This window comes from Nuphar pumila, chromosome 11 (assembly GCF_984573655.1).
Source record: "Nuphar pumila chromosome 11, dmNupPumi1.hap1.1, whole genome shotgun sequence".
NCBI lineage: Eukaryota > Viridiplantae > Streptophyta > Magnoliopsida > Nymphaeales > Nymphaeaceae > Nuphar > Nuphar pumila.
Window position 1 is genome coordinate 1,511,710 of NC_143259.1, and position 144,179 is coordinate 1,655,888.

Below are 144,179 nucleotides of genomic sequence, written 5' to 3' on the forward strand. Positions count from 1 at the left end.
CCAGGAACATGCACTGTAACTACAGTGGGTGTTATTGGGGGGAACATATAACCTGCTCGCCTCATCCATGTATAAGCATTCTTGAAACATCACCTTGCACGGACTCCTTTACATAGAGCAAAAGTAGTCCAACCTTTCTCATGAGATTTAAAATATCATGTGACCTCGCTTTCTAAATCTGCTCAAATGAGATTTACTTTAATAAATCTCATAATATTTCAAATCGCATGAGATGCAACCAACTCTCTGGTTGAGTTTGGCTTCCATGTAAGTGCTGATCAACAAAAATGGATCCAATCTGATGGGGTATAGCTAGGGCTGGTAAGCAAACCAAGCACGCTTGGCTTGGCTCACACGAACCCTATTTATTTTTATCAAGTGGGCTTGGCAAGCAGAGCCATGAGCAGCTCGTTAAGCATGAATAGAAGGTATTTTGGCTTGGCTTGGCTCAGCTCATGTCATGTGTGTTCTTGTAAACAATGACCCAGAACCTAGAGACCTTACAGAGCCCAGTTATGTGCATTTAAGATAGTTGGATCTTGGACCCAGATCCATGCCGTTGACACTCTCTCTACTCGCCATTAAGCTCGACCCGCTTGGACTATTGGTCCTGGACTGGATCTGTGTGACTGGAAAGGATCCAGAGCCTTATATATACAATTAGGGCCTGGCATATTGGGAGTTTTCAGCGATGGCTGGGAATGACCCAATTCTAAGGATGCAGTAAATATTGTGCTGGTCCCTGAGACTTTCTTTGGCCGTTTAGGTATGTTGACTTCAAATATGGACTTGGATCTGGGATATTAAAAGAGAAACTCAGATCTGAATCAGAACAAGATCCAATGAAGTAGAGTTGAAAGTATGTATGATAGTATTTGATTTGATGAAAACGGGCTAATGTTTGCTACCCTGGTGAGTAAGGAACCCCTGCTAAAAACTATAATATTTTTAATTTTTAATTTTTTTTGCACATCTGACCTTTCAGATGTGATCTACCGTGTTTCGGTTAAGTAGAAATTGGTGATTGAATCATGTTATTCCATCGTATATGTAAGATTTTTGAAAGTCTTGAAAAATCAATGGCCTACAATGTACCAAATTTTCAACCCTCAAAAAATTATATTTTTAGGTCAAAAACAGACGTTCCAGACTATTTTGACCATGATGAATACATTTTTATGCATTAAAATTGAAGAAAATATTTTTTATTAACTGAAAAAATAAAAGCATAATCCTCACTTTTTTTGTCAAAAAAAAAATTAAATTGCATGTCATACCCACGTCATGTGTCGTATCCTACCCGTATCTTTGAGACGTAGTGACAGTTGCCAATTTATTTCATATCATTCAGATCGATCCACAGAATTGCTTCCAAAAACCTTATGGGTTTAAAAATATAATGAAGTTTAATATATATCTTAAAGAAGACATTACAATATTGCACTCAAAGCAAGTTGAATCAATTTTTATAGTAGAGTGTAGGCCTATTTCCTTTTTTTTTTTTTAACGTCCTCTTAAGCATGTATTTACTATTAGACAATACCAGAATAGTTAGGGGCCCGCCCATAGATTGGTTACAAGATTGTACTCCTCCTGATGCATTACGAGCACCTCTCTCTCTCTCTCTCTCTCTCTCTCTCTCTCTCTCTATATATATATATATATATATATATATATATATATAAAGTAGTAGATGTCCACCACTTTTTTTGCCTACCACAGCCTACTATGAGTGCACCGGTGTCGTTGGGTTGTTTTTTGGGAAATTTGACCCTGCAGATGCGTTAGGCATGGTTGATTTGCTAGGAAACGATACTTGAATCATGTTTTCTTTTTTGCATATACAGGAATGAGTTCTTTACTCGTAACCTACCTCAACTTTTTTGATAATTTTCAGAAATAGCCTGACCATGCACTAAGAGGTGCTGGCTTTGTCTATAGATTTGATTTGCAGTCACCCCAAGCCATCCCCTAATAAACTTTTAGGACAGAAATTCCCAAGTAATTGGGCTGTTGGGAAAGAAGCACTTGATAATTTGCCTCTCGAACAGGTTCCTACGAGGAGAAACTTGCCCAAGCAAATTAACTTTTGCTAGTCCTTATGCATCATCAATCTGGGCTAGGTTGCCACAGTAAGTTGTAACAAGACTCTACGCGAGAACCAACGGGGGCCCCACATGGTTGGTAGGAGTTATCAGTGCACGTCTCCTTGTGGTGAGACGTTGCAGGTTCAAAACCCAGTGCCAGTGGTACGTTGAATAGTAACTAGTGGGTGTCTGCCTAACCCCAGCTTGACTTTAAAAAAAAAAAGAAGACCGCCTGTACTTCCACAAGGATGAACCATTGTGCAATAGCGTAATGAAATTTTAGATGAAACAAGTAAACAAGCAAACTAATATCGTACAATCACACACCAGGTTTCTGATAAGCAATCAAGACGGTTCCCACAAAATTTTGTGCATAAAAATGCACCTGTAAATAATTCAGCATTGAAAAGAAAAGAAAATTGGGCCATACTTGGGTGACGTGTGCAAAAAAAACTTTTTAATTTAATATGATGGTGCTTCTCTAACGTTTACAAGTAATTACTATATGAGGGCCTGAATTCCCAGTTGCTGCATCTCTCTTAGTCTCCATACAGGGTAGAACACATCTTCACCAAGTTCCTCCGCATCAACCTGCTGCATTGCCCATGCATAATATACAGTGTGGATTGTGTCCTGTAAATCCAACTTCTGTTAGCCATGCAAAACACTCAGCATCAACAAAATTAGCAACTATCAAGTCACAGGTCCTGTTTCTAACCTTGCCACCTTCGGTAATGGCACCATATCTGTCTCGAACGCAGTATATCTGCTGTGTTTGGAACTGCATTCACAAGGCAACAGCGTGCAATAAGCTAAGTCGAGAGTGAAATAGCTAAGAACGGAGGTTTATAATAAAGGTTTTTATTGGTAAAATGTTGAGGACAAAACTCTTACGGCTAATATGATTATTGGTGTAGTGCCCATAAGCTTATTTTCCCTGACTTCCACTTCAGAAATATGCAGAATCTGCAGCAAAATACACAGCATATGTCAGCGCTCCTGAAAAAATAATTAGTTTAATTTCTACTCTTGTTTTTATCGAAAAAAATTCTACTATTGTTCCTTTAATTTAACTGCTTTTCGTTTGCAGTTCACCATGTCTACAGAAAAAGGAATCAGAAAGGGTGTGTGTTATTTCTTCTCGGTTCTTTTTTTTTTACCAGCCAATGTGAGGGGTATTGCCAGTGGAGTTCGAGTACAGGACATCTGAAGTAAAGATGGTTAAAATCCACCAGCATGTCTATCATGCTTGATCCAGAGAATGAATTCCTTACCAGAGCTTTGCATAAGGATTTTTCATATGTGAACAGATTCTGTGCAATATCCTAACATAAAGGTACTTCACGCATGCACAGACACGCACAAGCACATGCACACGCAGACAATCATATAATATTTAAGGATCTCATGAAAGGCATCTTTTTTCTTTCCTACAGTAAGAAACATCTGGCAAACATTGAGCCAATGAAAACAGTAAAAGTCAAAAAGGATGCACAATATTGATATTTTTTATAGAGAATATGAACACAAGTCGACACAGTTCTATAAGTCGCTTTGGCAACTCTCTCTCTCTCTCTCTCTCTCTCTCTCTCTCTCTCTCTCTCTCTCGAGAGAGAGAGAGAGAGAGAGAGAGAGAGAGAGTATGAACACAAGTCAAAGGACAGTTCTATCATTTGCTTTGGCAACTCTCTCTCGCATACAGATACCAAGACCACATTACCAGAACACTGTTTTCTGTTGGGCAGATACTGAGTTGCATAACAAATGAAACTCATCGAACTGGCAAAAAATTGTGTGAATGAGAGAGAGAGAGAGATGTAAACTGTATATAGCCATACAAAAGATATTTATGAATTATGAAATTATATCTGGTTGTGTTGCCGTCACTTTTGCACATATTGTTAAGATAAAAGAATGTGTTTTGTCTTTCACAATACACTGATTCTTTTCCAACTTCGTTCCCTCATAGTTTTGGTCCATGTGGAGGATCTTCATGATAAGATGCCCGTTAGAGGATAAGTATTCATCTTCAGAGTAAGTTGATGGTTGTAAAATTGACCACGAAAAAGGGAAAAACACAAGATTGGAGAAGACATGTTTAAGCAAAGCACACTGGTTTTGAGATGATGAGTTGGACATGGCAGGTGGTTGATGATTAGGTTTCCAGACCCAATAGTTTATCATTAAAAGCAATAAGAAAATTGACAACAACAGTTAACTGCAGTATGGTTTATCAAGAGATAACGCCAGTTGGGTCTGGATATTGGATCCAGATCCAGATCTGATCCAGATCGGGTACCCAGATTCAGATCCAATCCAGATCCATTCTGAATAGGAAATGACGTTTCCTAGTTTGTGTGGTTTCCTTATAATTGTTGTTCCCTTTATTATTTAGTTTCCCTCAGGAAATATGCCTTTGTATTTCAGTTTCCTTATTGCATAAGGAAACAGGTATTATTGTAAAGAAAGGATTGTACCTCATATTTTATAAATAATAGCATCCTATCTCATGGTTCCTCATTGGGAACTGGTTCAGCAGCAGCCCCTATTCTTCTTTTCTCTTTCTGAGTCTTCTTGAGAGTGTTCTGGATATTGAGAGGTACCATATTTAATATGGTATCAGAGCAGGAGATCGATTTGATCTATTGAGTTACATTCTAATTTCTAAGAGATCTTGGGTTGCATATCTTGCTTTTGCAAGTTTTTCATCTCTTTCTTCTTCCTCCTTGTTTTCTTCCATCCTGTTATTCTTGTCCCCAGCCTTCTTTATGTTGTTGTCATATGATTAAACATATATTTCTAGTTCACCATTGACTTCAATATTAGTTTCTTTCCTTCTTTTCTTGTTTGACATCACACCCTTGAGATTTCCTTATTTTCTTTAAATTCCTACCCTGATGTTTCTATTTTACATATCTGAAATATGTTTTAAAACCATTTTTTATCCAGATTTTCAGATCTGAAACCAGATTACAGAAAATCCAATTTGCTTATTTCCTCTTAATCATCTCGTCACTCTTTGGTCTTTGATATTTAAAAAAATATAAAAATAATAAGGATATTTTATATCCAAAACTGTGGGTTTCTGAACAGCACATGACTCCTATCTGCCTGGTCTACCGACTTATAAAAAAAAGTCGGCCCAGCTTTGTTTGCATTGATGTGATTGATTATCTCCTTTGTTTCATGTCTTTCATAGATTTAATTTCTCAACTTTTTAATATGGAATAAGCAAATAACTCCTTTCATTAGGAGTCAAGATCTCTTTAGACACCTTGATGATACATCATCCCTCCACCAAAATATATTATAAAGGAAAACACATATGAAAATGGGGTTATTTCATCTGTTCATGTCAAGAATCCAAAATTTATTTTGTGGGTGAAGAGAGATCAGGCTTTAGTTGCGTATATTATCTTCACTTTATCGCAGAAGGTACTCATTGCGGTACTTGATGATTGCACAACTCATCAGCTTTGGACTAAGTTAGTCCAGACGTATTCTCGGATATCTAAGTCAAGGATCATGTTTCTAAGGAATTTCAAATTTTGAAGGTTTCATGGTTATTATGGAATACCTCAATAAGATGAAAAGTATCAAAGATCATCCTGTCATGGTTGGTTATAAGGATTCTGATCAGGAAGTTCTGGTTACTAATGTGTCACGTGATCGTGGAAGAAGAGGCAGAGGATGAGGTCGTGGAGGTAGAGGTATACTTCACACACTTAATATTCCTCATAGCACTATTGCACAAGGATGACGTCCTGTCCCTACTTGCTGCATATGTAAAAAATCGAGACATGTTAAGGCAAATTGTTGGTTCAAAGATTATCACAAGTATAATTAATGAACAACACAAGTACAGTATAAAAACCAAGGCAAAGGTCAATCTGGAAGTCAGAAAAGTGATCAGATAAGCAGTTATTACTTGCAGCCCTTGCAAGACTTAATTCAAAGCAAAATGAACAAAGAATGTGGTATCTCGATTCTGGGGATGCTAACCACATCACAGGTGATGAGCATAAGCTCTCAACTTTGATTCCTTATCATGGTATTGTTATCGACAATAGGACTCGTAATCCTATCACACACACCGAAAATGTGTCAATTCCCTTGTCAAAGTTTAGTTCTTTGATCATTTCTAATGTCTTCTTTGTTTCCAATATCAAGAAATTTTGCATTTCTATCTCTAAGCTTATTAATAATACTAATTTTTGTGTTGTATTTACTACATCCTCTATTTGTGTCAAGGATCTTCGCACGAAAAAAATATTCATTGGGGCAAAAGGTTGGAAAATATGTACGTCTTCAAAGAGGATCTTATGTTAAAGTCTATTGGTTTTGTTTCAAAGCCTAGTCCAAGTTTATTGAGACCATCTATTTTATTCAATTCTTCTAGTTTAAATAAAGCCAATCTTTGGCATAGTCATTGTGGTTGGGGTTTCATTGAAAAAAAAAGCTTCTAGTAAATTGATTTCTGAGTCTAGCCTAGATTGTAAGTTTGCAAATGTCATATGTTCAAATAGTCAAATTTCAAAGAATCATGTACTTTCATTTAATTCTTTGAATGAAAGAGCTTTGGAACCTTTTAAAATTGTGCATTCTGGTGTATGGGGACCAACACCTAAAACTTCTTTGTTTGGTAGTCGTTACTATGTTTCCTTTTACGTGGATATATTTTATAAAGCATAAACATGAAGTTTTTAATATATTCACGAAGTTTCACATGATGGTCAAAAATCAGTTTTCTAACGGAGGAGGTGAGTAATCTTAAAAGGAATTCATTACTTATCTTGAAAATAAAGGAATCAACAAAAGTCTATCTTGTCCTTACACACCTCAACAAAATAGGCTTGAGTTGAAAATGTTTTAACCATGTTACATGCTAATAGAACTCCTTTATGTCTTTGGACCGAGGCATTTTATTCAACTGTTCACATTATAAATATGTTGTCCATAAAGATTTTGAATTACAAATCTTCTTATTATGTTTTGTTTGGGAAGCACCTTGATTATGATTCTTTACGGGCCTATTGATGCATTTGCTATGTTCATAACTTCATATACATAAGTCCCTGAAAAATAAATTTGAACCTAGAGCTCATGTTTGCAAATTTATTGGTTATGTTGACCATTATAAAGGCTTCAAGTGCTATGATATAAAAAATAAATGCCTACAAATTTTCAGAAATGTGGTATTTGATAAAGGTTCTCTTAAGTATGATTCTGGTGCGCAACAAGTTCAAAAAGAAAAAGGGAGCAATCTGGAGTACTATCAGCCATGGTTAAGTGAAGAGTTATTTTCAACACTCATTGTTGATTTTTCAACACAAGGAGTCTTAGATAATCTTGAACAGCATAGGGAAGTTCCCATTAATGTTGAAGAAAATGTAGTTGCGGATGGGAGATACAAAGAAGGTCGTGTTTACACTTGAAGAGGCAAAGAAACAACCAATGTAAGCAATGATGAAAATGCAATCATCCAACCCGATGAAATTGTGACACAGATTAAACATCCTATTAAGAGATGGGTAAGTTAATGAAAACTCAGTCCAGACCATCAAGTTTTTCTCATGCAAATAGAGAAGCAAAAAAGAACCATTTTTTTTATTTTCAAGCTATTAGAAATAAGAAATAGATTGAAGCCATAAATGAGGAGATGAGAGCACTCCATGAATGCCAAACATGAGAAATAGTTAAAAGGCCTCCAGATAAAATTGTGATTGGATCAAAATGATTTTATAAGATTAAGTATAAACCTGATGATACCATTGAAAGGTACAAGGCTCGTTTAGTTGTCAAAGGATTCACTCAAGAGTATGGTATGGATTATGAGGAGACTTTCAACCATGTAATTAAAATGATAACAATAAGAAACATTTTATCTTTAGCATAATCAACTTGATGTCAAGAATGCATTCTTACATGGAGACTTAAAAGAAGAAGTTTACATGAAACAGCCACAGGGACATAGTAAAAATGATCTAGTTGAATATGTGTGTAGACTTAAGAGAGCAATGTATGGGTTAAAGCAAGCTTCTCATTCGTGGTTTGAGAGTTTCTCTATGGAAATACAGATCCTCGGATATATGACTGTTTTGCTTATATATGTGGATGACATAATTGTTATAGAAAGCTCAGATAAACACATTTAGGAAGTAAAAAAAGTGTTGAAAAAACGTTTTAAGATAAGGATCTTGGTTAGTTGAGGTACTTGGGAATTGTTGATAAAAAAAAAGATGGGTTAATCATAACTCAATATAAGTATATTGTGGATCTCTTGTGCAAGACCGGTATGTCTGACTGTAAACCTTTGCTAACCCTTGTTCCTATGCATCAGGAGTTGAGTATTAAGGATGGAGAGTTTTATGATGACCAACTGAGTATAGAAGTATTAGAAGTATTGTGGAAATGTTACAATACCTTACCTTTACTAGGCCAGATGTTGTACATGCAAAAAACCAAGTGTCTCGATTTATGCATCAGCCAAGGATCACTCATATGAAAGCAATGAAACGGATTTTAAGATATCTAAACGGTATCCTAGGTGATGGGTTGTTTTATAAAAAAAACTATAAAGAAGATTTATTCGTAGATATGGCATATTCATATGCAAATTGGGTAGGTGATCCAGATAAAAGGTCGGTTTCAGGGTAGTGTGTATTTTTTTGAGGCAATCTAGTTTCATGGTCAAGCCGAAAGAGAGGGTTGTAGCCCGATCTAGCACTAAAGCCAAGCAACTGCTTCAGAATTGGCATGGATACAAAATTTGTAACATGAGTTGGATGAGAAAATCCCTAGATTAGTTTTATTCTGTGACAATCAGAGTGTCATAAGAATTTCATTGAATCTTGTGCATCATGGAAAAATTAAGCATATAGAGATTGATCAACACCTATGTCACAGGGACTTGGCCAACTAGGTGCCGCACCCGCGTCGACGCGACGCAACGTGGGTGCGGCACCCAGTGCAGTCAATGCACCCAGGGTCATTTATGTCCAACTTTTGGACTTTATATATATATATATATTTTTTTTTTTTTGCCACACCCCCGCACCCAAGTTTTTTGAAAGTGTCACACCCCCGCAACCGCACCCATGTGACATAGATCAACACTTTATCAAAAGTAAAATTGAAAACGGAGAACTTGAAGCCAGATTCATTGGTTCAGAAAACCAAGTGGCATATCTCTTTACAAAGGATTTGACAAAGCAAAGATTTTGGGTTTTGAAGTCCAAGTTGTCCGTGGTAATTACCATGTCCAACTTGAGGAAGGCTATCAAGAGATAATGTCAGTTGGGTCTGTAATATTGGATCCAGATCCAATATCCAGATTCAGATCTAATCCAGATCCAGTACCCAGATCTGGCCTGAATAGGACACCATGTTTCCTAGTTTGTGTGGTTTCCTTTATTATTTAGTTTCCCTCTTGTATAAGGAAATATACCTTTGTATTTCAGTCTATATAGTCAAAAGCCCCGACTAGGCACAGACTAAAAACATGAATGGAATATGCCGAAATTCATAAATCAAGCAAGTGGAATAACACACACTAGCATTATGTTGGTATACAAACTTATAATCTTTGTTAGTAAAGTTTTGGAAACATCTTGTCATGTCATCATAATGCTTTTTATACTCGAACTTTTGTGGTGCATGACCATTACCTTTTGATGGTAAAATAATTAATGAATTTATCATTTAGGGAGAAAAGGGGAGAGTTTTGAACCATATATGCAATCACATGAAACAAGTACAAATTCAACTTTGGGAATTCAATTCATCATGGCCTACAGCAATACCTTGTTATCAAAGAATATCCCCTGGCTCGCATATGCTGTATGCTCTGCCTTGCACCGTTCAATCACTTCGGGAGCACAATTTTTTTTCAAAGTTTCAATATCACCCTTTGCAATACCACCAAAATATCAAGTCAGAAGCTCCATAAGTGCAGCAAAGATGTAGTCCAAGATTTACATAAATCATATCCAAGTAGACAGAATTCATTTGATATTACCTACCTTGAGATAAGCCTGAAGAGTAGGCCTGATCATTTCCTGAACTTCAGCAACAAAGTCTGGCAAAGAAAATGTCCTTTTCCACAAAGTGACATAAAATGATCAGTTATTGCCAATAAGGCTCCCAAATTGTATCACATGAAAGAAAGGTAACAAACAGAAATCTTACGGGTCACGGTGTTTAATTTCCTTGAAAGAAAGTGCAGCCGCAGTTTCTCCAAATACAGTTTCATTCAAACTGATAAATTGAACAGTAGCTTCCAGATGAGAAGTGTTCAAAAAACAAACATACAAAAACAAGCAAGGACAAAGGCACAGACTCTTGTATCTTGTGAACAACAGGATGATCGCTGGTTTCCCATCGTTCCCTCACATCCTCTGCAATCTACCAAATAAAGAAACATGCAAACAAAATGTGATCAGACTAATCTTATCAGTATGAGAAACAATTACAAATATGATGCTTTATTGCAAGTTTGAAACATACCTCTTGACTCTTTATCACTACAGGTTCACTGATCCCACTTACATGATTAAAAGCGGGATGATTTTGCACCTGGGAGGAACAAGAAAAGTTTAAAAACAAAATTGCAATTACATCAGTCATCACTCTCAATAACCACTTCATCATGGACAAAAAATAACTTGACTCAATGACATTAGCAGTATGAAGAACACTTTCCAAATCCAAGCACCTTATTCTTGAATTCTTCCCACTTCTTGCTCCAACGAGACTGCTTCACAGGTATGACAACAATGTCAGTCGCATCACTCTTAGCCTGCTTAACTGATGAAGCTGCTGCATGTTGCATTCGTTTTCTTTTGCTTGGGTTACCATTCAGCTCATCTTTTACAATATCATAACCCTTCTTTGCCAAGTCCACGAACTTGGCATCCTTCAGTTTTTCAAAAGCAGCTCTAACTTGTGGTGATGCTGAAGAAACATTAGACTTGAACCTATTAAAGAACGTGTCTGAGGCATTACTCGCTTCTTGATTATTGCTGGCCTCAGAACTCGAACACTTTCCATCCGCAGTTGCACCACTGCTACTATTGTTTATGCTGCCATCGGGTTCACTTGAAGTACTAGTTGTTCCTGAATCTTCTTTTCCAAGTCCAAATGTTTCTTTGACCTACATCATATAATGAATGGCATCATGTTAGTCAACTTAGAAAACTTGTCACCAAATCAGCTTTCTATACACGCAAGGTATAATAACACACACCTCTTCTTTGGCAGCTGTAATCCTCTCTTTCACATTTGAAGAAATCTAAAGGATCAAAGATATGGAAGAAAAAGGCAGTATCAGTAAAACAACGAAAAGAGTGGAATCCAAATAATAACAGCTTAAATTTACTTGCAGCAACAGCTTACAGAAGCAACAAGGAAAGTGAAAAACCAGAAAGAGATTGTGGTACTAGAACCATGCAATACACCACTACAAAACCTTATTTTTAGACAATCAAGTGGTAGCTGAAACAAAACCATAATCAAGCACAAGATTCAGAGGAAATGCTGCAGCATTCAACTATATCATCACTAAGGCTTGCAACAAGATGACAAGATAACAGAAGAATACACATACATAAATGAGATGAAATAAACGTTACCCCAAGCATGCACTTGTGATGATCAACATTATGAAAAATGCATTCCATTGTGCTGAATAAAGTCAGATGGTTTCAATGTATGAAACAGAGCACACATAAGACCAGCAAAAAGAATAACTAAATAATCATTAATCACTTAAACCTCATGACAGACAACAGAACGTGACCAACAGTGTGACAAATTAAGAAGAAAGAATAAGAGATATGCAATCATCCTGCATGAACTCCCAAAAAAAACCATGAACAGCTAATTGAAACAATCAAACTTGCCAATCTCTAGCGCCTATCCCTAGTAAGCAGGTAGGTCCAAATGATGCAATAATAAGTGATAAACCCTCTTACAAAGGGCACAATGAAGAATTAGAGCAACCTTTTGAAAAAACAGAACATTCTCAAATCAATAAAAAACCTTAATTCCCTTCAAACTAGATAAAATTCCATGAATTGTTGAGGGCGACTATCTTGCTGCCAAAACAGCGCCAATAGACACAGATTCAATATAGCCATCACCAGCAAGAAAAGAACCAGAACTACTTTTGCAAAGTACAAGCAAACTGAAAAAAAAAATACTAGAAATAATATAAAGAACTGATGAGAGAATAGTTAGCACCTTGAGGATTCCTTTTGAACAAAATCAACTAAAAAATGGTTGATATAAGTATTATTTATTATTCCATTGAATGTTTTCGAGAACTCTGAACTTATCAAAAAGGTGGCACGAATTCCCACTGAAACAGTGAGCATCTAGAATTCTCACCTTCCTTGCTGTACCTTCGGCTTCCGTCCAAACGCCATCCACTCGCTTGTACAGCTGCTCGGTTGTCTGCTTCGTTCTGCATTCGGCAGTTCACCATCTCTTCCTAAATCAGGGCTCCTTTGAAGCTTCCGCGTGCCTTGACATACACAGTATGTCTCAGCCTATCATTAAAAAATAAACACAAATCTAGGAGGTGATTCTTCCTTCAATTACCTAGCTTTCAGGTCTTCTTTCACGCCTTTGAGCTTGTTTGCTTTTTCTTTCAATTCCTTTAGTGAATGTTGGAAATCCTGATTACTAAGAACAACCACACTTAATACCATATGATGAAAACATAAGAACCACAAATTAGCAATCGATATCCATTCAGACATCCATGTAATCCTAGAGCTCTAGCTTCCACGGGTAATCAAGATAGTCATAATACCCAACCTATGAAACCAACATGGATCAGGAAATAGCAACATACAAAGGTCCATAAAAAAAAGACCCCTCATCCACCTCTGCTACATAACCGAAACAACAAGCAATATGAATACCCAGAAGACCCTTCGAACAGAATAGAGAACAACAGATAAAAAAAAGACCATTTTTCTCATCATAAAAGGAAGGAACAACATAAAAGAGACAAAAGGGTTCTGTCCCTTCTGGGTAAAACAGATACCTCTTGGTTTCTCCTTTCACTTGCTTGGAGAACTCATTGAAGACGCTGAAGCGGCGATCACCCTCTATAAAACGATTGGGGGCCTGAAGAACACAACCAAGAAACATCAAGAACACCTCCAAAATTCATCCTTTGAGATGGGGATGGTGGGGAGGCCATTGCCTCTTTCTTCCAACCATGTTTGCTAATTGCTATTTCTATTTCGGGAGAGAGACCAACGTACCTGGTAAGCGTAGCTGCGTAGAAAAAGTATGTGCTTGGAGAGGAAGAAATCGCGAACTAGCTTCCTGCTACCCATTCTAGAGAGAGTAGTGATGAGAGAGTTTTAGGGGTTTGTGGAGGGGAACAAGAAAAGGAAAGAACGAATAAATAGGAGAAGAGGACGAGAAAGAGTATGACGGTGCGGGTTGCAAACGGTTCGGTACGGGGCGAATCACGGATTCTTTCAATCCGAATCCGAATTTGAAGATTTTGTGATTGATCCAAAATCCGGATCCAAATTAAGACAAGTTCGATGATGAAGGTTTTAGATCAAATTCGGATATACCCATCATAAGTTTGGATCTGGTCACAGAAAACAGAAAGCAAAGTTTTGGTTTTTAAAAAATGTAAATGGACCTGATTTAACCCAGATCCAATTATAGATCCACCTTAAAACACTGAACCGAATCTGTTCTGAATCCATAAATGCATCACCGAAAATTAAATTAAGATTTCATACCCAAAGAAAAAAAAGTGTTGGATTCGGATTGGAAATTTGAACAAACCTGATCCGTTTGTACCCTTGCCCCTTGAGCAAGGCAGAGACGGATGGTTAAGATCCAGATGGGGTTGTCAATTGGTCAGGTTTGTCTGGGGAATCGAACCCAACCTAAACCTGGATATGGGTCGTCATCATCCGAGTCCACATGTGGGTCCGATAGTTAAGATCGGGTCTAGGTTATGGACTTGTGATCCGAGTAAGGACAAACTTATTTTCTTCCTTTTGGGTTTAAATTGGGCAAGATGCTGCCCAATAGGTCTAGATCCATGTTCCCCTTTTTAACAGATCCAGATAACGTTCACCTGGTCTGACATGTAAGTGGATTGGATTCAGTTCGGATGTGGGGTTTACCGAATCAACCTAATTGGATCCTGACTAATGGGATTCGGAGTTAGATTTGAAGCTTAAAATAGCTAATCAGATACATATAATTTGATCAGATTTGAATGCAAGCCTCAAACCCAATTAGGTGGTGATCGAGTCACTCTCTTCTAGCTTTGGTATTTTTTTTTTCTTTTCTTTTTTTTACAGCAGATCAATTAATGGACCTGCTCCTCTACAAGGTCAACTCCGGGTGAGTCACCGGCACTCAAGCCCTTACGAGCCCACCAGTTAAAGGCACCCGCACAGCCGGTGGGAGTAGAACATGAGATGAAGGGGTCTACACGTTCTGTCCAGGCCTGCTGCCACTCCGGCGACCCAGGCAGGTGTTTTGTTTTGGATTATAACTCGAAGAAACCACACCCGGAACGCTCAGCCTGCGGTACTTACAGTCATCGTGCGGGCAGCATAAAACTCCAAGGCTATGACCCCTGCCCCGGGGCCTATGCCAACCTGGGCAGGTGTTTGCTTTGGTAATTTTGACTCCTGGTTTTTTGGTGTCCATTCTTATGCGCAGAGTTTGTGGATCTAGAATCCACAAAAAGAGTGGACTGTATTACTTAATTTCTCTTCCAATATGATAAATATTTCTGAGAAAATACCAGAGTTTTCAAAATGTGGCAAGATTTTTCCTCGCCAAATATTTTCCCAAGAACGAAAATTGTAACATTGCTTGATTGTATGATTCCTCTGCCCTTTTTTCTTTTGTTGTTTAAATAGTTTTTCGGTTGTTTTATTTGGATAGAAATTTTTCTTTTCCCATCTCTTCATAGCAACAAGGCTAACACAAATTAAAGATTAATAAATGTGATATCATCTGGCGAGAAAGAAGCGGAGGATCACGATGGGATTCGAACCCACAAACTCCCGCTCCGGAGGCGAGCACCGTATCCATTAGGCGACGCGATCATAGGATGTTTATTCTGATGAAATAAAAGGTTTTGATGCTTGTCAGATTTATTTTCTTACTTGGTACTTGCTAACCACCTTCTGTGTTGGATCAGATGTAGCAAGCCTATACTCTGTTCTATGAGTCACCAATTCAGACCGAGCTGCAATACCCAAGAAAGAATTTCCTGCTTACCAATAATCTTTGGTATGTATAGTAGAAGTGCAAAACTTTTTCATTCTTTTCTTCTTTGGAGAAGCAGCAAATTACAAAAGTATTGTTTTACCAACTGCATCTAAAAATGACATTCCATGGATGAGAAAATCCCGAGGTCACTAACCAAGTTTGCTGAATTTTCCCAAACAGTGTCATCATCAACAAGGAGTCCTCTGAAAGAAGACATGCAGGCAGCAGCTGTCATATTTGCCCCCAGTGAACGATATCATATGATTCATATCATGCAACATTTTCCCAAATGTCCCCCAAAATACAAGGATTGTATTGCTGGTTCTCGTCATCAATGTAGAAGAAAAGTGCTCACTCCTACGTGTTTGATTCAGCTTCCCGAACAGACTTATCACCACCACCATCATTATCATTATCATTATCATTATCATGCTTTATCTCAATTACATGGAGATGGCTTTATGATTTATGTTGTCTCATAAATGTATAGGTTAGCTTACATCTTCGATAGCATTGCAATCTTTCATGTCACTTCTCATTACTTTTGTCCCCAAACCCAAGAGTGTCATGATAAACAAAGAGCCATTCCGCTACTACCAACATCATATGTGCATACAACCAAAAACAGATCTGTAAACATCCTCAACAGAACCACATTGATCTTGAATTATTTTTACCACTTCAGGGTAAACGCTTAGAATGTGTCATTGATCGGTTCATGAACATACAGAGGAAAGAATGGCAACTATTTCGTCTTTCCTTCACAAATTCCACTATTATATAATGATTAGAAACAGAGAATTTATTTCATACATGTCCACACTAGTAGAAAATATGAGAGCAACTTGAATTTATTGTGTTTGATGGAGGGGGAAGATGGTGGGCTTGGTTTTGTATCTATAAATGATTCTCTTCTTTTTGAAGGAGTAGTTTTGTATGGTGAGCACCAGCTTTCCCGGCTCTGAGATGTGAAAGAAGTTCCTGCGAGTCTCTTGCTGTGATGGCATCTTCTTCTCCTTATGGATGAGAATGGTGTAGGAGCACTCATCATTTGGAACGAATTCTTCCTTGTAGTTCACATCCCAACCCACCACGGTTATGTCCCATACTATGGTAACTCCTGCCTGTTCATGCCAATATTATATTTGAGGTCTAATATTCAATCAATTATTCCAGCAATGAGAATGGTGTCTGCCTTGTGTGTGTGTGTGTGTGCATGCACGTATACACTGTATGTGTGCATACCTCAGCGACTGAAACTTCTACAGACTCCCAAGATCCTGCATAAACAAACATGTCTGAAGTTTCTCCATTCTCAATTTGGAACTCTTCATCATTCTCCCTCTTCAGCCCACCATAGTGAACAGGGATGTTTTCTGGTGCAATGTACCTTAATGAAACGTGAAAGTAAAACCTTTTAAGTTTCATAAAAAAATAAGCCAGGGGACATATAAATACAAAGAGTAGAGGAGCCTGACTTGATAAGGGTCTCTGTAACTGCAGCAGGCCGAGCAAATATGAATTTGTTCTTAGTTCTCTGCGTCAGGAACGGCGACAGCACAGCTATGAACACATAGTACCATAATGGAACATTGATGAAGATCTGCACTTGAATTGTCAAAAATGTCACCAATAATGGAATGGATATGCAGTTTAATTCGGTGTCTAAGAATGCACATCAATTTAAGATTATTTTATCAAATCTGATTCCAAACTCAGCCCCATGCGCAGGTGGCTTAGATTGAGTGTTCATGAGTCTGTTCTCAATAGAGCTAGACTTGAACTCATCTGAATCTTCAATTCGGAGAATCTGACAGTCTAAATGGGGTCATGAATTGTGGTTCCAATGATGAACTTTGTGTTTAATCTGCTTCTCGAGAAAATGCTAGATACAGATCAATGGTACTTTTCCTATGCCTTCATTGTTAAGCAAAGAGGTTGTCAGATTCAGGCCTAACTGGCTCGACTCTATAGTTGTAAAGCCTGGGATAGTATTGCTCCATACCTGTCACAGGTTTGATCATAGAGAGAATCACCCTAGTGACATCCAGTGCATTCGGACATCCCAATGCTCGCCCTAACCAACCGGGCGGCCCTGCGGGGGCTACTGCAGCGGTATTTAATAATCAAAATGACACCCATCGATATAAGAGATTTTGAAGAATGACATACATTTTTAGCGACAAATTCCGGGTAGTTGTCCTGCAAGAGCGAGATTGCTTTCCTGGTGGCCATTCTGATCCCCTTCTTGCATAACCCTGCTGAATTTTTCAAATCAATGATGTGAACAAAAGAATCCACCTCCCCATATTTAAAACTCAGCGTTTTGATGCTCTTCTCCATGAACTGAAACTTCCAGCTAAGGAACCTTTCACATTTCTCTTCTGACCCAAAATTCTTCCCATAGAGCTCTCTGTCTAGAAACGCCCCATAGGTGTTGTAACAAACAGGGTGCCCTGCTCTGTCCTCCCCACCAATATATGCTACACAATCGAGACCGGGCCCAAAATCTTTCTGCAAAATCTCATCGATTTTGATTTCTTCCCTCCACCTTATGGTCTTATTTATCATCTCAAATGCATCATTGACTTTAAATTCTCTTGCTCTTAAAAACTTCAACAGTATCACATCAGTGCCCCCATTCCCTTTGCTTGGTAGAATTGGTACACCCCAAAGACAAGCATCCCTGAGTTCTTCGCCCCTTTCGATGTCGGCAGCCTCGCCAGAAGCTTGGGCTGCAGCTTCCTCAATCTGGGATTTCAGATCGATCAAAGCTTTCTTCTCGGACGGTTTGAGATCCCAAAAACTGGCTCGGTGTTCTCCAGCAGCGGCACGCTCTGTCATGGTCTCTTCCTCCACGAATGTCATTTCCGGAATCTCCTATCGAATTCCACTGTGCCCACGAATTCTTTCGGCCGGAAAATGGGACTTCTGGTGCTGTGGAGGAGAGGGGGTGCGTGGGTTGCGCACACGAAGGCTTCTTCTTGCCGCTAAGCAACGGTCGAATTTCATAGAACAAGAAGGTGACGCCATAGTGGGAGGTTTCAAACTTGGGCCGTTGGATGGTTAATCTTAAGTCATATGGGGGCCTCGATTTTTGCCACGTGGTGGAGTTATAATGGGCTAACTCCTATGATGATCTGGCGTAAAGAAGGATGGGAATCATGCCAGCGTGGACAAAGCATACAAGGAAACCTTAATTGGAGATTTGGGGGTCACAAGATTAGGGTCTGTTTAAAAATAGCCATTGATGACTTGGCAAGACACAGTGCCCAATAAATTAGATAGACTTTGACCTGGCTGAGTCAATCAAGATGTAGGGTACGGTTGGCCCAATCTTGGTAAAACTTCATCTTTACTATCTATGTCACAAGGACAAGTGGACACTATTAAAATAAAATCTTAAAATAATAAGACATAAAATAACATTAAAATATTGTTTGTACGTGACAGTGTCTATGTGAGAGTGTCCACTTGTGTCACCAACGACATGCTTAGGGTTGTAACCATTCGGGTAAGGTCTTATCAAACCCGATTTTAAATCGAGTCTAAAAGTAAGATTCAAACCTGACACAATCTAATTCAAATTCAAGTACAACTAGAGATTGTGGACTCATATGGGTTAATGGGTTTAGATATAATCGAGTTGGATATTTAATAGACTCATTTTGATTCGGGTCTGATTATCAATGAAAAGAAAGTAGACCCATATAGGTTAATGGGTTTGGGTTTTAACTCGAGTCTTAATATTATTGGTATTCTAGACCTAATCATCCACCAAATAAAAATATATAAATTAATGAAATGAGATGTTTATTAAGAATATTACATACTAACAAAATAGAAGCTTAATAACTATTTTAAATAATGTCAAAATTTGAATATAAAAAAAAACATATCCACACCAACCAAACATTTTAAGTTAAAAAAAAATAATGATATATAATATTCAAAATGTATCAAATTCAATGAGTTCTTGAGTATTATTCTAGGATTCACTTCAACTCAACAATTTCTACCATAATAGGGCAATAAAAATATATGCAAAAATGAATTAAAGTTTAGATCACTAAAAAGCAATGCATATTAATTTCAAGTTTATCAACATCTTTAAATGTTTAATTGAATATATAATATTTACCAAATAGAAACTTTCAGATAAACAAGTATGACGCAGGTTTGGGTATGGATCGGTTTAGGTATATAGTCGGGTCGGGTGTATAATCAATCCGGGTACAAAGCGAACTCCCCGATCCCTTCAATTTTAAAATATGGAGACCCGTTTGGGTCCGGGTACATAATCAAGTTAGGTCCGTTGAGGTTTGGGTCTTTATTTACAATAACCAAGACTCGGACTGTTTTTACTATGGGTCTATATTTTGGACCCGACTCAAACTGACGAGTTGAAGGGGGTTGTTTCCTGCTGTCTTCAACCTTGTGGCAAAGGACACACTAAGTATCAAACTCATTTATCTTCTTTAACTTGAACACCTTAAGCTAACCCACCTAGTCAGGTGTGCGGAGTCTTTGTGGCTGTGGACTGGGCTACCGCAAAGGTGGCCGTGAAAATTCATGAGCCCGAATATGACTTAAATAGTGAACAAATGTCCGGGCTAGTAGTAGTACCCTCACCCCCATGGGCCTATGCCGGGCTGTGGCTTACGCAAGAGGGATATAGTGCCTGCGGGAATCGAACCTGGACTGCCTGTCTGACAGCTGAGACCCATTACAACAATGCTACCCCTTTGGGGACACCATTGTTATTACTTAGAATGCATGCTTAGACTGGCGTTCACAATATAAAACTTCACGAGTTCAGTCTTTCCTGCTAATTGGTGATAGTTTCCCATTTGGCTCAAGCTTTGCAGCAAAGGACGTGCACTTAGCCCCAAAGAGTTTAGTGGGGCCTAGGCTGCTAAGCAGGCAGTCCAGGTTCAAATCTCATGGGCGTCACTGCTTGCGCAAGCTGAAGCTTGGCGACTCTCTGTGGGTAAAGGGTGGTAAGCCCATGGAGTTTTATGCTGCCAGGACAGTGCTAGGTCTTTGATCCTGGGTCCCTTTCTCCGAAAAAAAAAATGAAATGACTTGATTAGATCTAAGGACTTGTTTCATGTGCTATTGGATGGACAGTAATGCATGCCCATTTATAAGTTCGGTTAATTGGGTTTATATTTGTATAACTGCTTGGAAACGAATTCATGTGGTCATTGTGAAGCAGGTAAGGTACATGTGATCGATGCTGCAATCTCCTTGTCAAGTGCAGGCCACATGATGCTAACAAAAACTAAAAACACAAGTTCGAAATCCATTGGTGGCATCCCTTGCCGCAAGGTCAAAACTACGTGTATTTTTCGGTGGGCTGGAAGGAGCTCAAGGGTTTTACAGACTGGAACCAACTGGAGGCCAGCCAATGTGCAGTCGGTGATTTGGGGGAGGGGTTCCCTTGGATTATCCAAAAAAAATAAATGGACATTTGAAGAATGAGTTTAGTTATGGATCCATATTCAAATTGGATTACATAAGATAGTCCTGGATCTGGTTATAATCAAGGTCTCTGACCAACCCAAGATGAGCTTGGGAGAAACCAATCTCCTACCGAAACCCCCGTGACTGCACCTGGCATTTGAAGAATGGGTCTGGTTCTGGATACATATTCAACTCGGATTCCATAGACCAGTTCTGGATCTGGTTATGATCCGGGACTCTGTGGTATTGATTTGTTGAAAATAAAAAAATCTATTGATTTTCATGTAATTAAAAGGTAAAACAGCTCGTGTTAGTCTTGATTTTGACCTGGATCCGACTATATCTGTTTATCCCATTCCGACACTGATTTGAATAGATCCAAGCAGTTTTAAAGTAATTGGGATTTCAATGCATACTACTTGGATCTAATAATATGGGTTGGATTTGGTTCAGGACCCGAAATTCCTTTTTTTTTGTTTTGTCCCATCCAAACAGGGTTTTCACGTCGAAACTCCCTGGAAATTATTGTCCGAATTCTCTCCTCCTATGGAAATAAGAAAATTTTGAACTTCTCGGAAATTTGAGAATTTCCCCCTTCGCTTTTATTTGAATCCTAACTTCTCTCTTTTTCTGAATCGAATTTTTTCCACAATTCCGTTTTCCTCCACCCGGGATTCTGCATTCTCAGACGCATAATCCATGGAATCCTGGCGCTCTCCTACGGTTTCCTTCTACGCCATGGATTTCTCGTGTTTGGCAAGAATTGTTTAGACGGATTACTTCTTCTTCTCTTCTTCTTCAGATAGGAGCTCAGCCATCCAAACATGAATTGTTGGATCAGCAAGCGGAGATCGGAAACATGGGCGCCATCCGATCCCTTCTTCGAGATAGTGCTAGCCAGGAGGTAAGTTCCCGTACTTTTTCGGCATTTTTTGTTCTCCCGTTCACCTTTCCTTGAATCTCTGTTTGCCTTTCTGTGCGAAAAAAATCTGTAATTTTTTGGTTGAGTATTTCATTTGTGGTGTTTTATGGATCAGCTGAAGCAGATATCATGGATTTCTTGAAATTGGCGTTTGCTTATGATTTAATAGGATAGTTGTATCATAGTTGAATACCAAGGGCTTTGTTGGGTAATTGGATATAATTTATGTTTTAAATGATTTGATGGTTCTTCAATTTAGTGTTAGATTTTACAAAAGGTGGGAATTTGTGGGTTGTCCAATTTTTAGGTTTACATTGATAGGTATTCAAGGAACAGGTTTTTCGGCATTATGTTCTGCATGATTGAAAGGCGATTTTTGAGAATTTCTGAGCTTCTTGGCTTCATCTTCTTTATTTCTTTTCATTCCGCCTTTTCCACATATGTTTGACATGGGAGAAGCTCTTGACAATGATCCATTCCATGGAGGAAGTAGGAACTAGAAGAAAAAAAGAAAGAAAAAGGTAACCTTTGCTGTCATAGCAATCCATGGGAGCTTGGTTTTAAACTCCTCCTACTTTCAACTTGGGCATTGTTTTATTTCTAGAGATGGGATGCTATCATTCTCCCTAAAGTACGGTGTCCTAAAACACCCAGTGCCTCACTATCGCGTTCTACTTGTAGGTTGTGATACCTGTAAGTTATGTCATAAGCTAGAAGTTCTCGCTTCTTTTCTAACCTTCTAAAATTTCCAGCAGCTTTTCTCAGCCCCATGTTGATTGTTTCTTTCTTCTGCAACACTTGTTGCTACTCTTGCTATTTGTGTTGTTTTTATTGTTTCTGTGTGAGTTGGTGACCGTAACAAGAAAGTCCTAAATTGCTATTTGTTGGGAATTTCCTTTTTCATGATGAAATCTTTTCGTCTTAGGAATAGAACCTTCACCATCTATTCTGGTTCTTTCTTTCTCTTTTCAAATAGTTGAATGTTTTTCCTTGGGCCAGATCATCACTCTGGCTTTTATGTTTTGTGTCATACACTATAATTAGCGCAAAATGCTATATTTTCATGCAGTGGGCCAACAAAGAAAGAAGAACTCTTATTCTGGCATGCACTAGCGGGTAACTATTCGATGTTAAGAGTCTTTTCGAACTTGGCGCTAACCTAAATGCTTATTGGCCTGGTATATATCATGTTACTTCTTCCCAACTAATTCTACTCTAATCACTCCAAGCTCCACTAGTGGCTTTGAAGTTCGCCTTCCTGAATGCATGTTGTAGTAGCATCTAGCTTCCAACAATGTTAACATTCACACCTTTTAGAACTAAAGTTTAATGCAGTTATCAGTCAGACTCAAAAGTCAGAGGTGTTTCATGCACAAGTTCATCCCATAACGAGAATAAGGCACTATAGTAGTCCCTAATGCTCATATCACCTTGCTTGGTAGCTCTTACCTTTTCTTGTAGAAAAAAATGCCTAGCAAGGTCTCTTTGGGTGTACATGCCTTTCATAAAAAACCATGCTTCATTAGCCTTTTTGAATTTTGCAAGGTTTGCACAAATCTTCAACTCGACATTATTCATGAACCATGCTAAGATTTTAGCATGTTCACTTTCTCAATCTTCCATTTTAGAAGAATAATCAATAATAGCCTTTTCCTTTTCTTCTTCATTCAAAGCTTTTTCCTCAATTCCTTCATATTTAGTTAACTTCAATTGTGGTTCCGGAATGGTTCCACATACGTAACCCCAAAGCTTTTTACCTTTGAGATTATTTTCCATAGCGGCGGCCCACATGCGGTAATTGGTCCCATCCAATTTGAATGAGAGATCGATTTTTGCATCTTTGTTGGCCATTTAGAGAAACAAATTAATAAGACAAGAGAGAGGAGAGGTATTACTTGTCAAGGTAGAATCCGATGAAGCCTTCTTAACCAAGCTCTGATACCATGTAATGAAGTGCCTAATGAAAAGGGCAAAGTCTTCAAGCGAAAGCACGGAAGCACGCACATACACAAGAGGCCACAAAAGGGGCAAAATAAACCACAAAAGTGGTCAAGCACAAAAAGAGGTAAAAAAATATTCTTCACTTCATAGAATGCTTCACAAGAAGCTTAGGAAATACATGGGGCTGTGCCCCTTATTTATACACAGCAAGGGACCCAAGGAGGGGCTCCCATAGAGTCGTTGGAGCCCCTCCAACGATCATATTTATGACCGTTGGAGGGGTCCAATGACTCTATGTGGACCCCTCTCAAATGATTAAAAGGAAAAACTAAAAAATAAAAAGGAAAAAGAATAAAGGAAAAAAAGAAAGAAAAGAAAAAGCATATCAATGATATGCGTGTACAGGTGAAATGACAGAAATACCCCTGTCAGGTTTTACAAAATAAATATATATATATTTGTATATATAGATAGACACGTAGACATATATATATCATATATATGTATATGTGTCATAATCTATATATATATATAAATATACATCATATTTTAACATATATATATATATATAATGTACATTGGCTATATAAATTAACACTATGAACAAAACTTTAGTTTTTTTTTTAGAGGAACAAAACTTTGTAGTTATAAACGAGAGTTGTCAGTAAGGGAAGCGGGAGCGGGAAGCAATTCAGGAAGTAGAAGTGGGAAGCGAGGCACTTCCAAAATTTTAGGAAGTGAAAAGACTTAGAAGCGAACCAAGATGAATCATCTCGGAAGCGACCTAGGAAGCAAACTGGAAGCGAGGGGGAAGCGAAAAAAGAAAAAAAAGAAAGAAAAATAAAAATAAAAACACAAAAAAAATGAAAGAATAAGGGGAAGTGAGGTTCCCCTAAATAGAAAGCGCGTTTCCCAAAAAATTTTGGCGCTTCCCAGCACGTTTCGGAAGCGCCATGTTTCACGCTTCCAAAACGTGCTTTGGGGAAGCATGCTTCTCCATGTACTATGGCGTTTTCGGTAACTGTTATAAACTATGACAAGGAACTGAATTTTATTATGGAATCCATTCATGGTGTCTAATTTGTGTTCAATATTTCAAAATATTGCTTAAATATGACAGCTAATGACCTTACCCTTAATCGATTTAATGGAAACAAGTGGCTTTAGTTGATGAGTTTGTATTCTACTGATTTTACAAATATTTTCCCTTGCTACAGATATAAATTGATAAAATATGTTGGCATTGTTCATTTTTAGGCAAAATATAATAATTCTAACATTTGGCCAAATGAAAAGTAAATTTATGGTTTCTTTTCAGTGATGAGACTGAGCATATGCATGCATAATCCAATGTCGCTGCAACTAAACGAGTAGAACAGTGTGGTGGTCTGTAATATTTCATTATATATCTTGTTGATTGCTGGTGATTCTAGGTGTGCATGTGAAAATGGAACATTCTTCTGTACTGATTGTGTAATATCAATAGAAATAAAGTTCAAGCTCTTATCTGCAGACGAGGTAACAGAGCAACTTTAGAGGCTTTATGGAGCTTGTAGAGGAATTGCATAGGGATCAATCAATGTTAACATGCACATGCTTTGCTTGTTTGTGTGCATAAAGTACAAATTGTTTCATGCATAGTTACCAGGAAGTGAAATGGATATGGGAAGCGATGGGTGAAGTGGAAGCAGGGAAGTGTTAAAAAGTAGTGTGAAGTGGAAAGCGGGATTCATTTTGGAAGCAATTGTGGAAGTGTGTGAGAAGCAAAAAAGAAAACGCGATGGAAACAAGTGAGAAATGAGGGGGAAGTGAGGGGAAGCCAGTGGGAAGCGAAAATAATAAATATCAACATGAAAAACACCAAAATCACCAAAAACAAGGGAAAAGCGAGGGCAAAACAATGGGGAAGTGAGTGGGAAACAAGAGCGAAATGATTTGAGAAATGGGTGGGAAGTGTGTTTCCCGCAAATGGGAAACGAGTTGTCCCCACGCTTGCCCCTTTTGGGAGAAGCGTGGGGCTTCCCGCTTTGGAAGCGTGCTTCTGGGGAAAGGCAACTTCCCCCTTACAGGGGTGCTTCTGGTAGCTATGGTTTCATGTTTCTATGACGTGTTCACTGCAATCAGAATGATCCCTATGTGTTGTGTCATAGTGCTAGACTTTGTTACATTTGATGGTGCACTTCTATGGATTTGACTTAAAGGATATTTTGTTTGAGGGATATAACAGAATTCCACTCCCTTTCTCTCCCTTTGCAGTGTTTGAATCCTCCAGCACCTTCAGTTCCATTTTCTATAGAGGATCTTGAGTTAGCCATGGCCATTAATGGTTCAATCTAGTCAGCCATGGACGAGTTGCTGCCCACTTTTCCTGTCATCCATCAGAGCATAGAAGCAATTAATGCTAATAATTGGGCAAATTCTCCTTCAAATCCTAGCCATAATGATTGGGGATTCAACAGTTTGCAAAAGCCTATTGCAGATGAGCTCCCATCTTCAAAAATCAATGGTGACAGTCCTCTATCTGCTTCAGCAGTCAATGGCCCAATAATATCTCCTGTTGAGATTTCCAGTGATGGCTTCTTTGGGCCCTTCATCATCGCCTGTTCCTGAGGATAGACCAATTCACTACCTATCTATTGATTTCAGCCCTGTTGACTTGGGAATGCCTTCTGAACATCCAACCGAAGCTGATGGTGATGGTTCACCTGCATGTGTGATTTGCTGGCAAGCTCCAATAGAGGGTGCATGCCTTCCTCATGGTCACTTGGCTGGTCGCATGGCATGTTTGGATGAAATCAAAACAAAAAATTGGGGTTGCCCTGTCTGTGGTGCCAAGATTGAACAGTCTACAAACGTCTACACTCTCTAGGCGGTGAATTCCAGGATGCTGAAAAGAATTTCAGTGTACAACAGAAATATAGATATGCTAGATATGGTCATAACAAACAAGAGCATTGTTTATGTATTCTTTGCTGTTTTGCATACAATTATGTACAAGAAGCTGCATTTGGGGTAAAACAGACATTCAAGGCTGCAGCCTGGTCATATCCTTTGTTACTGGTCTTCACATAACGAACCTAAATTCAGTTCATTTCAGCCGACTGCATGCAAAGTTTTCTTCACATATTTGAACAGGCCTTATCAGTTAAATTAAAAGGAAAGTTGTATTTGTATGAGGAAATTATTGGATGCCTCGTTACAAATGACTGGTAGGTATGGCCTATCTGTTCTCTTAGTTATCTTATTTAATTTTTTTACATTTGTTCTTGATTTCAATTGGAGCAAATATGTGATTGGCGAAAGTGACGTCTGTATTGAAAATGGTTGTATGTCTTTGCAAAAGACAAGTTTGTTAAGCAGCTCTGTTCAACAATGGGAACAGAGGTTGACGTTTGGAGTTGCTTCTGGAATTGGTTCCATTCAAGTGGCTTGTCATGCAGTCCAGCTATATTTCTGGTAGAGGATGGGGTCAGCATGAAGAAACGCGTAAAGGAAAGAGAGAGGGAAGGAATTATAAATTTTTTCTCCCTTGTCTGAAGCGATTGGCTTCCATCATGAAATTTGTCTAATACTGAACAGGCCGTTGACCAAGTATAGAAGGAAGTATGAACCATTATGGAGAGAATCATAGCTTTCAAATGAAAATATATATATAAAGCTAAACATGAAAAATGGCAAAAAAAAAGTGTGTGTGGTCATTAATCCAGGACTTTTGATAAGAACAAAAGGTTGGATATAACAATCATGACCTCCCTCTCTCCCTCTAAATGGGTGATAGTTTATGTATCTATTCTTTTTGTTATTATCAAGCTTGACACATTTCCTCGATACATGAATCTAAGATCAACCATGTGTGTAACATAGTTTCGAAAATAAGACACGTTGTGGGGTCGTATGTGGTAGCTGGATGGTTAGGTCATGCACTATCGTAACTGAAAAGGAAGTAGCAGGGCGTTTGTTACACTCCCACCTAAGGAAATCCTTTTTCCTTTGAAAGGACTACTTTGGAGGGAAAGTGCTTCTCCATAAGAGTGTGGTATGAACTCGTTTTGACAGGAAAGTTGCTTTTTTGCATTTATTATGTGGGTCTCTTACCACATATTTCTCATGGACATGTTTGTTTTATCACTTCGGAAAAAGAGGCTCTATTTCTTAGAAAAGAGAGCCTCTTTCATAGGAAAGGGCACGAAACAAACACCCCTTAAAAAAAAACGACTTTCAAATTAATAATGTGACAAATATGTAAGGTGTGAATAAGCATGTTATCTTGATCATATGTAAATGTAATTTCCAAGGCTTAGAGAGGAGCAAAGGTGGGCTTTGTCAGGGAATTGAGCCAAAGAGCTTCTAAAGCTGGTGAAAGTTCGAGTTCACCAAGGTTCTGGCTACCACATGAGGATAAAATACTTCCAAGGCTTGAGCGGTCTGTCTGTATATACCGATAGTTATTCCTCTCTTGAGAATTTAAATTATGGTGTGCTTGGAAGACTAGATTTTTTCAAAGAGATTTTCTGTCATCCCCAATTCGCCAAAATGGGATTATGGCTGACGAGCTTGAATGAGTTGTCCATGCATATGGCAACTCAAATTCTCTATAATAAAAACGCAGGTAATGATAATCCCGCATTGAAACATTCTTTTAGTGCTTGCTTGAACACCTCTGGACAACAAAAATCGAGTCTATACATCAGGGGGTGTTTTGGTTTGTGTTCCTTCTCCATAGACACCGAGTTGACAGGATTCGTTCAGTACCACGTGAAAGTGAATGTGTGTGTGTGTGTGAGAGAGAGAGAGAGAGAGAGACCAAAGAAGATCAACATTATCACTCATGAAGATCAACAAAATGTTGAACCCATGAACCGAACAAAATAGAAAACAAAACTAAAAAATAGAAAAACAAAAGCTAAAGAAAAAGAAACCACAGACAGCTAGCAACAAACAACAAAGCCAAGCTCAACCAGGATCCGTTGGATTAGAAGAAACCACCGATGAGTGAACGTTGTTCAGACGAAAGGAGATGTATCTAAGATGCATACGTAGAATCACATATACATCAACCAGGATTTTGATGGACAAGATTATTAAGGATAACCGGAATTTGACGGAAAGTAGCATCATTGCGTGCCATCCAAACAAACCACCAAGTAGTAAGCAACCATGTCTTCCAGATCAGTCTCCACCGCTTGCATCGTCTAATTTCAATAGAGCCCGAGAGCAGATCAAGCGCAAAAGACTCATCAGAGAGATGTCATCTCCATATGATGCTAGGACCTGTCAATAGCATGATGGAGCGCAACCATTGAAGAGGGATTTTCCATGTTGGGAACACGATATCGGGCCTCCACTAAACGTGCAGACTCTAACATCAAAGGCCATCCTCTGCTTCAAGCAAGTTTGAACAAGCACATGATGTGCTCATGGGAAAAACAACTTTATCAGCTAAAGCTTCGAAAAGGCGGACCCCAAACCCACCTCTCTCTCTCTCTCTTGTTTGCTTTTCATAGCATGTGGCCTCTCGCCAGTAATTGTTGCGAGGCAACTTGCATTGACTCCTTCTTTGACCCCTCCCTAGAACTTTAAGTACCAAACTCTTACATGATAGAAAGTGGCGGCACCCCTAGTTCATCAAATGGGTACACAAAGGTAAGTGATCCTAAAGACCTAAACAGAAGAAAAATCATGAAAATTTGCAATGCTAATGACCAAAACTATACTCATTAAGCACCGAAGAGCTAAAGCGCCTTGAGACTTACATCATCAATGCTGCGCCTTGGTGGAATAGTGCAATGACTGTCCTATGTCATAATGCCTTAGAAATAAATCACAGTATGGTCCTTAAATTTTATTTTTACTAAAACGGAGGTCTTGACAAAGAACAATAATGCAAAGCACTAAATCCACACTTTACTCCCAAGCCAGCAACCTCACCCCCACAAATGAATCCTTTAAGGTGATGATGACTTGAGAGGTGGGATAGGGACATGAGGAGTGAGTCATAATGGTCAGTTCCGATATGATGAAATATTACAATAAAGGGTAGGGGGGTGAAGTACCGTTGAGGAAATAAGGACACGGGAGATGCCAACCAAGACATGGGCATATGATGATAAAGAAAAAAGGTGGCGAGTCTTTAACCCCATTTTCTCAGAAACCGTCAAAAGCAAGCATGCATATTGCTCTCTTGTTTTAAGTTGAACTGTAAACAATAAAAAAACACATACATCAAAATAATAGTTTTTTTTTTGAGAGAAAAAATAATAGGGTTTGTTAATAACTAAACTACCACATAAATATCAGATGATTGCTAACATAAGATGATGTTATGCTTCACCAAGCTGACAAAAGTAACCATGAGTTCACCTCAACCAAAAGTTACTGCATCCCAAAATGATATGGGCCATACTTTTCTTTCATACAATTTGTCAGACGGGTTCAATGAGTTGAAGGGGGTAAAAGAATGCCTTGTAACTACTGACTGGTTTTCTTTCTAACTTTGGTATGTTTGTCCGTATGAGCAATTTCACAGATCTGTCAATTGACACCCATTAAGCCAATAAAGGGTGCAAAATAGCATCGCAGTTGACAAAGACATAAATGGGGTAGTTTGGTCTTTGTCCACATCTTCCCCCATGATGGTAATATCCATAGTTCCTTCTATCCCTAGTTTCCTGCAGTTTAGAAAGAGCAAAAAAGCCTGAGTTTTGTCTGTTCAACACTTCCCCAAACTCCAAAGCCACCGAAACCCGTTACCCATCTACCTGCAACAACAATATTCCCCAAAATATATTTAGTAAACCATCTCAGAAGCGTATATCATACGGTGGTGCGTGGTGCCTACTCTTTCTCTCTCGTGTTCTTGGAGCCGTCAGACAATTTGGGGTCTGATGAAGTTGGGAGCTAGGCTAGAGTAATGTAAAGGAGAAGGGCACCGTGATATTCTAGAGAGGAAGGAAGCTTGCTTCTTGGGATTTCTGTCAACACCTTTAATCCTTGGGTTCTTCAAGTTTGAAGAGGTAAAATTCCAGCTTTTGTAGTAATTGTTGATGTATAAGGTGGGGAAGGTCAAGACCCACAATATTATTTTAGCTGAAATTGTCAAAATAAGTCGATGAGCGAGGAATGACCTCTATTTTTTTTCCTTTCCTTTTTCTGGTTTAATGTGGATTCCGTTGATGTTGTGTACCATCATGTCAAATTGGATTTGTGGACATGATTTCAGGATGGCGTCGGTGGAAGCTTGCCGATCTTTATGCTGTTTTATAGTGTGTGATTTTTGGAGGGTTCCAAAGAACCAGTAATGGAGACAGATTACTCATGTATATATTCTCCTTAACTAAGAAATAACATGAACCTTCTTTTGTTTTTTCTTGCCCAATGACATTTATGATTTTTTTTTCTTGGTCTTGTTTCTTGAACTGTCCACGAACGATTAAAAGAGTTTTTTGTTGTATCCCAGTTTTCAGTTTTCTTGTGATCCTTTTTGTCTTTCGATGAGCTGTATGTCGCCCGTCCATTGAACTAGTCTATGGTTTATGAATATTGTGATCCATCCTAGGCTTGGCATTAATTTTTTTTTCCTTCTGGATTTATCACCTAGGTTTGTATTAACTGTGGTTTATAGTTAGCAATACCCAAAATAACAAAAAGTCCTATGTCAAAAAAGCTTACATATATGTGAGATTTCTCCTTGAAAATCAAGTTGGGCTGGTAGGGTATTAAAACTTCGAGATTCAAATTCAAGATATTATTTTTTTCATGTTATAAACATTTCTCTCAAAAAACAGGTTATTTAGCTGATAATTTGAAAAACACAGAGTTTCATTGTTTTTTGGTTTTCACAGTTCTATTGAAAAAGACGTTTCAAAGGAGTTTTATTGAAAAAGACATGGTATCATCTCAGGCATTCCTCTTTTTCTTCTTATTTTAATATAATTGGGTATGCTGGAAGCAGAGAATGAATATTATTATCTGGTTCTTTATGTTGATTGGTTTAACTAGCCATATCATCACGCATCCATGAGAAGTGTTCCTCTATGTTATCATGGAGATTATATAGTCTTCTTTAAGTTTCTTAAATAATCTAGTGTCTCCGGTCGCATTAGTTGAACCAGAACCAGGACAGGACATGTTCACAGAGGCCTGACATTGACTGATTTTTTGAGACAATTGATGGATCAAGGGAAGTAAATAATAGAGAATAATTCTAGTACCAAATTAGTTTGGAATAGGTGAGTAGTCACTAGATAGGATTAAAACGTTCAAAAGGAGATACTATGTTTGAGAAGTCAATCATCAAGGAGTTTAGTGAAATTGTTGACCAAGCCAACCTGTCCTTCCTATTAATGGTTCTTGGAAAGTCTAGTTGATAAGATGCAGTTATCTTGATAGTATTAAAGATTAAGGATTTGATACTTTGGTAAGCATGATGCTGATCAAGACCAAATATGAAGATTTAGATCAGTTTGGAAACTCTTTTTTATGACTAGGAGGGTTTCTCAAACTAAAGCAAAGTACAATTATGAACTAGTTGAACATAAAAGAACTGAAAGTCAAAGCACAGTCTATGAACTGGACAGATATTAGGGGTTAACTAGGTTTCAGCACTCAGCAGCCTCAAATCATTCACACAACTTAGCAACTTTGTGCTAGCTTGGGTTATTTCTTGTCAGTACACATGGTCTGGATCATCTGTGGATCCTGATGAGGTTAAAAAGATCTCTTGTCAAATTTCTTAAATATAAATGAATGAAGGTCTGTGTCACGGGCGTATTTCTTCAATAGGCCAGTGCGGCATGGCGGTCCTTTCTTACTGCCGCAAGCCTTCTGGTCGCTTGATTGCCGTTGCGGAAGCTTTGATAATAGAGAGTGCAAGAGAGCGAGAGAGAATAGAGAGGGAGAGAAATTGCAATCACGTGAAAGTAATCACAACGAGGGTGAACAAAAGAAAGCTCAACGCATTTTCATTCATTCACAATTTTGTCCGCAGGCTCATTATAGTTCAGATTTACGAGCTGACCCTTCAGGGTATTTATCAACTTGAATCAAAGTGCAAGGGTGGCCCGAAGAAAGTTACAAGTGATTCAACACTTTACATCAAGACTCAACCAAAGAAAAACAGACTCTAGACACAACTGTACAAAGTAGGTCACAGGGGAATAGGCTCCCCCCTTCAAATCATGCGCCGCCCTCAGCGCCATCTGTTTCATGGTAGGCCCTGACTTCATCTGGATAGCATCTCTTCATTCGGAATACTAGCTCCTATGTTGGTTCCGTTGTCTCCTCCCACTGCACAAAATATTTCTTTGCTTCGCCCAAGTAGTTGACCTTGTGGCGAAGGATCTTGTTGAGACGCTTCTCGGCCCGTTGTGTTGCCGGGGCCCTCTGCAGGATAATAGCACATCGTGGCACGCTACGTTCCGGATCCCCCTCGTTCGCATAGAACGGTTTTAGGTTGCACACATGAAACACCGGGTGCACCTTGAAGTCCGAGGGCAGGTCTTGCTTGTACGCTAGGTTGCCCACTTTCTTAGTGATGGTGAATGGTCCCTCATAGTTCCTGATCAGTCCGCGGTGCTGTTCACGAAAGATTTTTGTGCGATCCGGGTTAAGCTTCACCAACACCTGGTCCCCAACACGAAACTCGACAGGCCGACGATGTTTGTTCGTCCACTTCTTCATCCTCTTAGCCGCCTTGTGCAGAAACGCCTTTACCAGCTCAGTTTGCTCGTGTCAGTCTCAAACAAATTGATAGACAAAGGATGACCTTCCCTTCTCCTGTACCGCTAGAGTATGCGGGGTCAGCGGTTGCTGCCTCGTAGCTATCTCGAATGGACTGTGACCTGAAGACTCACTATTCTAAAGATTGTAGCAAAATTGAGTCACATCTAGGAGTTTCACCTAGTCTTTCTGATTGGCACTAACAAAGTGCCTGAGGTACTGCTCCAACAGTCTGTTGATGCGTTCCGTCTGCCCATCGGTCTGTGGGTGAAAACTTGTTGAGAATAGCAGATCAGAGCAGAATAGTCAAAATATTTCACGCTAGAATTTGCCCGTGAAGCGAGCATCGCGATCGATCACAATGCTTCTTGGTACACCTCAGTGGTTCACAACATGCTTGACGAACAACTCTGCAGTCTTCTCTGCATGACACTCTTTGAAAGCTGGTATGAAGGTTGCGTATTTAGAGAAACGATCCACAACCACCAGGATGGAGCTAAGACCATCTACCTTTGGCAAACTAACAATGAAGTCTATGAAAATGCTTTCTCAAGGACGTTCTGGAATAGGTAGAGGCTTAAGGAGTCTGACAGTCTTCTTGTTGGTTCGCTTGTCTTGCTGGCAGACGAGCCACGGTCGCAAATACCCCTCCACATCGTCTCTCATCTGCGGTCAATAGTAGCCGCGCTCAAGGAGTGCTAAGGTTCACTTCTGACATGGATGTCTGACCCATAATGTATCATGACACTCTTTAAGCAATTCACGACGAAGACTTTCTCACCGCGACATGAAAACGCGTCTCCCTTTAGTCACAAGGAGGCCGTCGTCTTTTCCTCTTGTGCCAGAGAGACAAGGTGTTGTGCCGTTGTGTCATGCTGCATTCCTTCGCGGATGCGGTCCAGCAACACAACCTCCAAGTGAACTTCGGAAGGCTCCCCCCGTGCAGCCGTCAAGGGCACTCATAAGATAGTGTTGTTAAAATGTAAAACTGTATATATATATATATAATAATATTATATTATTATATATATATATATATATAAATACATTTTTCATTTCTTTCTTTTCTGTAATTTTTTTTCTTTATTTTTATTTTTTGTCTTTATGTCATCTAGTTCATATTCATAGGGTATGACTAAGTTTTTATGCTGTCTGTCACAGGCCTAGGAAGACATGGATGGAGGTGATAGGAAAGGATATGAATGCTTTGAACCTCACCGAGGACATGGCATTGGATAGAAATGATTGGAGGAGAAGGATTCATGTGGAAGACCCAGAATGATTTTCTTTTTTGGTTCATATCGCCGACCCCAATTGTTTTGGGATGAAGGCGTAGTTGTTGTTGTTGTTGTATGTCATCTAGTTCAGTTTGAACTAGAATGACTGTTGCTAGTCAAGTCCTGTCCAGACTTGACAGCAATAGAGCTGTTAGACTGACACAGTCCAACAACTCTATTTGTGTCAGTTCAACAACTCTATTGCTAGTCAAGTCTGGACATGACTTGACTAGCAACAGTCATTCTAGTTCAAACTGAACTAGATGTCATAAAGACAAAAAATAAAAATAAAGAAAAAAAATTACAGAAAAGAAAGAAATGAAAAATATATTTATATATATATAATAATATATTATTATTATATATATATATATATATATATATATATATATATATATACAATTTTACATTTTAACACTCCCCCTCAAACTTACGGTACAATGAGCGAAAGTTTGTCTAAGAGAAAGTGAAATCGGGGAGCAGCGAGAGGCTTTGTAAAGAAGTCTGCTAACTGATATTCTGAAGTGACATATGGCAGATCAATTATCCCGTGTAGATATTCCTCTCTGACGTAGTGACAATCCATTTTGATGTGTTTGGTGCGTTTGTGGAATGTTCTGTTACTGGCAATGTAGATCGCACTTTTGTTGTCACAACACATTTGTTGTCACAGCACATTTGTGAAGCCTTTGTTGCTTCAGCTCCCATGTCAGCAAGCAGTCGTCGGAGCCAAACTACTTCCATGGTCGTGATTTCCATGGCTCTGTATTCAGCTTCAGTGGATGAGAGAGATACCTTATGCTGCTTTTTACACCTCCACGAGATCAATGATTCCCCTAAAAAGATACAAAAGCAGTGGTTGAGTGTCTGTTATTGGAATCACCTCCCCAATCAGCATCAGTATATGCAATTAAATCAAGAGAAGAGGAGGAAGATAAGAAAAGTCCTCGTGAAAGAGAGGACTTGATATATCTGATAATATGCATGACTACTTCCATATGAACAAAAGTAGGAGCATGTTGAAATTGACTTGCTGTGTGAACAGTATGTGTTATATCTGGTCTGATAATGGATAGATAGGAAAGTGCCCCGACAAGCTGTCTATAAGGAGTAGGGTCTGCAAGAAGTTCTCCATCATCAATCTTCATTTTAACATTAACAACTTCTGGAGTGTCAACTTTCTTATCATCAGTAATACCAGACCTGAAAACAATATCAAAAACAAATTTAGTCTGAGATAATAAATATCCTCTAGGAGAATAAGCAACTTCAATGCCTAAAAAATATTTCAACAAGCCCAAATAAGTCATTTCAAAATAAGATTTAAGAAGTGTTTTGATTGTTTCAACTCCCTGTTTATCACTTCCGGTGATAATCTTATCATCCACGTAGAGAAGAAGCACAATGATCCCTGCATTAGAATTCTTAATAAACAAAACAGTGTCAGTTAAACAGAATTGAAAACCAATATCAATCATAACACGACTAAACCTATCATACCAAGCTTTTGGTGCTTGTTTAAGTCCATAAAGAGTTTTTTCTAAGCGAAGGACTTTACCCTTAGGAATACTTAGACCAGGAGGGGGTTCCATGTATACTTCTTCAACTAGCTTTTCCATTTAAAAATGCATTTTTGACATCCATTTGAAAAATAGACCATTTTTTGATAGAAGCTAAGGCAATTAAGGTTCGGACAATTGTCATAAGAGCCACCAGAGCAAAGGTTTCTTCATAATCAATCCCATATTCTTGGGCATAACCTTTCGCTACTAAACGAGCTTTATATCTTTCAAGAGTATCATCACTCTTCGTTTTAATTTTATAAACCCATCGACATCCTATATTTTTCTTCTCTGGAGGAAGATCTTGAATATTCCATGTAGAAGCCTTTTCAAGTGCATCTAATTCAGCTTTCATGGCTTCTATCCATTTGATATCATTTTTTGCTTGAAAATATGTGGATGGTTCTTCATATGAGTGAATTAATGCAATAATTGCCCTATATGTGGGTGAGAAAGACTCGTATGATACAAACTTTCCTGGAGGCCTCGAGACTCGGGATGATTGTCTAGTTGGAATGTTAGAATATTTTTCAAGTGCACATGGAGGATTAGACTCTTGTCGCCTGAAATATTGAATACTAGTATCTCTATGAACTTCTTCATTTTCAACATTAAGATCAATAATTCTTTTATCATCATCAAAGTTACAATCAAGGTCATATTCATCAGATGTTGATGTTAGATCTAGCAAAAAGGAGTACTCAGTGACGTCTTTTAATTTTATAAAATCAAAGAAGCTCTCCTTTTCAAGAAAGGAAACATTTTTAGACACATATAGTTTATTATTTTTGAAGTCAAAACATCTATAACCTTTCTGGTTTTCAGCATATCCTAAAAAGGCACAGGGAATCTCACGAGGGGAAAGTTTATCATTTTTGTCAGTAAATATGAAACATTTGCACCCAAATATTCTCAGTCTAGAGTAGTCTGAAGAAATGCTCATAAGTTTTTCAATGGGAGTGATATTTTGTAACGAAGAAGATGGCATCCTATTAATGAGATATGTGGTAGTTAAGGCAACTTCTGCCCAAAAGTCTTTCGGAACTTGATTTGCTATTAATAAAGTCTTAGTGGTTTCTATAATATGACGATGTTTTCGTTCTGCCAGTCCATTTTGTTGAGGTGTATAAGGACAAGATCTTTGATGTGTGATACCATGCAATTTAAGATACTTTTGAAAATCTGTGGATAAAAACTCTCCCCCTGAATCTGTGCGAAAAATAGTAATATCATTTTAAAACTTGTTTTTAACCATATTATGAAAAGTTTGAAAGTATGAAAATACTTCAGACTTATGTTTGAGAAAGTACATCCACGTATGTCGGGAGAAATCATCGACAAAAATAACATAGTAAACAAATCCTCCTTTAGAAATTACTGGTGCAGGACCCCAAACATCCGAGTGTATTAATTCAAGTGGTCTTGAAGAGAAAAAGGTTATGTTCTCAAATAGTAATCTTTTCATTTTGCCGAGAATACAATCTTTACAATCAAATGATTCAGAGTTACAAAATTTCCCTAGATTTGGAAAATGTTGGATTTTGGCTATATGTGGGTGACCAAGTCTCTTATGTCACAGTTTCAACTCTATTTTTTGAATATTATAACAAAAAGCTTTCTTCGACATTTCCAAAAAAATCATGTAATAGAGTCCTCCTTCTCTATGACCTTCCCCAATCAGCTTGCCTGACTGGTGATCATGTACCCAACAACCACTAGAAGAAAAAGAAATATTACACCCATAATAAAAAATTTGAGATACAGATAAAAGATTTAAATTTAATTTGGGAACATGTCTAATTTCTGGAATAGAATTTTTTTTTGTTTTATAATTTTTTTCAAAATTTCCTATTCCTTCTATTTCAAGAGAAGTCCCATCAGCAGTAAAGACCTTTGACACACTTGTTTTATTTTTAACACATTTGGATAGACTTTGATTATTTGGGGTCATATGAAAAGATGCACTAGAGTCAAGGAGCCAAGAAATTTTACCTAGATCAGAAAAAGATGAGGCTACTGCGTCGGTTGAAGCTTCAGATGAGGAAGAGGCACCTTTGATGAGAGGCTGAAGAATCTCCATTAGTTGGGTCAGGGAAACTGGTGCATCCTGATCTTTAGGCTCCGATCTAGCAATTGTAGCTCTTTTTTCTCTCAGCTCCTTAAGTTTGAGACATTGTGGCCTGTAGTGTCCCGGTTCATGACAGTGATGACAAATAACTTTCTTCTTATCATAGTCACCATTTTGTCGGTTAAAGTGAGGAGGCCTATATGATCGAACATGATTCCCTGGTCTAGACACGGCTAAAACGGAATCATCTTCAATTTTTAAAGAACCTTTCCGGAGATGATTTTCTTCCATTGTTAACTCTTCAATAGTTTCAACAATAGAAGAAATTTTTCCCCGGTGAAGTAGGGCCGATTTAGTGGTTTCAAATTCCGGCCTTAATCCAGTGATAAACTGGTAAAAATGTTCAGCATTGAGTTGTTTCTGACGAAGCTCGATGTCTTCGGCACAATGCCACTTTGGTTCTAAAAGAAAAAGTTCTTCCCAAAGTTCGGATAACCCATTGTAATATTCACGAATAGTTTTGTCTCCTTGTGTCATCATTCAAACTTTTTCTTGGAGGTTGCACATGTGTGCAATATCTTTAAGGGAATACATATTTTTAAGGTATTCCCATGCCTTATTGCCATGATCAAATTTGGCAAGACTTGAGCATATTTATTGTCAACGCTATTGATAAGCCATGACATTATCTTCGCATGAGATATTCTCCATTCTTTCCATTTCTTCTCGTATGAAGCAATAGCCTTGATTCTCTCTTCTTCCGATAGAGGGACCTCTTTATCTCCCTCCTTTTTAGTAAGAGAGCTTAGGTTCCGAATCGGAACCATCCACAATCCTCCATAGGCTTTTTCCCCATATATGGTGCTTCATGATTGAAGCCCCATGTTACATAGTTCGTATCACTTAGTTTCATAGGCATGATGGTGACTTTATCATTGTCATCCATCGATTACAAGGAGAGAAAGAATAGGGATAGAAGAGAAACAAGAAGGGAAAAAAGAAGAAAAAAACAATACAACAAGATGTGAAATCTTCCCCAATGAAGTGATAAAACACTTCTCTTTAAGTGGCAAACACTTTTGCAAGCGAGCACGGAAACCGAGGCAGATTTTCCTCAAGATTTAGTACTTCCGCGGCTCTGATACCATGTGTCAGTCCAACAACTCTATTGCTAGTCAAGTTTGGACAGGACTTGACTAGCAACAATCATTCTAGTTCAAACTGAACTAGATGACATAAAGACAAAAAATAAAAATAAAGAAAAAAAATTACAGAAAAGAAAGAAATGAAAAATGTATTTATATATATATATAATAATATAATATTATTATATATATATGTACAGTTTTACATTTTAACAAGTGTCGCCAGATCCTGAGCCAGTGCACGATGGCCATCATCTCACGCTCGTGCACAGTGTAGAGCTTCTTCGCATCCTTCAGCTTCCTACTCTCGTAAGCAATTGAATGTCTCTCCTGCATTATAACTTCGTCGATGGCGAAGTTTGAAGCATCTGTGTGGACTTCAAAGGGTCTTGAGTGGTCTGGCAACTACAACACTGGTTCCCTCACCAGGGCCTTCTTCAAGTCATCGAAGGTATCTTGGCAGACTTTTGTCCAGAGCCATACTCGATTCTTCTTCAGCAAATCCGTAAAGGGCGCAACAATGAGAGAGTAGCCTTCGATGAATCGGAGATAATAGTTTGTCAAGCCAAGCAATGACCGCAACTCTGACACCTTGGTCGGCGGATTCCATTTGTAAAATCTACGTAAAAAAAAATAAAAAAATTTACCGGACCCGGGTCGGGACCCGACCCAGGCCCGCCCTCGTTAGGGTTTTAAAACTCGACGCAGGGGAGGTTTTATTTAAAAAACAACCTCCCCACTCGTGCCGCTCCACCCTTTCGGCAGGATAAGGAAACCCCTTGAGGGTTTCCCCGGATCTCGCCCCTCCCCGAGCTCTTTAAGAGCGTTGCTGGAGGAGGATTGATGCACCACCCCCCTTCTCGTTCCCTACGGGCGACAACCTCGCCTGCAACCCCGACCGCACCTCCCTCTCGAGCCCTCCCCGTGCCCTATGCAGGACAACACCGTCGACACCTCCTCCCCTCTGATCTGATCGCCGCCGCCGCTGCCACCATCGCCGTCGATTCTCTTCCAGGTGGCGGGTTCCTGTCAGAGCTCACCGCAGCCAACCCGAGCCCTTTCGCTGGCGTGCCAACCTCGCAACCCTCGTCTCTCTCTCGTGGCGATTTCCGGCAACCCCCCATCACGTGTTGGTTCCTTCTCTGGCAGGCCACCGGTGACTACCATCCCCTCTCGTTCATCACTGTTACCGCTGCCTTCCCGACGACCCTCAGTTAAGTCGATCTCTCTCCCTGCTCATACCCTTCTCCCCTCCCGACAGTCGCAGGCAGGGGCCAAAGGCCCCTGCGTCTCTCTCTCTCTGCTTACCTTCCGGCAGGGGCTATCGGCCCCTGCCCCTCTTCTTTTAAAACCCAAGCCCGGGCCCCTGCCCCCCTCCTCTTTTAAAGACCAGCAGGGGCCGATGGCCCCTGCCCTTTTTCTCCATGAACGACAGGGGCCATTGGCCCCTGCCTCCTCTTTTGGAAGCCGCAGGGGGCCTTTGGCCCCTGCGCTCCCTCTCTCTGCTCATTTTTCCAGCAGGGGCCATCGGCCCCTGTCCTTCCTTTAAAGCCAGCAGGAGCCTTCGGCTTCTGCCTCCCTTTTCGGAAACCCAGCAGGGGCCGATGGCCCCTGCCCCTCTCTTGTCGTCTTGGCCCCTGCCCTTCTTTAAATATCTGGCAGGGGCCGATGACCCCTGCACTTGTTTCCTTTGGCGGCATGGGTCATTGGACCCTACCCCATTCCGTTTCAGGTCAGCAGGGACCGTTGATCCCTGCCTTGTTTTGGAGAGAAGCCGAGACCCCAGTCCTTTGTTGCCGTTTTCCCTACTCATTTAAATGCATACTAATAACGTACCTTTGCAGCTTACGCAACAAGCCTCGTTCGTGCTCCGCGGCCCGACCCTCGTATTATCCTCACGCGTAGGTGTACGCAGCTACACAACATTCTGAGGTAGGGTAAAGTCGCACAAAGGGCAATAAATGAACCTATTTAAGTTGAAATAATTAAGATGCCCATGCTAGACATGATTAGAGTTATATTGCTTCTGAAATGCGTATTTTCTTGTTTGCATGCTCATGGATCGAGGTTCAATTTCATTCTTCGATTATTATTTTGTGTAGTTGTTTATGAATTTGAGGTGTGGTTTCGTACTTCTTGCAATACCTATGCCCTTGTTTGATTGCATACATTTTGCCTATCTAAGCAGACAAGGTATGTTTTTGGTACCTTGTGTGTTACTTATGTGCTTTTCGCTTGATGTGCGGCATCGCAAGTCGAGAGGTGCTTGTCGTCATGTTATAACCTGCATATGCTCACACTTATGGTAAAAATGTACTTACATAAATGTAGTCTTGTGCCTATCCTGATTTCACTTGTTTTCAAAACACTAGAAGTTGTGCTCGTGCATTGCAGTTCTTTAAAAGCGACTTTCCTTCTGCAAACCTAGTGCTCTTCAAAATGCACAACTTTTGCAAAGTTAAGTTCAAGTCTTGCAGGATTGCGAAGTCACATTTGAGCCCTCCCAAGTCCACACACTTGGGAGAAATGTTTTATAACCCCGATTCGAGTTGCGACCCAATTTAAATAACCCCGATTGAGGGCAGGAGCCTGTGACCGAGTGAGGTTCTGTTGAAGGACCCATTCTCCATTTATTAAACCTAGTGTCGCGTGTCGTGCGAATCATGTCGATATTAAGATAAATTTTGGAGGCAAGATTGATAGTGATGTGCCTTATGTGAATGACTCAATGTGGCATTGTGGCTTTTAAGGATGAATCGTGCCAAATGAGCACTCCTATATTCCTTGGATCATTATGAAGTTGTGTGTTGGGTGTTCCTTTTGAGAAACCCACACACCTCCCTTGTTCAGTATAGCGTACTTTTAGACATGCACGAAATGTTAAGTACTTTGTTGATCGGACGAGAGATCCGAGACGACCTTGTATCATGAAATATGCAAAATATTGTTGAAATGAACTCAAGACTTATCTTGCCAAATTGTGTTGTGTTACTTCTTATGCATATAATATCTGTTGGGTTTTCTATGGTGAAACCATATCCCTTTCATCGTAGTCGTACTTTTGATAAGTACGATCGTACTTTTTGACAAGTACGTCTTCTTACGTTGCGATGATTGGATGAGTAGGTTGTGGCAACATCGATGAGTGCAAATAACAAAATGTTGTGATCACCTAAATAGGTGATGATTCCGCCTTCACCGGCAAGATACTCGAGTTGGGTCGAAAGACCAGAGTATGTAGAATGGGTCTTCAGTTAACTACCCCTGATGTACTCATTCGAACCGCTGACTCCTGTCAGGGGAGAGGACGGGAAGATACAAAAACTTCGATGGATAAGTCATTCATGGCTGTTACGAGCAAAAGACTCGGCTTCCCCAGTCATCGGAGTTAGGGGAAATGGACTACCATAATTATCCTAGGTGGTAGCTCTCCATGTTCGGGATGCATCCATTGTTTATGCTGCTTTGGGGATTTCTCTCCCAGTCATCGGAGTCAATGACCGTCCCCTTAGGTGCGGACTCAGTCAGATATCCAGGTTATCTTAAAATACATAGCATAATAAACCCCCGGATCAGTCTCGGCTGTTTCTAGAGTCGTGCCTTGTGCGTACCCACTTGGCCAGTTAATATTGAAACATAATTTAAATCCGATCACACATTTTGTTGAGCTATGCACGTATGAAAGCTATAGCATGCAACAGGTTTCAATACTTATGAAATTGTGTGTGTGGTTGATGTAACATCGTATTTTGCTTGCTTATGCAGTGCTTTGCTTATAATAATTAACCTACTTGTGCCAGTGAAATGCTTGCGATAGTTTTAGCATTCTGCTCACGATAGTTACTCCATGAATCTGTTGAAATTAAATTGCTATAAAATTGCTTGTCTACTTGACATATTAAATTATTCTGCTTAATTATGTTCAATATTGTCCTGTCTGTACACCTACCAGTTTTTAGTAGAACTGACCCATTTTATGGGCAGATAATGGATAGGTAATACAGTCTGCGATGGCACGATGGCGTGATGAGATCAAGATAGAGCTCTTTCCCTGACGTTTCGCTTTTGAGGACATGTTGGTAAATTTGGTATAAAGTGTATTTCAAAATTTCTCTTTTTATTAAACCTTGAGTTACTAAAACTGTTTTAGTAAACTTCTTCTTGGTTTCAACAAACAAATTCTCCATCATTGAAAATGCATTTTAAAACCTTTTGATTTCGATAGTTGTGCGGAATTCGGTAAATGAAAGTTTACGCTGTAATGCGCTCAAGGTCCATCGACTTATTGTTTTAAAAATATCATTTTCCGCTGAAGTACTATTTAGACTCTGATAATTTTATGATTTCAAAGCTTTCTAAACTATTCTAAAAGTTACAAGTCCTGGATTTTTGGGGCGTTACACCATTCCTGGATAACTCTTATCTTCTGCCCGTCTATGCGCAGCAAACCATGCCCCATGATGTGGCCAAGAAAACTGATCTCCTCCGGCTCGAAGAGACACTTCTCTCGCTTGACATAGAGGTCATTCTCTTTCAACACCTGAAACACTGTTCGCAAGTGCCCGACATGTTCTTTCATGCTGCTGCTGTAGATCACGATGTTGTCGAGATAGACTATCACAAACTTGTCTAGATAAGGGTAGAAGATCTTGTTCATCAATGTCGTGAATGTGGTCGACACATTAGTCAACCATAATGGCATCACTAAAAATTTGTATGCACCATAGCGAGTGACGCAAGTCGTCTTAGGCTCATCATCATCAACCATCCTCACTTGCCACTAACCCAATCACAGATCTAGCTTTGAAAAGACACGAGCACTGCCTAGCTGGTCGAACAAGTCCGCTATCAAGGCCAGTGCGGCGCGACGGTCCTTCCTTATCGCGACAAGCCTTCCGGTCGGTCACTCACAACTAATTTGTCACAGGCATATAATACTTTGCAAATCCGCGATGCGTCAAGCTGTCCAATGTGGCCAGCCTAACGGCCAAAGGTCGTGTACCAACACTTTTCCATGTGATGAATCATTTCATTGACTTTGCACACCACTTCGTGTGCAGCTGCCTAGTCGAAGTTGATCAAGCACATTTTCAAATGCGTACTTTATGTAGTCCATGTCGCTTAGTGCATAGTCGTCTTATACCAACTATCACTTTCGAAAGGGGCACAAACTTGCATTAACCTTGCGTGCCATGAAGCGTATTGTAAGTCCATGCGCACGCCACAACAAAACCTTGCCACTGACGAAACGAGACCTTGCGGCGCCCAGTTCGAAGACCAGTTGATGATTGAACACCATAACGAAGAGCACCACCCAGACTCATTCATCGGCGCCTAGGCATTCACTCGCCTAGCCCTGAGTCACCATACTTGGTTAGAATCACCTAATGTGATCCCTGGGGGAATTAACCCTAACCCACACACACCCCCGTGCGTCCAATTGCTACACGTGGGACTCTGCAAGCCGAGAGGTCCTTAACCAAATCTCCAAAGGCAATATCTTCTGATCCGCTGGCACTGCTTAACTAAATAATGCTCCATGTCTGTGCCGCCATACAGTGATGCACCAACAACGATACCATTGCATATCGCGTGCCATGCTACCACCGCACATCACCGTTCAAGCCAACGCACACCGTGCGTTTCTACACTCGATGCATTTTTCACTTAATAGAGCTTCGCACTACAACTTATCCTATTCCGAAATATCGGTCCGAGACATTCTCCCTCACCCAAACCATTGTTGTCCTCGACAATGTCTGTGTAGGTAAGAACATAGTCTTCACAGATATGTCAGTTTTTCTTTGTACTTATTTTTGGTTTACTCTTTTTCTTCAGTCTACTCAACTTGTTCTAGTTTACATCCACCATCGCCGCAACTTTTAACATGCCAAGTCTCATTCCTTAACACATCTCTGATCACTTACCCAATGGTCTTTTGCTTTATCAACATCGAGCATTCTCTGCTCGTGAGACCCCAGTGCAGTCTCATGCACAAACGGGTGATCCTCGTCCGCACGACAAACTTGTCGTCTTTGCTCATGGCTGGGGTGTCTTTCAACCTCAGCAAGGGCAATTTCAAGCCCTTCACGATCCTCGCAAAGAAAGACGACCACCAACGCATGTTGCAGGAATATCAACTCCCTTAAGCACAAACTTGCGGTTTTTTAACGGTCCAAACTAGTCCTCTGGTGGGGAATGCCTACTTGTGTATCACCCCAAAGTGGTCCTTCAAAGTGTCTTCCTGGGCCCTCGTCCTCACAAGGGTACCTTAGCCTAATGCTACAACTCCCCTCTTGAAGCCAGCACGCTGTAACTCTCATCTAGAGTCAGCAAAATGTTCCCGCAGGAACCGACGAGCCACAAACAACTTTTTTTGCACACACAATCCATAGAAGATCTGCCAACTCAAGGGACCAAAACAACGGGCATTCTACTCAACATGGGCACTTCGCTAACCCACAATCTTAGGAGGGAATCTAGAAGTTTAGTTGAATCTCCAATACCCAAATGTACAAATCCATCCAGTTGAATTCAACGTGCATTCTCTGCATGCACAAGGCAAACGTCACGCTCCATCTGTGAGCCTAACACACAACTGGTAAGAATCTTTGGCTTATCTACGTTTTCTTAGCCAACTGAAAAATAATCTTGCACTTCTGCTTACCATGGTCAAGATGTCTCATATCATCCTGCCAACATCTTGCTTCTGTGCTCGGTCAACAATACTTCAACTGCGAAAATTTGCGTAACCAAGATAACTCATTATTGTCCTCTTCAGTGTTGCACATAATAAACAACAAGGTCGCCGTTGTCATAGGCCTATTTCTTCCATAGGCCAATGTGGCGTGACGATCCTTACTGTTAATTATTGTATCACTAGGATCTGTTGCAGTGAACTCACCAGGATCTGTTGCAGTGAAGAGGAAGACACGATGGGAAGGGTTGATACCAACTGTGTATAGACTGTAGCCAATATCACCCGCAGCCCTGAAAATGATTATTTATAGTTTGTGTTTATAAACTATTTACGGTACTAAATTGCCCTGCAACCAAAGATGAGAATTACAATAAAGCCATTAAGTGGCATATAACACACACGGGTCTGGATCTGCCTCCAGACCCATATTGTTTTTCACCCCTCCTCAAGTTGTGCATGGTCTTGTACCATGAACAACTTGTTTTTGAGCTTCCAAAACCTGTCTTTAGTTAATCCTTTAGTGGACAAATCTGCTACTTGATCTTCGGTTCTAAAAAATTCAGGTTCAATCTCCTCTTCAACCTTCTACCGCACGAAATGTTGATCTATCTCAATGTGCTTGGCTTGACTATGGTGGATTAGATTAAAAGACATGTTGATGGCACTAGCAAGGATGACTGCGAAATTTCTTCCCCTACTTCCGTCAATACGTGTCTAACCCACGTAACTTCTACAATGGCAGCAACCATAGATCGATACTCCGCTTCAGTGCTTCACCTAGCTACAACTTTATGCTTCTTACTTCTCCAGGAGACCAAATTTTGTCCAATGAAAACACAATACCCCGAGACAGATCTTCGCTCATCTGGATCCCCGACCCAATCCGCATCACTATAGACAACAATTTTATGACCCTTTGTTTTGTCAGCACTTGCCTACAGAGAAGTGTTAAAATATATGTAATCAATATATTTATATATCTATATCTATATATATATAAATATATTTATCACACACTATCCGATAAGGGGTAGTTCTGTAAACTCGCCCAATAGGGGCATTGTAGACTTTTTCTCTTTTCTTCTTTTTCCTTTTTCTTTTTCTGTTTTTTTCTTATTTATTTTTTGTTCCTTTTTTGTACTTTTTGTGCATTAAATGCACAGCCATTGGGGGCCCCAACAAAGAGTCGTTGGGCCCCCAACGGTCACAATTGTGACCGTTGGGAACCCAACGACTCCTTGTTGGGACTCCCAATGGTCCCTCTCTCTTGCCTATAAATAAGTGGGGTCTCCCCCTTTGTAACGTGTGGCTTCTTCAAGCCTCTTTGTGCCTTTATAAGATTTTATGCTTTCTAGCCATTATTAGCTTTTGTGTATGTCCTCTTTTGGACTTGTTCTTTGATTTCTATGTGTGAATGTCCATTGTAGGACATACATTTCTTTTCCGCATATTTCATTACATGGTATAAGAGCCTTGGTTGTGCTCTTGATTCATATAGCTAGTTGACTAGTTATACCTCTCTCTTGGTTTGTCCTCCATTATTGATTATATGATGGAAGGAGAACAAAAGATTGATCTCTCCTTCAAGCTTAATGATACTAACTACATGATGTGGGCCGCCGCCATGGAGAACAACCTCAAAGGTAAAAAGCTTTGGGGATATGTTATGGGCACCATTAGGGAACCTCAACTTCAACTTACGAAAATGGATGGTGATCAAGAAAAAGCTCTAGAAGGAAATGCTCGCATGAAGGCTATTGAAGATCACCAATCAAAGGTAGAAGATTGGGAAAGTAAGCATGCAAAAATTCTTGCATGGTTCATGAACAACGTGGAGATAAAGATTTGCGCCAACATTGCTAAATTCCGCCTAGCCAATGAAGCATGGTTCTTTATGAAAGATATGTATACCCAAAAAGACCTTGCTCGTCAATTCTTTATCCAAGAAAAAATCCGTACCATTAAGCAAGGTGAAATGAGTGTAAGAGATTACTATAGCACTCTTGGACCTTTATGGGATGAGGTATCCCTTCTTGAACCCAAATGGGTATCTAGTGAAGATGTGGAAATGAGAAGAGAACAAATGGAAAAAAAACACTTTTTCCAATTTTTACAAGGGCTTAGGCCCGAATATGAACAAGTTAGGTCCTCCCTTCTTCATAGATCTAAACCGCTTCCATTGGAAGATGCCATAGCCGAAATATGCCAAGAAGAAACGCGTCTTGGCATGATTAAAGGAGGAGATGAAGTTCTAGCCGTGTCTAAACCCGGCAATCATATGAAAGCTTATAAGCCTCCACACTTTGGGAGGCAAAATAACTATAATGGCAATTATAGGAAAACCATTTGCCATCATTGTCAAGAACCGGGTCATATAAGACCTAATTGTCCAAAGATAAATGAACCTCCAAAAGGTAAAGTTGCTATTATTGAAGAAATCTCACAAAAGAAGAGGAGCCAATGAAAGGGAAAGAGTCCTTTTCCCTTGCTCAACTATCCGAAGCACTTCAAATTCTACTCAAATAGCCATCAACTTTGGGAGCCGCCATTGCCTCTTCTTCTCCTCCAGGTACGCCTTCTTGGATTCTTGATTCTGGAGCATCTTTTCATATGACCCCTATTGAAAATGGACTATCCAATGTATGTAGCAACTCCAAAAATTCTTTTTTTTCCACCGCCGATGGTACCTCTTTACAAGTTAAAAGTTTTGGAACTTTAGACTTTTCAAAAGATTTTTTTGTGCCAAATGTAAGGGTAGTACCTCAATTTAATTTAAATCTTTTATCTGTCTCTCAAATATGTGATCATGGATGTGAAATCTCCTTCTCAACCAAGGATTGCTCTATACAGGATCTCCAGTCCGAGAAGCGGATTGGGCAAGGCCATAGGAGAGGAGATCTCTACTACATGAACAATTTGAAACTTTCCACTAACTCATTTTGTAATCATGTCCAAGATAAAAATATTGAAACTTGGCATCAAAGACTTAGACATCCAAGCTTCTAAAAAATGTACTCTTTTCCTTTTGAAAAGAAATTTTGTAATGAGAAACATTTTGTTTGCAAGAGTTGTATTTTTGGAAAAATGAAATCCACCCCTTTTCCAAAAAGAACATTTGTGTCCAAAAGACCCTTTGAATTAGTCCATTCGGATGTTTGGGGTCCTTCTCCGGTCATATCAAAAGGAGGATATTCATATTATGTTACTTTCATTGATGATTACACTCGATATGTGTGGATCTATTTTCTCAATCTAAAATTCGAAGTTTTTAATTTCTTTAAAAAATTTCATATGATTATCAAAAATCAATTTTCAAGTAATATCTCCATTCTTCGATCCGATTCCGGTGGAGAATATCTATCAAATGAATTTCAAGAATACTTGGAAACTAATGGCATTTGTCATCAAAGGTCATGTCCTAGGACTCCGCAACAAAACGGTCTAACCAAAAGAAAGCATAGACACATTTTGGAAACCACCATGACTCTTCTCATTTCCAAAGAAATTCCAAAGTGCTATTGGGCCGAAGCCGCCTTAACTTCCACTTATTTGATAAATAGAATGATATCCTCATCCCTACAAAATATATCTCCATATGAAAAACTCTTTGAAAGAACACCCGATTTTAATGGATTAAGAATTTTTGGGTGTAAGTGTTTTGTCCTTACACATGAAAGAGATAAGTTATCTGCAAAAGCTATCGAATGTGTGTTCTTAGGATACAGAGAAAATAAAAAAGGTTTTAGGTGCTTCGACCTCAAAAGCAACAAACTATATATATCCAAAGATGTTACATTTTTAAAAAATGAGAACGGCTTTGAGAAAAATAAAGATATTGATGAAAGCGAATATGCTTTCTTATTTGATCTTCTCTCTCAAGAAGATGTGACTCCTCACGAAGAGGAAGTTCCTAATGATCTAGAGGATACTCCTCTTAGTAATGTTGAAAATAGAAGTAATAATTTTGAGAATAGGTCAATTCAAACCTATGCTAGGCGTGGTCAAGAAGCTCCCATAAGTGCTTTAGAAAAATATTCTCAAAATTCCAACATAGAAGAAACCTCTTTAAGGAGATCTAACTGAATCTCCAATCCTCCTAATAGGTTTGTTTCCTATGAGTCCCTAACACCTAAATATAGGGCATGCCTAATTGCATTACACTCTTATCATGAACCATCACACTGTAATGAAGCCAAAAACATTCCTCAATGGGTTGAAGCCATGAAACTAGAACTTAGTGCCCTTGAAAAGGCTAAAACTTGGGAAATAACTTCATTACCCACTGGAAAGAAGTCTATTAGATGTAGATGGGTCTTCAAAATTAAAACTAAAAGTGATAGGTCATTAGAACGTTATAAAGCTAGGTTGGTAGCCAAAGGATATGCTTAAGAGTACGGAATAGACTATGAAGAAACCTTCGCTCCCGTAGCTAGAATGACTAGTGTTAAGACTCTTATTACGGTTGCATCCGTTAAAAAATGACCTATCTATCAATTGGATGTTAAGAACGCATTTCTTAATGGCGAACTAAGTGAAGAGGTCTATATGGATCCTCCACCAGGAGTATCTATTGGTGAAAATAAAATTCTTAAACTAAAAAAGGCACTATATTGGTTAAAACAAGCTCCAAAGGCTTGGCATGACAGATTTAGCAATATAATGACTAGCTTAAATTTTCGTTCATGTTATACTGACACTGCGTTGTTTCTTACTACTATATATTGATGATATGATTATCACTGGAAGTGATGAGCAAGGAATCCATGATATTAAGAAAATTTTAAAAGAAAATTTTGACATATCTGACCTTGGTTTCTTAAGATATTTTCTAGGTATTGAAGTTGCATATTCTCCCCGAGGGTATATTCTCTCTCAAATGAAACTTGCCGCTGACATTTGTTCCAAGTCTGGAATTTCAGATGATAAGAAAACAGAAACCCCTGAGGTTATCAATGCAAAGCTAAGGCTGGAAGATGGGACACTTCTCGAGAATCCTACTCCCTACCGTCAACTCGTTGGGTCTCTGACATACTTATCCATCACTCGGCCAGACATAGCTCATGCAGTTCACTCCGTCAGTCAGTTTCAACATGCACCTACAACTGTGCACATGAGTGCAGTCTTAAGGATTGTCAGATATATTAAAAACACCATAACTGAGGGAGTTTTTCTTTCCTCTTCATCATCTTTTGATTTAATTGCTTATACGGATGCTGATTGGGGAGGAAATCCCAATGATAGAGTCTCAACCACTGGTTTTTGTGTTTTCTTAGGTGACTCTATGATTTCTTGGAGATGCAAGAAGCAGCACAAAGTGTCATTATCCTCAACAGAAGCGGAGTATCGTGTAATGACCACTACAACCATGGAGCTTGTGTGGCTTAGAAGTCTCCTCTGTGATATGGGCATCGTCATCTCAATTCCTTCGAAGATGTGTTGCGATAACAAGAGTGCTATCTATATTGCAAGCAATCACACCTTCCATGAGCGTACTAAACACATAGAGATGGATTGCCACTATGTTTGAGATGAATACCTAAAAGGAACCATAGCACTGCCCTACGTCACATCCGAGTACCAGTTGGCGGACTTCTTCACCAAAGCTCTTGCTGCTCCTCGTTTCATGTTTCTTCTCAACAAGCTTTCGGTTGTATCCCCGTAAAGCTTGAGGGAGGGTGTTAAAATATATGTAATCAATATATATATATATATATTTATCACACACTACCCGATAAGGGGTAGTTCTGTAAACTCGCCCAATAGGGGCATTGTAGACTTTTTATCTTTTCTTCTTTTTCCTTTTTCTTTTTCTGTTTTTTTCTTATTTCTTTTTTGTTCCTTTTTTGTACTTTTTGTGCAGCCATTGGGGGCCCCAACAAAGAGTCATTGGGCCCCCAACGGTCACAATTGTGACCGTTGGGAGCCCAACGACTCCTTGTTGGGACTCCCAATGGTCCCTCTCTCTTTCTTTTCTCTAACTCTCCCTCACTCCTCTCTTGCCTATAAATAAGTGGGGTCTCCCCCTTTGTAACGTGTGGCTTCTTCAAGCCTCTTTGTGCCTTTATAAGATTTTATGCTTTCTAGCCATTATTGGCTTTTGTGTATGTCCTCTTTTGGACTTGTTCTTTGATTTCTATGTGTGAATGTCCATTGTAGGACATACATTTCTTTTCCGCATATTTCATTACAAGAAGTCCATCACCAATTGTCCCCTTTAAATATCTAAGGATTCTTTTGATCGCCTCCATGTATCCAGCGTGCGGTTTATGCATGAATTGAGATACTTGATTGACTGAGTAGACAATGTCAGGTCGGGTGAACGTAAGATACTGTAACATCCCAACTAGGCTCCGATATCTGTTAGGGTCGTCATATAAATCCCCATCTTGGGCACTCAGTTTTTTATGAAGAATGCTGGGAGTGGCTACGATCAACTATGGAAGCTATACATCTTCTTAGACAACTTATTGAGAGAAATAGAGAGAGGAACAAAGATTTGCATATGGTTTTTATTGATTTGGAGAAGGCTTATGATAGAGTACCTAGGGACGTTCTCTGGTGGACAATGATGAAGAAAGGTGTTTCTCTCAAGTACATTAGTATAATTAAAGATATGTATGAAGGAGTAGTAACCAATATCCGCACTTGTGGAGGGGTGACAACCAATTTTCCTATAACGGTTGGGTTACATCAAGGATCTGCTTTAAGCCCTTTCCTATTTGCTATAGTGATGGATGAGCTTACGAGATCAATTCAAGAAAATGTGCCGTGGTGTATGTTGTTTGCTGATGATATTGTTTTGATTGATGAGTCTAGAGCTGGGGTTAATGCTAAGTTAGAATTATGGAGACAGACATTGGAAGCAAGATGTTTTAAGTTGAGTAAGAGTAAGACAGAATACATGGAATGTCGATTTAGTAAGCAACGAAGTAGTGATGGGAGTGTAGTGAAGCTTGGTGAGTACGAAATACCGGTGGATGATTCTTTCAAATATTTGGGATCTATCATTCAAAAGTATGGAGAAATTGATGGAGATGTAAATCATAGGATAAAGGTTGGGTGGATGAAATGGAAGAGTGCAACTGGAGTGTTGTGCGATCGTAAAATGCCATTGTGGTTGAAGGGAAAGTTTTATAGGACGACTATTAGGCCCGCTTTACTATATAGTATGGAATGTTGGGCTGCCAAGAGACATCATATTCAAAAAATGAGTGTAGCTGAGATGCGTATGCTGAGATGGATGTGTGGAAATACAATAAAAGATAAGATTCGGAACGAGGAGATACGTAAGAAGGTAGGCGTTGCACCCATTGAAAATAAGATGAGAGAGAATCGTTTACGGTGGTTAGGACATATTCGACGAAGGCCTAATGATGCTCCAGTTAGAAGGGTGGAGAAATGGGAAAATATATTAGTTAAAAGAGGTCGGGGTAGGCCTAGGAAGACATGGATGGAGGTGATAAGAAAGGATATGAATGCTTTGAACCTCACCGATGATAGAAATGAATGGAGGAGAAGGATTCATGTGGGAGACCCATAATGATTTTCTTTGTTGGTTCATATCGCCGACCCCAATTGTTTTGGGATGAAGGCGTAGTTGTTGTTGCTCGGAGTGGCTAAAGGCTTACAATCTTTCATACCTGCTTTGCGCAGGACATCCACTGTCTATTTGTGTTGGGTGAGTGCCAACCCATCTTCTCTTCTATCAACTTCCACCCCAAGAAAGTATTGCAAGTATCCAAGGTCTTTCATTTTGAATCTCTAATTTAGCAGTTGTTTCACTTTTGTAATGTGATCCTCTGAGTTACTTGTAATAACAATATCATTCACATATATAACCAGTAAAGTGACTACATCTTCACTTTTGAATATGAACAAAGAATGGTCTAGAAGAGATCTGCGGAAACCATATTTTTGTATCTCAAACGAAAAACTGTCGAACCAGGAGCGGGACGCTTGCTTCAGCCCATAGAGGGCTCTCCTCAATCTGCAAATGTAGTTCCGAGGATCCCCTTCTGCATATCCAGGAGGTTGTTCCATGTAGACTTCCTCTTTTAAGTCGCCATGCATGAATGCATTTTTTACGTCAAGCTGACTGAGCTTCCATCCATATTCAACTGCTAGGGAAATGATAATTCTAATGGTCCCTGTTCTCACAGCTGGGCTGAAGGGCTCATCATAATCCTGACCTGGCGCCTCTGTAAATCCTTTAGCTACAAGTCTTGCCTTCTACCTTTCAATGCTTCCGTCTGGCTTGTGCTTTATTTTGTACACCCACTTGCATCCTATTACATTCCTGTGGGGCGGTTTGGGGACAACCTTCCATGTTCCACACTCATTCAAAGCTTCTATCTCATCATTCATGGCTTCTACCCATTTCTTAGAGTTATTTGCTTGATAGAATGTGACAGGTTCATCCTTTTTTTGTAAAGCCGTTAAAAGCAACTGAAAATCCACAGAGAAATTGTCATAACTGTAGAGAGATACACCGAACCCTAGGTAGAGAGAGAGAGAGAGAGAGAAGGGAGAGAGAGAGAGACGACTGCACAGGAAGCAAAACTCGTTAATTCATATTAGGGCCTCTCTCTATGTTAAATAGAGAGAGGCCAAAAGAATAAATTACATCTAAGTTCATTATTAAATAAAAATATCAAATAACCTCCAAACTAAGAAGATTTAAACTTAAACCACCTATTCTCAACACTCTCCCTCAAGCTGGAGCATATATATCAATCATGCTCAGCTTGTCACAACATTTTGAGAAATTTGGTCTAGAAAGGGGTTTTGTAAACATATCTGCAACTTGATCTTCCGACTTTAGATATTTGGTAGTGATATGTCCAGCTTGAATCATATCTCTTACGTAGTGGCAATCAACTTCAATGTGCTTTGTTCTCTCATGGAAGACAGGATTGTTCGCTATATATGTTGCAGCCTTGTTATCGCACATCATGGTCATAGGAGAGGAAACCTTGACCTGAAGATCATGAAGAACAGTACAAACCCACATCAATTCAGCAGCTGTTTGGGCCATAGCCCGATATTCTGATTTTGCACTCGACCTGGAAATCACATTTTGTTTCTTACTTCTCCAAGAAATCAAGTTGTCTCCCATAAACACAGAATCCTGTGGTAGATTTTCTATCTACTACAGATTCAGCATAGTCAGCATCAAAATAGGCCACTATCTCACGAGTTCCACCTTTCCTGAACAATAATCCCTTTCATGGAGAAGATTTTAGATATTTGAGAATCATTATAGCTGCATTCCAGTGTACTTCAGTTGGTTTGTCCATAAACTGGCTAACTTTGCTTACTGCTAAAGCAATATCTGGCCTGGTCACAGTTACATACAGTAGCTTCCCTACTAGGGAGCGATAGCTTTTGCTATCAACCGGTTTTGACCCTTCTTCAAACAACTGAACTTTCTGGTCCATGGGAATATTTGCTGGTTTAGCTCCCAACATTCCTGTTTCCTTTAATAAGTCAAGAACATACTTCCGTTGAGACAAAACCATCCCTTCACGGCTCCTAGCAACTTCTATACCCAGGAAATATCTAAGTGAACCAAGGTCTTTTGTAACAAAGTGCTTTTGAAGATGAGCCTTTGTGTTTTCAATATCTTTCACATTGTCTCCTGTAAGAATGATGTCATCCACATATACCACCATAACAACTATGCCTGAGTTAGTTTTCTTGATAAATAAAGTATGATCTGCCGCTGACCTATTAAAGACAAAACATGACATTACTTCAAACAACTTTTGAAACCATGCGCCAAGCCATAAATCGCCTTTCTCAATCTACACACCTTCTGACACTCCCCCTCAACCTCGAAACCTGGAGGTTGTTGCATGTAAACGGTCTAAGATAGATCCCCATATAGAAATGCATTTTTCACATCTAATTGGCACAAGCTCCAACCATGCCGAACAACTACTGAGAGAACAAGACGAATGGTACCCATCCGTGTAACAGGAGAAAAAGTTTCAAAGAAATCAATACCATATGTCTGAGTATATCCTTTCGCTACTAATCTGGCCTGTTATGGACGAGGTATGGGAGGCAGAGGAAAGCTTCAATGTACCTTTCAATAGAACCATCAGATTTGTACTTTATTGTATATACCCATTTACATCCAACAATGTCAGCATCTGCTGGGGAATCAACTAGATCCCATGTATGCTGAGATACTAAAGCATCCATTTCTTCTTGCATAGCCAGCTTCCAGCGATTATCAAGCTCTGCCTGTTGATAGTTCAGAGGAATAGTTTCAGCAGATAAGGCTGAAATAAAAGACTTCATCTGATTTCCAATTCTGGCATCAAAGACAAAATGAGATATGGGATATAAGGTACATTGTGGTGTCCCCTTTCGTAGAGCAATAGGCCTGTTATCATCATCATGAAGATCACTATTGTCAGTAGAACTTACCTCAGGAGAAGAAAAAGATGGAGGCACTTGCGGAGGTGGAGCTCTACGCACATATACCAATGGAGGATTATGAAATCTGGAAGAAGATGAAGTTTGGTTCGGTAATGAGGAGGATATAGAAATATTTTCCTGACCAACAACCGGGGAGGAACTCCCATCGGCTAATGAGACTCCTCGATGAGCATTAATATCCTTTAGATATGAAAAAACAAGTGAATTTCCACACAAATGTCTGAATGCACCAGAGTCAATAATCCACTTACTATTAGTCGGATGAAGATGATTTCCAATTGAATAGGCAACACCAGCTACAGGAGGGGTGGAACTCAAAGGACGAAGAGCTATCAACTCATCATATTCAGCACGACTGAGGGTGATACTACTGTCACTTGTAGAGATATTTTTCTGTACTTTTGTTGCCTCAAGAGTAGTAACATTTGCTTTAGGAGCATATGACTTTGATGAAGAAGAGGTTGGCCGACCATGCTTATCCCAGCAACGATCTTCTAAATGTCCAGATTTTCCACAGAATGTACATTGAAGCTTTCTTCTGCCTCCCATACCTCGTCCACGACCCCGTCCTCTGATATTCCGAAGATTTCCACGCCCATAACCAGATAAGACAACTAGAGCAGATGACTGAGTCACAGGCTGAGATTGTGGAAGAGAGACCGCAAGTCTACTCAGACGATTGTATGCCTCAGCAAGAGTAGGTACATATGAACCAGTCAACATTTGGACTTTTGCAACAAAGAATTCTGAAGATAGACCGGTAAGAAACCGAGCAACCATAGTTTGTTCTTGATGATCCTTTTGTTTCGAACAGCAGAGGGGTATGTGAGCATTAAGTCTTTCAAAGGCAGCTTTGACGGAGGCATAGTACTGGGCCAAGGTCTGATCTCCCTGCTGTAAATTATATATCTCCTGTTCAACTTGCAGGATACGACTCACATTAGTCTCTTGTGAGTACGTATCTCGAAGATTGTCCCACATCTGTTTAGCTGTATTATAGTAAATTAAATCATCTGCAATAGGGGGTTCAACACTATTCATAATCCACGACATAACTATGTCATTATCTTCATCCCAGGTAACATATTTTTCCATTTTTTTCAGTGGGTTCGTCTTCCAACAAGATATGTTTTCTACGATGTCCAGATACCTACATCATAAACGTTCTGGACCACCTGGCATAGTTAGTTTCATTCAACCTTACAGAAGAGCCGTACGAAAAGGGATTGGCAAATGCCTTATACTCTCCAATATGTTCCATTTTGGAATCACATTTCGAAGTTTCAGCCGTACTGAAGATATACTTCTGTTTTAACAGAGATAAAAATCTGGACAGACTTCAATCAACACAGGGAATAACGCGTGTTACACTCACACATCAACCGATACGACAACCAGCAGTTGTTCACACACACAAAAAGACCACGACAGTAAGGAACAACAGCCCACAACAAGAATATTTTCCCAGCACAGCAGGGAATCAAGCCTGCAGTTTCCACGACATTAGTGAACAACAACCCACAAACATGAATAATAGTTTTAATTTTTTTTCTCAACACAGCAGGGAATCACGACCAACATAAATATGCATACGCAAAAACTGAATCATAACAGAGGCTGCTCCCAGACATATATAGCTCGACAGTCAGTCATATCTCAATCACGAGCAACAACACAACAAGTGCGATTGCTATTTCTCCCAAATAACAGGAAGTCAAGACAGGAAATCATGAAAATAGAAAAACCACGACAAAGGAGATTGCTGTTGTACCCAAATATCAGGATATCACGGCAATAAAACTCGGCAACAGAACATCACAACAGGAAATCACGGCAGAAAAACTCGGCAACAGAGAATCACGGCAGGAAATCACGGTAGGGACAAAACTCGGCAACAGGGAAAAACAAAAACGAGGAGCTACCAGACCAATCAACACGCATCCATATCTGCTCCCTTAGATCTGATGACAGATCTGGGCCATGACCTTGGTCAAATCCCAGATCTGTTATCAGATCTTACACAGAAAAATAAACAGCTGACCTGATTGAAAAAAAAAATTGTTCGTGTAGATCAATCGTAGTTTGATCACGATCGATCACGCTCCCACGATCGACTGCTCTGATACCATGTAGAGAGATACACCGAACTCTAGAGAGAGAGAGAGAGAGACGGCTGCACAGGAAGCAAAACTCGTTAATTCATATTAGGGCTGCTCTATGTTAAATAGAGAGAGGCCAAAAGAATAAATTACATCTAAGTCCATTATTAAATAAAAATATCAAATAACCTCCAAACTAAGAAGATTTAAACTTAAACCACCTATTCTCAACAATAACTAACCCATCTTTCAATTGGGTGGTGAACACGAGTGGATCTCCTGACATCAAGAGTATGCGAGGAAGTGGATGGTTGTTCAGTCCCTTGTCTCGAAATAGATGGATTCTCTCCATTTCGTCGAGTGTAAACGATGCCCTTATACCTGTCTGGTTCAGGCGGTAAAGTCATTTCTCTTGGGGTTGGTGTCTCATCCTCTGCGCCAGTATACCCTTGTGACTACATACAACTTGAAGGACAATTATCATTAATTCTGCAAAAAAGTTCTGAGCTAAGCCAAGGATGATAAATTTCGCCGGATGAAGGATTTGCAGGAGTCATGTTGGTTTGAAGATCAAAGTTCAACTCATCAAATATAACATTCCTCGATATCTTGATGTGTTTGCTTATGGGATCATAACATTTGTATCCTTTGTACTCGTTTGCATACCCTACAAACCTGCACTTTAATGCCTTGTCCTGAAATTTGTGCCTCAGGGACCCATCAATATGAACATAGCAAACACAACAAAAAACATGTAAGTCGTGGTAGTTGGGATGTACACCAAGAAGAGAGAAATAAGGTGACTTATTTTCCAAAAGAGTCATAGGCAATCTATTTATCACATGCACAGCATAATGAAAAGCTTCTGTCCACAAAGAAATAGGGAGATTGTTGTCATGCATCATACTCATTGCACTCTCAATAATATGTTTATGCTTTCGTTCATGTATGAAGTCATTGGAGGAAAATTCACTACCTCCATTAGATTGGAAATGTTGAATAAATTCGGAAAACTGATTTTTGACTAGAGAGTGGAAGTTTTGAAACAAAGAAAAAACTTCAGATCTACTTTTCATAAAGTATATCCAAGTATAACGAGAGTAGCTGTCGACAAAAATTAAGTAGTATATGCTTCCAGAACTAGAAGTAACAGGAGCAGGTCCCCACACGTCAGAACAAATAATCTCAGAAGGCTTTGAAGCTCTTTTATTAATAGAATTAAAAGGCAATACATGACTCTTGCATAGACGACAACTGGAACACATCTGATCACTCATTCCTGTATTCAGACTATCCTTATGAATGAGGTTATTGGAAACAAGCTTTTCAATAAAATGACTCCCACAATGACCCAAACGACTATGCCAAACATATGGTTTATTACATTCAAAAGCATTCATAACACACTTAGTCAACGCTGAAGATGACATGGGGAAATTTTTTGAGATGGAATGACCAGGACGAGCAGAATCCAAGATATGTTCATGAAAGACGTACATGTCCCCTTGCCTTTTTCCTCAGCGAATGTTTCCCTCGTGCGAAGGTCCTTGACCTACACAGAAAAGGGAGTGAATTCAACTGAGGCATGATTATCATCGACAAGCTTAGAGACAAAAACAATGTCTTTCTTAATATTGGGAGCATGAAGAACACTAGACAACTTAAGAGTAGAGGTTGACATATGAACAATGGAGTTTCCAATGTGAGAGACAAGGTGATGAGTTCCGTCTCCGGTGACGATGCTACCTTTACCAAAATAAGGGATAGGATTAAGAATCTTATCAGCATCACTAGTCGCATGGGTTGCTGCACCGGAGTCAACATACCAAGTCCTCTTATCACTTTGCTTCAGATTTAATCCCGCCAATGCAGATAACAGTAACTCTTTGATTTCATCATTAGCCTTGACACTACCAGACTCTCTCTTGATATCTGTTTGTGGGGACTTTCCTTTATTCTGAGGATTAAACCAACAATTTGCCTTAATATGTCCTCTTTTATTGCAAAGATAACAAGTGGGTACTGTCTTTTGCCCTTGCGCATTTGTCATCATATTTGGTGTAGGCAACAGTCCACGTCCACCTTGTCCTCCCCATCCTTGTCCTCTTCCACGAAACCCAAAACCTCCTCGTCCTCGCCCATATGACATTCCTGTAAGAGCATGTGTGTGAGAGTGTGACTCCTCAAAAAAACCCTTTAGAGTCATTTCATACTGAATCAACTTGGCGCGCAACTCTTCAAAAGTAGGGAGGGCAAGCAAGCACAATAGAGAAGTAACAATCATGTTGTAATAAGGCCCTAGCCCACTCAGAGTCTGCTGAATCATATCTGTGTCACTTACCGTGCACCCCATAATAACAAGCTGGTCTGTGATAGTCTTCATCTTATTTAAAAACTCCATGATGGTCATACTGTCCTTTATGAGCAACTGAAACTCTCGCTTCAAAAACACCATTGTCGCCTGCGAAACTTGAGAATATGTCTGAACTAATCTATGCCAAAGCTGGCTAGCTGAACAATCATCAGGTATAGCTACGAGCATTTCCTGCGACAAAGTTGAAGTGATGTAGGCCACAATTGACTGATCTTTCTTTTCCCAAGTCTTGAATTCTGGATTTTTGACATATACAGTTGAGATCGCCCCTTTGTCATCCTTTCTTTCACATGCAATAAATTCTGGCAGGACTGAAGTAGTTCTATCCAGATGACCAAGGAGGCCTTGACTCCTTATAAAAGGAATAATTTGTCTCTTCCAAGTCAAGTAGTTCGAGGTGTTTAATTTTTCAGAAACAAGTTGATTAAGAAAGCTCGAGGAAAGGCTCGAATGAGATGGGAAGGACGAGAAATAATCCATAGCACAAGAGGAAAGAAAATGCAAAGCACACACAAGAGGTGTAAATAAGATTAATCGTGAGCCGTCCTTCCTTTACCCCTCCTCTTTCTTTTTTCTTTTTTCTTTTTTTTTAGGGTTTAGGGTCAACAACTGTTCATAGGCTCGAATCTGAAATCAACTGCCAACAGACACGTTCAGATCCTACAATTAACCAATATTTTCTGCCCTTTTTTTTATATAAATATATACTTCACCTTGAATAGCGTGCAAAACCGATATAAAACGCAATACACAGTAGCAAAAGGAATTTCCCAGAAAACTCAAGCACATGAATGGGGATTACTGGGCTGAATTTGGGTGACACTTTGAAAGGATCTCTGAAACCCCAAACACGTGAATGAAATAGATCTCAGAAATAGAGTCGGCTGAAACTGGGAGAACGTTGATTCTTAAGGAATGGGCAAGATAACAGGGAATAGATGTAATATCCAGATCTAACGTTCAATGGGGAGAGACAAAAGAGAGATAACGGGAAGTGGATGATCTGATTTTACCAGATCATAGACTTGTTATAAAAATAAAAAGGAAAAGAAAAAGACTTCACGCAGGATTAGATCTCAGCAGAAAGGGAGATTCAGATCGTGAAAAACAAATTCTGTTTAGAGGCAGATTCGGTAAAAGAGAAGAGAGAAAGAGAGAGAAGCTATGAAAAATTAATTTTGACTTGGAGATCATATATCTCTTTGGTCATACCTTTTGGAGACTTCTTCAAACCCAACAGTGGCCTGCTCTGAGACCATGTTAATTTTTGCATCACCAGGATCTGTTGCAGTGAAGAGGAAGACATGATGGGAAGGGCTGATACCAACTGTGTATCGACTGCAGCCAATATCACCTGCAGCCCTGAAATCGATTATTTATAGTTTGTGTTTACAAACTATTTAGGGTACTAAACTGCCCTGCAACCAAAGATGAGAATTACAATAAATCCATTAAGTGGCATATAACACACATGGGTCTGGATCTGGCTCCAGACCCATACTATTTTTCACTTACCGCCGTAAGCCTTTCGGTCGCTTACTCGCAACTAATTTGTCACGGGCATTGAGTGCTTCGCAAACCCGCGACGCACCAAGCTGCCCAATCTAGCCAACCTAACGGCCAAAGGTCACGTACCAACACCTTTTCGTGTGCTGAATCATTTCATTGGCCCTGCACACCACCTCGTGTGCAGCTGCCTAGCGGAAGCTGATCAAGCGCATTTCTAAATGCGTACTCTATGTAGTCCATGCCGCTTAGTGTATAGCCGTTCCATACCAACTATCACTTTCAAAAGGGGCACAAACTTGCCTTAGCCTTGCGTGCCATGGAGCGTATTGCTAGTCTATGTGCACGCTATATCCAAACTTCGCCACTGAAGGAATAAGACCTTGCGGCTCCTAGTCCGACGACCAGTTGATGATTGAACACCATAGCGAAGAACACCACCCAGACTCATTCACCGGCGCCTAGGCATTCACTCGCCTAGCCCCGAGTTACCATACTCGGTTGGAATCACCTAATGTGATCCTTGAGGGAATTAGCCCTAACCCACACACACTCCCATGCATCCAACTGCTATGTGTGGGACCCTACAAGTCGAGAGGTCCTTAACCAAATATCTAAAGGCAACATCCTTTGATCCGTTGACACTGCTTAACCAAACAATGCTCCACATCTGTGCCGCTATATACCGATGCACTAACGACGATATTGTTGCCTATCGCGTGCCATGCTACCACCGCATGTCATCGATCAAGCCAACACACACCCCGCGTTCCTACACTTGATGCAATGCGTTGAACTTTCTTTTGTTCACCCTCATTGTGATTACTTTCAAGTGATTGCAATTTCTCTCCCTCTCTATTCTTTCTCGCTCTCTTTCACTCTCTATTATCAAAGCTTCCGCAGCGGCAAGCGAGCGACCAGAAGGCTTGCTACGGTAAGGAAGGACCGTCATGCCGCACTGGCCTATTGAAGAAATAGGCCCGTGACAAGTGGTATCAGAGCAGAAAGATTCACGACGACCTTATTGATCATTGTATGTGACACTGAAGAGGACAATAACGAGTTATCTTGATAATGCAAATTTTCGCAGTTGGAGTATTGTTGATCAAGTACAGAAGCAAGATGTTGGTAGGATGGTATGTGACATCTTGACCATGGTAAGCAGAAGTGTAAGGTTGTTATTCAGTTAGCTAAGAGAACGTAGATAAGCCAAAGATTCCTACCAGTTGTGCGTCAGGCTCACAGGTAGAGCGTGACGTTTTCCTTGTGCATGCAGATAAGACACGTTGGATTCGGCTGGATGAATTTGCACCTTTGGGTATGGGAGACTCAATTAAACTTTTAGATTTTCTCTCAAGATTGTGGGTTAGTGGAGTGCCCACGTTGAACATAATGCTTATTGTTTTAGTTGATTTTGTGTGGAGAAAAAGTTATTGTTTGTGGCTCGTCGGTTCCTATAGGAACGTTTTGCTGACTTTGGATGAGAGATACACTATGCTGGCTCTGGGAGGGGAGTTGCAGCATTGGGCTAAGGTGCCCTTGTGAGGACGAGTACCTAGGAAGATACTTTGAAGAACCACTTTGGGGTGATAAGCAAGTAGGCGTTCCCCACCTGAGGACTAGTTTGGATTGTTGAAAAACTGCACGTTTTTGCTTAAGGGAGTTGATATCCCTGTTACATGCGTTGGTGGTCGCCTTTCTCTACGAGGACCACGAAGGGCTTGAAATTGCCCTTGTTGGGGTTGGAAGCCACCCAAGCCATGAGCATGACGACGACAAGTTTGTCATGTTGACGAGGATGACCCGTTTGTGCATGAGACTGCATTGGGGTCTTACGAGCAGAGAATGCTCGACGTTGATAAAGCAAAAGACCGTTGTTTAAGTGATCAGAGATGCGTTAAGGAATGAGACTTGGCGTGTTAAAGGTTGCGACGAAGGTAGATGTAAACCAGAACAAGTCAAGTAGGCTAAAGAAAAAGAGTAAACCAAAGATAAGTATAAAGGAAAACTGCCATATCTGTGAAGATTGTGTTCTTACCTGCACCAATATTATTGAGGACAACAATGATTTGGGTGGGGGAGAATGTCTCAGATCGATCTTTCGGAATAGGTCAAGTTGCAGTGTGAAGCTCTACTGAGTGGAAAATGCATCGAGTGTAGGAACGCGCGGTGTGTGTTGGCTTGATCGATGACGTGCGGTGATAGCATGGCACACGATAGACAATGGTATCATTGTTAGTACATTGTTTGGTTAAACAGTGCCAACGGATGAGAGGATGTTGCCTTTGGAGATTTGGTTAAGGACCTCTCGGCTTGCAGGGTCCTACGCGTAGCGGTTGGATGCATCGGGGTGCATGTGGGTTAGGGCTAATTCCCTCAGGGATCACATTAGGTGATTCCAACCAAGTGTGGTGACTCAGGGCTAGGCGAGTGAATGAGTCTGGGTGGTATTCTTCGCTATGGTGTTCAATCATCAACTGGTCTTCGAACTGGGGGCGCAAGGTCTTGTTCCTTCAGTGGCGAGGTTTTGCTGTAGCGTGCGCATGGACTTACAATACGCTCCATAACACCCAAGGCTAAGGCAAGTTTGTACCTCATTCGGAAGTGATAGCTGGTATGGGACGACTATGCACTAAGCGACATGGACTACATAGAGTACGCATTTGGAAATGTACTTGATCAGCTTTTGCTAGGCAGCTACGCACGAGGTGGTATGCAAGGCCAATGAAATGATTCTGCACATGGAAAGGTGTTGGTACGCGGCCTTTGGCCGTTAGGCTAGCCAGATTGGGCAGCTTGGCGCGTCACGGGTTTGCGAAGCATTCTATGCCCGTGACAAATTAGTTGCGAGTGAGCAACCGGAAGGCTTGCCGCGGTAAGGAAGGACCGTCACACCGCACTGGCCTATGGAAGAAATAGGCCATGAAATAGGCCGTCTCCTCCTGTTCTTTGTTTTCATCTCCAATCCTCGCGTAAATCAGACGTGAATTGATCAGTTTTCCAATGAAAGTTCTTGCTTTAAACTATTACAAGTTGAGCTATGAATTTTTTTCCTTGTTCACCATCTTGTTGGTTCTGGCTGTTGCATTCATACTAAGATACCCTACATGTTTGTCAAGAGAGTTCAAAACTTCAAATTCCATCTAAATTTAACTTTGTTCTAGAAAAGCAATGATTTTAAGAAAAGTGAATTTTGATATGCAAAAGAACATGCTTCTAGGAAGATCACAACCCGTGAAATAGGAGATTGTTAAATACAGATTGAAAGCTATAATATTACTAAACAAATTATTCTTGACCTAACTTATCTAGTTTCCCCATGAACCCATCAAATATTTTTTGGTGATATCTTGGTTGTTGGAGTGGATGCGATTACATAACTTTTTATAAGACAACGACCAGTTAATAATGTTACACAAAGCAATAAAAATATCAATCCTTTTTTATTTTTGAGAGAGAGTTGTGTGTTCATTGGGTGGCGTGTGTGTATCTTCGCTTGTTTTCCAAATTCATGAGTTTGCTTTGTTTATGTCATGTCATTCTTACCACCTATTTCTATTCTTGAAACAGGTCTGATGGGAAATATGACTGGTGAAGCTCTACTTAACAGTATCTCAAGATATATTCATTTAGTTGCCTGTCGGACCATGATGAAGCTCGACCCACTTCAGGAAGACTACAGAAAGATTGTTGACATCTTGAAACTTCTGAGGCCAGTGCTTGATGAGGCCATTGATTCCAACATACACTCGGAGGAGCTACTTATGGAATTTGAGGAATTGGATTTGCTCGTTATTGAGGCCAAAGATATCATTGAAAACTGGAGCCCTAAGACAAGCAAGATATTAAACGTATGTTCCATATTTACTTGCTTTATGCTTAGTCCTATCTGGAGCTTTCTACTCTTTTACTATGCGTTTTAGTGTGTTTCTTGAATAGCTTAATGTTAAAACTGTTTCAGAAAATTTTGGGTTTATTGTGCTGACATGCTCAAGAAAAGATTCATGAGCTCAGTCATTGTTATTGAATTCATTCATACAACTTGCCACTACAGTCATCTTTTTTTTCTTTATAATAATAAATCTAAGCACACAGTGACTTCTACTTCACACCATTAAAATTGCAGCCCATTTATGTGAATTTCTTTATCACTCATCCTCTTCACAGTAACATCTCCTTGTCTGGTGTCTCCTTTCGTCAAGTTCTTTTGTTAAACCTTTATCTTGATCCAATGGTTTTTTCTTCAAAGCATCATGCTTATAAAAGCTACAGAAAATTAAACTCAACCATTATTCTGATATTAGCATATAAACCATAAAATCATATCAATGGCCACTTCAATACCTAGTTCATAAAGAAAAATGGACGATGGTGGTATGGTGGTGGTAGCAAGATGGTACTAAAAGTTTTGGCATGTATGTGAAAAGATCACCAATTTGTGATATCATTTCCATATTTTTGCAAGTTGTGACATTGTGAGCACCAGATGAAAATTTTCGGGAATGTGGAAGCATCACAAGAACATCAAAAAGAAAAAGATCACGGTAACATATAAATCATCATTACATTAATTAACCTGAATAATGTACAAGTGAGATAGAAACCTGAACACAAGGGTTTTTAAGGCTAGTGCTCTCCTCAGAAAGAGACTTATAGAGTAGGATGCTAGTCCTATCACATGGTAGATAGGTAGGGAAAGACTGAATATACAATAAGAGTGAATATACAAACCAAAATGCCTAATAGTCTAAGATACCTTTCCATCCATAAGTAGCCTATGTGAGCATGGAGACTTTAGATTAATTGATGAATAATCAAAGTTCATGATATGTGGGTGAATTACTGAGTTAGCCATGCCTTAAGCTTCCTACCTCTTTTATACTTCTCAATGTTCTCATAGTTCTTCATGTAGGAACAGGTTCACTCTCTTGGCCATCAGGATGGTGCTTCTCTTAGATTATGTTGCAGAGAACTACAATCTGTTCTATATAGTTAGATGACTTCAGATTCATGGTAGTTATCAAGGGAGGATTATTCAATTTCAGCAATAACAAAAATTAGAGAATAAAGAAAACAATAAAAACAGAACATTAGAGTGAACAATGGAGAAGGAAGACCTTAGAAACAAAGACGAGTGCAGGTGGAAAAAACACTTAAGAGAGAGAAGAGGAAGAGAAGACAAAGAAATAACAAAGATGAAAAAGGGTTAGCAGCAAGGTCAACATGGTGAGGGGGAACTCACAAGGCAAAAGGAACTCCTGAAAACACTGTTGTCTATTTTTTGTGCTCGAAATATAGGAAAAAGGGGAAAAAAGAGAAGGGAGTGGCTGATTTGGAGAAACCACAGTGATATAGTTCTAGTTGTGTGACAGGGAATGGGCAGACAGGTCAAAATTTCCACACTTAGAGAGAAGGGGTAAGGAAATAGCCTGACAAGGAGAAGAGATAAATAACAAGATTAAAAAAAGGGTTAGCAGTGAGGCCAACATGGTAAGGGGAATTCATAAGGCAAACAAGGACTACTTCTGAAAACACTTGTCAGTTTTGTGGCTGCCAATGAACACTTAGTTGAATGGGCAGATAAGTCAAAGAAGAAGAAACTCCAGGAGGATGATGTTAAAAGAGATATTGGCACAGATAAAGAGAAGGGAGCAAGAAGGATTAGTAGCAGATGATGAACAATTAGTTGAATAGACAGATGGATAAAGAAGCAGAAGCCCTAGCTCTGGTATTATGTGATGATAAACAACAGATGGAGAGAACAATTTATGAGAGCAATAAAACAATATGTCTGAATGCAATAAAAAAATAATAATTAGAAAAATCCCTAAAGATATAAAAAAAGAAAAAAATGGGAATACATATGATCACAGTTTACAATCAGTATATCATTAGTAGACACAAAATAAAATCAATTTATGGAATATTTTGGATCAATTACTTTCGTTCACTGCTGAACATGTTGGCACTTTAAGAAGGATGGATCCTCTGCAAGCTCTTTGAATTGTTTAGTTAACTATTCCCTTTGCTTAACATCAGTTGGTAGCCATCCTGAACTTTGTGTAACATCACATACCGGCTGCACTTTTCTTTTTCAACATCTGCATGATTGCAGTTCTTGTTTTTGATGCACAACTTCTGATGGATTTGAAGAATCTACTCTTTCTGGTTATTGCACATTATGATGATATATAGCTTAAAGCAGGAAACTTCATGGGTTAACATTGCATTTTTTTGTTCTAAGGCCTCGTCCTACATCATGCACTAGCTCTTGGCTAAACTTTTTATATATGTCCAGGTTTTAAGAAGTGAGCCGCTGATGATCAAGGTTAAAAAATGTTCTTTGGGGATTTGTTGTGTACTGAACAGATTGCTGCTGTCTTCTTCTATAGAGGTATTATAGAGTTGTCATTCATATGTAGTTTTTTTGCTGCCTTGTGTTTCTGAATATTACATTTTTAGCAACCCTTTTCAAATTTTCTGTGACATAGAAATACGAAATGGCATCTGATAGCACTTGAATTATGTCAGCACTGTATGCAGGAACTTCAATGCATGGAGCATGGGCTAGCACCAGAACTCATTGAAGAAGCTCTGGGAGATCAAAGAGATAATCTCAGACCCCGATCAGATAAACTGATGAAAATTGTAGAACTGCTTGGCTTGGGAGCTAATCAGGAGTTGTTCATGGAAAATGTTGCTTTGGAGAAGGAAAGAGAGAAAGCTGAACCAAGGAGAGGAAGAATGGATGTACACTATCTTGATCAGATTATTATGCTTGTTGGCCATATTCGTGATTGCATCTTCAATTTGAAGAAATACAAGCTCATGGATGGCAGGCCAATCCCTACATATTTTTGCTGCCCACTGTCAATGGAATTGATGTTAGATCCAGTTATTGTGGCCTCTGGACAAACATTTGAAAGAGCTTTCATTCAGAAGTGGCTTGACTATGGACTAAGAACTTGCCCAAAAACACACCAATCTCTTGTTCACTGTAATCTTATTCCGAATGACACAGTGAAGACACTTATTTTGAATTGGTGTGAGATGAACAATGTTCTCCTTCCTCCTGTCACGCCGACGATTCACCAGTTTTCACACCATTATGGTCCTTCAACAGTCTCAGATTCTCTAGACAATAAAGCCCTCTTCTACAACAGCAATGTCAGTTCAGATGACACATCAAATACGGCTACTCAATACTTTGGCAGCAATAATGTCTTGAACAACCAGAGTTCAATTTCTCATGGAGTTAGGAACATGTTGCAGAGTGATGATACTGTATCATTTCAAAATGGAAGAGGAAACACCTTTCCAGAGAAAATGAACGTGAGTCATGGCATTCGATGTGAAATGCCATTAAGTATGGTGGTATCAGACGCTAAGCATGATAACCCATCATCGTGTGATCAATCTAGTGATCATAGCCGAACTGATTCACTCTCAAGTGCCATTTCTAGCATTGAATATAATCATGCAGTGGGTGCAGAAGATTCAACTGAAGCAACAAGGATGTCAAGTAAGTGTGATTGCACCGAAGCCTCGGGAGAAATAATGTCAGGGCATCAAGTTGTTTCTTCCACTTGGTTGCCTGGGCAAATTCGTAGCTCAGGAAACAGATTGAAGGCTGGAGATAGTGCTGTTCCTAGAAAACTCCCCTCTTCAGTTCCATCTCATAAACATGAGGATACTGCAACTTCAACCACTGTTGAACATGTTAAGAAATTGATTGAAGGCCTCCGCAGCCAAACAATTGGGTTGCAAATAGCAGCAGCAGCAGAGCTTCGGCTTCTTGCAAAGTACAATATGGAAAACCGGGTTATAATTGCAGAATGTGGAGCTATAGCTCCATTAGTTTCCCTGTTATATTCGCAAGATAAGCGGGCTCAAGAGAATGCAGTGACAACACTTCTCAACTTGTCAATAAATGCTGAAAACAAGATCAGAATTGCAGAAGCTGGTGTCATTGAACCTCTCATTCATGTCTTAAAGACAGGAAACTCTGAAGCTAAGGAAAACTCTGCCGCGACTTTCTTTAGCCTCTCAGTCATGGAGGAATACAAGGCTAAGGTTGGCAGATCTGGTGCTATTCGGCCATTGGTTGATCTCCTGGGTAAAGGGACTCTTAGAGGAAAGAAAGATGCAGCCACTGCACTCTTCAATCTATCCATCTTTCATGAGAACAAAGCACGAATAATCCAGGCTGGTGCGGTGAAGTTCCTTGTGGAGTTGATGTTGGACCCAGAAGCAGGAATGGTCGATAAATCTGTTGCTGTTCTGGCAAATCTTTCAACAACCCCAGAAGGTCGTTCAACTATATGCGAGGAAGGTGGGATCCCGGCATTGGTGGAGGTTGTGGAGTTCGGATCCCAAAGGGGTAAAGAAAATGCAGCTGCTGCCTTGTTGCAACTCTGCATCAATAGCCAGAGTTACTCCAGCCTGGTGTTGCAAGAAGGGGCTGTGCCCCCACTGGTTGCATTATCTCAATCAGGCACGCCAAGAGCAAAAGAGAAGGTAATGTGTTCTATGATTTTTCCCAAAAGACATTGTGTGCCTGAAATATGTAACAATCAATGCGTATCTGTGGTGTGAACGTCTAGTTGAAAGTAAGGCTGGGAAACAATGAGCTGTTTTTTCTCGTATTTGGCTTACAAAGAGCTCACTTGAACTCGTAAAATAAGCTTAGTAAACGAACAACGAAGCACATATGTTTGACTGGTATAGGCTCATTAAGTAGTAATAGGCATATTTTAGATACATTTTACTTCATGGAGTGGGTGTATTAAAAAAAATGGGTGAAGCATTTGGCTTGCAAACAACAGGTCTAGAGTTTCAATATTGTTGCTTTTAGCTTTGAAATAATATATTTATTGTGCATAGGAGTCAAACTCAGCTTGATACACTTAAGAGTTCAAAACCTATTACTTCCAGCTTAGGGTAACAAGCCAGCTCGAGCTAGTCTCATTTAACTCAGGCTTGCCATGAGCTCGTTCACCACAAGGAACCGAGCTTGCACACCTCAAGCTTGGCTTGTTTGGCTCGTGTATCAGCCCTTAATTGAAAGTGACCATGAGAAACACCACGATTAGGGACTTGGACAACTATATCAGACTCTGCTTGTGAATTATTAGAGCTAATGGACTTGGATAACCTGCTCCATATCAACCCAAGTAGGTTACGATCTTCGTAAGAGTCGAAGAGATAAGCTGTGGGCTTGAATAGCTTGACCTGGATCACCAAATTCATAAGTGGCTCATTCTGAGTACTTTGAGTCTTCACTCGTTTGTTTTCTACTGTTTGATTCAGGAAGAAAAATATAATATGCTTCATGTGTTGTTTCTGCAGGCACAGCAGATCCTCAGTCATTTTAGAAACCAGAGAGAGGGGAAGATGGGCAAAGGGAAGCAATGAGATGATTTCTACGTTAGTTAAGCAGTGTCAAGTTTCTAAATGCATGTTTCATGTTAAATGCATTCGTTCAGTGAGATCTACGGTCTTCAGTGTGCCTTTCACTATTGGAACACATACCATCCACCGTGAGCAGCCCTTTTGCAGTGAGTTTTGTAGTTGCATAGTTCATAGTTTACATTTTGTCTGATGTATATAGCATACTCTCTCCACACATGAAATTTGAGTGTCTTATGTATAAGCTTTGCATATTTGCATAAAGAAAGCTAGTTGAAAGCTTGTACTGATGCATCGTTCCTTTCAGTGAGATCCATAATCTTCACTGTGCCTTTCACCATTGTAACGCATACCATCCACCGTTGCTATCTTGATTTAACGAAGCAGCCCTCTTGCAGTGAGATTTGTAGTTACACAGTTCGCATTTTGTCTGATGTATATAGCATGCTGTAGCGTGTTCTCTCTTTCTCTCTCTCCCCCCCCCCCCCTACGAAAGTGGAGTGTCTTTTCTTTATAAACTTTGCATATTTGCATAAAGAAAGCTGGTTGAAAGCTCCTACTGATGCATTTTGGATGCAATATATAAATAATATATATAGGGTTAATCTACCATTAAACCAGTTAGGTTTAACATTAGATGGATATGAAAATGACTAAAACACACTAAAAAAAAGCATTTTTGAACATGCAAGGTTACTTTTTGAGGTCAAAAATATAACTTTGATAGCTTTATAAAATTACTTTTTTGAAAAAGGTGTTTGACTTATTAATTTCTTTCAAGTTCAAAAGACCTATAATGAATAAAAAAGTAACCTTGCATTCTAAAAAAATGTCATTATTTGAAGGGTGCTTTAGTGATGTATATGCTTGTTTTTACATGAATCACTTCATGTATAAGATTTCAAAAAATAATGGCCTACAATTTTCAAAAAATTTTAAGGTTCCAAATACCATTTTTTTCATCCAAAATGCATGATTCAAGTATCAATTTCTAGTAAATCAATCATGTTAAACACATCTATGGGGTCAGAATTAAAAAAAAACCAAAAATCCATTAGCATGTTTCATTTAACATCATGCCTATTTTGTAGGTTTTTATTTTCCTCTTTTATATATATATATATATGACCACTAGAATATGATAACTAAAAATGAGAAAACTAGAGTGTGAACTAGGCATTTTCAATACTTTTGCAAATCCACCCAGCAAATGTGTTCAGCATAATCCATTTGTTATGAATTGACTATTGGATGTATGATGCTTTTTCAAGCAAAAAATATGATTTTTGGATCTTGAATATTTATGAAAATTTTAATCCATATATCAAGCATTTAAAATCCTCCTTATGCATCACAATGAAATGAGTCCCCTTAAAACCAAACATGTAGATCACGTATGTACAAATCATAATTAACAAAAAAAAAGAAGACAAAAAGCTCATGAAAATCTCAGTTCACACTCATATATATATATATATAATATATATATAGTAATGCACTGGTTCTGCTGACTTTCTCATTTTGCCCCATTCAGTCCCCTCAAAATCATAGTTTTTTGGTATTTTTTCTCACATCTAACACCATAGATGTGATCTATAGGTTTTGTTTAGTGGGAACCGGTTTTATCACGGCAATCTGACTTGTATACAGGTTCTTTTTGATGATCCAAAATCAATGGCTATGAAGGCATCAATTTTTTTTTCTCATAAAAAAACATTTTTTGATTGAAAAATATGATTCAAAAGTCTATTCTCACTAAATCAAGCATGCTAAACACTTCAAACTATGGGGTAGAACGAGAAAAGTGGAACCCTATAATTAAAACTTACAGAGGGAACAAGGAACCCCCTAATTGGAACTTATACAGGAAGTTGTTTTCATATATGTTCAGCATGGTTAAATTGGTATGAATCCAATTTTGGATTTTTTTTTTATGTAAAAATACAATTTTGTGAAGGTTGAAAATTTGGTACTGTTGATTTTCAACACCCATAAAATCTTACGGGCTGATTTCTACTGACCCAAGCATGCAGATCGCATTTGGAGAGTAAGATATGCAAAATTCATAAAAAAAAATTATAATATTATAGTTTTTTATTAAGGGATTCCTTACCCACAAAAAGTATTTGCTACTAATAAGGTAAGGAACTAAATGAAATATGCCGAATGGTTTTTTGAGTTTTTTTCATTTCATTTTTAAATTCTCACCATACAAGTGTGATCTATGTACTTGATTTTATAGATATCAACTCTTTGAAGCTTTTAATTCCGACACATGGATGAGTTTTTATAAGGTTTGAAAAAATCAACGGTAAAAAATCTTTGTAAATCTTTGAGGCTCCAAATATCATTTTTTTTTTGTAAAAAATACATGATCTAAGTGTGAATTCCTAATAAATTGACCATGCCCAACACATCTATGGGGTTAGAACCTTAAAAAAAAAATAACAAATGAAAAACCCATTTAGCGTGTTTCATTTAATACATTTCATTTAGCGGATGTATTATCATACACACACAAGGCCACTGTAATATGTTTACTGAAAATATGCAAACCTTAGTGTGAATGAGGCATTTTCGACACTTTTTGCAAATCCAACCTTGCAGATGTATTTGGCATGGTCCATATGCTTGGAATCTATTGTTGAATCATTGAACATTTGAATATTTATAAAAATTTGGAGCCATTGATTTTCAAGCCTTAAAAAATTCTTCCTATGCATCATCCGATGATCCAAGTCACTTCTATGAAACCAAGCATCTAGATCACATCCTTAAAATTTAATAAAAAATAAACCCATGAAAAATTCAGTCACACTCCAGTTCACATATCTTGTAGCCTTATATATATATATATATATATATACACGAGAGAGAGAGAGAGAGAGAGAGAGAGAGAGAGAGAGAGAGAGGAGAACATTCACCATTCAACATTACCAAAATACATCCAGCAGAATATTGGATGGGAGAGAAACATAAGAGCAAAACAGCCACAATCTAGAGAGAGAGAGATAAATAAAGATAACAAAAGAGAAACTAAAGCCTTCACCATGAGGCCGCAAAACATAGCGCAGAATTATTTAGATAAAGATAACAACGTCCACATGCGCTACCACCACCACCTTCCGCCTCACCTACAACTTCAAGCTTAGGGCTGAAGAACTTGCTGCACATACGAATAGGCAGTTTTCAGTTTCAAAAACTTTGCTAATTACATAACCGGCAAAGTCTTGATAAATCTGATCACCTGAATGCATGAAAGCATATAGTGGACATCGCTTTCTGAGATTTGATGGTGCAGAACAAGCCTAATACTGCAAAAACGAAGCAAAAATGCATATGTAACAGATGGACTAACGAACATGGTTGTACAAAATCAACAATCAACCTTGAAACAGAAGCCAATAATAAGATTACACTCGTCGATAATAACGTAAACCATTGCTTTCATCTGCTGAAACCATGACGAACACCATATTGAGAGCATATGACTGCAGTTTGGGAACTGCAGAGATACTCTACCAATCTATCACATTAGACCGCTTATTATGTTCTTTTACAGCCATAGTTTGTCACTTTAAGCATGTGAGCAATGCACACAAATAAAAACCTGAAGATATTTTCATGCATTGCTCAATGCGACAAACTAATCCTCTTCCAGTTTGGCTTTGCCAAAGGATTGGAATCAAGAAAAAAGTTTAATTCTGTAAAATGATTTGGTGACGGCCAGTTCCCAATTTAAAGACAAGTCCTCGATCGTCTGGTGCCATGCATAAAGACAAATAGGGCTGTCAATGGATCGGGACAAGGCCAGGTCAGGGTTGACCCAAACCTGGCCATATAACTAACAACCAGTTTCGGGTTTTGGTTTTGTTAGGTCACAAAAATAGAATCCCAAATCCGGACCCTCATAATTTTAGAAATATATATAGTAATGCGTTCCTTAGGCCCCCTTTTTTGTTAGGCCCCTTAGATGTGATCTATAGGTTTTTAGTGGGAACTGGCTTTTGGATCGCCCGAATCTGACCTGTATTCAGGTTTTTCTGGTGATCCAAAATCAATACCAGTTTTTCCCGGCTCATATTTTTTCATCGAAAAAACATAAACCAAGAGTCGATTGCCACTAAATCGAGCATGCTAAACACATCTAACGGTTAAGATCTATCATACAAAACTTAAAACCTATAGGGGCAGAACGAGAAATGAGGCCTAATATGTTCAGTTATATATACTCATTAGTTCCTTACCTTCATTAGTAGCCGATATTTACCCTATATATGTATACCAAGCAAAAAACCGGGTCCGGTTGGGTACCCGGCAAAAATCATGACCTAAACCCCACCTGGATATTGCTTGGGTCAGGTTCGGGTCTACCCGAATATTATTCAGGTCGGCACTTTCCATGCCCATACCTGGGAATTTGGGTTCAGGTCGGGCTGTGCCCCCATGGAACAGTGGAGGACGGACATGCATGGATGCACAAAAAAATTTGTTTTTTGGGGCGTGTGGACAGGGAAGGACAATGAGTCCTGTCCTGTCCTGTCCACAGATGTGCATGGACGTCCCATGCTATCCTGTCCACGTGCATTCGTGATTCCAATGCACCCTTAAGGGACAGAAATGAACTACGCAAACCAAGTTTAGACTCTTAGAGAATATGAAGGAAAGAGAGGCAAAGTTACAGAAGAGTTCTGAGAAAAGCCTAACCTGTGGGAATCCGAAGGCATCACAAGAATACCATGTTCTTTCAAGAAATTGCAAAGTTTTTGCAACGAGACATTTGAACCTTTCATGATCTTAAAATATACCTGTTTACCAAAAATAAGCAGAAATCAGAATCTTAAGAGCACAAAACAGGTAGGTGCATCAATATTTACAAAATAGCAGTAGTGCAAGAAATAATGAATGACAATGAAGCAGACTAACAATGTTTGTCTGTACGGAAGCCAAGTCCACTTTCAGCCCTTTGGTCTGACTAAGCCCCTCTACAAAAGGGCAAATACATGAAGTTAGAAAACTTAAACAACCAAATTTAGTACATTGGCACCATTTACGTTTCCCTTACTAAATATCACATCACATATGATGGCATGAAATGATTACAATAGTCGAAAATACTTTTTAAAGGCATGTTCCTTTTCAGCTCCTTTTGTGCAGCCAAATTGCAAATCCAGTAGTACATGTATTTGTGAAGATAAAGTTTCAAAAATGAAAAATCTTCTTGCATAGCAAACAAAATGATATAACAGGGAGTCCTGGACATCTGTAAAATGCTTTCTTGTGAAATCAGCATGAAAAAATGCACAAAATCCAGCTATATTTTACCCATATGGTTTGCTAATTTGCCCAAACTAATAATACAGATTGGGGCATAGTGCCAAGCATCATCGTCAACAGGTTTTATACATTACAATCATAAGTGATATGGAGATACCAAACCTGCTAAAATCTTGGCCTTCCGGTGATCCTCTGCAAGCTTACCAACATTATCTCGTACAGCAACACGTGCAGCAGCACATAAGATTCCAACTTGTCTCATCCCACCACCTAGGGTTTTCCTAAGCCTTTTTGCCTAATAAAAACATCCATAACATGAGTCCCAAATCAAGTGCTATTATCTTCAATATAATGTTTTAGAGAAAAGGAAACATTCCCAATGAAAATTTTGAGGGATACCTTTGCAATGAAGCTTTTTGGGCCAACAATTACTGATCCAACTGGAGCCCCCAAACCTTTGGATAGACACACCTGTTTAATGCATGTGATAGCAAATAGTTTGTTGAAAGGATCTGATCAGATAGTTTAGCAAAGTATAGACACTTAAGAACCACAAGAAGATTATAATCTAACATTTGCAACAGGAGCTCGGAGAATACCATGGAATGGCAATGTAAATGTGTGTGCGCGCGGGCGCGCGCGCGTGTGTGTGTGTGTGTGTGTGTGTGTGTGTGTGAGAGAGAGAGAGAGAGAGAGAGAGAGAGAGAGAGAGAGAGAGAGAGAGATGCATCTGCTCTACATGGAAGAACAAAGAGAAATATTTATCATTTCGTACCGACACTGAGTCTGCAGCTTGCACAAGCCTATCAACAGGAACTCCTAGTGCCTGGCACAAAAATATCATTAATCAGAAAAGATTGATATATATATATATATATATATATATATATATATATATAAAGCCAGGATAGTACGCTAGACAATGAACCAAGAAACATATAAACCACAAACAACATTGAAAACCACATGAATGATGAGCATAGGCAAGGACAGATTTACATGATTAATGGGTGAACTATTTACAGCAGGGTGTGTCAATCATGTCTGCATATCATACGCAGATGGTTATCAAGACAAGAATATAAATAAGCATGTGTTTGAAAAGGCCAAAGCCAGGCTCATCTTTAAGCATATACATGATTGATATCAAGACAAATGATATGGAGAATAGATTGTTGAATTTATAACTGAAGAGGGAACAGAGAATCTTTGGTGGTAATGAAAAAATTTTCAGCAAGCATTCTTAACTTAATTAGACGCACAATAAAACGTCCAAAATATCTCATAGATACAGTGTGTGCTTCCCAAATCAATCCATAAAGGGTGCTGCCAACAACAATATGTAAGATAACAAGACAACAGGATCTCAAACTCACTGAGATATTTAGCACCATGGAGCAACGTTATCAAAATCGATCTGAATCAGCTGATTTTGATCAGATCGGCCCTTTGCCAAAATGATGCATAGGTCAGTTACACCCACTTAAAAAATCAGATGATTTTTTGGCTAATTCACTTAAATAGTAAAAAAAATATATTTATAAAAAATAAAATTAAATTAAAAAATTAAGTTTAAAATTGTCCAATTCAGGAATGGTTTGATCTGGACTGATTTTATTGCTTTTTTGAGAAACCAACTCACTTAGTGAACCAATTTCAACATTGCCATAAAGGACTGATCGATGTGAAGAAGCTAGGCAAAGAATAAATGGCACCTAGTTACTACAGCATGATGATGGAGTCTCACCGGTACTGGTGGAATGAGTTTTGATATTTAATCATGTCTCACCTTTCACAATATTTGTTGTTACATGAGGCAGATGCTGATTGTTAAAATTGTACATATATATATATATACATATATAAATATATATTTATAAATATATTTTTCTCTTTCTTTATTCTTCTTTTATTTCTTTTTGTCTAGTTCATTTAGAACTAGGTTTAGTTCTTTTTGAACTAAACCTTGACTAGTCAACAAAATGTTGACTAGTCAAAAGAGTCATTGGAGTCCAACTGATCTATTTGTAGCCGTTGGATGGGCTCCAACGACTCTTTTAGAGTCTCTTTCTCCCTCTGTCCATTGTATATAAATAGGGGTCATCGCCCCCTATTATTTATGCTTCTTGCATGAAGGTTATCAATAAAAAATTATTTATTTTTTAGCCTCTTGTTTTTGCCCCTTGTGTGGGTTTTGTGAGTGAGCCCATTTGTCGCTTTTGGTGTGTCCACTTTGGCATTGTGGTGGATCTTGTTAGAGGCTTTCATTTATTCACATAGTATCAGAGCGAGGTCGCTCTTAACTCTTGAGGATTGCTTATTGTCTCTCGTGTATTCGTGGAGGTGTGCTTGTGCTACTACTCTCTCCTTTCTTATCTATTATTTTCTTCTCATCTCTTTCTCTCGTAAGAATGGATGACAATACGAAAGTCATCATCGTAGTCATGCAACTCAATGATACTAATTTTGTAACGTAGTCTTCAATAATGAAGCACCACATATAGAGAAAAGGATTGTGAGGATTAATTGATGGTTTCGATATGGATCCTAAACTAGTCCTTACAAAGGTAGAGAACAAAAAAGAAGTCTCTATTACAAATGGTGAGAAGACTAAAGCACTAGCCATTTATGAAAAAAATAAAAAGAGTGAAGAATGGGGCATGTCAAGATCATGTCTTGGTTAATCAATAGCGTGGATATTAAAAAGTGTTCTAGTCTCGCAATATTTGAGCATGCCAACAAAGCTTGGGAATACCTTAAGAATATGTATTCCCTTAAGGATATTGCACATGTGTGTAATCTACAAAATAAAGTTTCGGATAATGACTCAAAAAGAGAAAGGTATTAGGGAATACTACAATGAATTGTTCAAACTTAAAGAAGAATTGTCTATTCGTGAGCCTAAGCGGCATTGTCCAAAATATATAGAACTCCGACAAAAATAACTTGATGTGGAACATTTTTATCAATTTATAACTGACTTGATACCGGAGTTTGAAAGTACCAAATTGACTCTTCGCTATAGAGGAAAAATACCCTATTGTTGACACTATCGAAGAATTGAGTATGGAAGAGAATAGGCTAAGAGGGTACTATTTGAAAAATGAAGACGACTCCATTTTGGCCGTCTCTAGACCAGGAAACTACATGCGCCCCTACAAGCCACCTCATTGGAAACAAGGAAATGAGCATGATAAGAAGCCTTATTGAAAACAAGGTAATGATCATGACAGAAAAAAGATTATTTATTATAACTGTCATGAACCCGAGCACGCTAAACCTCAATGCCTAAAGTTTAGAAGGATGGAAGAAAAAAGGTAGCTTCTTGGATCTTCACAAGAGACAAATGAAAACAAACATCATGATGCACCCATATCAATGTTACAACTTATGAAAATTCTCCAACCTATTCTCAAAAGGGTATCTTCTTCAAATGAAGCCTCAACTGGAGCAACAGTTTCATCCTTCTTCGATCTCGGTAAAACTCTATGGCTCCTTGATTTTGGTACTTCATTTCATGACCCCTAATAGTAGATTTTTATCTGAATGTCATACAAACTCAAGCATGTCAAATGTTTTTACGGTCGATGGTACATCTCTTGAAATAAAATGAATAGAAAATTTCAAAAAGATTTTACAAAACTTCAAAAAATTTACCATTCTAAAAGTTAGATATATTCTTAAGTTAAATTTAAATCTCTTATCAGTTTTACAAATATCCGACCAAGATATAATGTCCCCTTCTCTTCTGATGGTTGTTGGGTACATGGTCGCCAGTCAAGAAAGTTGATCGGGAAAGGCCATAGAGAATGAGGGCTCTATTACATGGATTTTTTGGAAAAATCCAAGGATACCCTTCGTTATAATATTCAAAAACTAGAGTTGGATTTATGGCACAAACGACTTGGTCTTCCTAATGTATTCAAAATCCAACACTTTTCAAATTTTATTTTTTTTTGTAATTCTGAAAATATTATGTGTAAAGACTGTATTCTTGGTAAAATGAAGAGATTATCATTTAATGAAAGAACTTTCTTTTCCTCTAGACCGCTTGAGCTAAAACATTCGGATGTTTGGGGGGCCAACACCAGTTATATCAAAAAGTGAATATGCATCCTATATGATTTTTGTTTATGATTTTTTTAGGTATACTTGGATTTACTTCCTCAAACATAAGTTTGAAGTCTTCTCACATTTTCAAATATTTTAAAACTTGGTCAAAAATAAGTTTGAAAAAGATATTTCTATGTTCTATACTAATTCAGGGAGAGAAATTTTATCAAAAGAATTTAAAGATTATCTAAATTTGCATGGTATCTCACATCAAAGATCTTGTCCTCACACACCACAACAAAATGGTTTGACTAAACTAAAACACAAACATATTATGAAACAGAGTTACCGGAAGCTTCTTAGATAGGTGGGAAGCTCGCTTCCCGAAAACTCGCTTCGGAAGCGCGATACTCCTCGCTTCAGAAACTTGATGAGAACATCGATTTCCCCACACTTCTCCTATGCTTTCCACACACTTCATTTATTCATCTTATATGTTCTCTTACTCAACTTTTCATGTTTTTTATGTATTTTCTCTAACTCTTCTCACTCGCTTCCATGTGCTTTATCTAAATTGGTAATCATCATTTTTAGATTTTGTTAAAAATTTAATTCTTACACTAAAAAATCATGAAATTTAATATTAGTCACTTTTATTTTAGTTTTTATTTGTGTTTCATTATGATTCACATTCAATTATTATATTTTTTTTTATTCATCGCTTCCCGCTTCCTATACATTTTAAAATGCATCGCTTCTCGCTTCCGCTTCCCGTGTCGTTTCCCGCTTCTGCTTCCTAGTTTGGCAACCTTGTTATGAAAACAACCAAAACTTAAATAATAGCAAATCAAGTGCCAAAAGAATTGTGAGTTGAAGCAACTCTAACTGTTATATATCTCATCAATAGGATGACATCTTCTGATTATGCTAGACTAAAAGTTTTTTAGTGTAAATGTTTTGTTTTTACTAACAAAAATGATAAACTCTCCCCTCGTGCTATTCCTTGTGCCTTCTTAAGTTATGCAGATAACCAAAAAGGTTATAAGTGCTTTGATCCTAAAAATAAAAAATCATATGTTTCACGTAATGTGACCTTGAAAAAGAAAAATTCTTTGACTTTAAAAAGTCTAAGGAAGTAAATGAGTATTGTTTTTTATTTGATTTAAGTTCAAGTTATGAAAAATGTGATTATGAATGTGACTAGTGGTCTTGATATAGATGAATGTGATCCTGATAATGGTCATGATGATATAATTACTGAAGAGCAAACTCATAAGAAAAAAACTATTTACAATATTCTAGGCTAAGGACCTTAACCAACCATATGTACTGGAAAAATATGTTGAATAGCCTGAAGTACAAACTAGGAAAGTTTGTGTCTTATGACTCTTTTTTCCTAAACTACAAGGCATTCATTGCATTAATTCAATCATATGTAGAACCTTCAACCTATATTAAAGCTAAAGAACATTCTGAATGGGTAGAAGCCATAAAAATAAAGTTAGAAGCTTTAGAAAAGGCTAATACTTGGACCATTCAAGATATTCTAAAAAGAAAGAAACCTATAGGTTGTAGGTGGGTATACAAGATTAAAATAAAGAGTAATAAAACTCTTGAAAGATATAAAGTCAAATTAGTGGCTAAGAGATATTCTCAAGAATATAGCATAGATTAAGAGAAAACCTTGGTTTCAGTCGATAGAATGACCACTGTTAGAATCCTAGTAGCATTAGCCGTTATTAAAAAATGGCATATATTTCAAATAGATGTCAAAAATGTTTTTCTTAAGGAAAACCTCGTTGAAGAAGTTTATATAGTGGCACCACCAAGTATAAGTGTTCCTAAGGGTCTCTTCGTTTGGAAAAGGCTCTTTATGGACTTAAACAAGCACCAAAGGCTTGGTATGACCGATTTAGTCGAGTTATGCTTGATATTGAATTTAGAACTTGTTTGACTGACATTGCACTATTTTTTAAGATTTCTGATGCAGGTATTATTATTATTATTCTCTGTGTAGACGACATGATCATCACTAGAGGAGATAAACAGAGAGTTAAAAATATTAAAAAACTTCTCAAAAAATATTTTGAAATGATTGATTTAGGATTCTTAAAATATTTCTTAGGAATCGAAGTTGCTTACTCTCTTAGAGGATATTTATTATTTCAGTCTAAATTGGCTTTTGACATTGTCTTCAGGTCTGAAATCATAGATGATAAGAGAGTTGATACTCCTGAGATTGTCAACATCAAGATGTAAATTGATGATGAAGAACTTCTTGAAGACCCTACTCCTTATAGATAGCTTATTGGAGCACTCTCTATCTTTTAATTACTACACCTAACATAACACACACTGTACATCCAGCTAGTCAATTTTAGCAGGCTTCCACTTCTGTTCACATGGAAGTGGTTTTGCGTATTATTAGATATATTAAGACTTCTCTTTCTTGAGGCCTCTTTTTGTCTGCTTCATCTTCTTTATATTTAATTGCTTATACTGGTGTCAACGGGGGAGGTGATCTCAATGATAGGCACTCAACCATAAGTTTGTATTTTTTTAGGTGAATCTTTGATTTCGTGGTGATGCAAGAAGCTGATATGGGAGTTCAAGTGACAGGAGCCTCTCACATGTATTGTAACAACAAGAGTGCGATCTACATTGCTAGCAATCGTACTTTTCATGAACATACTAAACATATTGAAATGAATTGTCATTATGTTCGAGAGGAGTATCTACACGGGACCATTGATCTGCCTTATGTTACATCAGAATAACAGTTAGCAGATTTCTTCACCAAACCTCTTGTTACTCCCCGATTTCACTTTCTCTTAGACAAACTTTAGGTTATTGTACTGTATATTTGAGGGAGTGTTAAAATTGTTCATATATATTTATATTATATATATATATTTATAAATATATATATTTTTATTTCTTTTTGCATGTTCATTTAGAACTAGGTTTAGTTTTTTTTAAACTAGACCTTGACTAGTCAAAGGAGTCGTTGAAGCTAGTCCAACGGCTCTATTTGTAGGCGTTGACTCTTTTAGAGTCTCTTTCTCCCTCTCTACATTGTATATAAATAGGGGTCATTCCCCTTTATTATTTATGCTTCTTGCATGAAGTTTATCAATAAAAGATTATTTATTTTTTAGCCTTTAGCATTTGCCCTTTGTGTGGGTTTTGTGAGTGAGCCCATTTGTGGCTTTTAGTGTGTTCACTTTGGCAATGTAGTGGATCTTGTTGGAGGCTTCCATTTATTTACACTGATATCATCATAAATAAAGCAACATAGGAAACAACAATCTCCAATGACCAATTGAGTGAGTCAGACTCAGCTGCAGTCACACACACACACACACAAACCGGGTCTGAGATGTCATTGCAAATCACATGTTATATTTACAGACATAATTATGTAAACATTGCAGACAAATCACCTATTTTCAGGCAGGAAAAATGTTTGTGACTGGGCCATGCATTCAAAGAGGTAAGAGTTCCACTTTCCAACATCAAAAGTACCAATGATAAAGTAGAAAACAGTTAAAACATTGTGAAGAAATTGAATGTGAATTAGCACAATCGATGTACAATAGACAGAGCATAGTTTTGAAAATAGAAGAGTAAATCTACAAAACAATAATTTCAAACTACAAACCATATAAATTAGTGAGATCATTATTCCAAACTTATATATACTGATAACTTACAATGGATGCATTAAAAATGCGAGCCCCATCGATGTGGAGCTTTAAACCATGCTTCTTAGCGATCTCTCCCACCTTATCTGTGTAATCCACAGAAATGCATCTACCACCACAACTGCAGTTTAAGAGAGAACTAAGTATGGTCATTACTTCATACGGAATGCTAGGCTAACATATAGACAGGACAGCATAGCTTGAAAGAATGGAGTATGCCCTAAACTTGCTAGATTTCTGGTCTGATCAATTCCAAGCTTCACTCAGCACTCTGAGAGCCCCACGAACTCATGAAACTTCAGTATTATACATGAACGAAGACATTTTATCTCACTTCAGTAGCTAGACCTGTACTTATGTTTGCAACTTCATTACCAGCTAAAAAAGGAATAAATACCACACCTCTCCACGAATTTTTTCCCATTATAATAGAGCACTTTGGAAATTCAAAATTCTATTATTAGTTCATTGATCACATTAACCCATGCTTTAACTGATCAACTTTAGAATTTTAATCCATACAGTTTTTTCAGGAAAACCTCTGTGAAATGAAGTTTTCAATAATGTTACTGAAACATACGTTTACTGGAGGTGGTGATGCCAATCCTTGATGTCATCCTTAGTAAGTTATAATGAAAGATTGCAGCATTTTAAAAATCTACTGAAGTTCTAGCAGACATGAATGTATCAAGACACGTGTTGAAATATGACCTACATCCAGAAAGATGTATCTAGAGTTAACAGTCAAGCAAGCAAGTTAAGCAATGCATGCTACCAGTCCGCCATCTTACTTAGATGTAGAGAAAGGCATATTCAAACTAAATGCATGGCAGACAAAGAGTAGATATCTGCTGAAAAGGATCAAATAACTTAAACCAGTTCTAAAGACAGACACCAGTAATGACCCATCTAAAATGCAAACAATATTATAGGATGGGCACAGGAACTTCATATTCAAGATAGACATCAGTGTTGACCTAGCTAAAATGCAAAAAAAAAACGTAGAATGGATGGGACGAACACTAACACAAAGTCACATATTGAAGAAGGCCACCAGAAGGCAATAACAAGAGAAGCAAAATGGAAAGAAAATAGCAACAAATACGACCACAAGTGCATGTCCTGCACACACGTCTACCCCATAGTTAGAAAGAAGGCAGTAGCAAAAAAGAAAGGGTGCAGCATGCCAAACTGATCTCTTGTATCAAGATGAGGGGAAATTGGACAAATGACAAAAATGGTCTAACCTCAGTAAAAGCATGGCTCAATAGGAAAGCCAGTAATCCTGAACATCAAAACTACCTGAGAATTGAGAAATAGAAATAGATGCAAGGGGACCCATTCAGAAACTATTTACACCAAAATTAACAGAAACCATATGCAGCCAGTACAGGAGCTATCAACTAAGTTTAGGGAGTAAATGGAACAACATTGAGCTCCTTTTAGCAGAAGTGACCATCGAGTAAATTGAGTGGCAAAAGCATTTATTTCAGGCACGAATTGTATAATAAGATGTGAAGCTGGCCATCAACTAGCCATTAAAAGAAAAGAAGTAGAAAGGGTGCGCTACCTGCAGGACCAAGCTTTAATTTACAAGGCTGGATGAGAATTATGCCATAAAAGTCCAGAATTTCTTATATTACACAAAATATCTATTACATTTATCAAAACAGAACAACTCAGATATAAGTTCCGTGTTCCTTTTCCTACATGATCCGCATCCTATGGTTCCCAGACTGTTCTTGATTAAATACAACAATTTGAATTTCATTCAACCTGTTTAGTTTCAGAAGCATTGTACTGATTAAATCAATGAAAATGTCTGCAGGATTCATTTCATGAGCTCCTACAAATTACAAGCTTCTAAGGTCAGCACTATATTGATCTTTTTCTGGCTTTCTGGCATAGAGGTGATAAGTTCACATGTGGTACCTACAATGTACCAAAGTTTTTCCTTCACTCCCAAAAAAGATGAGCACCACAAAGCCCTGATCATTATCACAGAAACACATTGACAAATCATTTTTCTTTTGTCACGCAAGCTATCATTGAGGTGCACAAAGCAGGTGCCTCCAAATGTTATCAACAACTTTGAGCTAATGATGCAACCACAACACTTAGAATATTATTAGTAGTGTTCAGTACAATCATCAAAGTCTGCAATTGATCTAGTTTTAAACACCAAACTAGATCTTTCAACTAAAGCTCCTCGGTTTCGTTCATGGATCATCAGTTTTCCCATCGGTAGAGACCAAAAGCAGTCTGCTTCTGGAAATAACGTGGCATTTTCAAGTGTGCACAATAACAGTCATAGCCATTATAGTGTATTGAACATGATTTTCTGAAACACGAATTAGAAGATCATCAAACAGATCTCTCACAGGTTCTGTTTCTCTTTGGGCATGTTTGCAAGGACTTGTGATTCTTGGATCCTATGATTGTAAATCACAATCACCATATATCTCAAGATTAGTAGAACATGGAAAAGTAAAAGATGAGTTTGAGATTGCCAGCTGTGATTGTTTTTGCCTTGAATCTTGTGAATGTAGATCACAAGGTTGACCTTGTGATTTACAATCACAGCTTCTACTTTCTCACCTGTGACCAAAGCAAACATGCCCTTTATATCTCCAATATTTCATCTTTGTCAGAAACATATACTCACCTTGACCATCTGTAGTGCATAAAAAATCACTACTTTGAAGTTTGACCCATCTTTCTGCCAATGGAGTCGGCCTCATGTCATGTGGTTCTTCTTATCCCACTTACAGCGTGGTCTCCACAAGCATACAAACCATCGCTTTAAACTTTTTATGGAAGTTCTAGTGCTAATCTAGCTTGCCAGCACCATAGAACTTATGTTGCAGTACAAGTAGCATGTGTGGTGGGAACAATGCAGACAGGGGACCAAGGTAAACATCGGCCTTTTTTTTATGAGACCAAATACCGAGTTGCACAATCTCGGGATGATGCAAGACTCCAATAAAAGGCGATTTTATAATGGAATCATGACTATGGATGTGGCCAAGGGGATAACATTTCATATTCAAACAATGCAGTGTCTCAGACCCACAGGGTACATATTGGATGACTGGTGCACCGAGAAAAAAAGGCAAATAAACATCAACCAACAGAGGGGAAAAAAGGAAAAAGAAATCAAGTCCAAAGTGGACATAGACTTTTTTAGGGCACCCGATCCCACACTTTTGAAAAACTACCTTCCTATGAAATGGTGAAGAAAGAATGTCAGGAACAACGTCAGCTAAACAATAACAACATATCGAGAAAAACAATTACAGCACAAACGAGAGCACTAGATGGAATCAAGTGATTCCCAAGTCGTTCTAGTAAGAGGGTCACAGGCGGGATTCGTTCCCCCAATTCTTCCCTCAAGTAAACAAGAACCAATCAAGAAATTAAAGAAGAGAAAAGCAAAACATTACTTTGCATGAGTGTTCTCCAAGCAGATAAGCCTTGTAGTTGGGTAGTAAAGCTCCCCTTCCGGGTCCCTGATGGCCGCTTCGATCAAATCAAGATCCATTGTTCCATCCGGATTGTTAGGGATCGTTCTCGAATGAACGCCTCCGATAGTAGAGATTCCACCATTCTCATAAACATTGATATGGCAGTTGTCTCCAAGAATGACTTCGCTTCCTCTGACCTCACAGTGAACCAGAACGCTTACAAGGTTGCCCATCGTCCCTGAAGGAACAAAACAGGCCGCCTCCTTGCCCATGATTGTCGCCATCTCCACCTCAAACAGACTTGCGGTAGGGTCGGAGCCCAAAACATCATCATCTACATCGGCGCTAGCCATTGCAGACCGCATTGCCTCCGTTGGTTTGGTCACCGTATCAGACCTCATGTCCACGGTTTTAGTCACCATTTTTTTACTCCAAACTGGCGAACCTTAAATCGAATACCCTGCAAATTGAGATCCGTGCGCCTGTTGAAAACCTCCAATTCAAGCTACTTAAAAGCAGAATCAAATTAAGTTTTTACAATATTATCCCAGAATTCGAGCCTGTTTTATGAACTACAATTTCCTTTCTCCCTTTTTCTCTGGGAGCTGCCAGCAAGCCTATATTCTTTAGAAATCCCAGAGATACTTGGTACTTTTACCTCAGAAAATCCGACTTTCCGCTTCTTTCGTCGACCCCTGCTTCGTTCTTCTACTCTTCTGAGAAGAAGCAAACTAGATCGTATCAGAAACGTTATGTTATCTACTGCCTTCTGCCATAGAAAGATTGAAGAATAAAAGCTTCTTGATTACGCTACTGGTTCCAAACAGAAACCATGCAAACAACACACAGAGAAACTAAGAGATACCTTCCCGCCCCTTTTTGTTTATTGCGGAGAGTACGGTGAGATAGGACGGAAAGGAAAGCACCGCTTCAAGTCCTCACTCCAAACAAAAGGCGCTACCTGTCAAATCCACAACAAGTGGCATCAGAACAGAAAGATTCCCCAAAATCTCCGGGTATACTTTACCTTTAAACAAAAAGTTCACGTATTTCTTCACCCAAAAAGCCCCGTAAAATAAATCGTTTCACCGTCGGCTTCCTACTAAACAACGTCACAGACGTTACGCTCTCGTTCTCGTGGCGGTGGATAATCTCGCGATATTTTTAAGAATCTCGTTGTTCTCGGAAAAAATGTAGAAAAATATCGGCATACAGCGTAACGAGTATACAGAAAATACAAAGGGTTATAAATAATATACAAAATATTAGAGAATCGTATCTATCGCATCAATAACGAGATAAAATGCAACAACTTCTAGACGACATTTTGAAAACTTTTCAGCATTTTATCTGCCTCTAAAAATATCACGATATTTTCAAAACATAAACGATATTTTGTTAATCTAGCATTCAAAAATCAAAATTCAGCTGTTACTCACCGTCGTTGAGGCTTCTTTCCTTCGGCAACTCGCAGAAAACCCTCCAGCTCCTCCGCCTTCCTCCCTCTATCAGCTTCTCTACAGAGAGAATTCTCCCTGTGGATCTCGAGATCGTCCCCGGTAGCTTCTGCGAGAAGCCAGAGAGGTATCTTTCTATTGGGATGCAGAATTCGCCGGAGACGAAGACGAAGGGAAGAAAAGGAAAACCCTAGACGATCGTCAACAGTCTTGAGGAGCGATTTTGCATCAGAAACACCTTCCCTTTTTCGTCTACCACTCCAAATGAGAGAGCGAGCACCCTATTTATAGCAATCGAGAAAGATCGAGAGTGGTGCACGAACAAACCCACCCGTTTTCCCGCCTACCAGAAAGGGACGGAACGCAGAAAAGGATAGTAGTAACTAGACCTTAACTTGGATGAAATCACGGTAATACCATCAGTTTTTCCTCCTTCGATGACTTGAATTGAATTTGGAGAATAAAGCCCGGTGTCTTTGCTTGCCACGTTGATAAGAATAGAAGCTTTTTACAGCATAATGTCTCGAATTGCTTTTATTTCCTGTTCAAGACTAGACTAGTAACATAAGTACATAGCTGACTTGACTTTTGGGTTTTACTGTGTATCACCGATTAAATGCACCTTTATTTTATGCTGTGGATCTTCGAGGATCCCTCAGTAGGCATCATCCTAAATCCAGTCTCCGGATCCCATAGATATCGAACCTTAATCCAGTAGTGGGCTAGTGTGATGAAAACCTACGGTCACATGGACACGCTTTATATTGTGCTGTGTCTAGGGATGGCAGTGGACCGGGGCGGGGTTGGGGGACAAGTTCTTCACCCCTGCCCGGTCTCAAAATCCTGCCCTCCATCCCCGTCTCCGTCCGGGTCTTGACTTTAACCTCCATCTCTGTTTCATGTCTTTCATCTCCGATCCAAACGGAGCGAGGTGGGGCCCCATTTTTTCTCGGTTCACTGTCACCCCGAAAGAATGGTCGGGCGGGGATTGGAGACTGGGACGAGGCGCGGTGGGGAAAAGCCTAAGTCCATCCCTGCCTCCATCTTCATTTCATGTCCTCCATCCCCGGTTCAAACGGGGCTAGACAGGGCGGGGCCCTTTTTTCCCCGGTCCACTGTGATCCCTAGCTGTGTCTAGGCTATGACACGTTTTTATATTATGATCTTTTATAATAAATATCATTTTGTAAATGAAATATGAAATGTATACTTTTATCAGTTAAAAATAAAAATAAAATATGTATCCTCATCACCCAACTTTTCTTAAAAAAATAGTGTATTCATGAGTTGCATCCATATAGATTGGATCAGGTTGTAAGCTGCAGCCTGACGTGGGCTCCCATTGTTAGATAAGGGTTACACGGTTAAAGATTCATTGCATTGAAAATGACAAATCAACAAATAACATAAAGATAAAAAAACCTGCAAATAACATACACGAGTTATTCATATGGAATCCATATACTACATGTTATTCATGTTTGGATCTGGATCTCTGGATCTGAATCATGTATGGACGTTGGCCAATAATGGATGGGATAAGAGCTTCTGGCTGAACAGTATGTGATCCATCTACAGCCTTACCTCAAATTAGTTATCTCGTGATGTAGGTTCAGATTTGTTGGTACATAGGATCTGGGTAGGAATTAATGCTCAGGTATGATCCGTTTAAAACCATACTTCTCAAACGTGGTGAAGTCAAACGTTCGGATTTGGGATGGCTATCCAACCAATTCTCGACCTATTTATTCAGATTCAATAAAACAATCACGTGCGTTTTGTAGAGATTATATCCAATGTGAATCCAAGTCTTGAGTCCAAACCCAAACATGAGCCACATCCAAATCTATGTTAGTTGAATATCGTATTCAATTATATAGTTATCGAATCTTGTGCTAATGGATTCTCTTATCCAAATCTGGATTTGACTTAGCCCGATCAGATTATGTAGGATTAAGTAATGCCTAATTCAAACTGGATCTGACCCGCTTATCCTGAACACAGCAACAAAAGCATAATCTCTCTTTAAGTGCTTTTTTCTTTTTCTTATGACAAAAGCCCTATTTGGCTCAAAGAGTTCCATACCCATAGAAGTTGGGTACACTCTCCCTGTGGTGGAAGTTCAAAACCCCCCAAAAAAAAACAAGAGCATGGAAATGGATCAGCGGTACAAAGAGGAACCCTCACCGAGAATTGAGTCACTTAATGAGCCCACCCCTTTGTAAGGTAAACCTTGGGTAGAGTCACGGATACCCGAGGTAAGAGTCAAATCTCGAACGAAGGAGTCAACACCTTTCCCTAGGCCTGCTGCCACTTGGGCAACCCGGGCAGGTGCGGGGTGCCCACAGTACTCAAGTTGACAAGATCATCTTGAATACGGCTCAATGGAGTTCAAGCTAAGCCATCCATGGTAGGGATGGCAGTGGACCGGCCCCGCCCCGTTTGGACCGGGGATGAAAGGTATGAAACGGGGATGGAGGCGGGGGACGAAGGTTAAAATTCATCCCCGTCCGGGGGTGGAGGCAGGGATGGACATGCACTTTTCCTCGCCCCGCCACGATCCCCGCCCCAACCACTTTTCCCCGCAATATCCCCGCCCTGCCTTATCCCCGTTTGAACCGGGGATGGAGGACATGCATGAAACGGGGATGAAGGCGGGGTGGAGGATAAAATCCATCCCCGCCGGGGATGGAGGCGGGGGTGGAGGATAAAATCTTGAGGCGGGGCGGGGGTGGAGACCTTGTCCCCCCGCCCCGCCCCTCCCCGCCCCACTGCCATCCCTAATCCATGGTCAAGAGTCAAAACTACAGTGGCAGAGATCACTGAAAACTCTGTTTATAATGGAAAAACATTTGTCTCTCTGGTGCACGTTTTCCCATTTTTATCTGATGTATTTTCTCTTATTGTTTTTGGACAATACAATTTCTACTTTTCTTTTTCCTTTTTTGTTAAATATTTATTTTCAGTATAATTGCTCAAAAAGAAGAGAAATGTTTTCATTTTTCACGTTAGTCTTAAAAAGGCAGCTTCCATTCAGAACTCTTAGTCTTCAATCTTCATAATGGAATCAAGACAAAAAGTTGGTTTTTATATTAAAGGGAAAATTTCATTGGGGGGCACCTTTTGTCCTTAATTCTAAATATGAGCCCACACGTTTCTGAATTTTCAAATATGTGCTAAACTTTTTCTGAAAACTGTCGAATAGGAGCCACAAGTCAACATCCATCGTATTGAGAAAACGTGCGTCCTTTTTTGTTTCTTACATTGTCATTTGAAAACTCAAAAGTACTTAAACAGTGCAAAGTTGTAATGACGAAGGTCACTATTGTAGTTTGACTTATGATTTAACAAGGATAATAATAAAATGCAGGCACCTGTTTGACAATTTTTAGAAAAAGTTTGGCCATATTTAGAATTTCAGAAATGTGTGGCCTATATTTGAAATTATTGGCAAAAGTAGCCCCTAAATGAAATTTTCTTGTTTTGACAAAGCCTTTGAAAAAGATGAATGTTCATATTTTCAGGACGCAAAAAAAAATGATCTTTTTTTTTAAGGAAACGTGTTTCAGCAAAACTCAAACATACATCGTATTTTATTGGTCTCTAGTTCTAATCATGTCCAGTCTTGGATTTGAGTTCTTATCATATTTTATTCCGTCTCGAGTTCTAATTATGTTGAGTCTAGGTTCTGAATTCTTAATTATACCCTAGCCATATTTTTCAAGTGAATCTCAAGTATATGTCTGTTTCTTTGCTTTATAAAATAAAAGCCAAAATAAATCTATAAATTTTATTCTTCATTTTTTTGTAACTCACTTTTTTACATCATTTTTTTATTTGAAAAAAGATCATACTTACAACAAAAAACAACACTTTTCTCGAAATGCTCTACAATCTTTAAAAACCACCCTATATCCAAATTCACAAATGTTAGACTTCTTTAGGATAAATTTACTCTTCACACGAGCAAAACTCTTGAAACACAATATATTGGTACGCTCTTCAAGTGTGACAAACTTTCACTAAAAGGTAGATTCACACACTGTGTGCACCTAATGAAACCTACGTAACCAAATATGTGAACTTGAAATTGAAACATGTCAAAACTTCACAAATATTTCACTAAATTTACATATATAGTACGAAGTTCGCATAACTAAATCTTCAAACTTTTTATAAATGAAACTGTCGAAACTTCATAAATATTCTATTAAATTCACATATATAGTGCGTAGTTCACATAACCAAATCTGTGAACTTTAACTAAAACTTGTTGAATCTTCACAAATATTATACTAAATTCACATATATATATAATACGAAGTTCACATAATCAAATATGCGAACTTCATATAACTGAAATATTTCATAACTTCACAAATATTCTACTAAATTCTTATATATACTACGAAATTTGCATAATCAAATCTATGAACTTTTTGTAACCAATACATGTCGTAACTTTATAATTATTATACTATATATATATAGTACCAAGTTTGCATAACCAAATTCACAAACTTTCTGTAACTAAAATTTGTTGTAGCTTTGCAAATATTTCACTAAATTCGTAATATGAAGTTCGTATAATCAAATTTGCTAACTTCTTATAACTGAAACATGTCGTAACATCACAAATATTTCACTAAATTTGCATGTATAATACGAATTTCATATAACTAAATTTGCAAATTTCCTCTAACTGAAACTTGTCGTAACTAATAATATTTCATAAAATTCACAAATATACTAGAAAGTTTGCATAACTAAATTCGTGGACTTTTTGTAACTGAAATCGTAACATCGTGAATATTTTACTAAATTTGCATAATCAAATTCATGAACTTTCTGTAACTGAAATCATAACATCACAAATATTCAACTAAATTCACATATATTATACAAGTTTCACCTTTAGATTGTGATTGTGCTTTGTATATGTGGAATTACTTACTAATGTGCAAACTTTGCTGAATTTTACAAATGTTAGGAGTAAGGACTTTATGAAATTCCCTTTCTTATGCAAAATTTCATACTAGGTTTTTGTTTTGGTCTATTTTCTGCAACATTGGGCCATTTTTGCACAAACTATGATGATGAGTTTCTGAGAATCATCAATGATGAGTTTTTTTGATAAGCATATCTTTAACGCCTGAATTAGTTATTTTTTGAAACACCGTTGTGAAATAGTTATTTTTTTAGAACATTGGCATGAGCCAGTTACTTTGCATGGTTTTCAAGTTATTTGTGCATGTTCAATAACGATTCCATTTTTTTTATTTAAAACATTTGTCGTTTTAGTTGTTTAATGATTGGTATGCCTATATCCTCAAATTTAGTTGTTTATCTGTTATATATCTTGTATTATAAACATGAGTAGGAAACACTTGCATCAATTTTGAGTTTTTTTTGTATTCCCAATAATTTATTCTGTTTATTTTCTATAATGCTTTTTTAATAGCCTATTTCTTGTCTTTGTTGCCTACCTATTTACCTATATATGCTTCTAATATCAAATTTGGTTGTTTATCTGTTGCATATCTTGTATTATAAATATTAATAGGAAACGTTAGCATCATTTTTTAGTTTTTTTTGGCATTATCAATAACATATTATGTTTGTTTTTTGTAATGCTTTTTTAATACCTTATTTTTTATCTTTTTTTGTCTGCATGTTTACCTATATTCCTCATTTTATTATTGTAAAATATTATAAATTTGTTTATTACAAAATAACGATTGAGAAGACTGTCTCAGAAGGAGCCACACCCATACCATCAGCTATTGTTAAAATATAGCAACAAAATCCAAAGATGAGATATTACAAAGTGAGTGATGCTTCTTACCTTGAAATATCGACCAGGCTTGACAAGTGAGTAGAGAGGGAGCCTACTATGTGTTTGCAAGTTTGGGTGTCAGACATTTTTCATAAAAAATTTAATATCACAAAGCTAAGACTAAGAAATCTCCGCTCAAACTCACATCATCTAACACTTTCAGAGAGACTTTCAATGTCTACTAAATTTAAGGCTGAAGTTGCAAAAAAGGTTGATGAGATTGCAAATCAATTCTTGTCTCCAATCCCCAAAACATTTAAGAAGGGGAAGGGGGGGCTCAATGATGAAGAAGTTTGAGCCACTAATTCATTCAGGTTGTTGCTAATCTTAATGCTCGACTAGAGGAAGTTGAAGACACGATCACCTACAATGACAATAGTGAGATGGAGGTAAAGAGTGTGAAGAATAGAGGGAAAAGATCCTATATAAGGGCAGAAGATGTACCTCAATAAGAGGATGATGTGAACCCTAAAGTTGAAGTTAATGTTGAAGGTCCTTAGAAAGTGGAGGAGAACAAGGGTCTTTTGACTGAATCAGGTACTCAACCAAGGGTTGAGGCTGTGGTGGATAGTGCACAGAAAGATGATGATCAAAAGTATGTTGAGGTTGGGCTGAAGAGTGCACAAGAAGATTCTTATGGGGGGCATTTGGAGAGATCAAAGAAGGCTCCTTAAGAGTTCATGGTAGAGGTCCTGGATAATAAGGTGATAGACCAACCCTTGTCGGAGCAAGTGCATGCTCTGAGAAAGACGTCGCAGCGACAAACAAGGTCTGCTGCTTGTTGATAAAAGATTCACGCATTGAAGCTCTCTGTAATATTAGATATTAAGCATCCATATCTTTTTGTTGAAAAAAGATTGTTAGCTCAATATTTTAGATCCACGTCGGTAGCAATATAATAGTATATGACTTCATCTTGCTCCTAGACTTTTTCAAAAAAATAATTGCATTGTTGTTTCGTGGTTGCGCTCTACTAAAGTGCACTAAGTGATGAAACAAATTTATTAGAAAAGTTCTCCGTCGAGTACTTTATGCAATATCCAATATGATATGTAGGCCATGTGTGAGAGACAACATGCTTTAGTCATGCCTATCTGAGATAAGTGTAAATTGTAATTTCTCTTTATATTCGTCAAGGATAGTGAACTCTTCATTCACATGCTCCAAAAAATATGCCCATAAATCCTTTGATTCATTATTACAATTGCAAATGTTACCAAAATTATCTCACCATAAGGATCAATACTATGAGCCAACAACAACATACTAATGTATCTTCCTTTTAAGAATGTGCAATCAACCATAATAACTAGAGAACATCATTTCAAAAATCATTGATACATGAAAAAAGGATAAGAACAAATACTTAAATCGATGTCTACTACCAGTCTCAATGTACCATTGTGATCCTCGGTTGACATTTATCAAATGATTAAAATAGGTGAGGAGCATCCTGAAGAACACTTCGAATGAACCATATAGCACCTTCTTCGTCTGTTTCCGTCCATGCCATACTTATTTATACGTAACCTTTATACCTTCTTCATGACTAATGCCATTCATTATCTCTCTTGGAGACATCTTTGGGTTATCGTGTATTCATTTGTAAATAACACCTAAAATCTACTTGGAAGACACTTTTTTTACTACAAGGTTATCCAATGATCCATCACATGTATGCTCGTTTTCATACTTCTTCACTGAAAAAAACGCTGCTCCACACACCTTTATGCAATGTATCTTCTCAACTCAATCAACTATAGTTTACAGGTTCTTTCTCATGCATACGATATTGGCTATGTTATTTCATCTCTTCATGAATTTTGCTTTATAGTTATTCTTAATCACATGATATTTCAAAAACTCGCGACAATATTAAAGGTCATTAAAAATTTTGCTGAAAACAATTTCTCGATCATTTGACTCTTGTTAGCCACTGAAAATGTTCACAATCATTTAGTTTTTTTTTTATGCAACTCCTCGTATAACTGAGATGCCTCCACTTCAATGATTTTCAATTGCTTTTCATTGTATGAGAATCCATTAAACAAGAGCCTATTCAACCATATTTCATTGGTGTAAAAATATAAAACAGTTATGTTGCCCAATAAATGTTCATATAGCTTACACAACATATCAAGGGTTCGATTTCTCAATTATCATTTGTGTATTATTTTTACCTGCTATTATTTGTTTAATATCATCAGTGTCTTGTTCCTCTCCTATTGTTTTTGAGTTTGACTCAACAAGCATGGTATAGTAATCATCATCGATATCATCTGATTCTCCATTATCTACATCATCACTGGTACCACTAATTGACTTTTTCAAAGCACAAACTAAATTAAAATTCATTGTATCTAGCACTTCCTTTTCTTTCATGCATGTAACATTTCTGTTTTTTCAACTTTCAAGATTAACCATAACAAACATAAATTACAAAGTTTGATAACTTGTATCTAGCTTTGCCATTTTCCCTAAAAGATTGGATGTCATCCATATTACTATAATGACGATCATTGGCACTGGTTTGCCCATGTGGTTCCACATTCTCTATAGTGATTATCTGATAATGTACAACATCAATTGTTCAAACATCTATATCCTTAATCGATTTGGAAAATTGCATGCCCTCCGCATCCTGAGCTCAATGTTTGAGACATCAATATTGTTCACTGCTTGAGATAATTAAATATTCATTAAATGGCTAAGCTCAATAGATGATGCTTGAGATAGATGTACATTCTCCACAAGATTCTCATCAATAAATTCTTTAACTGCTTTGTGTACATCACTTCTAACTGCTTATTGTTTAACTTCGCAAACAACGACTTCTTATTTAGTTTTACAAGTAACTAAGTAAACATCACATTTAAATAACATCAATTATACATCATCATCATCCAATACATTTATTTATATATGTTGGCAATCTATGTTTGGAGAACAATTATACTAGAGGATTATTAACTTTTTCGCATATCTAGTTTTACGAAACATCGAAGCTATAAATTCCTTGTAGCCACTACTTTTAGAGGACATTATAGATTTCTAAGTAGGGTGATCAATGTTACGATAATATATTTTAATCCTTTCAGAGGTCATCATTAACTTTTTACACCAAACACACAATATATCATTCGTATAATGAAAATAACATGTGAGAAAAAGCCATCCATATACACTTCATACATATGATTCTATATAAACTTCATACTATATATGCGAATTTAGTAAAATATTTGTGAAGTTACAACAAATTTTAGTTATAAGAAGTTCACAAATTTGGTTATGCGAACTTTATATTATATATGCGAATTTAGTAAAATATTTGTAAAGTTACGACATGTTTTAGTTATAAGAGGTTTACAAATTTAGTTATACAAACTTCATACTATATATGTAAACTTAGTAGAATATTTGTAAAATTATGACATTTTTCAATTATGAGAAGTTCACATATTTGGTTATGCTAACTTCGTACTATATATACAAATTTAGTGAAATATTTATGAAGTTTTGACATATTTTAGTTATAGAAAGTTCATAGATTTGGTTATGCAAACTTCGTACTATATATGCAAATTTAGTAGAATATTTTTGAAGTTTTGGTAAGTTTTAGTAATAGAAAATTCACAGATTTGATTATGCAAACATCATACTATATATGCAAATTTAGTGAAATATTTATAAAGTTTAAACAAGTTTTAATTACAGAAAGTTCACCGTTATGCAAATTTCATGAGGTACACAATAAAAATATATGCAAAATCTACCTTTTTGTGAGAGTTTGAGATACCCAAAGAGGCGTACCAATATATTGCACAAACTTCAAGAGGTTCGCTTGTACTATGAGTAAAATGGTTGTAAAAAATTAGACAGTTGCAAATTTGAATATTGGGCAAATTTCAAAAATTTTAAGGCATTTTGAGAACCGTGTCATTTTTGCCTTACAGTATGATCATTTTTTAATTTTCTTAATGCAGCACACCTTTAAACATAATTTATGGTATGGTTTTTGTCGCTGCCAATTATTACAATTGCAACGACAAACACAATAATAATAATATACTATCATTACTATTTATGAAAAGCGCTCAAGTTTTCATAATTCAAATTCATACCCAAGAATCGTTATAACATAAAACATAACTAATTTTCTACTTAACCTCTGTATGTTTCACAAATGACTTGACAATAATAATGATATTACTAGGTGCTTGAGCTTATCAGTCTTCCGACATGGCAATTCAGTTCCAATCATCCCATGTCATAACCCTGCTTTGGATCTCATTCATGCAAGTTGTTTTGATCCAATCGGACTCTATAGATATGATCTACAATGGATCCATTTAGTGAACATGGACATTTGAATAGCTGGAATCCAACTTTTGTGGAGGAATTTTTGATGATTAAAAAATCAATCGCAGAAAATGCATGAAATTTTGTGATTTAAAAAAAACATACTTTTAATAAAAAAAAAGTTATGATCCAGGGGTTAGTTTTCATTAAATCTATCGTGCTTAATCCATTTATGGAGTCAGATTTGACCAAAACAACTTGCATCAATGAGATTTCCTAAGGGTATGACAATAGGGGGTGACATAGGAGATGAGTGAAACCCAATCAGGGCGCATGAACCCATTCTCTACATTAGGCACATTGATATAGCAACCTACTCCTGATTTGGTTGGCATACCCCTAACACGAACCCGGCCCGTTTAATAAACGGTTTAGGCAGGTCGACCCGTTTATTAAACGGGTTCATTTTTGCCAAACCCAAACCCGCCTAAGAGGCGGGTTGGCGGGTCGTGTCAGGTTTTGCCACCCCTAATTACGTTGGTATGTATCACACTGATCGTGTGTAGCTTATGTGGCATGTATAGCTCAGCCGCGTTTTTTAAATTTGAAAAACAAATAGTTAAAGTTTAAATGAAGTATGAGTCAGGACCACGTAATCAAGGTGACCAATGGTTACTGGGTCTCAAGTTGCAAATTGTCAAAATTCAACCCGATTTAGATGGAGATGGTACAAGTTGCAGAGTTTGGTCCAAACCTTCCAATTTAGTGAAGTAAACATCCAACTACTCACCAAGATCGTGACATTTCTCTTGTCTCTCCTGACTGATGCCAACCTCTGCAAAGAACAAGAGAATCGCAACTTAATTTGGAGTCTCCGAAAGCGAAATTCTTCAACAACCAAAAGAAGACAATGGAGAGAAAGCGAACAATCGTGAGAGAATAATTGAAAAAAGCCTTATTTTCTCAGGAAAAGCGAAAGTGAGAAAATGGGGCGGTGAGATTCGGAATCACGTTAGGGTACATTTTAATCATGAAACGTGAGATTCGGAATCACATTATGGACCACGTGATTTTGAATCACACGAGATGCAATGGCGAGAATCCTGAATCCATATGTGACATTATCCTGTTTAAGTTAGAGCTGTCAACGGGTACCCGACCCATCGGGGTGCAGTGGAATCTACCCAAACTCAGATCTCGAAAATGAAATCCCAAACCAGGATCCATATAATTTCAGAAGTTTACTTTTACTTAAAATATAATTTAGCGTCGGTCCCCTACCTTCTCATTTTCTCGGTCAAAAAAAAAATTTGCGTCAGGTACCCAGCAAAAAAGCCTGGTCGGGTCAGGTACTTGGCAAAAATCATAACCCAAACCCGGCTCCAATATTGCTTGGGTCGGGTTTGGGTTGACCTGAATATTATTCGGGCTGGTATTTTTTATGCCCATACCCAAGAATGGGTGGTAGCATTTGCCGGTCCTTCTACCGTTAGGTTTCTCCTCTCAACGTCGGCTTCCATGGTGGCCCCTTTCTTTCAATCTGAAATTCATGATGCAATATGTTCTCTCAATAAAGCACAATTTTTTTAAGTGGTTTTGGGACTCCATTAAGACTTATATTCAACTGGTTTTTAATAAGTTCTACACCAACTGCTCGTTATTGAAGGCCCAATTGGGAGATCAAAGATAATTCTTTTATCTAAGCATGGTTCAGTGGACGATATATCTTTCATGCGCCCTATTGCTATTCTGAGGGCGATATGTGCTGCCGGCACGACAATCGTAGGTATGACAGGTTGAGCCAGCACGACCATGTCTTTGTGCCAGGTGCGATTTCTTTGGGTTATAAATCCAAAAAAAAAAAGGGTTGGCGTAGTGGGGTGGGACCTTGACTGCTAGATGGGCAGTCAAGGTTTGATTCTCATGGGGCATCGCCCTTCTACACAAGTCAATGCCTATTGTTGAACTTTGCGCAGCTAAGTGATAAGCGAGATAACAAAAAATAATAAGACAAAGATTAACGTGGTTCGACCATGAAAGGTCTACATACACGGGCAGGAATACATGAGCATTCTATTCAACACAAGAACATTACAAGACGATCAACAAAAAATGGAGGTCTTATATAGACCATTGAAGGAGAAGATAACTATCAACAGTTTTCATAGTTATCCAGATCAAGAGATGGCAATACGATCCAATAAACATGGAAAATGTTTATGAGCTCCGATATTCACGAGATATAGATATGCTTGAATAAGAAAGACACCCGAGTTTCCTCAATCAAGAGATTTCCTTCAACACTCCCCCTCAAGTGGGGTATAAAGATCTAGACATCCCCACTTGGATAGAGATGATTGTAGTTGAGCTCTGGAGATACCCTTTGTAAACCTGCCAGCTATTTGATTATTGCTCTTGATGTGAGGAGTGCAAATTTCACCGGCTGTGACCTTCTCTCTGACATAATGAAGGTCAATCTCTATATGTTTTGTCCTCTAGTGAAACACAGGTTGGCAGCGATATATATTGCAGGTTTATTAACAGAGTGAAGATTAATGGCATTTTGAGTCTCAAAGCCCAACTCACAAAGTACACTTCTAGTCCATATCAACTCACTGACCGTAGCAGCCATGGCTCTATACTCAGTCTCAGCACTAGATCCCACAACTCCCTGCTTCTTACTTTTTCAAGCCACAAGATTGCCTCCTACAAATATACAAAATCCTCATGTAGATCTTCTACCACTAATATCCTCAGTCCAATCAACATCACAATATCCTTCAATTTTGACATTTCCATGACTTTTAAACCATATACCTTGACCAGGATGGCCCTTGATATATCTGAGAATTTGATCCACCATATTCAAATGGGATTCCTGGAGCTCATTCATGTATCTGCTTACCAACCTAACTGCGAAAGAAATATCAGGATGGGTAACAATAAAATATATAAGTTTTCCCACTAACCTTTGGAACCTGCCCTTGTCAACCTCAGGATCCTCTTTTGATGCATCAACTTTATAGTTAGCTTCAAGAGGAGTTTCAACTCTGACTCAAGTAGAGTCCTTTATTGGATTGAGCAATCTCTATACCTAAAAAGTATTTCAATCGGCCAAGATCTTTTATATCAAAGGTGGCATGCAAACATTTCTTCAACCTTTCAATTTCATCTAAATTATTACCCGTAATCACTAAGTCATCCACATAGACAAGTACAATGGTAATATCTTTGCCGTCTTTCTTCACAAATAAGGTATTGTCTTATTTGCACCTTATGAAGTACCATTTTTCAAGAGCTTGGTTTAGTTTGGCATACCATGCTCTTGGAGATTGCTTAAGTCCATGGATGGCCTTATTAAGTTTACAAACAAGCCCTTTTCCTTCACTAAGGTGACCTAGAGGCAACTCCATGTACACCTTCTCATTCAATTCTCCTTGCAAGAATGCATTTTTGACATCAAGCTGATGGAGAGACCACTTGAAGTTACATGCAATAGATAGGACAATCCTCATGGTATTCATCTTTGCCACAGGGGCAAAGGTTTCATAGTAATCTACTCCATGTGTCTGCGTAAATCGCCTTGCAACCAATCGAGCTTTGTATCTCTCGATATCACCATTACTTTTGTACTTTATTTTCTAGTGCCATTTACACCCTACTGCTCGCTGCCCCTTAGGAAGAGATACAACTTCCCATGTATGATTTCTTTTTAAGGCCTCCATTTCCTCTTTCATAGCTTGTCTCCACAGAGTTAGCTCTCTGGCTTCTTTATATGAGGTAGGCTCATGATGATTATTAAGACTTTTAACAAAGAGAGCATGCTTGGAAGAAACATAGGAATAATTAACATACTTTTCTATGGGATAGGCTAAAGCATTATAAGTAACGTAGTCCTGTAGTCGAACAAGAGGATGAGATATTCTTCCTGACCTTCTTACAATGATCTCTTTGTTTTGAACCAGCTGAGGTACATCATCTTCTTGAGCTTCATTCTCAATCATCAAGTCATCATACCCTGGCTTTCTATTCTGGCATTGGTCGGCTGATCATCATGTATTTGAATTTGAAAAATTGCATCAAGAATATCAACAATTGATTGTGTATTCTCCCCCTAACCTGCACATCCCTGCATTTCATTGAAAAAATAAGCCTTCTCATTAAAATTAACATCATGATACACATATAATTTATGAGTTTAACCAACGATATCCTTTGCTCTTAGTGTTGTACCCAAGAAACACACACTTGAGTGCTCTCGAGCTTAGTTTGTCACGCTTGGAGGGTGCAAGCCAAACATGTACAATACATCCAAATACATGCAGGTGCTCAAGGCTGAACTTCCGCCCATGAAACACTTCCAATGGTGCCAGATTTTCCAACCTTTGACTAGGCATTTGATTAATCAAGTGACATGTTGTAGCTATGGCCTCATTCCAAAAAACATTTGGAATGTTTGATTGGAACATTAATGCTCTAGCAACCTCAAGCAAGTAACGATTTTTACGCTCTGCTGACCCATTCTGCTGAGGTGTATTAACACACAAAGTTTGATGTATAATGTTGTGCTTTTCAACATACTCTTTAAAGCAGGTATTCGCATACTCGGTGTCATTATCAGATCTTAAAACTTCAATCTTAGAATTAAACTGAGTTTGAATCATAGAGTAAAACATCTTAAAATTGTCAAAGACTTCATCTTTATGCTTTAAAAAATAAACCCAAGTTGCCTTAGAATAATCATCCACAAACAATACATAGTAATGAAAACCAAACTTAGATTCAATGGGGGCAGGACCCCACACATCTGTGTGAACAAGGGCAAATGGCTAATTAGAGGCATGTTCAGACTCATCAAACTTAGGTCTACTTAGCCTAGCAAACTGACATATATCACGCTCTTTATTATCAAAACGTAAATGGGAAAAATCTGATTCAAAGTATGACCTCCCGGGTGGCCCAACCGATAGTGCCATTGTGTATTCTTTTCTTCAGCAGCCAGCAGCCCTAGGTTGATTGACCATATGATCAGTTGCACCCGAATCTATCACCCAAGATAAAACATTTGAAACAGTTTTCATACCTGACTTTGTATGTTCTGAAATAGAAGTGGTGTGAGCAGCCACCCCTGTAGATTTTTGAAGACTCTGAAGGAGCTCAGTAATCTTTTCTAAGGCTGCAATTGTGTCTTGATGACTAGTGAAATTAACCCGTGTTGGATGTTCATCACGTTTGGCGTTATTCTCATCATGTCGACTAGTATTTTCATCTCATCGACGATTGTCTCTATTTGGTTTACCATTCAACAACCAACAATGGTCACACGTATGACCAATTTTCTTGCAGTGAGTACATTTAAATTGTCGAGTAGAATCCTTGGTATTTCGGCCCTGGTTGGACTGATCAGACCCATGATATCTATTAGCGACAAATACAGTTTTCTCGGTGGTGTCAATAATATTTTTGTCACCAGAGAGTTCATCAGGATTCATAGCCTTTCTCCAACTCTCCTCACGCATAAGCATAGTGCACACAGTGCCAAGTGAAGGAAGATCAAACATCATGATAATCTGACTTTTGGCCTGTTCATAGTGTGCTCTCAAACCAGCCAAGACTTGAAATACGCGTTCTTGTTCTCTCTACCTTTTTATACAAATCAAATCAGTGGTGAGAGGATAATAGGAGTCCATCTCATCCCATTTCCCTTTAATGATGCCAATATACTCACTCAATGACATATTCCCTTTTTTGAGATCACAAATTTCATGCAAAAGTTATTAAGTGAGCAATACTATACTTTTCACTATAAAGTTCCCTAGCAGCATTCCAGATCTCTTCAGCGGTCTCTAGGAGCATAAAAATGTATGAGATCTTTGTCTCCATGGAGTTCAAGAGCCAGGACATCACCATGTGATTCCCGGACTCCCACTCCTTGTACTTAGGATAATCAACAACATGTTTGGGTTTTCTCCCATTAACATATCCCAGTTTCAACTTTCCGCTAAGAAACAAGGTGATCGCCTTGGACTATGCCAAGTAATTCAAACCATTTAGTAGAACATTTGTGATCCTGGTATTGGGATTATACCTGATTCCACTATGATCCTTTGTTGTATCATTGAATCTGTTATAGATGCACGTCCCTGTGGAATACTAGTATCTCCTCTATCCTCTAATGTCATGCGAACAGGCAGATCAATGCTTAAGAACCCAATAGGATTATTCATTGAGAGGCTTTGATACCATGTTGAACTTTGCATAGCTAAGTGATAAGCGAGATAACAAAAAATAATAAGACAAATATTAACGTGGTTCGACCATAAAAGGTCTACATCCACGAGCAGAAATACGGGAGCATTCCATTCAACACAACAACGTTACAAGATGATCAACAAAAAATGGAGGTCTTATATAGGCCATAGAAGGAGAAGATAACTATGAACAATTTCCATAGTTATCCAGATCAAGAGATGGCAACACGATCCAATAAACATGGAAAATGTTTATGAGCTTCGATATTCACGAGATATAGATATGCTTGAATAAGAAAGACACCCGAGTTTCCTCAGTCAAGAGATTTTCTTCAATACTATCATAGGCCCTAGGGGCAGGGGTCCTAGCCTTGGAGTTTTACATTGTTGGCATGACGATCGTAGGTATGGTAGGCTGAGCCGGCATGACCAGGCCTTCGTGCCGAGTGTGATTTCTTTGGGTTATAAAAATAAATAAAAAGATTTGATCATGTGTTGGAGTGCATTTAGGTATAGTGTGCACTTGTATTTCGTATGGAAATGTTGGCTATTCACGGCCTGGTGGGTGGTTTGGATGGAACGGAATGCTAGAATTTTCAAGGACGTCTTTACGACACCTGAAGTTCTTCTACAACATATTTTGATTGATGTATTTCATATGGTTGTAATGTCCAAATTTGTGGGTGGTGTCTCATTGCTCCGGCCATTGTTTTGTTCCTATGCTAATCTCTTAAGTGGTCGAATTCTCTTCAGCCTTATCTAATTAATGAAATCCATTTTTCATCCTCTTTCAATAAAAAATAGTAGCGTCATTTCGAAGAATTAACTAGGGTTAAAGTGACATTTAATAATAAAGTGTCATTTGATTCTTCATGGTGCTCGATAAGGAATTTCAAGATGATCCTTACAACTTCAAATAGGCTTCTATTTTTTAAGTTTTGTTGTCCTTATTTTTCTCAAGACTTTTTTTAATAAATTTTGTGAAGTACGATATCAGAAGTGGATGCACAAAATGAGAGAGTATGATTTAACATTGAGTATGGGAGCAGTATATATACATTATATGGAGCAGGCAAACCTATACACCATGGGATTGAAAGAAGAAAGAAAATACAGAAAAAGGAAAATACAAAGAAAGGAAATTATAATATGGAAATCACAATAATATGGCAACAACAGATGGCGATAAGCACAATAAGACTGTTTTGAAATCATGACAATCACTCTCGTGATATCAAAACAACCTTCACTTCTTTATACTCCTTCCTTTCTTTACACTCCCCCCTCAAATTGGAGCATGAAAATCTCGAATGCTCAGTTTAAAAATAAGGTTCATAAATTGTTCTTTTCTGACAACCTTTGTGAACAAGTTGCAAGTTGGTCCTTTGATCGTACATAGGTGGTTTTATTCACTCCAACTATTTTTTCTTACACTATATGACAATCTATATCAATGTGTTTTGTCCTCTCATGATAGATTGGATTTGTAGCAATATAGATAACCACTTGATTGTCACAATATATTTCAGTAGACTGATGATTAACAACCTAAAGATTAACCAATATGTATTTTATCCAGACTATTTCACAAACAACATTGTCCATCACCCTATACTTTGATTCTACAGATGATCGAGACTCTGTCTTTTAGATTTCCATGGGACTAGACTTTGTCCCCAAAAAATATAGTAACCAGTAACTGACTTGCGAGATTCGGGTCATCCAACCCAATCCGAATCACAAAATACCTTAATGTGTAATGATGATAATGCATGTAACTGAATTCCATGACTAGAATTCTTATTGAAGTAGTGAACAACTCGCATGGCAGCCTCCATATGAGGACATTAGGGATTTTGCATAAATTTGCTTAGGACGTAGACGACATATAGATTATCTGGTCAGATAATGGTGAGGCAGATCAGACGTCCAACCAAACGCCGATATATAGAGGGATTCTCATTCACTCTCCTTCTAATGAGCTTAAGCTTTAACATTGTTCTATGAAAAATTCAAAAGGTTTTGCTCCCAATAATCTCATTTCATCAATAATTTCTAGGAAATATTTTCTCTGAGATAAATAAATTCCTGCTTTGGACCTAGATACCTCAATACCCAGAAAATACTTGAGTGGACCAAGGTCTTTCATGTGAAAATGTTGACTTAAATAGATATTGAGTCTTGTCACAACCTTTTCATCATTTTCAGTAATTATTAGGTCATCTACATACACCAAAATAACTATGAACTAATTATCATGAATGTACATAAATAGAGAATAATCTGCTTTAGACTGAGAGAACCCATAACCAATGAGAGTGCCTGAGAACTTGGCAAACTAGTTTCTAGATGCCTGCTTGAGACCATACAAGGACTTGTTCAATTTGCACACAACAGACTCTCCCTTATGAGAGAATCCTGATAGCATTTCTATATAAACTTTTTCATGAAGATCACCATGTAAAAAGGCATTATGAACATCCATTTGATGATGAGTCCAATTTCCGACCGCTGCAACCGTGAGAAGGCATCTCATAATGATCAATTTTTTTATAGGTGAAAACATCTCATGGTAGTCCAGTCCTTTCTGTTGCTAATACCTTTTTGCCACTAACCTTGCCTTGTATTGCTCTATAGTAGCATCAGGCTTGTATTTTATCTTGTATATCCACTTGCACCCTGTGGGTTTGACACCCATAGATAGATTAGTAATTATCCAAGTGTTATTCTCTTCTAAGGCATGTATTTCAGAAGCCATAGCATCTCGCCAACATTTCTCGCCTATGGTTTGACTAAATGTTACATGCTCAGATTCAGAGGAAATGGCTAATAGAAAGGCTTGATGAGAAGTTTTTTTTTTTCAAATGTGACAAAGTTGACTAAAGAAATTTGTGTACCTTTACTGTCAGCTTGCCTTGGCAATAAAGTTGGATGAAGTGAGGATTGAGCTATTGGGCAGTAGAAGTCTTTCAACATCACAGATGGTCTACATTCTCTTGAAGATCGACGTAAAACATTTTGGTTCTCATTTTGAATTTCATTCTCAGGTTGATAATTTTCAGAGGGTGGTTCAAGAGCCAATTCATTCTCAGGATAGTCATGTCTTTCTTGGAAAATAGGTGATTCACTTATAGGGACATATAGCATGGGTTCGGTCTCTATCTCCTTTTTCTCGTGAAACAGAAAAATATTTTCATGAAAAATCACATCACGACTAGTGAAAAGAATATTTGATTCAAAACCATAAACCTTGTATGCTTTCTGAGCAAAAGGATACCCAAGAAAGACATTTTTTTGTATGAGAATCAAATTTAGATTTATTGTGATCAACATTACTAGCATAGCATAGGCAGCCAAACACACATAAATGAGCAAAACTTGGTTTTTTTTATAAACAACCACTCAAAGGAAGTTTTACCATCAAGTTTTGGTGAAAGGGTTTTTATTAATCAAATAAGCTGCAGTCAACACGTTCCCCCCCAAAACTTATATAGCAAATTGGCTTGAAACATCAAGGTCCTAGCAACCTCCAAAAGGTGCCAATGTTTGCTCTCAATGACCCCATTTTGCTGGGGTGTAGCAACACAATTATGTTGATGCACAATTCCATGATCAAGCAAAAAAATTTGCATTTCATGAGAAAAAAACTTAGTCCCATTATCAGATCACAGATTCTTGACTTGAATCTGATATTGAGTTTGCACCATGCACAAAAAATACGAAAGGAAGCTTTTCGCTTCATATTTATGTATCATTAAGTAAGCTCAAGTGCATCTAGTAAAATCATCCACAATTCTCAAAAAATAATGGGTCCACGGCAAGGAGGATTAAGAGTAAACACCTCAAATGTCAACATGAATTAATTCAAAAGCAACAATTGTTGAAATAGAACTAGTATCAAAAGGCAAATAAGATTGCTTGGCTCGAGGACAAATCTCATAATGACAAATATCATTCAAAGTAATCCTAGAATCATATGCAAAAAAAAGTTTCATATGAGACCTAGATGAATTTCCCAATCTCTGGTGCCATAGGTTAAATGAGGGACGACATGAGGCCAATGATGAAGGTGAAGATAACTCATAATGAAAGACATAAAACCTATCTCGCTCCTCACCCGCTTTAATCTTCATCCCCAAAGTAAGGTCCTGAATAACACATGAGTAAAAAAAAAGTGATAGAACAATTTAGAGACTTTGTCAATTTGCTAACTTACAAAAGATTGAACTTGAAAGAAGGTATGCATAAGACATCTTTCAAAACAATTTTATCAAAGATCTTGGCTGACCCTTGATCTTGAGTTTGAATAGATAAACCATTTAGAAGTTTAACTGAAATACATAAATTATTTTGAGATACATCAAAACACAATTTTGAGGAAGAAGTAATATGTTCACTTGCCTCAGAATCCATGATCTAAGAGGAAGAAAGAGAAGGGTTGAAGCAAGACAAACTTGTAAAAAATTTCAAGGCCACAGAGAAGTTTATTATGAGTGCCATGAGATGATTGTATTCGTCTTCAGTAAGACTAATGCTTGTCTCAGATTCACTTGGTGCATTACCCGTAGGAGTTATCCCCACTTCAGTAGCATTGACAATGACTGTCCCTTGATTTGGTTTATAAAATTTGTATCTTGGAGGATAGCCGTGCAACTTGTACCAATTTTCTTTAGTATGACTGATCCCATTGCAATGAGAATAGGTTAGTCGTGAGCGATGAGTGACAATGAATTTGGTTTCTCATCCATCTTGAGGAGAAACCTGAGTACTAACAAGAGCAACACGATCGGAAGAAGCGGGGGTAATATGAGCCTCACGTTGCTTCTCCTTCTATAATACTAAATAATATACTTTTCCAATGGTCGGTAGGGGATCCACCAGAAGAATCTGTCTTCTAACCGTATTATATGAGTCATTTAGTCCCATAAGAAATTGTATGATTCTTTCCCTTTGTTGTTGCGTGGCAATAATCAAGGCTCCACATGAACAGGTGAGCATAGGACAATACAAAGCTAATTCATCCCAATATTCTTCCAGAGTGGTGAAATAATTTGCAATAGCCATAGATTTTTGTTGCAACCTAGAAATAACACTTTGAATCTGAAAAATTCTTGGAGTCGCTCTTTGAGGTCAATCCAAACCTCATGAGTTGTAGTGGCATATATGGCACTGTTGGCCAATTCTCAAGAAATGGAGTTAAGTAACTATGATAAAATCATGTTGTTACACTGTTGGCACTTAGTAAACTACGGTGCAGTAGTCTCAGGAATGGTGATGGTCCCATCAATAAATCCTAATTTGTTTTTCACGCTTAAAGTCATCACCAAGGCGTGACTCCAAGTTGCATAGTTGTCACCATTGAGAGGGTGGGATACAAGAACAGTACCCGAACTGTCTGAATGATGCAAATAGAATGGGTTGGTGACATAAAAAACAGAATCAGTATTCTATCTTTTGTTTTGATTTTGATCAGCCATAGCTGCTTACTTCTGAAATAACGACCAAGAACACCAATTACACAGGCAATCATCGGAATGCACAAGGCAGGCCAGTGACAGAAGGATGCACACAGCAGATAGGTGATCCTAGTGCAAGCGGCAGGGTGCAGGCTGTGCAGTAAGCGCACCTGGGTCGACAAACATGCACACCAGGGAACAGACTCAGACAAAGAACAATATCTATGACAGCCAAAGATTGACTCTGGTCTTACTAGAAGGCCAGAAAGCAATGTGATAACCAAGTGAGGGCTCAGTGAGCAGACTCGGCAATAGCCAGGAATGGACAGCAGATGGAGAGCTCAGTGAGGGAGATGCTCAGAAGAAAAACCGAGTTGAGAGGCGTGACCTGCTCTAATACCATGTGAAGTGTGATTTCAGAAGTGGACAAACAAAATGAGAGAGTATGATTTAATTAACATTGAGTATGGAAGCAATATATATACATTACATGGAGCAGGCAAATCCCATACATCGTAGGATTGAAATAAGAAAGAAAATACAGTAAAAGAAAAATACAAAGAAAGGAAATTACAGTATGGAAATCACAATAATATGGCAACAACATAAGCACGATATAAGGCTGTTTTGAAATCACGAAAATCACTCTCGTGATATCAAAACAGCCTTCCTTTCTTTACACTCCATTTGTTTACAAAATTTTTACTATCTCTACCCTTTGTATCTTGTTTTTTTTAACACTCAAGAAGAGATGTAAGAAAATTTGCAATTTTAATAAGATAATTTTATTTTTATTGTAAAAACTTGAGAAAATGGATAAAAATAAAATAAAAAATGCTTCAAAAAATGCAATTTCCAACATAGTTCATATTTGCACCAAACTGCCATTTTCCTTCGCTTGTTTGTATGTAATTTGCATAGCCTTGTATTCTGGTAAGGATCTGCCTAACTCCACCAGTTTTCTAATCCCCCCACCCCAGCATCACTGCTCATGACTCTGGGGCTCTTTTTTTTTTTAGAGCAAAGAAAAATTTGTTATTAGTGAACTTCAAATACAAAACACAAGGCTCCAGGATCTGCAGCCTTCATCATATCCTGACAGATACAAAGGGCCAAAGAAACCCTCAAAAAACAAATTGAACTAGGGCCCTCCCTCACATTGAATTTACTCTTAAAACACTTTGACTCTGTGCTTCTTGGCTTCCTCTTCTTGGTACTCTCAGGGATCAACATGATTGGTGGTAGCTTGGAGGATCTCTCTACAAGTGGCTCATTTGATATTCTATTATATAACTCTTCAAAGTCATTATCGCTATTACTATGGATAGTTACCTTTCAGTGATTATTACATGCTTTCATAGTCATACACCCTCCAGGCATGTTTTCATGACCACAGGGAGTTCCTTTGTCATCATGTTATTGAAAGGATACTTCATAGAAAAAGAAATGATTTTGCAACTTTAACCAAGTTGACTAAGCATTTATGGAGACAACCTATTTACAGCCACAAGCTCAAGACCACACACATGCTTAAATTTGTTATCTTTTTTTTTTGTCAAGATAATTGTTAATCGATTGATTCAAAGATGAATATGCTCCTAGGTAGGGATGACAGTGGACCGGGGTGGGGGACAAAGTCTCTACCCCCGCTCAGTCTCAAAATTTTGCACTTCATTCATGCATGAATTTTGATTTTAAATCTTCATCCCCAATATATTTTCGGTTTCATGTCCTCTATCCCCGGTTTAAATAGTACGGGCCCCGTTTCTTTGATCCTTCCGTCGCTATCACCTTCCGCCAATAGAGGAAGTAGGGGAGAGAAATGAGAGCTCGCACAACTTATTAGGAGAGAAAAGAGAGATTCGATAAAAGGTTTTTACATTAGTGTTAGAAATATATATATATATATATATATATATATATATATATATATATATATAATTTTATAATATATATAAGGGTATAATAATAATTTCTTTAATAAAGATCGAGGAGGGCCAGAGGCAAGAGTAAGTCCATCTCCACATGGGTTTTGATTTTAACCTCCATCCCGGATTCATTTTCGGTTTCATGTCCTCCACCCCCTATCCAAAGATTGGCGGGGCGGGATCCAATTCCTCCCCCCCCCCTACTGCCATCCCTACTCTTAAGATATCATTTGGTGAAAGCCAAAGGACAAGCAACATATATGATGTTAATTGAAGATGGGACATTAGTATTAATGGTGTGAATATCAGGTCAGAACCGTCAGAGGTCACCCTGTTGCTTGCCTACCATCCACGCCATGAACGGATCTAAACTACCTTGGATTCTATATCTTTTAGATGCGTTCCACGTTTTTTTTTCCATAAACATTGATGCCTTAGATGACCGGCGCATCTAGAGTTTGCAAAATGACCAGCTGAAAACATAGTTTCTGGGATGCCGTTCATCGCATAAATGAACAGCATCATGGTAACCTCTGATGTATTACTTCAGAGGATGCTCTGACCTAATACGCACTCCTACCATTAGGGCTCGTATATATTTACAGAGTGAGAGGGATTTCATGGCCAGATGCCACTAACTCCAAATGGGTAGTAAAATTAAGGGAGGACATGGTAGACATTAAAATAAGACTATCGTCAACGTGGCACCTGTCGGCCTATATTCGAGATGTCTGAACTGCAATGGTTGTTCGGGGGAGGTTATATGTTCCCCCCTCCCCCCAACACACGAATTTTTTTGAGGAAGGTTGTTCGGGGAATTTTTTCCATCGTAAATTTTGTAAATAATTCGAATGTTAGCGACATAGTTTTCTCTAGCTAATTCACCACAAATTTGTGACAAAAAAAATCTGTCACAAATTTCCGTTGCTTATTAGAGTTTTTTTTTATAGTGATCCCATGCACTGAAGTACGTGTTCGGGGGAGAAGACACAACACCCTCTCATGGTTGTTCTTCGTCAAGGGGTTTGGTGCAGTGAAAAGGGCCTTGGTCATTAGACAGGTGGTCGGGGTTTCATTCCCTAATTGCGTGTCAAACCTCGTGCATTAATGAGAGCAAAGGATAAGCCCTTGCTTAGCTGAAGCTGGACGACTATATGGGAGAAAGGGGTGCACCACAGGTTTATACTGACAAAAAAGCGACCATAAGTACAACAGACATAACCAGCACAACCAAGTCTTTGACCCTGAGGGTGGTTTTCTCATCCTTCATGAAATAACCAAAGTTAAAACCCCTCATTTTATTTATGAATCTAACTTTAAATTGTGCTAAAAATGAAACAAACCAACACTTTTTTTTGTTTGATTTATTACCCGGTTCTAGAATTCAAGACCTGATCGTCTGGCTCAGCCGGACATACCTAGGATCATTGTCCCAGAAGCGTAAAACTAACAAGATTTGAACGATTAAGATGTGGTTGAAAAGGAAGTTGACAGCCATGGACATGCATGTTAATGATAGTGGGGATAAGAGATGAGCTGAGAGAATCATGAAGCAGGTGCTCTGTTGATTTTTTATGTGATATATATTGAAGCAAAGATGGTGAAACTTTTTTCTTGCAATGGTTTTGGGATTTGTGGGATTCTGTTTTTCTTGCCATTGCTTCTTTCTCAAGGTTTTGGGACGTGCGGTTGGTTATGTCCAACTTTTTTGGAAAAGTAGACGTCTTGATGGTTATCTTCCATATAATTCTCACCACAAATATTTTCTTATTCAATAATGATCTTGTAGGGCCTTCATAAAGCGATTTTAAATAAAAAAAATATATCATGTGCACATGTTGGGTCCCCTGAATTACAAACACATCACACCCCACACTACACCTTAGTCAATGATTCTTTCTCTATAGCCCTGATTTTTTTTTAGTTTCGTGTTGCTCTCTCTCTTTGTATAACCCTGATTTCTTTTCTAGTTTGGTGTGGTGTAGCTTTGACTGCTGAGGATCGGGTGGGACTTGTGAGCGATGTCATGGTAAGGGTTTTTGGGTAACTCATTTTGTTTATATATATATATATATATATATATATATATATATATATATATATATATATATATATATATATATATATATATATATATATAGCAAATAAGGTAAAAAAACTTCTAAACAATTGTTGATAAATGATAAAAAGTTTGTAAGGCATATTTGACTCACTCTTAAAAGCTTTTTAAAAAATGAGGACGCTCATTTCAAGCCATGTTTTTTTTTTGTCAAGAAGAAAGTAAAACAAAAGCTTATCTTTCAATTTTCATAGTTTGACGCTCACCATCATGGATTCAAATATGCAAAAAGATAAAACATGTATAAATATTTGATAAACTAACTATATAAAATAAAAAAAATAAGCAGATGGTTTTGGAAGTATTTTTTCAAACTTTTGGGATCCATTTGATTCTCTGAGCTCTTTTTCGATTCAACAACACCTCCTTGTAAGTAGATGATTGTAGCAATGACTTCGGCAACATCTACATGTTTTGTATAACAGAGATCAGGTTGAGAGGGTTATAGTGAAGGCAAGAATTGGGTAGGCATTTCTCTAAGACCAACACTCTAAGTATATGACTCAAGTCTGGTTCTACCTTAGTCCCAACCAAACACAACCCGTTGACACCCTTAAAGTTACCTTCACAAAGAGGTTATGTGGCAGTGCACATCGGTACCATTCTTTCTTATTACCACTTTCCAAACAGACCCTAATGAGATTTGAGTTAGATGACTAGATCTATATCTAGAATTAAATTGATTTCACTCTTTAAATGTGGGTTCATATGTAGATACAATTTCAAATCTTGTTTCAAAGAGAAGAAAAAAAAAGTCAAGTATGACCCGATCCATATAGAACCCTTTGCACCCCTATCCACACACTTTCCAGGGTCGGGTTGGCGGGTCAGAATACCTCAACCCGAATACGACCCATTTATTAAACGGGTCAGATGTGGCAAACACGAACACGACCCGTTTATTAAATGGGTAACCCGACACGGCACAGTTAACCCGTTTAATAAACGGGTCGGGTCGACACCCAATTACACGACGTCTATAAGGGTTTTTGAGTTTTTTCTGGTAGTTGCCGACACAGGACCCATTTTGTTGGAAAGGGGTTTTCTGATAGGATGCTCATCGGGGCTCACTCCATCGCCGACGATGTCCTATGTCTCACCGGGGTTCATTGTCGTGCCAACGAAGTTTGTTGCCATCAGAGATGCAGAAGGAGCTTTTCCTCTCTTCTGTCTCAACGATGGACGACCATCAAGCTGTCGTCGATGGAAGGCTCCAAGGACCTCTTTCGGAGGCCGCCATCGCAGAGTTGTCGGATGGTCACTGGTAAACGACGTGGGTCACCAAGCATTGGCCGACATTTTCTTCCTTTGACCCCGATCATGATGCTAATGGGGGACGGTTGCCATCGTCAGTGGCCTTTCGGCTGGCTGTCGGTGCCAGTGACCTCTGGCTACCGCTCAGGCGACGTGGGTTGGCTATTGCTCTCTTGCGGGTTGACGGGTTCGTGTAAATGGGTTGACCCGCCCGCCTAACCCATTTATTAAACGGGTCAAACGGGTTGGCGGGCTGGCATACCCCGTTTACGACACAAACCCATTTAAGCCAAACCCTAACTCGGCTAAGAAGCGGGTTGGCGGGTCGGGTCAGATTTTGCCACCCCTAATTATAGACACACCACAATACTCTTTCCATTTTAGATAAAAAGCCCCCGAGTCTAGGGCATTGATTCCTACTGTCCTACCTGTGGGGCAGCACTAGCCTTTGTTGAACCATAACATTAAACTCTAGGACACCTCTAATTGAATTATTCATAATTGGAATTTTCTTCAAGATAGTATCTGGCTTTCACAGATATGATCTGTCTATCTATCTATCTATCTATCTATATATATATATATATATATATATATATATATATATATATATATATATATATATCATCTATGGTTGTGTTGGCACATGCCTGCATATCAATAACAAGATACAAATATGAAAATTGTTGAAAGACAAGTCCACAACTTTTGCAAGTAGACTTGTCAGTGCTTGTTGAATTGCTTTACAAGGCCCACCTCCATTCAGGTCGGCTCGCTACAACAACGATTCAACCTTGAGCACTTCAAACTCGGCTCGTTTGACTCAGTACCATACTCATGAGGTCATGTGTCATCTAAAAACTAAAAAGGGCCCTAATGAAACTAATTAGAGGCTCCATTATCCAATCCAATTAAACCCACACTGTTTACGCTATCACACAAACACAAACATGCATCTCTCTCTCTCTCTCTCTCTCTCTCTCTCTCTCTCTCTCTCTCTCTCTCTCTCTCTCTCTCTCTCCATGCGTTGCAGAAGCTAAAACGTCCCTGGTGCACCAGTAGTTTAACCAATGATAGTTATATCATTATAAAATTTACTGGCGCAAATGTAGTTTGTCAATAAATGTAGTTTTTATTGGTACACTTACAACGCCAATAAAAAACATTCACTGGTGCAAAAATAGCACCAATTTTTTTTTATTTACTAGCGCATTGCTTGAGTGTGCTAGTAAATGACTTATTATATTTTATTTATATATTTTTATTTTACAAAATCTAACAATCATGTACATTATTCAACCATGTAAAAGCATAACATTCACATACATTTATTCAACCCTATATAAACACAACATTCACATACATTCAACTATTTTTTTTTTATAAGCAAGATGGGGTTAGGTAGACCCCTAGCAGATATCTCTTAAGCTCCATGTGTCAGAGGGATTCGAACCTAAGCCTTCAACTTGGCATAGGACCCCACTTACCACATGGGATACCACCTGGGTATTACATACATTCAACTATTACTAAAATACAACATTAACACATATTCAACATTGTATAAACACAATATTCACACACATTCAACCCTCCATAACTCCAACATTCAACCCTGCAAATAATACAACATTTATACATACATTTATATATATTCAACCCTTCATAACTCCAACATTCACATATTCAACCTTACAAAAACATAACATTTACATGTACATTTACATATATTCAACCCTTCATAACTCCAATATTCACATATTCAACCTTACAAAAAAATATAACATTTACAAACATTCAACATAACTCCAACCCGCCAATACTCTAACCATGCATAAGTACAAGATTCACATACATTGAACCTTGCAAAAAAAAAAAATAACATTCATATATATTTAGCATACCTATGAATCTTTATAACTTCAACCTTGCATAACTCCAACCCTGCATAACTCCAACATTCACATATTCAATCCTGCAAAAAAAATACAATAATATTCACATATATAAACACGACATTCACATACATTCAACATCCATAACACCAACCCTCCATAAGCACAAGATTCACATACATTCAACCCTAAAAAAAAACAGCATTCACATATATTTATATACATTAAACCCTAAATAAACATACAGATCAAATGCAATCACATAACCCTGCATAAGCACAACATTCACTAGATGCATGCAAGGGAAGAGATTTGAACCAATGTTGTCAGTATCAGTATCGACCCTAAAACATTTGTCCAACAATTCAATTATATCAGTCAATACCGACACTCAAGTGAATTATTCTGTATCGACCAAAAAATAATAAAAAAACTTTACGTGTTAATCAGAACATGACATATGTTAAAACCATTAAAATAATATTTAAAAAATACTAAAAAATTATTTAGTATTTTTATATTTATTAAAAAATAGCTAATTCTTTATTGATATGATATGTGTGGACCGATACATGCCAATACACACTGATACTTACAACATTGATTTGAACTTAAAAGTTTATAAAATAAAAAAAAAATCATGCATATAAATAATGCGAGCTACCAAGAAAAACCAAGTTTTGTTTCAAAAATATACAAACACCTATTAAGACAATATAGTTTTAAAGTTCATGAATTGTTGAAAGGATAAAACCATGCTTGTATACGAGGCCTGTGAATAGAATAGCTGAAAGAATTACACACACACATACACACACACACACACACACACACACACACATATATATATATATATATATATATATATATATATATATATATATATATATATATATATATAACAAAATACAAAGTGATGAACAAAATTAGCATCTTTAATTATAACAACTTACCTAAGGAGCATGTGAGAAACCTGATTGATTTTCCTCAATATCATCATCAATTGATGCACCATTGTGGGGGGATGTCCTCTCTCAAGTTATGGGACCAGACAAATATGAACATGGATGGATGTTTGACATGAGGGTATACAACAAGAAAATATTAGGTCAAGGTTGAAGTTGAACCAAACTCTTGCATCAAAATATTGTGTATCGCTAAAATATAGATATACTGCAAGCGCGAGTCAAAGATTTGAAAACTGAGGTCGAGAATGTGGAGTTAGAAGCAATGGTGCAATTGATGAGGATGGTGACCAACAATCAATAAGTTTTTTCACATGCTCTTTAGATAAGTTGTTATAACTGAATATTCTAATTATGTTTAATTGATGAAGATGTTAGTATGCGTTCACTCAATAAATTATAAAAATATAGATTAAACTGTAAAACTCTTGAAATCTAAAGCATACATGTCAAAAAAATCAAATTTAGCATGCATTCATTCAATAAATTATAAAAATATAGATTAAAATGCAAAACTCTTAAAATTTAAAGCATACATGTTAAAAAAAAATAGATTTAGCATGCATTCATTTAATAAATTACAAAAGTATGGATTAAAATGAAAAACTCCAAAAATCTAAAGCATACATGTTAAAAAAATTAGATTTGACATGTATTCACTCAATAAATTATAAAAATATAGATTAAAATATAAAACTCATAAAATCCAAAGCATACATATTTAAAAAAATCGGATTTAACATCGACAGGAGAGAAAGAGCATTTTCAGTGAAGGACGTTGCTCAGAGCGAAGGACATAAGAAATGGGAATGTAGTCAGACACGACAAGGAGAGAGACAAAGAGTAAAAATGAAATGGGGCAATTCAGGCCGCTTTTTTGCGTTTTTTTACTTTCACTGGCATACTATTGTAGTGCACTAGTAAAATATGTATTACTGGCACACTATTGGAGTGCGCCAGAAAAAAACTACATTTTTTTTTATACAAAGGTTTAAAAAAACCTGCACATTAATATATAGTTTTTCACTTGTGCTAAGTAGATTAGCGCCAATGGAAACCAGGTAAAAGCTATATTTCTTGGAGCGTACTTTGGCCTGAAGATGGGGCCACTTTTAATCTCTACCTCAAAATAAGAACCAAATCTGTGTGGCAAGAGGCAGCCCATGTGCAGGCATAAGCATTGCACATCATGCATAACATGCATGCAAGCTAGCAACCATCCATAATGGCAGGACCAAGATATGCTTAGGTGAGTTGAAGATCTGCCATGATCCCCCATTGTAATTTAATACATCAAAGCTGTATGGAAAAATGGTAATCTTCCATCTCTTTTCCTTATTTTTAAACAACTCAATCATTTGAGTTGTCTCCATTTCTTCCACTTTTGGCGATCTCCATATTGCACCTGAATTGATTTTCTCCCAGGAAAAGCTAAACCCTAAACCCTAGATTTTTTTATATTTTTTAAAGCCAAGCTAGCGTTAGGCAGACCCCTACCAGTTATACAACTGTAACATTGGGTTTTGGTCCTGCAACGTCCCAACACAAGGTGACATGCACTGGCTGCTCCTACCAGACAAGCGCGGAGACCCTAAACCCTAGAATTGCCTGAATGGTTTTGTCACAGCACACAGTGCTCTTTGTAAAAAGTAAAGAGGAGACATGATTTTATGTCATAGGTAGGAGATTGTCTATGAAAAACAGAATATACAAAAACAAAGCCCTCGGAGTTTTACGCCGATATGGATCGAGACCGAAGTATGGCAGGCTGAGCCAGCGCGGCTAGGTCTCTGCACCTGGGGCGGTTTCTCCGATTAACAACAACAACAACAACAACAACAACTACAACTACGCCTTCATCCCAAAACCATTGGGGTCAGCGATATGAACCAAAAAAGAAATTCATTTGGGGTCTTCCACATGAATCCTCCGATTAAAATTAAAAAAAAAAATTTTAAAAACAAAACAAGAGGTGTGCAGAAATTTGAAGTTATAATGGTTTTTCATGTTTAACCAGAAGGCTAGTGAAATTGAATTGAAAGCTGGTGACTAGCTAGGCGTCACGGTGCGTCACGTCCACGGTAGAGGTGTGATGGTGGGCCCTTGACACCACAACTTATGCTCTAATCAATATGTTCGTCCTTCTTGACCATACGTTTTTTTCCTATTAAATTACTCTCAATTTTATTTATTTATTCATTTATTTGATGTTTATTTTCTTATTTACTTGTAGAATTATTCTTAATCTCAAATTAAGGTACTGGGTGAATTAAATAGTGGCATATAGGGATGGCAGTGGGGCGGGGCGGGGGACAAGGTTTCCACCCCCGCCCCGCCTCAAAATTTTATCCTCCACCCCCGCCTCCATCCCCGTTTCATACCCTTCATCCCCGGTCCAAACGGGGATGAGGCGGGGCGGGGATATTGCGGGGAAAAGTGGTCGGGGCGGGGTTGGGGCGGGGATCGTGGCGGGGACAGGGCGGGGCGGGGCGGGGAAAAGTGCACGTCCACCCCCGCTCCGCCTCCGCGGCGGGGATGGATTTTATCCTCCACCCCCGCCTCCATCCCCGTTTCATACCCTTCATCCCCGGTCCAAACGGAGCGGGGCCCCGCTTTCCCCGGTCCACTGCCATCCCTAGTGGCATACTTCCACTATAACAACAAGCATAGGAGCCCATGAGGAGTGACTCTTGAAAGTCACGAAGTTGAATGGACGTCATGAGTTCAAAACCCATGGTTGCGGGTTCCTTTCCAGGCTGAAACTGGGGTTTTGAACCTGCAATGTCCCACTACAGGGAGACGTGCACTGACAGCTCCTACCAACCACTTGGACCCTGTTCTTGCGTTCAGTTTTTGCCAAATATGAGTTATTACATCTTTACATATTTCAATAATACATCTTTACATATACAAAAATGACAGAGAGGAGAAAGAAACGAAAAAAAAAAAAGATGTTAGAAAAAAGTTTATTACGTTTTTCTGCATTTCTTGTTGAACTTATTGTAAAAAGTTTTCCCTTTGAAAATTAAATGAGGGAAAACTTTTTTTTTTTTGAAAGGCAAGCTGGGGTTAGGCAGACCCTCTCTACCAGAACAACAGCCGCCCCATGTGATGGAGGGATTCGATCCTGTGCCTTCAGCTTGACACAGGACCCCATTTACCACATGGGATACAACCTCTGTGGTTAAATGACCGAAAACTAAACAAAAGGACTTAAACAACAAAAATTATAGAAATAAACTAAGGTCGTGTTTTGATCGGATTTAACCAGATCTATTTGGCTTGTTTAAGCAAAACCAATACTTTGAGTTGATTTGGCACAAGAAATGATAAAATTGACACGGAGTTAAAACCATAGTGAAAAATATCGCGAGATTTATGAAAATCTCACGATAATATCGCGAGAAATTGCCTGAAAGTTTAAAACAACAGTTTCTTGTGAGATTTTTAAAATATCGCGAGATTTATGAACAAAACATAAATACCATGATTTAAACATGATATTTACATTTTAAATGGATATTTATTGTGAAAAAACGTATATTTTTATTTTTAAATAAATTTTATTAATATTTTCCTATAAAAATATTTTTTAATTAAATTTTTTATTGTCCAGATTTTGCCAAAAAAATACCCGAGATTTACGGAAAATTTTCAATTTCTAGTGAGTTTTTGAAAAATGAGATTTTGCCAAAAAAATGTTTGTCACTATTCCTAGGATATCCAAACATCTCCTATTATGACCAAGAAAAACTTAGACATGAAAATTAATGTGGTCAGTATCGGTATCGACCCTGAATCATTTGGCCAAAGATTCAGCATGTCGGACCGAATACCGATACTCAAGTGAATCGTTCTGTATCAGCCAAAAAATAATAAAGAAACATTACATGTCAATCATAAGGTGAGAAGTGTTAAAACCATTAAAATAATATTAAAAATATTTAAAAATTATTTTTTAGATTTTTTTTTTTTACATTTATTAAAAAATAGCGGATTCAGGGGTGATGCGTTTCTATTTTCTGCCGATACCATACTGACAACATTGAGGAAAATCCACTGTCAAAAGAGAAAATTGTGCGTATTCAACAAAATTCTACTTGAATCCAAGAGAGAGATGGGTTGGAAACACATTGAAATGAAAGAAGGAATTATTGGTTCATTACAATTAGTACCATGTCTCTAAATCCATAATATTTGTAATTATATTGACAAGCCAAACAAATCTATTCATCCATATTTGACTTAATTAATATGAAGAGAGAATCCTATCACTATCCCTAATAAGCCATCCAAGTACGATTTTACAATTAAAAAAAAAAAGTATAACTTTTTTCCTCTGGGCCCACTCCAGTTGTGTTGCATTAGTTGCTAGTTGGTGGAATTGCAATTAAGCAAATACTGAAATAATTTTATTAACCCTCATTATATCATAGTTTGAATTCACAGCAGAAATTGATGGTAAAAAAGGCCCCACCAATAATTGATGGCCAGTAAAATACGCGTTTTTCTGAACATGATGTAGGTACCTACCTAAGATTGAAAATGAACACTAAGACCAAGAAAATAGCATTGATATTGTTAAGCAGATCACAATTAAGGTTCATTTATCATAGGGGACAAATAATCTCAGATACCAGGATCCGTTCACTAAGATTGACAATGACTATATAGTAAGACCAAGCAAATGAAATTGAAATTGTTAAGCATATCCAAATAACTCTAAACTTACCATCATACTGATAGGGATGCACACAACCAGAGTTCGAGCCGAGACTGGGCTGTTCGAACTCGGCTTGGTTCAAAATTACTTTGTCCAAGTTTGGCTCGAGCTCGGATTCGAGCTTGTAAGGCGTTGTCCTAACTCGGCTCGGTTCTGAGCTCGAGCCGAGCTAAGCTTAAACAAGATTTATTAAAAAAAAAAAAATTTGCGGAGGAGGGATTTGATCCCCCGACCTCCTTAACATACTAAAAATTCTCTGCAAAAAAAGGCAGGATTCGAATCCAACATGTTCTTAATAAAGACTAACAACTTACCCATTATAGTTCAGATTTTTTTTTGCAAAGATATTATATATATGGGGTTTGCAATGTACCAAGCCAGTCGAGCTGAGAGGTCTTCAAGCTTGGCTTGATAGCTCGTCCGAGCTTCATACACCGGTTCAAGCTTGGCTCATTTACTATCTCTAGATTTTTAAATACCAATATAATATCTGAAATAACATGATATTTTCAAAATATTGTGCATTTTATGGCGGTATTGTCACATTATTAAAAGCGATATTTATATTTTTATTTTTCATCGGAGTTTTAACTGCCGACTCGACGACCGTAGGTATGGCAGGCTGAGCCAGAGCGGCTAGGTCTTCATGTCGGGCACAGTTTCTTTGGTTTATAAATTCAAAAAATATAATTTAATATATATTCTTATAATTTAAATATACAGATATTTTCAGAGACTTTTTTGATTTATTGTGAAAATTTCCTTTACTAACAAAATACAGATAACAGAGATTTTTTACTATGATTGAGATTACTTAGAAAGTTGGACTCAAATTAATCAACTGGAAGGGCTAGCATGATGAATCAAAAACTAAGTCACACAACCTTGATCAATATTGGATCCTGTCTGGCCCATCAAGCCCTAAATAGGCACCAAGTCTTTGGGTAAACCTCCTCTTTGAACCGGATCACAACTCTTTAAAACATTCCATGAACGCAATTCTGAATTTCATGGAATTGACTAGAGATTGACTGTTGTCTGGATCAGCTGATATGGGCCGTTTATTCAAGGAATGAGCCAAACTAGATATGGAATCCAGACACTGTTATTTGGATCGTGAAACTGGATCCAACTTCTCAGATCGAAGAACTTTTACACTGATTCTGGCTCCCAAAATACATACCCGAGATTCAAACAGATCATGATGGATCAGTATCTACTCGGATCTAATGAGTCTGAATATGCCCCTAACATTTGCAGCCTTCAAATCTACTTTATCAATTGTTACACAAATAAAAATAAATCTATTCATCACATCTACTAAATCTTCATCTAATTTGAGCAATTCACTTGAGCAAGAAATAAATTGGTTAAACTTCAAAATCGAGCATTTTTAAGACCAAATATAGTCTAATAATTACATTATATATGTTAATTGGTTACCAAATAATTCCTTATTGTTCTAACTATTATTCCTAGACTAAGTTGAAGAAAACTTCGATTTGTTATTATCAACAATTTGTTATTTTTCTGCTTCCTTGTTGATATTCCAAAGTTGAAGGGCATAACTTGTGTCTGCCAAATTCAATAGCTCAAATATGTCCCTTGTTATCGCCTGCCAAATTAGTGTTTGATTTTCCCCAAGGGTGTGTGTGTGTGTGGGGGGGGGGGGGGGGGGGGGGGGGGATCATGGCAGGTGGTCTAGGGTTCAAATCCCATGGGCGTCACCCCTTGCGCAAGCCGTGTCAACTCTCTGGGGGCAAGGGGTAAGCCCCAAGAGTTTTATGCTGTCCGGACAGCGACAGTAGGTACGGCAGGCAGAGCTAGCCGTGGCTAGGTCTCTAATTCTTGGGGCTGTTTCTCAGTGTAAATACCAAAAAAAAAAGTTTGTATTTGGTTTGGGCTACCTAGCCTTCATCAGGTTTCAGTGAAAAAAAAATGAATTCTTTGGAGAATAAATTCTATGGAATTCATAATTAACAAGCTCATTTTCCCCAACCAATGGAATTATGATCGGCACTTTCCTATGTACTCATCTAAGTCCTCGCAGACCCGATGGCGATCAATTTCTGCAGAAATCACCTGCTGCCATCTCCAAATCGTGGTATATGCCGTTGTTAAGTGAACTGGTCTTCATCGGCTCCAAACAGGACCTAGAGTTAAATGAAAATTTGAAATGGGAAACTAGGAACAGGGAGTTGGTTCTAGAACCAAATGGGGGAAAAGAAAACCTGGGAACCTCTTAATTTCCTCGGAATTTCCCTCCAGCCTCCAACGGAAAACAAACGCACCATTCTCGGGACTCGTGCATCCACCCTGAGGGTATTTGCGTCATTTCATGCAGCGATTGGCACTATCTTCAGGTTCGCGTAGAACTGAGGTACGGTCGGTCAACGGCATCGAACTCCGGGTAGCGAATAATTTCCCAATCCCAGCGTTTGACCATTGACCACACGTGTGCGTACGCACGTACTGAACACTTCCCCTAGTATTAAACACCAGGAATACCCTCAAACCAAACCCTACGATTGCAAGAAACTGTGCCGGCTCAATTCAGGGTAATTTCGTCCATAAAAAGATGGTGAAACCAAGCTTTGGTATTTGGTATTTTCATCACACAGAGATTCTTGTCTTTTCCACCATAAAAAGAAAAAATCAACAATAAATAAAAAAAATCAAGACCCATCAATCTGTCTCGCTCATATTTTTACTCCCAAATGAGTAAAAACATATGAAGTGTTTGATCAATTAATAAACAGCACTGAAATTTTTCATATACCAATATTGCCCTCAGGAAAGATAGTCCACAAGCAGCTTTTATAAGGGCAATTGAGTCAATACAAGAGACTTAATGTTAAATGGTGAAAGTTAATGGATAGATATTGACCAAGTACCAAGCTAGATCAAATCTCTTGAGATGAGCAAAAAAATCCTAGTCTAAATTCCACCAATAGCTACTTAAACAAACAATGACACCAAGATCATTGGTTCTATCAATACGTTCAACTATGCGAATTGCAAAGTCAAGTTCTTTTTTTTTAATTCCCAAAGGTTTGCCTTCATTAAATTAGTTAAGTAAGAAAAGCCCCTGAATACTATTCATTCAAATGTACACATGATAGATGACTTAACACCACACATCATAAGTTGATGTGGAATTTAATTAATTAGCTCACAAAGTCCACTGGGAACTAAGGTGACCTCCTAAAACTCTTTATAAGAAACAAATTTTTTTTGAGGGGACTCTTTGTTCAAAACAATTAAACACAGACATTTTCAAGTGTAATTTGGCTCGAAAAACCACAGCCCTCCAACTTGAGCAATTCACACCGTTAACCATCAACTGATGCTTTGCACCAAAAGTAGAAAACAAGAGTACATCTCTTCCTTTAATAACATGTGACAAAAGATATTTGAATATCCAACGTCCAACTTACTTTTATTGTAGGCATTAATGGGAGAGAAACACCACCAAAAACACACAAAAAATGCAAAGAACAAAAAATATCACCACCTTGCAATGTCACATAGATACGGCTGTGGATACCAGGACAGATCACTTCTATAAAGTTTTCAATATGAATTGTATACATAAGAGACACGACACCGAGACTAGAATGAAGAATCCGTGTGACGTAACCTCCTTGCTTTGAAGGTGTCAATTAGGTAGTATAGATTGCTGATCGATAAAAAATAAATCGCCAATAATAACTATTCATTTACTACAAAAGTTAAAAAAAGAGTGGGCATAACGTACCATTCATCAAAATAAAGAAAGAAAGAAAGAAAGAACAAAATAATATCGAATAAAAAAAATCATCAATCTCACTCATAAATGACTAAATACATAAATACAAAAAAAAAACAATTAATCATTGAATAAGTAACCCTAGTTCTCAATCCGTCTCAGAGAGTCTAAGGCCAAACCCATCATCCAATTCCAGCCAACAAGCACTTAAAAAGAAGAGGAAGAAGAAGAAGAAGCAAGGAGGAGGAGGAACAGCAGCAGCAGGAAGAAAAGGGAGGCATCTTTCAACAGATAAACAGTTAAAAACAGGTAAAGATACCCAAAAAAATCTCATTTCCATGTCTACCATGAATCTTGCAGATGAATCACAATCAACCACCACCGCCAACACCAATAGCAGCACCATCACCACCACCACCAATATCACCACAAGCCCATCAACTCTTAGCAGATATGAGTCCCAAAAGAGAAGAGATTGGAACACCTTTGGCCAATACCTAAGAAACCACAGGCCACCGTTGTCACTATCGAAGTGCAGTGGTGCACATGTGCTGGAGTTCCTCCGCTACCTGGACCAGTTTGGCAAGACCAAGGTGCACACCCAGATCTGCCCCTTCTTCGGCCACCCCAATCCACCGTGTCCGTGTCCGTGTCCGCTCCGCCAGGCCTGGGGCAGCCTCGACGCGCTCATCGGCCGTCTCCGCGCTGCCTATGAAGAGAACGGTGGCAAACCGGAGTCGAACCCGTTTGGCGCCCGTGCCGTGCGCCTCTACCTTAGGGAGGTGAGGGAGTTGCAGGCCAAGGCTAGAGGAATAGCCTACGAGAAGAAGAAGAGAAAGCGCCCGCCTCCGCCGACACAACAGCAGCAGCAGCCGGAGACGGAGACGGCGACGGCTGCAGCCGGGATGATCATTGATGATGAAGAGGGGGAGACCGTTATTCCGGAACCTGGTGGCGGCAGCGGAGGTTCGACGGTCGGGCTGCCTGTGATGAAAAGGGGGCCGGCCTAATGGGCACCGGCGGGTCGAATTAGATCTGATATGAACAGCACCAAGATGATTGGCCTAGGAAGCTTTCAAGTTGCACCCCACATTTTATTAACTTTGAAATGATCATCTATATATCACATGGACTACTGTGTAGGCTTTCCTTTTCTTCTGGTTTTCACTTTTTCCCTTTAGTCTCCTCGTATAAGGAGTTGTTATGATCAGTGCTAGTTTAGTAGTGATGGTGGCAGTCATGATAGTAGAAGTTATGGCAGCATCAGTTGTAGTTGCTGTTAGTGTCGTTACTAATAGCAGTAGTAGTAGAAGAAGAAAAATATGATGATCATGATCATGATGATGAAGATTGGTGGGAAAGAGAAGAGGGAGGACTATTGTTCTTTTTTTCTTTTCTGGCTTTTTTCTTTCTCTTATTTGCTATCGGATATCAAGTGGTCACTTTGATGTGGTGCATCTATCATGTGTGCAAATATGGAAGTTACATGGAATTGTGTGTAGATTGTGGACCAATTTAGTTTCTTCTTCTTGCTCTTTGTTGTTGGTGCAGATAATTAAAGTCATTTAACAAATTTAGTATCTTCTTACTCCACTTTTGATACCAAAGGTGCCCATTTTGAGGTATTTACGATATTGTAGTATTTTGTTGATGATATTCTCATTGGATTAGAACTTTTGAGGAAAAACACAATCCTAAATTTTAGATAGCCATCTTTAGTGCTCATCGTTGTATTGCCTCTTCTTCTTGATAGTGATTCTAATTAACATTGAGCTAACTCTTTTATTTGAGGTTCTGTTGTTGTTGTTGTTGTTGTTGTTGTTGTTGTTGTTCTTCTTCTTCTTCTTCATCTGCTTGGTTGTCATACGTCCAAGCAACAATTTGCAAGTCTAGTCTTGTCATTCAGAAAATAAAATTTAATGGCAGACATTGGAATCTCCAGCCTTTTCAAATCTGTGCAGTTGTATTATAAATACGAACTGATCTTGTGCTCTTTGGTTTGAGCTCAGCTTCCTAACCGCTTGGAATCTCCAAAGTTTGAGCAGAAACCCAAAGTGATGATTTCCCAAGGTATCAAGTTGAAATCCAGTTTCTCGAGTTCCATTTCTATCAGAGTAGTTATTAATTATTTGAGAAAAAAAAAAACAGAATGAAAATTATCACTGTTCTCGATCAGGTCTCTACTTGAAACTGTATATCTTTAGTTCCATATTGTGGTTTCCAAGATTTTAATGAGAATGATTGGAATATCAGAGAACACCATTGTCCAAAAATTAAAGAGAGAGAGAGAGGACCAATGTACCATGTATTTATACCTAATTTGTAATAATAATATGTCGTCGGGAAACTCAAGGTGGAAAGAGGGAGAAGCCTTTTCACTATTCTTTCTGGCCGACAGTGAGGCCTATGTTATCATACAAGATGCCCATGATTGGGTAACATTGGGTTTTTCTTCGCAAACTACCTCATATTTTATTGGCCATGACAACGGAAAACATTTGCTTGTTTTTGCAGATTAGAGGTATGTTCTTCCTTCACATGATTTTAGTGAGGATTCTAATAAACTACTTGGTTGTCTTTTCCATGATTGGTTGGACTACACGTAAAATTTTTAGTTCTTATAAAGAATGGAGACTATGATGGAGGGTATCGATGCTTGGTTTCTATTCTTTGAAGCTTTGGTGGTGGGAGGAGGCTTTCGTTATCATTATGTTAACCAAGGATCTATTCTGATAGAAAATGATTAAGAATTACATTACCTGTTTTTTTTTCTTACAATAGTTTAGCAATACAGACACGTTTGAATGGGAGTTATTTATGTGTGAGGTTTGTTTCCTTTTCTTCCCTCCCATTCATGTTCATTTCCGAGAAGCCCTTGCTTGCTCCAATGATGTCTGCTGTGTCAGGGAAAACTTAAATGAATAAGGATCGGGCCTTTTTAAATTTTTGTCAAACCCTCAGTAATGATGTGATGGAATCCCACTATGTTTTCTTTTAATAAAAAAATGATTGTGATGTGTCTCCAAGTGTGTACGTATGAGAGAGAGAAAGTATGTTCAACATTAAGGAATTCATATTGGTATTGGTGTTGTAGCACGAAATGATCTTTTTTTAACAAGCAAGAATGATAATGGTTCTGAGGATGGATCCTTGTTCTTTTCCTTTTCTTCCCCTTAACCAAGAATGCACTGATAAATATTTTATCAGATCATGAATGTTTGAGGAGGAATCACGTTATCCTGGTATGAAGCCTTGCAATATTTGAAGAGTGAAACAGGAAACATGATAAAACCATAAATATATTTAGGTAAAGAACATTTGCCAATCTCTAAAATGCCAAGGGACCATGAAAGAAAATATTATAGCTTGTAATTTCAAACATTTAATTGCCCACAACGCCTCCACACCCACCTGGTTAGGTGGGGTGTGTCCTTTGCCACAAAATTGAAGCTATGGGTTGCTAACGGTCATTTGTCTTCATTACCGAAACAAAAAAAATTCAAATACTCAATTCAATTTTTTTACTGTTCGTGATGCATAGCAGGGGCCACTTACTATCAGATTGTCGCTCACGATATCGTTTACAATTTTTTTCCTCATCAGAATCTAAACAATATTTTGGCACTTTAAAATCCGTCTTTACTTGAAATTCAACCCCATCATTGAAGAAATCAAACAGAAAAGGCAGCTAACAAATGATTCATTGGATCAAACAACTTGGTTTTCACCTGATTGGGTCAACCCAGCTTTCCCATGCTAATTAATAGTGTTTTTCTTTCATTCTCTTTCATGTGAAGATGAACATTAATAAGCTATCCTTACTCATAAAACCACTATCATTCATACTATTTTGTTAGAAAGTTACACAGAATAAACACTAGAGAGGGGAGAGAGATTCGAGAAGAAAACAAGCACACAATGCCACACGATTTACGTGGTTTGGCCAATGACCTAAGTCCAAGGGCAGCGGAGGAGCTGATATTTTCACTATGTAAAAAAAAATGATTACAAAGGTAGATGAGCTCTCTGTCCTAAAAAAAACTTAAAGCTGCACAGAACACCCAAACTCACAAAAGTTACCTAAGCAATTAAGCAAACCTTAAAAAAGCATTTACCGGTCCCTCCGCCAACACCATAGACTTCCAAAAAATTCCTCAGTATAGTTTTCTTCAAGTGACGTGTCAGGGTTGTTACATGAAATTCAAGGCACATCTCAACATATTTTGTTAGTTTTCCACAAGAGAATCTTCAATCACATCAAACACATTTGAAATTCAATTATTTTATGGCTTATTGAAGTTAAAAGAAATGAAGAAAAGTAAAAAAGCAAGATATATAGTAATCTCTTTTTTTTACAAGGAACTACGGCTAAAGAGAGGAAAACCCCAGGTGGGGCCCCTCGATTACCCTGCTGGCTTACTTCTAAAGTTAGGGACACACCCGTGCGCCATCAGGGTTTGATCCAATGCCTTCAAGTTGAAACCCCACTTGTTACACTAATCATTAAAGCCATCGAAGAAGACAAGATATAATTGGTTTACATAATTATTAAATCTATAATTGATTTGAGTAATTATTTTATCCTTGGATTATCATATTGTTTAGAGAACCCTGCACTGCAATTATCTGTAGTAACTTTTGAATAGTCTATAATTAATCATTCAAATGGTGTCCTTTAGCTGGAGTTTAATTCTTTTTTTTTTTGTTTTGAAACCCTGGTTTAGGCAAGCACTTGATCTATACGATTATTGGTTGTGATGGTACACGATTTTACTATATATGTCAACAATGGAATTAATTACTTCAAGTTACCATGCATCTCCAATTTTTACCAATTATATTGTCCTCTATCATGCCAGCCAAACATTCAGACATGGTTGATTTCTGTCAACTAGCAGGCACTGCTAAAGTATAAATATGCATCTAGAGTTGAAAACACGAACCTTATATGGTAAATCCGGAGTGCATTTTGGAACTAGAAGAATGCAACCTTTGAAGCAATGACAACACATTTTGTATGGAGAATTAAAAAATCTAACATATCATCAAACCTAACGTAACGTCACCCGGTCATCACACATTAATATTCAAGTTTTCATTAGATCGATCTCTGTGAATCAACAGCATCATGGTTAACGATAGAATAAATCTTTGGGCTTTGGATTATAAGTTTTCTAAAATTGTTTTACACCCGATCAATCAACTGGCGGTTTATCCCTTGAATATATATATATATATATATATATATATATATATATATATATATATATATATATATATATATATATATATATATATAGAGAGAGAGAGAGAGAGAGAGAGAGAGAGAGAGAGAGAGAGAAAAGCCCATAACAGCTGACGAGCAAATTGTCCTCTATTATCGGACACTTTCACCACTGATCGTGAGCAGATCAGCGGCCGAACAAAAAAATCAAGTTAAAACAGGCCTAATGCTAATGCGTTGATTTTGCGCAACTCCAACGCACTACAGCGCGTCTGACAGCTTTCGGCATTATGACATTAATGATACGTGCTTAATGGGTTTTTCAGATTTTTTTTTATTTTTAAATTCTTACCGTGCAGATGTGATCTATGTAGTTGATTTTATAGGGATCAGCTCTTGAAGTGTTTGATTCTGACACATGGGTGAGTTTTTATTAGATTAAAAAAATCAGTGATCCAAAATCTTTGTAAATTTTAGAGGCTCCAAATATCATTTTTTCATCTAAAATACATGATCCAGGTGAGGCTTCCTCATAAATCGACCATGCCCAACACAGTTATAGTGTCGGAATTGCAAAAAAAATACCGGAATAGCAGAAAAACCCATTAAGCATGTATCATTAAGCACCTACCCAATTCTCTCTCTCTCTCTCTCTCTCTCTCTCTCTCTCTATATATATATATATATATATATATATATATATATATATATATATATATATATATATATATGTGTGTGTGTGTGTGTGTGTGTTCAGCATGGTTTGCTTGCGAATGATCGGACAATGGAGATAGTGGTTTTTGGAAGTAAAAACTTGTTGTTTTGAGTCATGAAATTTTGACACATTGTGTGCCAAACACTTTTGAAGCCCTTAAAACCAGCTACCTGTTACAATCACGTTCAAAACATGCTTCCCCTGTGCAAGCAAATTATATGGCCTCTCTAGGGTCAGATGTGCAAAAAATCAGAAGATATATAAAAGGAAAATAGTTCCAAACCTTCATTAGTACCAAATATTTGCCCCCCGCCCTCTCTCACACACACGTATGTGTGTGCGTGTGCTTTGGAAGTGGAACGAAGGGATCCAATATATACAAAGAGAACTACGTACTCTAACAGGTTCATCAACAAGCTTTAAAGCAGTTAAAGATGAAATAGGAAAGGGACAGGATCCCAAACGCCATCCCCTTTCTAGCCACATTCTACCTACCACCAATAGAGTAAGAATATACTTTAGCATGCTTTTGGCACCAACTGAACTTAATCGTAATGTTCAATGAAAACCAATGATATTTCATGTCCTGTACGCAAGCTGAGCAAATACTTTTAACGCACATGAAAAAAGAAGTAGCTATATACTCGACAAAAGTAATTCTTTTTCTTTTCCTTTTTCGGAGAATGGTAAAAGTAATAAAGCTGATAGCTAGCTAGATATAGTTCTGTGAAAAACAAAAACAGATAGCAAGGTATAAAGATAAATGTCCTCCCTCCAAAAAAAAAAAGTATTAAGGGCAAATATCATTAACAGCCTCTGTGTTACTCATATGATATCCTATAAAGGAGTGAAAGGAACGAGGAGGATTACAGGTCTGCAACTATATCAAATTATTATTATTTTTTAAAGGCAAGCTGTGGTTATGCAGACCCTTACCAGTTATACAACTATACCATTGGTGGTTTTTGAAGTCCCAATACAAGGTGACGTGCACTAGCAACTATACCAATTTTACTGCATACAACATATCACTATCTAAAATGGGTTCAACTTGCATTGCAACATTGACAACAATTGAATTGAATTGGATTGTTTTCTTTTGGATAATCCAAGAAAAACCACCCCCCTCCTCCACAGTTACTGACCACACATTGGCTGGCCTACCGTTGGTAAAACCCTTGAGGTCTCCCCTCCTCACCGAGGAGTATACTCAGTTTCAACCTTGTAGCAAGGAACACCATCTGTGGGTTTCGAACTTGTGACATCAAGTCACCGCTACCAGATGAAGAGAGCCCTTGTTGGCAGTTGGATTGGATTCTGTTTGGACTCAACTGACAAGAGATAACCACGTACTGTTGATAGCGTGCGTGCAATTTGCAGAATATCAATTCTAGACTGCTGCCCCGAGAATCCATGGTCTAGCAATTTTTTCAACCTACAGAAGAAGCCATCAGGTGGCAGACACTAAGTACGTACCCTATGAAAAGTTTCCAACTCACACAAAAAAAAAGAAATTAAACTGAAACTTAGTGTACCCCAATTCAACGGGGTATACTTTTTAAGATTCTTAATTTAGATCTAATAAGGTTGTGTCAGTTTAATCCAAAGAGCGGAATGCATAAGGCATTTACTCCTGGTCGCCATGAACAGACCCCCCAGATGTGATCATTATGTTGTTTTAATAGAAATATATAGGTTCAACCTGTATGTAAGGTTTTGCAAGGGTTGAAAATTCAATAACCTACAATCAACCAAAATTTCAGCCCTTATAATAATATTTTTGCCTAAAAAAAATTCAAGAATTGATAACTTACTATATTTTGATCATATCGAACACATCAATAAAGTTAAGTTTGATCAAAACAACCTCTCAATATGAGTTTTAACTAGGGGGGTTGTTAGCCATGAGGGTGTCAAATACTTAATGCAAGCTGGGATTAGGCAGACCCCTACCAGTTATACAACTATACTAATGGGTTTTGACACCCCCCCCACCCCCCCACCCCTCGGTGAGGGTGTCAAATAGTTGCCCTCTATATGTTGGGTAAATATCAACTACTATAAGTAGAAATCACTCATTTCTTCAAAAAAATTAACTTTTTTGTAGATCAAAGGTTACAATGTGATCTACATAGATTGTTTGGTAGAAAATGTATTGAATCATGTGGGGTTTAAAAATTAAAAGATCACAATGAGTCCAAATTTTTTAACTAATAAAACATTTTAGATCTTAGCAAAACTATTTTGAACACATCTATGTGATTAGATTCAGTACCCATGATTTTTAGCTCATTGATTCCTTACTTTTATAAGTACTAAATATTTTCTTATATATATATATATATATATATATATATGAGATGAGCGTAACAATGGACGCCCAAATAGTGGACTCAGGCATTGGACGAGCACATGCAAATTTTTGTAAAAAAAAAAAGCCCTTTAGTGGTGGTCATCCACTACCGTTAAAGGGCACTCTGCTCTTCTTTCTCTCTATCTCAATGGGTATCCGGTGGGTTCAATGTTGGTTGAACCTGTTTCTGTTTCGTAATGTTGATGGTTATAGTTCGGGTCTCGGTCTCTCTATATATATATATATGTATAGCTCAAAGTTAGTGATACCTGGTTTAGAATACAAAGTCAGGAACAGCACAGAAACAATTAGGGGAGCAATTTGTTTTTAATGTGGAAATCTCAATCATTAATTGGCAGCCAGTTATATAAAATAGAGGGATTTTGTTGACAAGATTGAAGAGGAGAGGTTTGAGATGGGTGCGGGTGAGTGTTATGACTATTTGGCACAGCCAATCACGTGACAGGGGCTTGCACTTGTAGCTGACGTAACCATGGGCACTCGGTCCTTCTTAACTACTGAGATGGCGCTGGTGGAGGAGGAAAAGCAGAGAGGTGGTACAGTGAGGGACTGCTCGGGGGGAGAGGAAATGGGCTGATTCTTGTACGAGATTGCAGGGCCACCGTCCCATTTGATGGCGTTTTAAATACCATCATAGCCATCCCACTTCTTTTCCTCAATCTGTCGTGGTAATAAAGCAGCATAGAGCGGGTTGAGATCAGGTGGTATTGAAACAGTTCCCTGCGAGGCTTAACTCGACTTTGCAAGTGAAAAGAAAGGAGGGGAGTACAGATGCCTACCAGTCTGAAATTAATTTTGCCCCATCGATCTTGGTACGGGGTGGGAGCATCTCATCAATTTCTACCGTACAGTGGACAAGAATATATGAACAAAATACAACTAAGAGAGAGAGAGAGAGACAACTTGAAAATTGAAACGACCAATCATTTGTCGATTTTTAGTGAAGTTAACAAATACTGCACATCAAAGTTAACGATGCAAACGCCTTGGGATTTAGTGGGGGTCCTGAAGTGAGGACTCGTGGGACTTAGATGATAACAAATTTCATTGATGGGGTCAGAGGGCCACAGTTCAAGTTCGGGCACGGTATTTGGCAAGATTATTTCTCTTTCTCTGCTTTTTAACATCGTTGTTGAAAGTCTGGTCTTGCTGATGAGGGCAGTGGAGCATCGACTTATTGATTTTTTGGAAATCAAAGTTTTTTTTATCAAATTTTTACTTATGTCGTAGGCATGATCTTTTTCAACAGCGTCATCATTCAACAAATATTGCGATTCAAGCTAATCCTTCAATTTTTTCTTTCGTTGTCCAGATTATCTCTGAACAACGGTAAATGCTGCTTCTCCATGTTTAATGTCCCTCCTTCTTTGCTTGCTATTGAGCAACAAATTTTTGGTTGCGCTTCTTCGGAGCTTCCTATTTCCTATCTGAGTCTTTCTTTTTAGCTATCGTGTATCTCATCTGTCGCTTGGAATGCCACTCTCCAAAAAGACTAATTTAAAATCTTCTTCTGGCAGGCTTCCTGCTTTTTTATCGTTGGGCGCTTAACTCTCATCAGGCATGTTCTAACGTCTATCCCGAAATCTTTTATGTCCATGTTCGTGATGTCAATTGGAGTGCAGAAAAAACTCTCTTGTTTACTGGTGAATTTCCTTTGGTCTGGGCGCAATCTCCAGAATAAGCGTCATCTGATGGGTTGAAATTCTGTCGCTTCCTAGGAGTCAGGCGAGCTTGGGGATATTTGACTCCCGAATGAGAAGTAACATCCTTGTCGTGAAGCAAAGCTGGCTCGCGCACCAATCTGACTCTCTGTGCGCTAACTTCCTTCTCGCTAAGTATGGCTCCTTTGAGTCGCTCTACTTGGATCGTCACTCCCACAGCAGATGCTACGCTTCTCCGCTGCGTTGGTGTTGGATCAAAGCATGGTCGATCGTCATTTCCAAGGAGGGTGACCCTGATCCTCTAGCCCAGTTTCTTCGTCGGGCTATTACGCCCGACAGAGCTTTCTGCACCAAATCTTGTTACCTTTTCCTCCTTCCTCCTGGTGACGACTGGATCCTTACGAGCCTTATCTGATCCCGGGGCCCTACTCCTCGTTCGCGGTTTCTTGTATGGCTAATTATGCATGATCAGGTTCAGACAGATTGTCTCCTAAAATGTATTGGCTTTCATCTACCAAGTAGGTGTATTATGTGTAAGACGGATGAAGAATCAGCTTATCATTTGTTCTGAGCCTGCTCCATCTTTGGGGATCTTTTTAAGCATACCTGGAACAAGTCTGTTGTCAATGTGCGTCAAGAGTCTTTCGCTATTGATCTTTTGTGGAGCCCGCAACCTGTTTGCAAGTGCAACCGATGACGGCTTATCTGGAGAACATAGTTTCTCTCTTCCTGGTGGGCTGTCTGGATGACCCGCAATAATGCCATCTTTCGGGAATGCCCAGTTGTTTTCAATAAACTGGCGCATTGCATTTTAGCAGACGTGCACACTATTTTGCGATTCTCGTTCCCTGACCTTCAGCGCTTTCTGCCGCCCTCGATGCCTCCTGAACCAGGCTGAATCTTTTGTGTTTTTCGTTTACTTCTCTTGTATTTTTGGTTTTGTTCTTGCTATTGGCCTTCGGGTCTGTTTTCTGCTTTGATCTTTCGGCTTTGGGCTCAATGTTTGTTGACCCTTCGTTCTCTCTTTAATATTGATGTTTCATTTCGTCTCTCTCTCTCTCTCTCTCTCTATATATATATATATATATATATATATATATATATATATATATATATATATAGAAAAAAGGTTAGGTGCATGATCACTTAATTTCGACCAAAACGAACCGGTGTGGAGCATCCATTGCACACGTGTTCCATCGAAGAAGACCTTTAGTGACGATTTTTTGTCACCTCTAAAGCTCTTGTTGGGTGAAACATGCACGAAGCCTTCATCACATGTGCCATAAACGCTCCGCATGAGTTCATTTTGGTCATGTTCGAAAGTGACCATGCACCTACCCCTTACTATATATATATATACACGAACCTCCTTTATTCCGACGAGTATCAGATCTGTTACTTTTTGTTCATCATTTTGTGACCTGTGGCACGACCGCCGCTAAAAGGGGTAAAACCAAAAAATAAAAGCTTACCACTGATTGTCTGTGCATTCGTCCAATATATCAACAAACACAAGTGTTTGATGATATATATATATATAGAGAGAGAGAGATGTTTCACGAAAGTTTTTCATTTTTATTATTATTTAGTGAGCTCATGTTTTAAATTATGATTTTTTTTATGTTTAGATGGTTTTTTAAAAGCACTATAAATCGACGGTCCACAATACTTTGTATTGTAAAGTTTTAAATGCATAATGAGCTAAAAAAAATTTTTAGTGAAAGGACAATTCATAAATGAATCAGGAAATTGGATGCTTGATCAGGTGACAAGAAGTCACCAAAGTTATACAGATGACATAAAAACTGACACAGAAGAATGAGAGGTGTCGCGCTAATGAACACCCTCCCAGTGACTTGAACGCTAAATCCTGCTAGCCTACGGGAAGAGGCTAATTTGAGGACATTTAAATAAGATAAAATGATAATATATAGTTATATATGTATATTTATATATATGTGTGTGTATATACTAATTTATTAAAATTAATAAGAACAAATTTTTAAAGTTAAACACAACAAATGCTCTAAATAAAAATCAGATTTCTCTTTCTCAAATAAAATCTGAAATTTTCCGTTAACTAGATACCGAACAGAAAATCAAAGAGGCGCAATCTTGGCAGCTGATTTCGGTTGTTGATCATTGAGTTCGAATCTGTTGGAATACTAATCATGAACTCAACTAACACAACAATGGTATTTAACGCAAAACGAAGCTAATCAACTCAGTTGTAGTTCAGATGTTAACAGGATTTTTAAACAGATTCAATTTCTGCGAAAAACAACAAATGATAGAAAAAGAAACAGTCTTTCCGCTGCCCTGAGAAATAACATGTAGTTTAAACCTTGTTAATTCAAACTCGTCAGTCCCAAAAATTATAAAGGTCGTCCAGTTTGTAACATGTTCACAGCTACGCTCAGAACATAGAAACAAACAGACTCGACGCTGATCAAGTTCCTAACATAGCTCAAAAATAAGGCATTCAAAGACTGTTCAGATTTGACAGCAAATTGGTTGAAGACGTTCAAGCAGAAATCGCAGGAACAGAGAAAAGTTGAGAAAAGTTGTGCAACGTCCCACATGGGGAATTTTTTTGTAGCTCTTTCAATAAAAATCACAACCACAATTCACCATAAACTCTTAATCAGTTTTCCCCCACCAAACAAATAATGCTTTCAATACTGATTCATGTCAACTTAAAAAACGGAATCTGTTTATCCCTTACAAAAAAACGACCTTCAATATTCAGGGATATAAACCTTAATCAGAAAAAAAGGATTCACATGCATAAAATAGTTCTCTGCTCAACAGTGAATCAGCGTTACAACACCAACCCAGAAAACCAGAATACTTAAGAGAAATCGAAACATGATCCGAAATGGTACGGGAGCCCATTGCTGCAAAAACATCAAATTGGTCATGGAAGAAGGGGACATTATGAACCTGTCCAATTTGCATAGGCAAGGTAGGTTCCACTTGTTTGATCAGTCGAACCTCCCACCGCTCATGTGAATATCGAGTAGATTTTAATTCTCCTTAAATTCTGCAAAGCTTCCATCCCCTAAGTAGGGGTGGCAAAACCTGATACGACCGGCCAACCTGCCTCTTAGGCGGGTTCAGGTTTGGAAAAAACAAACCCGTTTAATAAACGGGTCGACCCGCCTAACCCGTTTATTAAACGGGTCGGGTTCGTGTTAGGGGTATGCCAACCCGCCAACCTGGCTGACCCGTTTAATAAACGGGTTAGGCGGGTGGGTCAACCCGCCAACCTGTCTGCCAACCCATCGACCCGCCAACCCGACCTGTCAACCCGACCCGCGAACCTGAGAACCCGTTTACCCGACCCAACCCATTTATTAAATGGGTTGGCGGGTCGTGTTGGGCTACCCGTTTATTAAATGGGCCAGGTTTGTGTTTGCCACAGCCGACCCGTTTAATAAACGGGTCGGGTTCGGGTTGAGGTGTGCTGACCTGCCAACCCGACACCCACCCTACCCCTAAGTCAGCCAATGAGCATTATCAGTATCATCCAACATGAGGATGAAGTTGAAGTCCCCACCAAGGCAAGTCATATTGAGCCCTAAGCTGGTCCAACTCATGCCAAAACACCCTCTTAAGGGCACTCGTAACAAGCTCGAACACTGTTATCAGCCAAAATGGGTTACATCCATGATGGCATGAGAACAAAATGATAATAGAAAAATGTCCAACCTGCACAATATCACCATTCAAACTATTCTTCCATAAACCAGCACCCACCGGCACTTTTGAGAAGAAATATACACAAAGATAGCACCCCTCCACAATCGGTCGAAGAAACATTGATTAATAAATTACAATTTTGTCTTGGATATGCAGAAAATATCAGACTTGTGAGTTTTGATAAAACCAACAAAATTATGATTGATAAGATGCTCAAACATTGGAGAAGGGAAGCCATCCAATAGTCATTAGTTGTAGATTTTAGATCTTCCTAGTAATGCATTGGTGCAGCCACTTTCTTGTTTCTCAAAATCATATTTTTTTTGGTATTTTTTCTCACATCTAACATCCAAAATCTGACTTATATACAGGTTTATTCATTGATCCAAAATCAATGGCTATGGAGGTACTATTTTTTTCTGGCTCATAAAAACATGTTTTTTAGTCTAAAAAACATTATCCAAAGAGTAGTTTCCCACTAAATTGAGCATTCTAAACATATCTAACGGCTCAGATTTATCATAGAATACTTTAAAACTATGGAACAGAATGCCGCAGAACAAGAAATGAGGCCTAATATGTTCAGTTCTATATATAGGGTAAATATTGGCTACTAATGAGCTAGAAATCATAGGTGAAAGTTGTATCAACTCAATCTAACTACATAGATGTGTTCAGCATCATTCCTTTGCTAAGGATCAAGCCTTGGATCGTGCTTTTGGGATATAAAAATATGATCTTTTGAGTTGTGAAATTTTGGCACATTTTGAGCCGTTGACTTTTTAACCCTTTAAAAACCTAATTACTTATCATAATCACATGATTCAAAACAAGTTTCCTACTAAACAAACCATGTAGATCACATCAGAAACATTTGATCTACAAAAAATTGAAAAATTTGAATAAAGCAGTGATTTCTATTCATTAGTTTGGTACCTTCCTTAGTAGCAAATATTAACCCATATATATATATATATATATATATATATATATATATATATATATATATATATATATATATATATATATATATATATATATATATATATATATGTGTGTGTGTGTGTGTGTGTGTGTGTGTGTGTAGGGGTGGCAAAATCTGACACGACCCGCCAACCCGCTTCTTAGTCGGGTTTGGGTTTGGCTTAAATGGGTTCGTGTCGTAAATGGGTCGACCCGCCTAACCCGTTTATTAAACAGGTCGGGTTCGTGTTAGGGGTATGCCAACCTGCCAACCCGGCTGACTCATTTAATAAATGGGTTAGGCGGGCGGGTCAACCCGCCTACCCGAACCCGACCTGCCAACTCGCCCACCAGTTTACCCGAACCCGACCCGCTAACCAACCAACCCGTTTATTAAACGGGTTAACCGTGTCGTGTCAGGTTACCCGTTTAATAAATGGGTCGGGTTCGTGTTTGCCACAGCCGACCCATTTAATAAACGGGTTGGGTTCGTGTTGAGGTATGTTGACCCACCAACTCGCCGACACGACCGGACAACCCGACCCGATTGCCACCCCTATGTGTATGTGGGCGCAGGGAGGGGGGGGTGTGTTTGCAAAATTTACCTTCATGGGTAAGAACCACTTAGTAAAAAAACTTATTGTTTTTATTTTTCATATATTTTGCACCTCTACTCAAAAGGAGTTTGGCATAGTGGGATGGGGCCTAGGCAGGCAGTCTAGGTTCAAATCTTATGAGCATCACCTCTTGCGTAAGCCAAAGCGTGAGACTCTTTGAGAGCAAGGGTTATGCCCACAAAGTTTTACGTTGTCAAGATAGTGATCGTAAGTAAAACAATCGTAAGTAAAACAGGTAGAGTCAGTGCAGCTAGGTCTTTAATCTTGGAGGAAGTTTCTCTGTGTAAATATAAAAAAATATGTTTTGTACACGTGATCCTCTAAATGTCGAAGCAGGTTATATGTCCCCCCCCCCCCGAACAGGGCATCTCATGATCGGGGGTCTTAAAAAGCACCATGTATTTAAGCCTGTGCATCTCGTATCCCCATGTTTGTCAGCATTAATTAACATTGGAGTTTGATGCGATTGCAAAGACTTAATTACCCTCTCCTCCATTGGTG

General features: G+C 38.4%; 5 protein-coding genes across 8 annotated transcripts; 2 read left to right on the top strand and 3 right to left on the bottom strand.

Annotated features, from left to right (window-relative positions):
- Positions 1-2,374: 2,374 nt before the first annotated feature.
- Positions 2,375-13,461, bottom strand: LOC149821575 (mitochondrial import inner membrane translocase subunit TIM44-2-like). Its single transcript, XM_089980966.1, has 14 exons — positions 13,361-13,461; positions 13,138-13,220; positions 12,687-12,770; positions 12,474-12,549; positions 11,332-11,376; positions 10,801-11,238; positions 10,593-10,661; positions 10,426-10,490; positions 10,275-10,343; positions 10,109-10,181; positions 9,890-9,994; positions 2,982-3,053; positions 2,806-2,868; positions 2,375-2,720 (listed from the first exon to the last, which is right to left on the bottom strand). Exons 1-14 carry the CDS (start codon positions 13,433-13,435, stop codon positions 2,589-2,591), a joined length of 1,449 nt encoding a protein of 482 aa, XP_089837092.1. The 5' UTR covers positions 13,436-13,461; the 3' UTR covers positions 2,375-2,588.
- Positions 13,462-16,094: 2,633 nt separating this feature from the next.
- On the bottom strand, positions 16,095-18,224 carry LOC149821576 (patellin-4-like). The gene is made up of 4 exons (XM_089981356.1): positions 17,529-18,224; positions 16,835-16,959; positions 16,602-16,746; positions 16,095-16,480 (listed from the first exon to the last, which is right to left on the bottom strand). The coding sequence occupies exons 1-4, from the start codon at positions 18,222-18,224 to the stop codon at positions 16,208-16,210; spliced, it is 1,239 nt and encodes a 412-aa protein (XP_089837482.1). The 3' UTR covers positions 16,095-16,207.
- Positions 18,225-30,343: 12,119 nt separating this feature from the next.
- On the top strand, positions 30,344-72,397 carry LOC149821577 (U-box domain-containing protein 3-like). 2 transcript variants are annotated; one of them, XM_089980801.1, is made up of 5 exons: positions 30,344-30,698; positions 66,150-66,430; positions 68,878-68,973; positions 69,111-71,096; positions 71,928-72,397. In XM_089980801.1, exons 2-5 carry the CDS (start codon positions 66,155-66,157, stop codon positions 71,991-71,993), a joined length of 2,424 nt encoding a protein of 807 aa, XP_089836927.1. In that variant the 5' UTR covers positions 30,344-30,698; positions 66,150-66,154; the 3' UTR covers positions 71,994-72,397. The 2 variants fall into 2 exon arrangements, with proteins under 2 accessions (XP_089836927.1, XP_089836926.1); XM_089980800.1 differs by lacking the exon at positions 30,344-30,698 and having other exon boundaries at positions 65,645-66,430.
- Positions 72,398-74,888: 2,491 nt separating this feature from the next.
- LOC149821578 (low-specificity L-threonine aldolase 1-like) lies at positions 74,889-90,203 on the bottom strand. 3 transcript variants are annotated; one of them, XM_089980945.1, is made up of 12 exons: positions 89,925-90,203; positions 89,351-89,446; positions 89,144-89,201; positions 88,465-88,945; positions 85,031-85,142; positions 78,040-78,090; positions 77,664-77,735; positions 77,427-77,559; positions 76,914-76,972; positions 76,695-76,795; positions 75,235-75,301; positions 74,889-75,153 (listed from the first exon to the last, which is right to left on the bottom strand). In XM_089980945.1, exons 4-12 carry the CDS (start codon positions 88,905-88,907, stop codon positions 75,136-75,138), a joined length of 1,056 nt encoding a protein of 351 aa, XP_089837071.1. In that variant the 5' UTR covers positions 88,908-88,945; positions 89,144-89,201; positions 89,351-89,446; positions 89,925-90,203; the 3' UTR covers positions 74,889-75,135. The 3 variants fall into 3 exon arrangements, with proteins under 3 accessions (XP_089837071.1, XP_089837073.1, XP_089837072.1); XM_089980947.1 differs by having other exon boundaries at positions 88,465-88,967; XM_089980946.1 differs by having other exon boundaries at positions 89,144-89,251.
- Positions 90,204-128,766: 38,563 nt separating this feature from the next.
- LOC149821579 (protein LIGHT-DEPENDENT SHORT HYPOCOTYLS 4-like) lies at positions 128,767-129,429 on the top strand. Its single transcript, XM_089981363.1, has one exon. The coding sequence runs from the start codon at positions 128,767-128,769 to the stop codon at positions 129,427-129,429; it is 663 nt and encodes a 220-aa protein (XP_089837489.1).
- Positions 129,430-144,179: the final 14,750 nt, after the last annotated feature.

Excerpts from the sequence above, each read along its gene's own strand:
- LOC149821576 (XM_089981356.1), bottom strand. The coding sequence starts at position 18,224 with ATGACATTCGTGGAGGAAGAGACCATGACAGAGCGTGCCGCTGCTGGA. Across the intron at positions 16,960-17,528 it reads CGGAATTTGTCGCTAAAAAT|ATCTTCATCAATGTTCCATT; the intron begins GTATGTCATTCT and ends ATTCAAGTGCAG. Across the intron at positions 16,747-16,834 it reads GTTACAGAGACCCTTATCAA|GTACATTGCACCAGAAAACA; the intron begins GTCAGGCTCCTC and ends CGTTTCATTAAG.
- LOC149821578 (XM_089980945.1), bottom strand. The coding sequence starts at position 88,907 with ATGGTGACTAAAACCGTGGACATGAGGTCTGATACGGTGACCAAACCA. Across the intron at positions 78,091-85,030 it reads GCATTTTTAATGCATCCATT|GCACTAGGAGTTCCTGTTGA; the intron begins GTAAGTTATCAG and ends TTTTTGTGCCAG. Across the intron at positions 77,560-77,663 it reads CAAAAAGCTTCATTGCAAAG|GCAAAAAGGCTTAGGAAAAC; the intron begins GTATCCCTCAAA and ends TGTTTTTATTAG.
- LOC149821575 (XM_089980966.1), bottom strand. The coding sequence starts at position 13,435 with ATGGGTAGCAGGAAGCTAGTTCGCGATTTCTTCCTCTCCAAGCACATA. Across the intron at positions 11,239-11,331 it reads TTACAGCTGCCAAAGAAGAG|GTCAAAGAAACATTTGGACT; the intron begins GTGTGTGTTATT and ends TATATGATGTAG. Across the intron at positions 10,491-10,592 it reads TAGTGATAAAGAGTCAAGAG|ATTGCAGAGGATGTGAGGGA; the intron begins GTATGTTTCAAA and ends TTTATTTGGTAG.
- LOC149821579 (XM_089981363.1), top strand. The coding sequence starts at position 128,767 with ATGAATCTTGCAGATGAATCACAATCAACCACCACCGCCAACACCAAT.
- LOC149821577 (XM_089980800.1), top strand. The coding sequence starts at position 66,113 with ATGTCATTCTTACCACCTATTTCTATTCTTGAAACAGGTCTGATGGGA. Across the intron at positions 68,974-69,110 it reads TGCTGTCTTCTTCTATAGAG|CACTGTATGCAGGAACTTCA; the intron begins GTATTATAGAGT and ends GAATTATGTCAG. Across the intron at positions 71,097-71,927 it reads CGCCAAGAGCAAAAGAGAAG|GCACAGCAGATCCTCAGTCA; the intron begins GTAATGTGTTCT and ends TTGTTTCTGCAG.